Source organism: Lissotriton helveticus, chromosome 8 (assembly GCF_964261635.1).
Source record: "Lissotriton helveticus chromosome 8, aLisHel1.1, whole genome shotgun sequence".
NCBI lineage: Eukaryota > Metazoa > Chordata > Amphibia > Caudata > Salamandridae > Lissotriton > Lissotriton helveticus.
In genome coordinates, this window is record NC_136069.1 from 1077923305 (window position 1) to 1078067483 (window position 144179).

Sequence of the window (144179 nt, forward strand, 5' to 3'; positions counted from 1 at the left end):
TTAGGGGTATAGTGTGGGAAGTTAATTAAGTAATCATTAGCAATTAATGTATTATTAATTATTTACTTTATTATTATTTATGTAAATTGTGTAATAACTTTATTAAATATATTTTGGGTGTGAGCTGTTGGGTTTGAAGGGATATAGGATGGGAAGGTAATTAAGTACTAATTATTTATCAATTATTTATTTATTAGTTACTTGATAATTAATTATACATATTATGAAATATTTATTTATTTTAAATATATTTATTTGCAGGTTGCTAGCTGTGTAGAGGTGTTGGGTGGACGTAATTTAAGTAATCGTTAATTACCAAATAATGATTCATTGTCAAATATTTAACTGAATAACAGTTATGTAAATTGTGTTATAATCATTTGTTTTAGTTATATTTTAAGTGTGGTCTACTAGGTTTGTGGGGGTTGAGTGTGTTGGAAGTTAATTGAGTAATACATAAATAACAGTTTTTTAAATTGCTAATACATTATTAAATTGCCTAATAATTATGTACCTTTAGTGTTTTTTTAGTATTTATATGCATAATTTTGGGGGGTTGATTAATAATGTTCATTTTAAGAGTTTCATGTTTGTTGTAAATTATCAGAGTTATTCAAATATTAAATGTGTTTGAGGTGAAGGACTTTTTCTTCTTTTGCAGAAACTGGAGAGGGAATAATAAATGTAACACCTCTGAAGTCCAACTCTTTGCCTACTGTTACACAAGCGCGAGTGGGAAGAGTAAATTTATTTCCCCCAAAGTCTAACATTTTCTCTACTGTTGCACAAATTGGAGTGAGGATAGTAAATCTTACCCCTCCAAAATCCAACACTTTCTCTATTATTACACCACAGTCTGCAGTGGCAATAGTTTCTTTCCCCTCTAAATCCAATGTTTCTCCAACTGTTGCACAGACTGGAGAGGGAATAGTAAATTTAAGCCCTCAGAAGTCTAATGCTTTCCGTACTTTTGCACGGACTAGAGTGGGAATAGTAATTTTTATCCATCCGAAGTCCAACGCTTACCCTACTGTTGCACAGAATGGAAGAGGAATAGTAAATATTACCCCTTCTAAGTCCAGTACTTTGTCTACTGTTGACCAGTTTAGAGTGGAAATAGCAAATGTAACCCATCTGAAAGCCTTTGCTTTGTTGCATAAACTGGAGTGAATATAGTATATCTAATATTCCCAGATTCCAATACTTTTCCTAATAGTGTTTAAATATTTCTATTATTATTTTTTATTAATTTTATATATATATATATATATATATTATATATATCATATATATATCACATTTGCCCTGGCAATTTGGACATTGTATTTGTCTTCCCCACACACAGCCTATCCCGAAAAGGTGAATTCTGGGACCTGTGGTCAATACCATAAACCACAGAGGGCATGCCAGCAAGTGACCATGGGGCGCGGCTCTCTCAACCAATGAGAGGACGACAGGATAATCAAAAGTGGGGGTGGAGCAACACCTTGCATGTCGAGGCATCTGAAGAAGGCAGAGTATGCCAAAATGCATTATGCCTAACAGTCCCATTAAAAGGCTTCTAAATTGAATTCCCTGGGTGGCCTCTTACATTCCAGTAACGGAGGGGTGTTTGTGTGGATATTTTACACGCTACCAGCGGCGTGTTAAAGAGGCCCCATCCTGCTCAGTGGCCGGAGCTTTGCTGGTTCAGCTTTGCTGTTCTTCTGTTTGTCCAAGGGATTGGTCGCACCGGCCCGCCTCGAAGTGCAGATGAAGGAAGGGGCTGCTGCCAGGAGCAGCTCGTGACTACACGAGGAGCCGGGAATCATTGCATCTCGACTCGCGGCCCACCGAAGTTCTGCATGAGGGGCTAGGATGTCAAGGGGACTCAGGAAGCCACGGGACATTGTCATCAAATCAAGGATTTCCACCCTGAATACTCTCACTTTTGCCCTGGCATTTTGGGCATTGTATTTGTCTTCCCCACGCACAGCCTATCCCGAAAAGGTGAATTCTGGGACCTGTGGTCAATACCATCAACCACAGAGGGCGTGCCAGCAAGTGACCATGGGGCGCGGCTCTCTCAACCAATGAGAGCACGACAGGATAATCAAAAGTGGGGGTGGAGCAACACCTTGCATGTCGAGGCATCTGAAGAAGGCGGAGTATGCCGAAATGCATTATGCCTAACAGTCCCATTAAAAAGCTTCTAAATTGAATTCCCTGAGTGGCCTCTTACATTCCAGTAACGGAGGGGTGTTTGTTTGTAGATATATATATATATATGTGAATAAGGCTACTGCATTAGCCGAAATGCGTCATCTGCCTGACATTATGCGCACTTGGTTATAATAAAAGTCACTGCGGCCGGCAGTGAGAACAGTTATTGCAGCGTTCGTGTTTCTCTTTTGGTGATCAAGCACCGGAGCGGTAATTGGATATATATATATATATATATATGAAAATTCACTGAAAAAACCATAGGTTATAGACCATATATAGTTAGGAATTAGCATTTAAAAAACCTTATTTTATTCACACAAAACCATTGAAATTCCATATATAGTTAGTTGCACTAACTATATATCGCGCACCCGCAATCCACTGCTGATCATGTCACATATTACATCATTCATGACATGGTCAGTGACATCACTGATGACATCACTGATGACATCTCAAATGACATCACTGATGAGATCACTGATGACATCTCATTTGACATCACTGATGAGATCACTGATGACATCATCCAGTGACTGTGTGTTTCTGTAAAGTTTAAATATGTTTTACATATTGAAGAATGAGTAAATGTATAAGTGTCTGGACGAAGGATTTAGTAGGTGCATGACTGAATGTATGAGTGAGTGATTAAATGTGTCTCACTGAGTGCATGGGTTAGTGACTAAACTGTCTTAATTTGTGCATCATTATGTCTGTTGTTCTGTAAACTGCTGCATGTGTTGATCAGTAGCTATATGATTAACTATATGGGTTATTGATTGATTGTCTAAGTATTTGTATGGGAGACTGAGTGTGTGTGTGGCTGGCTGGGAGGTGTGTGATCAATGTGTACTTGTATCAATGATTGTATAAGAAAGTAAGTATGTGTTAGTATATGTTTGAAAATGTAAGGTGCTCTATGTTTAACTGTATAGACAAGAAAATGGAAGTGTGATTGATTCTTTACAGGACTGACTAGGTGTGTGAGTAACTCCATGGATGAGTGGCAGAGTGTGAGTGTCTGTATAGGTGTATGAGTGCATATGATAGTGTTGTAAAGATGAGTGATTGTATGTATGAATGATTGTATGGGTGAATGAGTGAATGTGTGTGTAGACGTAGGAATCAGTGAGTACGTATGTAGTAACTAGTATTGCTGTGTCAATGGTTTCAAAAATTATACTCTGTATTTAACACTGGGTGAAACAGAGGTTATATTAAAATGTGAGGAGATGCATTGTATTGTCACATGAATGATATCATCAGTGATGTGGTCATTGATGTCAAATGAGATGTCATCAGTGATCTCATCAGTGATGTCATTTGAGATGTCATCAGTGATGTCATCAGTGATGTCACTGACCATGTCATGAATGATGTAATATGTGACATGATCAGCAGTGGATTGCGGGTGCGCGATATATAGTTAGTGCAACTAACTATATATGGAATTTCAATGGTTTTGTGTGAATAAAATAAGGTTTTTTAAATGCTAATTCCTAACTATATATGGTCTATAACCTATGGTTTTTTCAGTGAATTTTCAAGGTTTTGTAAATGCTAATTCCTAACTATATATGGTCTATAACCTATGGATTTTTCAGTGAATTTCAATGGTTTTTTAATAGCAAATATCAAAACCTTTACAATGTATTCTTATTTAAATCGAAAAATTTTTTTTACATGTTTTTAATACAATTTTTTAAAAATTATTTTTATTGTTTCGCGAACCGGTTAGCTTCCCGTTAGCTCAATTCGGAGCCGCGACCCGGTCCGCGAACCGGTAAACGTTCCGTTTGCGCAACTGTCGCGTTAGAAAACAACATCGTGACGCGTCGCGTCAGCATGACGTTTCGCGTTGTCGCGTGATACGTCATATGACGTGCTACGTTACGCTGCCCAGAACGCTTCCCGGTTCGCGGACCGGGCGCTACCCACGCAAAAAAAACAAAAAAAAAATTTGTTTTTTTTGCCCCGCGGGGCCCTTTTAAAGCCTCCACATTAAACCTAGGGGGTCAGGGAGGATCTACTATGCCCCCTTATGGTTATTTCCCCCTTTGTTTTGGCCTCCTCTTGTCTCTCAATCCTACCGAGAGACAAGATGGCGGCCGCTCCGGACTGTTTGGAATGTTGACAGACGCCGGAGAGCCAATCAGCTTCGCTTCACAAAGCTCCGTTGCGCGAAAAGTACGCGTCCCGGTCCGCGAACCGGGGAGCTGCCCGGTCCGCTGTTACAGATATATATCTTTTTTTAAACGTTAATTTCTCAAAATCCACTGGAGCACATATATTGAGACCTACAAAAGGCACATCGGGCTACCAGTCCCTACAATTTTGCCAAGTTTCGTGCAAATCCATTCAGCCGTTCGGGCTAAAAGTGAGGCCAACCGCGCTATGGAAAACTCAATGTTAAAAACACGTTTTGGGACCCCCCTTTTTTCTCGGCCCCCCCTGGACGAACCCCCCCCCAAATTTTCAGGGGCTGCTCAGAAACAAAATGTTCCATTTTCCAGAAAATTTCAGCCAATTCCGTCCACAAACGCCAAAGTTATTAGACATAGAATTTTCAAAAATCCCATAGGGAAAAAATCCTAACTATATATACCTACTGGCGACCGCCAGTAGGTAATATATATAACCTACTGGTGGTAGTAATAGGTTTAAGGTAGTTATAGTTAGGACCTAGTTTCCATAGGAAATCCACAACATTCTATTTGCAATAACTTTTGCGCTAATTGACAAATCTTCGTGAAATTCTCCAAGAAGATGGCCTCCTCAGTTCCGCTCCTTCCCTGAAAGTTTGGGGGTGATTCGTGAAGTGGGAGCCGAGAAAAAAGGTGGTCCCAAAACATGTTTTTCCCATGTAATTTTCCATAGGGACCATTAGACACGGCTACAGCCCGAACTGCTGAATGGAATTACACCAAATTTGGAAAAAATGGTGTAAATCCGTTCTGTAGTTCCAGAGAAAATCAAAAGTAAATTCATAGATATATATCCGAAGTTGTACCGTACACGTACTGTCCGTGGCTTTTAAGCATACCATTACGAGCACAAGCTGCATGCTAATTGGCTGAAAACTGCTTGTCAACACTCCAAACTAGGAAGTGTTGCCAGCCATCTTGTGCCTCGGTTGTACCGAGGCACAAGTAAATTGAAAATCAAGTGCGCAAAAGTCACAAAGGGGGCATGTTAGAAGCACCCTGACCCGGTAGGCCTGCTCAGGGGGTCTACAAGGACCACCAAGTGCCCAAGATTTTTTTTATTTATTTTTTTAAATCGCGGGATACTCGTAGGGTGCGTGTACCATGTGGAAAATTAAAAAAAAATCGAAGCCCGCTTTATTGTTAATTAGCCCCCGGGGGAGGCTAAATAATGGGGGCAATGTCTTATTTATAATGGGGGGCTTAGAGGGGCCTCTCAGCCCCGGGGACCGCCACCCCCTGGGGATTAAACATTACGTATGCGGGGGGATCATGGCTCCTCTGCAGCCCCGGGGACTGCCACACCTTGGGGCATTTTTTTTTAAACCTGTGGGGGTGGGGCTCAAGCCACCCCACATGCCCCGGTGATCGCCACCTCCCCGGGGCTCTAATATTGAAAATAGGGAGGTTCGTGAAGGACTTCCCAGCCCCGGGTACCACTTCCCCCGGGGCTTTTAAATGTTGGGAGGGGGCAGCGCGGGCTCCTTCCTGGACTGGAGCCTTGTGGTGGCGCTGGGGCAGTGTTCTGGGGTGCCTACCCCGGGACACTGTTGTTTGCAATGGTAGGGCGGGAACCTCGCCACTCCCGCCCTACCATAGCAAACTGCTTTCCTATTTGGAAAAGAGAGCAGGTTAACCTGCTCTCTCTTGCAAATAGGAAAGCAGATTGCTTTTCCTCAGGGGGAGCAGCATGTAAGCTTTTGTCCCTGATGAAAAGCAATGCTGGCTTATTTATAAATATAAATCTGTGTTCATAAATAGATTTTTATGCAAATATATATATATATATATCATATGATATACAATGATATAAAAATACAGGTGTTGTAGCTTTTTCCTGTCTCGTCTTGGTCTGTGTAACTATTTCGTCAGAGAGGAGTTAATACAGGCTATGTCAGACGGGAGCTTATACAGGTCTATTCTGGGTTGGCAGTCTGTGTTGAGTAGGGTTCGGCTGGCGGTATTGGGGAATAGATAGTATTTCTGCAAATATTATTTCTGTTCCCCGTGGTTTTGTGTATCCCCTAAGTCTAAAGGGAGGTTATACAGGCCTATTCTTGGTTGGCAGTGTGTGTTGACTAGGGTTCGGCTTGCGGTGATGGAGAGCAGATAGTATTGCTGCTCCCCGTGGTTTTGTGTACTCCCTAAGTGTAAAGGAAGTTTATTCAGGCCTATTCTAGGTTGGCAGTGTGCGTGGGCGAGGGTGATGGTGTTTTTGTACCCTCTTTGCAGTTCCTTAAACATTATAACATATAGTTTCTGCACGATCTTTTCTCTGTTTGACGACAGAGTGTTGCTCCCAGTGTCTTTGTCATCATGTATTTTTTTTTCATCTTTGCTTTATTTGAACTCCACTTTTTTTACAGTATCTTTTGACCTCTCATCACAATCAGTTCCACAGTGTAGTGTCCGTTTGTTCCAGTGTTCTTATCCTTGTTGTTCTTTTGCTGTCTTACAAGTTTGTGTACAAGATCCGCCGTTCGATTTGTGCAGCTTTCTTTTGTGTATCTTCTTTTGTGCAGCTTTCTTTTGTGTTTCTTGTTTTATATCTGACCTTGGTTCTTCAGTACTTGATTCAGTGTCCTGAACAAAGCTGTACATCTGTATGCATGTAGTTTACTCCTCCACCACTCATGGACCCTCCTGCCCCTTTTTGCCACCGCCTTTGGTAGGCCTTATCTATTAAATCTTTTCACTTGATTGTGGTCTTTCTCCAGTGTATTCTCATCATAGTCCAAGCACCTACAATGCATCATTTCATCTGCCCTTGCCCACTCTGTGTGGTGGTAACACTACCAGATATTGCACTTTATACAGCACCTTGAGTGTACCCGCTCTCAAAACGTCTCCATTGGCCATTGTACATGCAGACCTTGGGCCACCGTTTTCATCCATTCTTGCATACTGAGCTGTAACCTCCAACCTCTGTTCTTCTTCTCCTACTTTCCCCTTTTAAATATTCAAATTTTCTTGGAAAGACCTTACCAACACTTTCCAGAAAAAAAGTAAGAAGCTGCAATGCACTTGAGTTGCACTGTTCATTGTTGTTTCGCTTTGTGTGTCATGACAATCATAGGGACCATATTCCTGTATATCTTTAATAAAGCACTTGACAGAATGCATATTGACACTGTATTTATTTATTGTATTTATTTATTGCATATTTTCAAAATAATTTACACTTCAGGTCAAAATTTGTTCTTTCATTGCCAACATAATTATTAAATACATTCCATTGAAAGTCCCATGTATGCCGATATTACAGTAACAAAGTTGTATAAATATTTTTAATGTATCAATTATTTTCCGTCAGCACCTAAAACAGTGATCTTATAGTTAAGACGTTTTTAAAATAGGTACAATGTATCAAAAAATATTTTAAGTGAGCACCTCCAACACTGTTATTACAGTAAAGAAATTTTCAACAGTTTCAATGTATCACAAAACATTTTATGTGAGCACCATGAACGTTGATATTACAGTAAAGAAGTTGTAAAAATAGTTGCAGTATCGCTCAAAATATTGAACGTGAGGACTGCAAACAGTGATAGAACAGTAAACAAGTTGTGAAAATATTTTCAATGTATCAGAATAACTCATTTCACTTAATTGAGAACATGTTTCTTTACTACTGACAGATCTTAGATGTTACATATGGCAAATGTCACTTACACAGTAAGCATTTCTTCTTGGCATGTAGTGCTGTATATTCACATAGTTTCTACAGTCCTGTCAACTGTTGTGTTGGGATGTTTGCAAGTAGTTTTCCTTTGAAGAAGTCTAATTAGTCACGTGGTAAGGCTTTCTCCTTCTTCTGAATCTGCATCAGGATTACACTCTTTTGTTAGTCATAGAAAAGGCATGTCACCCATCCCACTCGTTCTCAATGGGGTTCCCTTATAGACTTTGTAATCATTTGTTAATGTACCTCAGCCTAATTGTTATCATGTCATCAGCATCAGAAAATTGTTACGGCCTGCCATATGAGTGATTGATAGGTTTATATGTGTCAGTGAGTAAATAAAACCATTACAAGTTTGCTTGAATTAAATTTTGTTTCACTTATCAATCTATAGAGCTGAACGAATATGTATTGTAACTGCAGCCACAGTTGACCGTCAGAACACATCAGACAAGCTATCAGATGCAATAGGACAAAATTATGTTCGAATAGCAATATGCTTCTGACTAGGGACGCCTTTGGTAGGCGTTCATAAGTGTTATCCCTAAAGGTCCTCTTTCCTATTTACAAGAGTTCTAAAGACAACTATTCTAAAGAACTAAGCTATTAACATAAAATAATGTATCTTCCACAAATTAAGGTTCATAAAAACCATATTGGAAGTATCATTAGCAGCATGCAAAAACAGCTGTTTTGTTGCTTTTGGTTACATTCTACAACTATGTGCTATTGGTCAGTTGGGACGCTTTAATTGCTGTAGGAAAATCCTTTAGAGACATACGAATGGTTATGTGAAGTATTTAGCATTCATTAATGTGTTAAAGATAAATAAGTTTTAAAGAGATAACGGAAAGTTCTCTAGGGAAAGGTTATATCAAATTTAGTAAAAAGTCTTGATAGGTTTGAATGTTGGTACTCAGTGAATCATAAACTATTATTGTGTTGGTTAAAGGTTTCAAAATTGGCAAAAAACATTATAGAAATTAGATTTTTAGTATGGGGAGTTTACAATTTATGGTACAGATGTCTGCTATACATAGATTTCAGTAAGTTGAGAACTTGGATGAAGAACAAGAAAGGAAGTATCCTTTACTGTTTTTAAAAGATGGAAGACATCCTGGTCATCACCAACATAACACTCACATAACCGTGCTGCTTTTTTTAATAACATAAGAACTTTTTAAATGTAGGTGATTCGGGGGTGTGTGTCTGTGTTAAAAAGTAATAATGTTTTTAATAGTTTCATTTAAGCACATACAGAGAAAAAAATCATGGAAAATACTTTTAAACTACGTACTCTACATAACCTCTGGACGATTGCATGTCCTCCTGAAGACGACGAAATGTTCAGCTGTCTCCACTATTAACTTTTGATGCTACTTTCTGTGACTTTCATGGTGACCCCGGGTATAGGGGAATCAGAGTTCAAGTCCAGAGAGGGAGCCTCCCCATCAACTTCCTGCTCTCCTCCCATCTTGCTGTTGTGTGTGGATGCTGAAATAGATTAAAAATAAGAAAGGCAGCCAATGCGCAAATTACCCACTACCTTCAGCTGGGGTGGTAGTTACAAGAAAGGCTCTATAAAGGGCCTCTTGAGTTTAGACCTACTCTAGACAGTGACGGATACGCTCCCTATGGCACTCAGTTCACCAACTCTAGGAGTGATTTGACATACCCTAATAATAAAAATAAACCAAAAAAACGCACCAGTTCTACGAGTGACTGGCGGCACCAGAAAACCCAGGAGATACTTCCACACAAGCCAGCAGCGTGACCCACACTCTAGTACTCAGAGAGGCACGCTAGCTTTGAAATGCCAGGCTGCATGTATTTATTTACACTTAGGGCCTCGGAAGCGATTTGCCACATGTACTGCTCCAATTAACTGCCTTAAATACCGCAACCCAGAAGCGCTCCCAGCACTTGAGCGCAGGGCCCCCCCGCATTTCTGGGGCTGTGGGAGGCCTGTGTTATGCCCCAGCTCTCCCCTGCTGCAGTGTCTGCCAGCAGACGTTGGGAGGGAGAGCCCGGCCTGGGTTGGTGGGGGGAGAGCTGCAGTCCCCGTGCCCCCTGCGCCTCCGCTCTCTGTGCCTGAAAGAATGTACTTATCTGCTTTTTAAATAAACAAGCAGATGAAAATACTGTTTTCTGCCTGCCACAAAACAGGCTACATTGTCCGGAGGGGCAGTGAGAAAAGCGGACAGGGTGGCACCCAAAACCCCTCTTTTCCAATGGGAAGCCAGTGTTTACCATGAACGCTGATGCTTCCCAATGGAAAAGGGAGCGGGGCAGACAGAACCCTTTTTACAAACAATATCTCTCGAAGAGGCGGGCCAGCAGCTTCGCTGCTCAAGTCCACGCCTCTCTGAGACCTAAAAAGGCTCTATAAAGGGCCTGCACTTTGAATTAGAATATGAAATTGAAGAATAATAGATTACCACAGGCAAGAAAGACAGCAGGTAGGTGTGTGTATGTGTGTGGATTGAGTGGATGCTAAAGAAGGTGAAAAATAAGAAAGGCAGCAAGTGTGCTAATTAGCCACTGCCTTCAGCCGGGGTAGTAGTTACAAAAAAGGCTCTACAAAGGACCTGCACTTTGAATTAGAATACGAAATAGAAGGATAATTGATAACCACAGCCAAGAAAGGCAGCAGGTAGGCAAATTACCCACTGCCTTCAGCCAGTGTAGTAGTTACCAAAAAAGGCTCTATATAGGGCCTGCACTTTGAATTAGAATATGAAATTGAAGAATAATAGATTACCACAGCAAAGAAAGGCAGCAGGTAGGTGTGTGTATGTGTGTGGATTGAGTGGATGCTAAAGAAGGTGAAAAATAAGAAAGGCAACAAGTGCGCAAATTACCCACTGCCTTCAGCCGGGGTAGTAGTTACAAAAAAGGATCTAAAAAGGACCTGCACTTTGAATTAGAATACGAAATAGAAGGATAATTGATAACCACAGCCAAGAAAGGCAGCAGGTAGGCAAATTACCCACTGCCTTCATATTGCTGGCTAATAATTTCAGAATTTATGTCTTCCAAAAATTTGACCTCATCCAGTGCATCTACAAAATTAGCATAAAAGCTTTCATCTTCGAAATTACAGCTGATATCTGCAGTACTGATGTCTAGTACTTCAGTCTCGCTGCCTATTAGAGGTAGGTTTAGTTTTTTAATGAAACTGTTTATCATTTCCAATGTGTCTTCGGTATTATTTTGAATTACAATATGAAATAGAAGAATAATTGATAACCCCAGCCAAGAAAGGCTAATAAGATAATAAGATAGGCAGCAGGTAGGTGTGTGTATGTGTGGATGATGTGTGGAAGATGAATAAGGTGAAAAATAAAAAAGGTAGCAAGTGTGCAAACTATCCACTACCTTGTCAGGGAAGTGGATCTTTTGATTTCCAGTCCATTACACAGATTGGGAATCGGATTCCGCAGTGGGAGTCTGAGAAACGGCTACCACATCTAAGGAAGCAAGGAAGTGCAGAAAGTACACACTCCCGACACTGGGTGGTAGGGTTGAAAAATAACAATATTGGCCTGTTTCCGAGGCTTCACAAAGGCAGCAGATGCGCAAACTACCCACTGCCTTGTCAGGGAAGTGGGTGTTTGGTTTTACATGCCATTATACAGACTAAGAGTCGTATTCCGCAGTGGGAGCCTGAGAAACGGCTACCACATCTGAGGAAGCAAGCAAATGCAGAAAGTACATACTCCCGACACTGGGTGGTAGGGTTGAAAAATAACAATATTGACCCCTTTCTGAAGCCTGCATTAGAATGTGAAAATTAGTCGGCAACCACAGCCAAGAAAGGCAGCAGGTAGGTGTGTGTACGTGTGGATCATGTGTGGATTGTGTGGAAGATGAATAAGGTGAAAAATAAGAAAGGGAGCAAGTGCACAAATTTCTCACTTCCTTCCGCCGGTGTAGTAGTTACAAAAAAAGGCTCTATAAAGAGCCTGCAGTCTGAATTAGAATATGAAATAGAAGAATAATTGATAACCCCAGCCAAGAAAGGCAGCAAGTGCGCAAATTACCAACTGCCTTCAGCCGGGGTAGTAGTTACAAGAAAAAGGCTCTGTAAAGGGCCTGCACTTTCAATTAGAATATGAAATAGTAGAATAATTACCAACTGCCTTCAGCCGGGGTAGTAGTTACAAGAAAAAGGCTCTGTAAAGGGCCTGCACTTTCAATTAGAATATGAAATAGTAGAATAATTGATACCCACAGAAAAGAAAGGCAGCAGGTAGGTGTGTATATGTGTGGATAATGTGTGGAAGATGAATAAGGTGAAAAATAAGAAAGGTAGCAAGTGTGCAAATTACCCACTGCCTACAGCCGGGTAGTAGTTACAAAAAAGGCTCTATAAAGGGCCTGCACTTTGAATTAGAATATGACATATAAGAATAATTGATAACCACAGCCAATTAACGTAACAAGTGTGGAAATTACCCACTGCCTTCAGCAGGGGCAGTAGTTACAAAAAAAGGCTCTATAAAGGGCCTGTACTTTGAATTACAATATGAAATAGAAGAATAATTGATAACCCCAGCCAAGAAAGGCAGCAAGTGCGCAAATTACCCACTGCCTTCAGCCGCGGTAGCAGTTAAAAAAAAGGCTCTATAAAGAGCCTTCAGTTTGAATAAGAATATGAAATAGTTGAATATTTGATAACCACAGCCAAGAAAGGCAGCAGGTAGGTGTGTGTATGTGTGGATCATGTGTGGATTGCGTGGAAGATGAATAAGGTGAAAAATAAGAAAGGTAGCAAGTGTGCAAATTACCCACTGCCTTTAGCCGGGGTAGTAGTTACAATAAAAGGCTCTATGGAGGGCCTGCACTATGAATTAGAATATGAAATAGAAGAATAATTGATAACCCTAGTCAAGAAAGGCAGCAAGTGTGAAAATTACCCACTGCCTTCAGCCGGGGTAGTAGTTACAAAAAAAGGCTCTATAAAGGGCCTGCAGTATGAATTAGAATATGAAATAGTAGAATAATTGATAACTACAGCCAAGAAAGGCAGCAGGTAGGTGTGTGTATGTGTGGATAATGTGTGGAAGATGAATAAGGTGAAAAATAAGAAAGGCAGCAAGTGCGCAAATTACCCACTGCCTTCAGCTGTTGTAGTAGTTACATAAAAGGCTCTATAAAGGGACTGCACTTTCAATTAGATATATGAAATAGACAAAAAATTGATAACCCCAGCCAAGAAAGGCAGCAAGTGCGCAAATTATCCACTGCCTTCAGCAGGGGTAGTAGTTACAAAAAAAGGCTCTATAAAGGGCCTGCGCTTTCAATTAGAATATGAATTAGTAAAATAATTGATAACCACAGCCAAGAAAGGCAGCAGGTAGATGTGTGTATGTGTGGATAATGTGTGGAAGATGAATAAGATAAAAAATAAGAAAGGTAGCAAGTGTGCAAATTACCCACTGCCTTCAGCCGGGGTAGTAGTTACAAAAAAGGCTCTACAAAGGGCCTGCACTTTCAATTAGAATATGAAATAGACGATAAATTGATAACCCCAGCCAAGAAAGGCAACAAGTGCGCAAATTACCCACTGCCTTCAGCAGGGGTAGTAGTTACAAAAAAAGGCTCTATAAAGGGACTGCACTTTCACTTAGAATTTGAATAGTAGAATAATTGATAACCACAGCCAAGAAAGGCAGCAGGTAGGTGTGTGTATGTTTGGATAATGTGTGGAAGATGAATAATGTGAAAAATAAGAAAGGTAGCAAGTGTGCAAATTACCCACTGCCTTCAGCCGGGGTAGTAGTTACAAAAAAAGGCTCTATAAAGGGCCTGCACTTTGAACTAGAATATTACATATAAGTATAATTGATAACCACAGCCAAGAAAGGCAACAAGTGCGGAAATTACCCACTGCCTTCAGCCGGGGTAGTAGTTACAAAAATAAGGCTCTATAAAGTGCCTGTACTTTGAATTACAATATGAAATAGAAGAATAATTGATAGCCCTAGCCAAGAAAGGCAGCAAGTGCGCAAATTAGCCACTGCCTTCAGCCGGGGTAGTAATCACAAAAAAAGGCTCTGTAAAGGGCCTGCAGTTTGAATTAGAATATGAAGTAGTAGAATAATTGAAAACCACAGCCAAGAAAGGCAGCAGGTAGGTGTGTATATGTGTGGATAATGTGTGGAAGATGAATAAGGTGTATAACAAGAAAGGTAGCAAGTGTGCAAATTATCCACAGCAGTTTGAATTAGAATATGACATATTAGAATAATTGATAACTACAGCCAAGAAAGGTAACAAGTGCGGAAATTACCCACTGCCTTCAGCCGGGGTAGTAGTTACAAAAATAAGGCTCTATAAAGCGCCTGTACTTTGAATTACAATATGAAATAGAAGAAGAATTGATAGCCCTAGCCAAGAAAGGCAGCAAGTGCGCAAATTAGCTACTGCCTTCAGCCGGGGTAGTAGTTACAAAAAAAGGCTCTAGAAAGGACCAGCACTTTGAATTAGAATATGAAATAGAAGAATAATTGATAACCCCTGCCAAGAAAGGCAGCAAGTGCACAAATTACCCACTGCCTTCAGCCGGGCAAGTACTTACAAAAAGGCTCTATAAAGGGCCTGCAGTTTGAATTAGAATATGAAATAGTAGAATAATTGATAACCACAGTCAAGAAAGGCAGCAGGCAGGTGTGTGTATGTGTGGATAATGTGTGGAAGCTGAATAAGGTGAATAATAAGGAAGGTAGCAAGTGTGCAAATTACCCGTGCCTTCAGCCGGGGTAGTAGTTACAAAAAAGGCTTTATAAAGGGCCTGCTCTTTGAATTAAAATATGAAATAGAATAAAAATTGATAACTCCAGCCGAGAAAGGCAGCAGGTAGGTGTGTGTATGTGTGGATGATGTGTGTAAGATGAATAAGGTGAAAAATAGGAGAGGTAGCAAGTGCGGAAATTACCCACTGCTTTCACCCACTTGCAGGGTAGTAGTTACCAATAAGGTTCTATAAAGGGCCTGCACTTTGAATTAGAATATAAAACAGAAGCATCATTGATAACCACAGCCAAGAAAGTCAGCAAGTGCACAAATTACCCACTGCTTTCAGCCGGGGTAGTAGTTACCAATAAGGCTCTATAAAGGGCCTGCAGTTTGAATTAGATTATGAAATAGAAGAAAAATTGATAACTCCAGCCAAGAAAGGCACGCTACATTCTGACCAGGGCCCTGAGTTTAGCTCTCCAGCTTACAAAGCAGCCACTGCCAATTTGGGAGTTGCATTGCAGTATTCTAGTCCATTCCATCCTGAAGGAAATTTGGTTGTGGAAAGAAAAAAACGGGACATAAAGCAATCTATACCAGCTAGGGTATTAGGTTTGGGTGACAGGTGGGTCAAACATCTCATAAGTGTCTAACATAGTCTTAACATCTTGCCAAGAAGTTCTCTAGGGGATATCACTCCATATGAGGTCCTCTTTGGGACAAGAATGTTGGTCTCTGACCTTGATTGTCACACATCAGTGGTGGAACAAAAGAATTTTGATATCAAAGATTGTTTGGCAGTTTTGCAGGACTTAAATGAACTAAGAACGAAACAAAGCATTGTGTTCCTGAAGCCAACCACCACTGAGGAAAAACCAACTGTCCAAGCAAGGCCTGTCTAGATCCTAAAGCTTGGGGATCTAGTCAGAGAGAAGATCGCGACAAGAAGGAATTTGGGCCTTCTAACAGACAACCAGTACCTGTCCTAGCAATCCACGGATCAAGAACAGTTTTACTGCTGCCCCTTGCTGGTAAAAAGGAGAACAGGTCTGGGTCCATCTACCTGATCAAACCACACTATGTGGCCGATACTAAGCAGTAGGCCAAGTGGACTCTGACCAAGTAGCAGACGGACTCCTCTAGATACAATCTAAGAGGTTCAAACTGAGAGACTTATCACCTTTGAAGAATCTGCAGTGAGAAAAGAAGGGCTATGCAACAAAGCTATGGAACTTGTGCCTCTTGAGACCCAAATAACAGTTTGTCATGAAACACCTGTCTACAACGAAGTAACAAGTGATCAAGTGGTTCTAGCAATTTCAACGAATCCTGATGCAATTTCAACCATTGACAGAACTGCCTCTGCCTATTTCATTAACTTTGATACGTTTTCTGAGGATCCCAGTGAACTTGAAATGACGTCAGCAAAAAGAACTTTCAAAGAACAAGCAACTGACTTTTTTCATCACCTGGAACAGACTTATCTGGTTTCACCATGGATTAAACTTTGGATTGTGTCAGGATTTTATTTTCTACTTTGGTTAGCTCTGGCAATAACTCTGGGTATACTGATAAATGGAAGATATGTCAAAAAGAACACAGCAAGTAAGAACGTCAACTTACTCCTCAAACCACACAAATCATCTCATCGTGAACATAGAGACTTGTCAGCAGTGAACATCACAACCGTTCCTATTCCTGATGGTATAGCTTGGGACAAAACAGAATATGACATTTTTGGCCCGTCGGAGCTGTTGGAGATTCCACACCAGTTCAAGATTTCATTAAGTGCCTTTGTTTCTTCTGGTACCTTCCCTGATGATTGGGACTTCAAGCCTGTTATTAATATGATGTCAGACCTAGAAATGTCTGCAGTTTTAACTAATCATGAATATTTAGAAGGTTCTTCAGAGTATGAACAAATGAATTGTTATAATCACTATGGTCATCATTTCTTGCACAAATCAACAATGCCTAGAAATGTATATATGTATAACCAACGGGAACATTGTCCTAAGCCACCAGTGGTAGCTCAAAAAACTTTTGCCGGTAAGTTTCCATATTTTTCAGGGTTCAATGTATTCAATCCAGAATCATTTTCGTTACGAAATGTAAACAAAACAGTACTGAAAAGTATGTTAACAAACACCAAACAGGTTTATTCTGCAGCTTTTTTTGCCCACTGTCTGGACTAGGTTTCGACTTTTGGAAATACAACATTTTGATTGGCAAGTACAGGGGGTAGATGCTATGTTTAGAACCTGTATCATCCCTGAACAAATAATGTTTTTGAATGACACTGTCCAACAAACGTCTTGCCGTGGGTTAGTCAAGATCAAAGACATGAACATCCCGTCCATACCTACACCTACGCCTGAGAGTGATAACACTTCAGAGGGGGATGTCGACGTACATACTATTTTGCTTCACAACAGAACAGATCCAGATTGGAAAAAATGGTTAATCTGGTCCACAGACACAAACAGCTGTCAAAATAGATTCCTGAAGAAAACACAAGGGTTTAAATTCAATAGGCCAGACCCAAGATATGTTCAAAGACAGCAGCCTAGAATAGTAACACCATGCAGTGCAGGGAGGTTCTGCCTAGATTGGCTACACAGATCTACACTTAAGGATGTAAAGCAACACTTATCTTTAACGACTCTGTCGTCCAGGATATATTCATTGGACAGCATAGTATCTTCTGCCATAGACATCATGGTCATGTTGCAACATGGTCAGTCTCAGCTATGATCTATCATACTATTAGGCTGGACGTTGCAAAACCTTCGTTCAGGCTATGTGCCTTGGCGTTTAATCAATACTACGTCACTGTTTTCAGAATTCAATCTCACTGCTAAACTGATTAAATTCGCACTGAGCATTTAAAAACTGGAAAGATTGCCATATATGGTAGCAGAAAAAAACAGCTACTGAATGGATAATACATGGTACAATGACTCTGCCTGTTACAACTTTTCATTTTCAGTATTGCCTAAAACACATACCAGCAGGCACATATGAAAGGTTGGGTAAAGAATACATCAAGACATCCTGGGATTTACCGTACACACACAGATGTTGGAGTGGGAGACGTGAAGTGTTTCTTAGCGGTACAAACTGTGAAAACACACTAAGCGGTTCTCTCATTTGTCAGGGTATTCATTTACACGGGCCTGTGATGGTTCCTCTAACAACTTATCCTGTTGTCTGCAAGGTTCACCAGCTGCAGTGATTGATCCAACTTTTGGGCAACTTTCGAATGGGAGTTACCTTACGTTGAACAATCACAGCTGCTGTGGTATGTTGCCAGGTATACCATATCTAGTAACTGTGTCATCCAGGGTCACTTGCTGTATGCAAGTATTATTTCCAGAGACCAACATAGACAGGGAGTCACCTTTATGGCCTTCACTGAACATCTCTTCTATACGAATTGATACTCTAAGCAGAATGAAAGACATTCTTTTGCAAAAAAACTGTGCCACTGACTTCGACCAAAGAGATCTATGATCTACAAGTCACAAGGACCTCTGCCAAGATATATGCCCTTTTGAATATGAAATGCCCTATACATTTCTCAGAAATGTTAAGTCGTATCTTAAACATGTCTGATTCGAGCGGTATTGTACATTTGTTTAGGAGCGTATGTTCTAGACTGTTAGCACCTTCTCAAGCAGTCCTCGGAATATTTCCAAACTTCGTGCACTCTGTGTTAGGGGGACTGCCCCTCCTTTTAGGACTCATTGCAGGGATTCTATGTTTGCTCCTACTACAATGATATGGCAAGCCAAATCACCAGCACCACTCCAAGCACCATAGGGAGAGCTTTATTGGAGATGAAGTGTCGTGAGCGCATCGTCCAAATTTTGGGAGTGACTCATCTACGAGAATTAAATTACCCTGGGCGTAGTTGACAAAGTAGAGCTATGTATAGCTACGCGAAGTACACTTTGCACTACACGAGCTACGCGTAGTGCGAAGTGCACTGCGTAGTACCCTGTTTGTACTGCGTAAGATGCTGTTTTCAATGATTACACAGTGCGGGCAAGCATCCGGCAATCATTGAAAACGGCATCATGAACAGTGCAAGCTGTAGTTTTCTGCCACTAGAGGAGATTTATACTCGAGCGGCAGCTTTCTCAACGCAGACAGGTAGTTTCTCATCACGAGCGGTCGCGAGCATACGCGACCACTTGCAATGAGAAACCTGACCCCCCCGGGTTGAGCATCTTGCCAGGAGGTTTATTTTCCAACAGCGCGATTGGCAACTTGATGTTGCTGATCGCGAACGAGGAAAAAGTCTCGCCACGATGTACGTAATTTTGCTTGCTCGCGGTCGCCAACTTCAAGTTGAGGACTGCGAGCAAGCAAAAAATTACCACCGCACTATCCTACGCAACTTTTCATTGTGCTACGTGCAGTTTGCGTAGTGCGAAGTTACGCAAACTTCGCAAACTACGCTAACGTAGCGTAGTGCTTTGCCCAGGGTTAAATTAAATATCACATGGTTTCTGTCATTCAGACCAATCTGGCAAGATTGCATCTTACCTGTTCTACGCTGCTTGCTATGCGTGCTAGACATCTGTCTAACACTCCCATCAGTCATGCCAACAGACGTTGATACTTTACTTGAACCGGTTACGGCCCATGCTCTGTGTTGTCCCCAGCGGCTACCAATTATGATGACGGCATTCACTGAGATCTCACAGACGCAAAAAGCTGATGCAGAGGTACGAGAGGAAACTACAGGCACGCAGGTAACATCCGATACAAAGATTGCTGATTCGACCAATGCTGAAGGCGATGCTTAACATCTATGTGCGGTTAATCTTCTAAACAAGGTAATCCAACTTTCACCTACAATGACAGATAATTTTGTGTCTACAGATATAGAACATTTCATGTTTTCTCCAAGCTCTAACACTGATTTTTGATTTTTCCAGACAGTGTCCTGAGTGACTCATCTACGAGAATTAAATTACCCTGGGAGTAGTTGGCAAAGTAGAGCTACGTATAGCTACGCGAAGTACACTTTGCACTACACAAGCTATGCATAGTGCGAAGTGCACTGCGTAGTACCCTGTTTGCACTGCGTAAGATGCTGTTTTCAATGATTTCACAGTGCGGGCAAGCATCCGGCACTGTGCAATCATTGAAAACGGCATCTTGAACAGTGCAAGCTGTAGTTTTCTGCCACTCGAGGAGATTTATACTCGAGTGGCAGCTTTCTCAACGCAGACTGGTAGTTTCTCATCACGAGCGGTCGGGAGCATACGCGACCACTTGCAATGAGAAACCTGACCCCCCCCGGGTTGAGTATCTTGCCGGGAGGTTTATTTTCCAACAGCGCGATCGGCAACTTGATGTTACTGATCGCGAACGAGGAAAAAGTCTCGCCAGGATGTATGTAATTTTGCTTGCTCGCTGTCACCAACTTCACGTTGAGGACTGCGAGCAAGCAAAAAATTACCGCTGCACTATCCTACGCAACTTTTCACTGTGCTACGTGCAGTTTGCGTAGTGCGAAGTTATGCAAACTTCGCAAACTACGCTAACGTAGCGTAGTGCTTTGCCCAGGGTTAAATTAAATATCACATGGTTTCTGTCATTCAGACCAATCTGGCAAGATTGCATCTTACCTGTTCTACGCTGCTTGCTATGCGCGCTAGACATCTGTCTAACACTCCCATCAGTCATGCCAACAGACGTTGATACTTTACTTGAACCGGTTACGGCCCATGCTCTGTGTTGTCCCCAGCGGCTACCAATTCTGATGACGGCATTCACTGAGATCTCACAGACGCAAAAAGCTGATGCAGAGGTACAAGAGGTTACGGCCCATGCTCTGTGTTGTCCCCAGCGGCTACCAATTCTGATGACGGCATTCACTGAGATCTCACAGACGCAAAAAGCTGATGCAGAGGTACGAGAGGAAACTACAGGCACGCAGGTAACAGCCGATACAAAGATTGCTGATTCGACCAATGCTGAAGGCGATGCTTCACATCTATGTGCGGTTAATCTTCTAAACAAGGTAATCCAACTTTCACCTACAATGACAGATCATTTTTTGTCTACAGATATAGAACATTTCATGTTTTCTCCAAGCTCTAACACTGATTTTTGATTTTGGCACACAGTGTCCTGGGAGATTTTGAATTTGACCTTCATTTTTTTTAAAACAAAGAACTTTTTCCCATGATTCATTTTTTTTCTCCAAATTTGTATTTTTCATTTTTTGGCACAAGTAATCCGCTTATAGTAGAACTATTCATAGAGAACAAGAATTCCTTGAATACTTCCAGAGACAATATATTATCTTGTCCACAAACAAACAGTTTTATGTAATCCGACATGAAATGGTTTCAGCCTTTTTTCTCTTGTATTTACGAGCCATTTCATAAATGTATATTTTCGTGGTTCATTCATTTTGCATTCAGATGTAAATATATGCTTAGAATGAAACATTGCTTTAATGTGTACAGCACCAATGCATTTTTTATGATTGCAACCAGTTCTAATGCATTTTTATGTATTTTGGATGGGTTTTAGCACTTCAAGTGTAGATATGTTTTAGATATGTTTAGACATGTTTAGTAACGTCGTACATGCGGAAGTGGAGTGGGTGTTATGTGTCAATTTACATTCTGTATGCATTTCCCGATTCATGCCCTTACATAGGTATAATTCACATTGCCCTTAACTAGGCATAGAAATACACTCCTTATTTAGGCATTGCCCATGCTACCCAAATACAGGCATGGCTACTTACATTCGTTCATCTACGTCACAACGGCATCTTGAAAAACCAGACTCTTAAGCTGTAGGGACATCCCCAGGCCTGCATATTGATTTCTCCAAGAACTCATTTATTATGCATGAACATCTATTTCTTAGGAGTTCATTCATTATGTTCATATGCCCGAGATCAATACTGGCATTCCTAAACACCTTCAAGGTATAAATATACCTTCACTTGCTATGGCAAAGCATGGTGTGGTTCGGAGCAGTTCGACTACCTACTTGCACGATGCAGCTCGCCACAGCAAGTGCCGAAGGAAGACAACTCCCCAGCTGACGCACTGACCAGAAGCTGTCATCCTCCTGCCAAGAATCCAGCTCTAGTGTTTCTGACTCCCCTTGTGGGGTGTTGGGAAATCGAGTCCAGAGAAAGAGATACCAGCCTCTCTCATTCTAAGGTATTAGAACCTGGAGAAACCTCTGGCAATTCTTGGCAAAACTAAAATATAGCTAAAGACAGCACCTATGTCTTCCCTGGTACTAGACCTCGGTTAGGTACACTGGGGTAGGAATATTTTAGAAGCACAAGTTGAGTATTTTTTCGCCTGTGTTATTTATGTAAGTATTTTTATATATGTCATAGAAACAGACCATGCTATTACATCATTATTTTATATTACTGTTCACCCTGTATGCATTATACTTTGCATTCTGTCTAAAGATTGTAGCAGTTCACCTCTTTTGCATGAGAAAGAAGACTGTTCAATAAACCCTTTTTATTGAAATGCCTGTCTCTTTATTTCTGTGCAACTCTGTAGAAATGAAGCATGCACGATTGACTGAGTGAAATAGTTATCTATTGTTTCCACGACTCTGAAGATACTGTTCCGGTTCTAGGGGAAACACAGTTGTCATGTTTATGTGGTTGTCAGAAACAAATCCCTTCTTGTTTATTCCTGAAAGTTTCGAGTGACCTCTGAGTTAGCTGGCACACACAATTAAGTTTAATGTACTCGATAGAGGCATACTGACCTCAGTCCTATGTCAAATCTATAGTGTATATTATTCCAATGCGAGGAGCTTATTGGGAATATAGGACCTACACTACAGGATGAGTGCATGGGAAGTACCTGAGTAAAAGTATGAGTGCAAGGCTAATGCCTGGGTCATTGGATGAGTGCATGGGTATTGTCTCAGGGAATTGATGTATGTATGGGTAGTCCCTGGGTGAATGGCTGAGTGCAAGAGTAGTGCCTAAGTGATTTCATGATTGCATGGTTAGTGCTGGGTTGATTGCATGAGTGCAAGGGTATTGCCTGGGTGATTGGATGACTGTCTGGGTAGTACCTGAGCAGAATTATAGTTGCAAGAGTAATGCCTAGGTAATTGGATGAGTGGATGGGCAGTGACTAAGTGAATGGTTGAATGCAAGAGTAGTGCCTGAGTGATTACATGAGTGCATAGGTAGTGCCTGTGTGATTGTGTAAGTGCAGGGGTACTCTCTGGGTGATTGCATGTGTAGTTCCTGAGGGACTTCATGAGTGCAAGGGTGATTTTGGGGTACTTAGATCAGTGTGTGGGTAGAGACTGGGTAAAAAGGATGACTGCAAGAGTAATGCCTGGGTCACTTGATGAGTGCATGGGTAGTGCCTGACAGAATGGATGAGTGCATGGGCAGTTCCTGAGTGAATAGCTGTGTGCAAGGGTAGTGCCTGAGTGATTGTATGAAAATAGGGTAGTGTCTGGGTGATTGCATGAGTGCAAGGGTAGTGCCAGGGAGATTGAATTAGTGCATGAGAAGTATCTGAGTGAAACTATGAGTGCAACGCTAATGCCTGGGTCATTGGATGAGTGCATGGCAAGTGTCCGAGGAACCTCGAATCTGGGGAACCTGGAATGAGTCTAGTCAATGACGCTGAACATCCTGTGATTCTGGGCAAATCACTTAATCTCCCTGTGCCTAACAAAAAAATGAATGTGTCCTCATGTAATGCAACTGGTGCTATGTAAAGCACTCTGATATACCATAGAGGGTCAAGTTCATGCTATATAAAACTCCGTAAAATAAAATAAATTAAAAATTGCATTAGTGCTTGGGTAATGCCTGGATAATTGCATGAATACAGGGGTAGTGCCTGGATGATTTGATACGTGCATAGTTATTGTCTGAGTGGAAGGTTAGGTGCAAGGGTAATGCCTAGTCATTTGACAAATGCATGGGTAGTACCTGAGTGAATGGATGAGTGCATGGGTAGTGCCTGAGTAAATGATTGAGTGCAAGAGTAGTGCCTGCGTGATTGCATGAGTGCATGGGTAGTACCTTGATGATTGCATAAGTGTAGGGGTACTGCCTGAGTGATTGGATGAGTGCATGGGTAGTGCCTGAGTGAATGGCTGAGTGCAAGAGTAGCGCCTGGGTGATTGCATAATTGCATGGTTAATGCCTGGTTTATTGGATAACTGCATGGGTAGTGCCTGAGATAAAAATATGAAAACGTGGGTACTGCCTTGGTAAATGGTTGAGTGCAACAGTAATGCCTGAGTAATTGCATAAATGAATATGTAGTGCTTGGTTGATTGTATGAGTGCATGGTTACTGCCTGAGTGAAATGATGAGTGCAATAGTTGTAAAAGAGTGGTTGTCTGAGTGCAGGTGTACTGCCTGGGTGAATGGGTAAGTACAGACATACTTCTTGTGAGAAAGGATGAGTGCAAAGGTAGTGCCTGGGTCATTGGATGAGTGCATGGGTGGTGCCTAAGTGAAAACATGAGTACATGGGTAGTGCCTGAATGAATGGTTGAGAGCAAGAGTATTACCTGAGTAATTGCATGACTGGATGGGTAGTGCCCAGGGATTTACATGTGTGCTGCCTGGGTGATTGGATGAGTACTTGTTTAGTATTTAAGTCGCTTCATGAAGGCAAGGGTAATGCCTAGTTGGTTAGATGAGTGCATGGGAAGTGCTTGAGTGAAAAGATCACTGCAAGAATAGGGCCTGGATTATTGCATTAGTGCATTGTTCGTTCGTTTATTAAATTTTTATTTGGCATATATAGCCATAAAAAGAAATAACTGCAATACATACTATTAAAATCTGCTTTGTACAAGCCCTATAACGTTAAAACAGTATAAAACAAAATAAAATCCAGATAAAATTGAACAAGGAATCACATGCAAACTGTAGGTGGTACCTAATTCATCATCGGCGAGGGGATCACTTATATTGGGTACACGCTAGTGCATCCGCCATAGGAACCAGGGCACCATTTATAATATGTGGTGATTTAAATATTAATATGGATTGTGAACTTATGAATCAACCTGGGATGCCATATGTAGGGAGAAAGCCAATGGTCTATAGGGCTTTACGCGATATGATAGATCTTCATAGTCTGATTGATGCCTGGGCTTTTTTTAATCGGAATGACCCGGGATTCACCTTTTTTCTGCACCCCATAAAATCTGCTCCAGGCTTGACTATTTTTTTATATCACCTGCTCTTGTGCAAGGCACTGGTATCACCAGATTCCCGAGAGTTATGTCGGACCATAATCCGCTTTTGCTCGAGGTAAACATACAGTCTTGCAGGGATAAATCAGATGTTTGGACTTTTAATCGTGGTTTACTCAGGGATGATAAGTATATCGCATCTATGACCCCTTGGATTACAAGATTTTTAGATGAAAATATAGACAGCACAGGTTTCCAAAATGTTTGGGATACGCTTAAGGCTGGGATAAGGGGGGAAACAACTCGATATGGCTGGGAAAGTCAGAAAAAAGAAAAGGTCAAATTACAGAGATTATATAAAGAGCTAGAGGAGGCTGAGATGAAACTGGTCCAAGTAATACGGCAGGGCGGGGATAGTGATGCTGCCCAGACGCAGACTATGATAGCAAAAGTAGCTATGACAGAATTATCACAGGCTAAAGCGGCAAGTAAATTTATTGATTGGCGATCTAAAATGTTTGAGAATAGCGAAAGAGCTGGACATATGCTGGCTGTAAGAATTAAAGAAAGAGAAGCTGCCGCACGCATTAAAAATATCCTTGATCCGGATGTTGGTCTAGTATCCAATGAGGGGGCTATAGCTTCTGCCTTTCAAAAATTGTATCAGAAATTATATAATGAGGATATTAGTGATAATGAGGCACTGCAGGTCAAAATTCAGGAATATCTTAAGGAAATTAAGGTGGATGCACAATCCCTGGAAGAACTCGATATACTAGATGCCGAAATTAGAATTGATGAACTGTGGCAAGCTATAGACTCTCTCCCTGCTGGAAAAGCTGTTGGCCCAGATTTTTTACCGGGTGAATTTTATAAGACTTTTCGATCTCAACTTACTCCTCTTATGCTGTAAATGTTCCGTAAAGTCCAAAATGAGGATACCGCCCCTGGATCATGGCGTAGAGCTAGAATAGTTACATTCTTAACGAAAGACAAAAGCCCATCCGATATGGGATCTTATTGCCCAATCACGTTAATTAATAGTGACATAAAAGTATATGCAAAGATCTTTGCAAATAGGTTATCGGGGGTGATTAAGAAACTTGTGTCCTCTCAACAACATGGATTTGTGCCCGGGCGAGAAACGATTGACCATATACGCCGCACAATTGCATTATTTGATTTTACTAAAGTTTCAGGAGACCCTATGGCTTTAATTCTGCTAGATGCGGAAAAAGCCTTCGATAGGGTCTCCTGGCCTTTTTTATGGGCCGTAATGAGGCATTATGGTCTTGGTGATAAAATCATTTGTGCGATTCAGAGCATGTATAAACAACCACTAGCCCAAATCTCGGTTATGGGGATTCAGATCGGCACAATCAATATTTTAAGAGGTACACGGCAGGGATGTCCCTGTTCCCCATTATTATTTGCAATTTATATTGACCCCTTAATTAAAAAATTTCTTTCCAATGTTTTGATTCGCCTGGTTAGATCCATAGCAGGAGAAACTAAAATTTTGGGTTATGTGGATGACCTTGCCATCCTTACAGATTCTCCGCAGACCGCACTGCCAGAAATACAGAGCATGACATCACAGTTTGGTAGGGTGTCAGGGTATCATCTGAACGACGCTAAAACTCAAGTAATTTGCAATGATAAAATCTCGCTGGTAGATTCTAGGGTTACTGGTAAGGCAAAATATCTAGGGATAGAGATAAGCTCTAAACCCGAGGAGATTGTGGAGATCAATTTAAAACCTTTACTACGCAAAATTGAAACAGAATCGCGCCGGATTAATCATTTGCAGCTAACTTTGATGGGTAGATGCAATGTTGTCCAAATTATTTTTCTACCGAAAATTTTGTATTTTTGTCAGTGCTATTCCTTGGTGTTTGATCTAATTTGGCTTAAAAAAAATGGAACGAATAATCTCCTGGTTTGTATGGGCTGGTAAACAACCTAGGCGTGCGATGAAATACATGACGCTACCTAGAGAGAGGGGGGCTGGTCCCTCCCGAACCTTCAGATCTATTACTGGGCAATAACATTGAGGCATATTGCTGAACTACTGGATGGCGAGCATAGGGACGGGTCTGATATATCTATTTATCGTCTAATTTATGGGGAGGAGGCTAGGGGGATTTTATTTAGGCATATTGATTTTGCTTACTTTAAACCGGTGAGGTTTAAGGTGCTGTTGACGGCCTTTAAAGTTTGGACACCCGTGCGGAAACTATATAATATTGGGAGAATACACTTATTTACCCCTGTCATAGTAAATGGTCTCCTGCCTGAAATTTTTGTGGATAGATACTTCAGAGAATGGATTGCACATGGAGTTAATGTAATTGAAGATATTGTCTCGGAAATGGGACTACTCACCTTTGAATGCATAAAACAGAATATGGTATTAGTAATCGACATTTTTTCAAATTTTTACAGATCCGGGATTTTTTTTTAAGAAAAACTTGTAGTTGGACCCGCATTCCATTAGTGGAGGTAGTTAAAGGGGGGGCAATCGTCTATCTCTATGATTTATAAAATGGTGAATGAAAAAAGAAATGATGATCTATCTAAGCATTTTAGCCGTGGCAGATGGGATTACATGCCGGACAGGAGGTATGCGAAGATTCACTTAGCTTTAGCCGTACTGCCACTATATCTGCAAACCTCCAGGTCCCATGCTTTAAAACATGGTTTAACCTATATATAACCCCACATCGTATTCAACAATGGGGTGGGGTGGGGTGGTGGGGGTTAATTGTCTCAGATGTGGGGAGCTGGCTGTAGACAGTATTCATATGTTTTCATCATGCCCTTGTTTTACTCCACTGCTCAATGAAATTGAACAACGATTAGAGCAAGTGTTTGGATCTACGATACAATTATCACCTCAGGCTATAGTGTTGGGGGTAGTAGATCTGAATATGACTGAACCAGAGAGGAAGCTAGTCTTTGTAGCAATGGCTACATTGAGATTGTGTATAGCAACGGTGTGGTTAGATCCTGCTCCCCCGAAAGTACATGAATGGCTGGGTAAATTTATAAATGTTGGGAAGTGGGAGCTATTGGTTTTTAAGAGAAGAGGTCCAAGGACTTGAAGAGAGGGGGAATTGATATGGGCGCCTTTAATCAACTGGCTGAATTTGGAAAATTAAAACGTGTGAAGCACGATGAAATCTTTGGTGAAATAGATGTTATATATGATCAGTTCAGGCTTTGCCTAATTTCACAGTTACTGTTTTTGAACTTGCTTCTTCTCTGCTTTTCTTTTTTGCCTGATCCTCCTGTAAGCGATCCCCTGGGGGGAGGGAATAGGTGGGGGGGGTGTAAATATTAAATTTGAGGAATGACATAGATATTTTGTACAGTATAACTGCCTGTTTTTTTTTGTTGTTCGATTTTGTTATCATGTAATTTCTCAAATAAATAATAATTAAAAAAAAGGAAACAGGGTCCCGGAATATCCCACAGCATAGGTAACATCACGTTTCAACCCCACTCCTTATACATTATATAACCAGGTCCTTCAGTGACTCCTGTATGGCAATTAAAAATCTTCCCATTGCACATGTTACATTTAAAAATCTCATTTTTCAACAAGCTAAGCGCTTGATCCCTACTAAAAATTTCATAGACAATAAAAAGGGGTTTCAGAAATGTTTTCCGTTCTTCTAAGAACCACAAGCAGTCCATCAAAATATGTGGGCCATTGCATTTTACTTGCAATCCACATGTACACAGACCTTGTTCATTCGTCATTGCAGATTGTATCATCCGATGCGTGTTGCATGGGTTCAGGCCCACTCTAAATCTCAAAATTGTATTTCTAGGTTTTGGATTGGGCATGGCCTCGATATAGGGGAATGTTTGGTCATTGGTCCACCCGTTTATCAAAAACCGGGAGGACGATTTGCTCCTCAAATAACCCAAATCTTCCTCTCGGGCCTTCAAGTTAGTGATAGCACTCAACGTTGACTTAGGGATCTGCTGCCCCGACCTCCATTGGTCTGAATCTAAGGACAGTGTGACATACAACTTATCTAGCCTAGTTCTAGCTTGGGATGCCCAATTTAGTTCACTAGCCTCTATTTCTTTTTTGCAGAGTTTTGCTATTTTGGCAGGCCCCTCCCCAATCATTCTCTGCCAAAAATTCAATACTGCTTGCATCCCCCGGAAGTTCCAGGATGTAAGGTGACATTCCACTCTTACAGCCTGGATCATTGTTGCTGCGGGGAGTGCTAGCAGCTGTTTGACACATTTACCCTCTTCTAAGTTCCTATCCAATTTACCTCCCATATATAACACCTCTACACCATATTGGAACTGCGAGCGTACCAATGCATTAAAAGCCCATAAAATTGGCTGCAAAGAAGGACCTCCATATTTTTGCTTAAATTGTTTAAGGCCCCATACTGAAGCAAGCGCCTTTGTTTTGAGTGCCTGTATGTGATCCTTCCAATTTAACTTATTGTCGAACCACATGCCCGAATATTTATATCTATCCACTTCTTCCACTCTAACCTCTCTCTTAATTTCCAATACAGGGAGGACTTTTTTTTCCCAGTACCATTATTTTGGTCTTTTCTAAGTTAACCGTGAGGCGTTTTTTTAGGCAATATTCGTGAAAAGTATCCTGTTTTTTTTGCAAGCCCCGCACTGTCATGTCCATTATCACTAAGTCATCTACATATAACAGACAAGATATATGAGATCCGCCCATGTTAGGGCTTACCCCACCTGCTCTACTCAATATGTTGGGTAGATCTGATAAAAATAAGGAAAATAACAGTGGGGCTAGGACACAGCCCTGCCGGAAACCATTCTTCATTTGGATTTTGTTAGATAGGGTTCCCTGGGTGTCCAAGATGACCCTAGCCCAATTACTTGAGTGCATTTCCCGTATTAGAGCAGAACTGCCTTGTTGATTCCGAGCTCTGTTAACATTCTCCACAGTAGGCTACGATCCACTGAATCGAAAGCAGCTCGGAAATCTACAAAGCAACAAAACAGGTTACCTCACACCTCAATTGCCTTCTTTTCCATTGCCCAAAGACCAAAACAATGGCCCTCCTGGAACCCACCCTGCTCTATTGGTATTAGGTTATACTGCTCTGCCCAGGATTTCACTACACCTAGTAGTATTTTACAAAAAACGTTTTCCCCTACATCCAGCAAGCTTATTAGGCGGTAGTTCTGGGGTAGTGTTGCATCCTCTTTTTTATAAATTGGCCTCACAATTGCCCCCTTCCAACTTTCTGGAAAACCCTCCGAAGTTATATGTTGAAAGGTTGTATTTAGAAACCTTGCCCACCAATCTGTACTATTTTTTAAAATAATTGCAGGTAGGTTATCTGGCCCAGCTGCTTTAGTTAGTTTTAAGGACTGGATAGTTTCTTTTATATTTTGAATGGAGAAGTTCAACCCTTGCAGTTATAACTCCTTGTACCTTTTTTCCAGGGTCTTCTCCCTATTTTAACCATTATACAGTTTACTCAAATCGCTGGCCCAGTCATCTTCACCCACTAAACACCGCATTTCCTCCTGTATGCTTCCCTCTTTTACCAGGCGCCAGAATGATCTTATATTATTTGTGTTAATCACATCTAACATTGTATTCCAATTTTTGGCCATATATTCTAATTTACTGTCTCTCAACTTATTTTTGTATTCCTGTTTTGCCCTTCGAAGGCTCTCTAGCATTTCTTTATCTGGCCTTTTCCTTAACTGTCTTTCCCATTTTTGTACCCTCAACTTTAGCTTCCTACACTCGTTATTGAACCACCCTTTTGTTTTTGCTTTCTTCTTAAAGACTGGCACTGCCTTTATCTGTATCCTTAGGCAGTTTACGATCTGCTCTATTGTGTGCTCGTACTTGGTTAAAATTTTATCGTCTTGCATTGCTTCCCCCACAGCCTTATAATCAATCATTACATTATTAACCAATTCCAGGCTGTCCTCTGTTATGCGTGTAGTTATAAGTCTGGGGTATTCAATCTGTAGAGGAATCACTTTCTCTCTTCCCAACTCTTGCTCCATCTTTATTATTAACTGTAAAGGCCAGTGGTCACTACCTTCGTACTGCAGTACTTCAAATCGTTCTATTTCCTTGAAGAACCATGCATTGATAAAAGCGTAATCAATTGGACAGTTCTGATTTCCTATACGGAAAGTCTTCCTTGCAGGGCGGTTGGTATTATATTGTCCATTAACACTGAATAGACCTATGGATCCTAGAAATTTTACTAAATGTTTGTCTCGTACCGAATTACCTACGCCATCGAACCTTGCTGCAGGTATTTGTGCGGTAGTTAAAAGATCTTTAAAGACTTTATCACTATGGGAGGGAACTAATTTATGATTAAAATCACCTAAGATCATTATCAGATGTGCTGCTTTTGTTGTGCTAATAACCTCTAGATCCTTCTCTAACAGATCCAGTGGATTTTCATAGTCTATTAATGCGCCTGGCCGAATATATACATTGATCACGACTATTAATTCCCTTGTTTGCATACCCCTATACAATTCTACCCGGCAGACTAATAGCCACCTACAATTCACTTTTAGATTGGGTCGCCCTTGATTCATTTGTACTGCCTCTTTAGTGAGCATAAAAAATCCATCAATGGGTTTGGGTATTTCACACAGCCAGGACTCTTGAAGACACAAAATATCATAACTACCCAGCATTTCTCTAAAGGTGTCTTGGGTTAGCTGCCTTCTGTACCCCCCTTTATTCCATGAAAGTGACCGTTAGTGAATCAGTTGTGCCTGAGAGAATATATGAGTCCATGGGTAGTACCTGAATGAAAGGATGAGTGCCTGGGTTATTGCATTAGTGCATCGGTTATGCCTGAGAGAATAGATGAGTGCATGGGTAGTACCTGTATGAAAGGATGAGTGCAAAGGTAATGCCAGGGTCATATGATGAGTGCATATGCACTGCCTTTGAGACAACATGAGTGCATCTGTAGAACATGATTAAATGGTTGAGTGCAAGAGTTCTGTCTGAGTGATTGCATAAATGCATGTGTCTATCCTCGGTGGTTGCATGAGTGCAGCAGAACTGCCTGGGTGATTAGATGACTGCATATGTAGTACCTGAGTGACTTTATGAGTGCAAGGGTAATGCCTGGATACTTGGATGAGTGCATGAATAGTGTGTGAGTGAATGGATCAGTGTAAAGGAAGTACCTGGGTCATTGAATGAGTGCATGAGCAGTTCTAGAAAGAATGGATGAGTGCATAGGTAATGTCTGTGTGAATGGTTGAGTCGAGTAGTGCTTGCATGATTTCATGAGTGCAGAGTTACTGCCTAGGTAATTGGATGAGTGTATGGATAGTGCTTGACTGACAAGATAAGTGCAAGGGTAATGCCTGGGTTATTGCATGAATGCATGAGTTGTGTCTGAGAGAATGTATGAGTGCATAGGTAGTGCCTGACTGAATGGTTGAGTCCCAGAATAGTGCCAGAGTGATTGCATGAGTGCATTGGTAATGCCTGGGTGATTGTATGAGTGGATGTGTAGATCCTGGCTGATTGGATGAGTGCATGAGTAGTGCCTGCATGAAAGAATGAGTACAAATGTAATGGCTTGATTATTGGATGAGTGCATGGATAGTTGGTAAGAGAAAACATGAGTGCATAGGTAGGGGCTGAGTGAATGGTTTAGTGAAACATTAGTACCTGAGTGATTGCATGAGTGTATGAGTAGTGCCAGGATAATTGCATCAGTGCAACAGGACTGTGTAGGTGATTGGATGACTGCATGTGTAGTACCAGAGTTACTTTATGAGTACAAAGGTAATGCATGGGAACTTAGATAAGTGCATGGGCACAGTGTGATTGAATGCATCCGTGCAAAGGAAGTACTTGAGTCATTGGATGAGTGCATGGGTAGTTCCTGAGAGAATAGATGAGTAATTTCAATGTAGCATCATCATTGAACAGCGGGGAAAAAACAATAAAATTGATTGTAGAAAAAACAATCAGCGTAGAGCATCATTTTCAATATGTGTAGCTATGTGGTTTTCTATCTAAACTATGTTAATTACTTCCTTCATCTACATTAACTCTATTATTTATCGCAAATACATTTGCCGAAATGTAGGCTCTCGTTTACATCTAATACAATATAGACAACAAATACATAACGGTTTGCTTTTAAACAAAATGTTTAAAATGCCATATCAATTAGCGCAAATAATATTCAAACACTAATTATAAATACTAATAGTTTTCATTCCTGTCTACTGTCTGTTCACATCTTCCCAATAGGCCGAATAATGTACTCAAATTTTTGGCTTAAAAAAACAAATTTATTTGGCAATTCATAAGGCAATCCAGGTTTGAATTCCAAGTAGGTATCATTGTAAAGCGTCCATCCTTTGTTACACTTTAAATAAACAGTATAGAGTCCTGATGTTGCAGTAAGTCCTTCATTAAACATAATAGCTGCTGTTGTATAAGTTCTTCCTGAAATAGATATTTGACTTGCTTTAATAGTTGTAATTTATGTTTCCAAGTTTCTTACATTTTCTCTATATCATTGTAATATTAAAATGAGGTATTTCCAAATGTTTCTATATGTAATGTAGGCAACATCTCTGATCTACAATGTCAGCATCTCATATCCTGATTTGCTGTTTTTATCAATTTGTTAAAAGGTACTGATTCACAGTCTGGTATTGTCAAATATAGGAATCGTTCTGTTTGTATTTTAGTGGTAGAAGTAAATAAACACTCTTCAAACTTTTGGTTCCACTCCAAGGATAAGCATTAGAAATTCTTGTACATCTTGTTCTATGTGAAGGGTAAATATCAATGATCCAGTACATATATCTAAAAGATGACAAATGCCAGAAGCAGTATGCATTTTAGTTCTGTCATTTATCAACTGTTAAAATACATGATGTGGTAAAGAACAGAATCTTTTTTCACAATTTTCATCATTTCATGATGAAGATGTGCTAAATGAAATACATCATTCAGAATCTCATTAGCATAACAGTTGATACATGAATTGTTTTCTAACTGGTATCCTACAATATAATCAACACTTTCTATTTTTTTTTCTTTATATATTCAACTTTTTCTTCAGTTGCTTTCTTTTTTTATCTCGGTTGCATCTTTGACGTATTTCCGTTTTGGACACAATATTCGTTACTCATATATGTGATATTCACCTAAATCAGGAGTATAAAGTCTTCTTAAACTAATGTAGGGGCATATTATCAAGAACGCTGTTAAAAATTATCGCCGATTTAGCAACAGAAAACTGCTAAAGCGGCGATAATGGACTTGATGATACGCCCTTGAGAATTCCAATAGAAGTCCATGTTCTGGTGTGAACACGGGCTTCTTTTGGAATTCTCCAGGGCATAATTTCAAGCCCATTATCGCAGCTTTAGTGGCAGTTTTCTGCTGCTAAACTGGCGATAATTTTAACACCGTCATTGATAATATGCCCCATATTCTCTTACGCAATTTGCATCAGCACTAACCTTTTCTGTCATCAAAATCCATCAAATACAATCTAGAAAATGTTCTTACATCGAGACAATGCAATGTATCTCATTCCCTCTTTGAACACTGTACTTCCAATATTTAGAAAAGCAGTGTATATACTTAAACCTTGAGATTTATGAATAGTTACTGAATATGTTAAAGACAGAGGAAGCTGTTGTCTGTGAACATACAAATCTTTTACAAGCATAAACGTACAACGCAATGCCTAATCTGTCTTACCTCTTTAATCTTATCAAATTTTATAATCAAAAATTCCAATCAACAACTTTTCCCATTGCTCCATTTACTAAACCTTCTTCTACATTCAAATTATGGCATACAATTTCCGGACATTTCATACATACATGTAAAGTCTTTTCTAAGCCTGCCGTTTTAGATGCAGACATTTCCAAAGAATACAATTTAGCCTGTAGTATCTCTGTAAGAAGAACAGTCACTCCCTAGTGTTCAATTTTATCAATAGCTTCAATTTCCACTATTTCTTGTTTTTCCAGTTTCAAAAGTTGTTTATTAAAAGTAGAACGCTCTTGCAGTGCAGGCATCAGGCAAACTATATCCTTCTTTTCTCCAAGTATATTGTACATTACTTCAGCTGCAGTGTTTCCAGTTGTTAACAATTTCCTTAGGAGCTGATTTTCTAAAGCGTATTCATGTTTTGTTAAGACACTGATTCTTATGTCTTGAAGAATATTTCCACAATCTTCATCACTTTCTTGTCGTATTTTCTTAGCAACGTCTTTATATTCAAGATGTAACCAAATGTTCACATTTCCAATACTTGCAAACATTTCCAAGTGTTTTAAAAACAGGCTGTTCTTTTACAGGAGTAAGTTGTAGTAGATCTCCTAATACAATTAAATATTTTCCTCCAAACAGAACATCGTATTCTGTTTTTAAAATCTTTTGCATTCTCAGGTGTACAAAGGCAACCATTAAGTTTGAGACCATGCTTACCTTATTAATGATTAAAAGAATAATTTGACACTTCATAACAAGCTTCTCCAGATAGCTTCTGATATTTCAATGTATTATCATGTTCAACTGGTAGCATAAGTAATTGATCTAAAGTAATCCCTTTAATGTTGTGTGCTGCTAATCCAGTTGGAGCAGTTACAACACACGATAAGTGTGATTCTGAAGTTTTGTGTAGATAACTGGTCAAAATTGTAATTAAGAAACTTTTTCCTATTCCAGCTTGACCACTGATGTACATTACAATAGGTTTAAATGATGAACATTGGCATGTCATCATTTAAAATGTGTAGATATGTAGGGAAAATTGTGCACTGAATACTATTTTTATCTAAAAGAATCTAAATAGCAGTCAAATTCTCCAAGTAATTATGTTTCACTACGCCAAGGCTTAAACAGTTGCAGAAGTGCTAAATAGAAATATTTTCTTTCATCTGGACTTTTGCGACTGATTTTTCTGTTGTTAATAAGATTTCCTTTGGCATGTTTTACCAAACATCTGTCAAATCCAATTACTGCATATTTACCTTCTTTTAAATTTTCTGTAACTTTTCTATTACAGCTGTAATGTTGAAGTATTTCATAGAGACATAGGTTTTCAAGATGGCCACTCCTTTTGGGATAGTAGGTATCTAGCATATTAGCGGCAAGACCTAGACTTACCCAAATGATTCTGCTTGACTTTGAATATAAACTGTCTGACTTCAAATGATCCAAACTTTCATAGGATCCAATCTCTTGATGGGCAAGCATTTTCAACGGAAGCTGTACAATTTCCTGCTAAGACTTTTCTCTTGTGAAATTTCTTCCCTAATTTCTTTCAGCTCCGTCTTTTTCGATTTGGTTATATGTGATTTTGTATAGCGAGCTACAGCAATTGAATTATCTGCAACATACTGGATATCCATGATTGCATTCCACATTTTCAGAATAACTGGATTGTAGTCATTAATGTACATTGAAGCTTCTGTTCTTTTTAAGTTGTATGCATTCTTGGGAGATTTCCGAGTTATTGTATGCCCTACTGCTGACAAAAAACGATTTACACTTCCTTAACAAATTATAGGACGCGGGAATCCAAAATGTCATTTCGTATACAATTTCCCTTTATACTTGTATTTTCGACTGCAGTATTGCTCACATTGTTGACTTTGAAACTGTAAAACGTTTTGTCTTAAGCTCTTTTCTCCTCCATCCAATGTTTTTTTTACCAATAAATGTAAATATCTGAAAAACAAAGATACATTTCAATACTTTGTTGAATAATTGTATACTTGTGAAATAATATATATCAATATTCTTAACAATAAATAAACAAATACTTTCAATTCAATTGCAAATGTCTCCATAATACATAATTAATTAGAATATTGTACTTTACACATTAGCAAGCCTGTTACAAGAGCACACACCTTTGAACAGTAACATGGTTCAGATTGCTGTTTTAAATGTGGCTAGTCCTACAATTCTGAGCAGTTGGTGAAAACTGAAGCTACAACAGAAAAGTGACATTTACGACATGCTAGCACAATAAGTAGTGATTAGGCTACTTGCTATGAGTCTGTGGAAAGGTACACTTGAAGTAGGCCATATAAGTTTAGGTGTCTGCTTGAAATGAGAAATGCAGTCTGTCAAATTTAAAAGTCTGCTTGCTCTTGTGAGTGAGGTATGTGTCTACTTTCACATCTATTGTCTCATGTGTTATACATCTGAAGATGGTAGCTTGAAAACCTGGCCGGTTTTGCAACTGGTGGAGAAATCTCACAGTACTGCTCTGTCATTCGGTAGCAGAGACTGTGATGTCTTCTGTATGAAGGTGTTGTGCAGTCTCTCACATAGCCTGTTCAATATCTAGGTGCCTTGTTTTATAAGCAGAAATGAATACATAGACTTTGTTTTACACTAATTTAGAGAGCATGTGCTGTGAAACACAGGTTTTTAACTATATGTATGTTTTGTTATGTATCATGCCACTATCAAAAGGCGCAGACTGCTGCATGTATGCTTTCAGAAACATGGTGAGACTTATAGAAGTGACATGGGAAGGGTTGCTGTTTTACTTTTGGCTAGACCCAAGATTCTGAGCAATTGCTGAAAATTGAAGCTGCAAGAGAAAAATGAAGTTCAAGACATGTTGCCAAAACGATTAGTGATTAGGCCACTTGCTATGAGTCTGTGGAAAGTTATATTTGAAGTAGGCCTTATACGTTTAGGTGTCTGCGTCAAATGAGAAATGCAGTCTGTCAAGTTTAAAAGTCTGTGTGCTCTTGTGAGTGATGTATGTGTCTACTACATCTATTGTCTGATGTGTTATCCATCTGAAGATGGTAACTTGAAAACCTGATCAGTTTTCCTACTAGTGGACAAATCTCTAAGTTCTACGCTGTCATTCAGTCTCACAGTCTCTGATGTCTTCTGTATGACGGTGTTGGGGAGTCGCTCACATAGCCTGATCAATATCCCTCTGCTCTGTTTTATAAGCTGAAAGGAAAATATAGACTTTCTTTTACAAAAATTTAGAGAGCATGTGCTGTGAAACACAGGTACTCAACCATATGTATATTTTGTATGTATCATACCACTAGCAAAAGGCACAGACTGATGCATGTATGCTTTGGGAAACATGGTGATACTTGTAACAGTGACATGGGAAGGGTTGCTGTTTTAAATTTGACTTGTCCCAAGATTCTGAGCAGTTGTTGAAAACTGAAGATCAAAGAGAAAAGGGAGGTTGGCAAAAGAATTACTGATTAGGCAACTTTCTACCAGTAGACAAATCTCTCAGTAAAGCTCTGTAAATCTGTCGCACAGCCTGTGATGTATTTTGTGTATAGGTGTTATGAAACCTCTCAAATAGCCCATTCAATACTCAGCAACGACATCATTCATGACATGGTCAGTGATATCACTAATGGCATCTCAAATGACATCACTGATCACATCATCGACAGAATCTCTGAAATGCCCACTCATACTCCAATATAACGTTTCATACTCCCACTCTAACACTAGAATTCTAAAAAACATTGACACACCCATACCAGTACTTTCACACCCACTCACAGGTTCATAGGTCTACATATACATACACTCGGTCACTCATATAGCCACTCATACACCAACTCACTCACTAATACAGCCACTGATATATCCACTTGTAGACCGATACAGCCACTCATACATAGTCAGTCACTCATAGAGTTACTCACATACCTACTCACATACCTATAAAGTCAATCATACAGCTATATACTCACTTATACAGTTATATCAATCAATCAAAATACGTTTAAAGCGCTCTACTTACCCGTGAGGGTCTCAAGGCGCTGAGGGGAGGGGGTGCCCCTACTGCTCGAAGAGCCAGGTCTTTAGGAGTCTTCTGAAGATGAGCAGGTCTTGGGTAAGCCGTAGGTGGGTGGGGAGGGAGTTCCAGGTCGTGGCGGCGAGGAAGGAGAAGGATCTGCCACTGGAGGTTGTTCGTTGGATGCGGGGGATAGCGGCGAGGGCAAGGCAGGTGGAGTGGAGCTGGCGGGTGGAGGCGTAAAAGCTGAGTCTGCTGTTCAGGTAGGCTGGTCCGGTGTTGTGGAGTGCTTTGTGTGCATGGGTGAGGAGCTTGAAGGTGATCTTGTTGACGGGGAGCCAGTGTAGGTCTCTCAGGTGGGGGGTGATATCGTTGCGGCAGGGGACGTTGAGGATCAGTCGGGCGGAGGCATTTTGGATGCATTGGAGCCATCGTAGGTGTTTGGCCGGGATTCCTGCATAGAGTGTGTTGTTGTAGTCCAGCCTGCTGCTGACGAGGGCCTGTGTCACTGTTTTTATTGTTTCAGTAGATCTCCACTTGTAGATCCTACGAAGCATGAAGAGGGTGTTGTAGCAGGAGGAGGAGATGGTGTTGACCTGCTTTGACATGGAGAGGGAGGAGTCGAGGATGAAGCCTAGGTTGCTTGTGTGGTCCGTGGGTGTCGGTGGGTGTCGGTGCTGCTCCTAGCGTGGTCGGCCACCAGGAGTCGTCCTAGGCGGAGGGGATGGGTCAGAGGATGAGGACCTCCATCTTGTCCGAGTTCAGCTTCAGACGGCTTCTCCTCATCCAATCCGCAATGGCATTCATTCTCTCATGGAGGTTGGTGAGGGAGAGGATGAGCTGGGTGTGGTCGGCTTAGGAGATGGCGTTGAGGTCGTGGAGGCGGGCCACTTGTGCGAGGGGGGCCATGTAGATGTTGAACAGCTTCCGGCTAAGGGATGATCCCTGGGGTACGCCGCAGATGATGCCGGTGGCTTCGGATCAGAAGGGCGGACGCTCTGGGTTCTGCCGGAAAGGAAGGACGTGGTCCAGTCGGGGGCTTTCTCTTGGATTCCGGCTTCTTGGATGCGTGTCATTAGTGTGCGGTGGCAGACCGTGTCGAAGGCGGCTGACAGATCCAGGAGGATGAGGGCTGCTATTTCGCTGTTGTTTAGCTGGCGCCTGATGTCGCCTGTGGCGGTGATGAGGACTGTATCAGTGCTGTGGTTTTGTCTGAATCCGGACTGGGACGGGTCTAAGATGTTGTTGTCCTCGAGGTGGTGGGCCAGTTGTGTGTTGACGATTTTCTCGATGACCTTTGCCGGGAGCGGGAGATGGGCCAGAAGATTTTGAGGTCTGTGGGGTCCGCCTTGGGCTTCTTGAGGAGGGCGCTGATCTCGGCGTGCTTCCAGCTTTTAGGATTGTCGCTGTCTCGTATGATATGTTGATGACCTTCCGCAGTTGGGGTGCGCTGGCTGCGTTTGCTTTGTTGAATACGTGGTGTGGGCAGGGGTCTGACGGTGATCCAGAGTGGATGAAGTTCATGATCTTGCATGTCTCGTTGTCATTGACGATGGACCAGGAGGTAAGGTAGTTGATGCAGGTGGTGTTCGCAGGGGGGGTGTCTGGCGTAGTCGGGGCGGTTATGGTGTTGAGGCTGTCGAGGATGTCTGCGACTTTGCGGTGGAAGAAGGTGGCCAGTGAGTCGCACAGTTCTTGTGAGGGCGGGATCTCATTGGCCTTCGTGCTGGGGTTGGAGAGCTCCTTCCCGATGCTGAAGAGCTCTTTGCTCTCGTGTGCGTTGTTGACCCGGCAGTCTTTGAAGGAAGATCTCTTGGCTAATCTGATGAGGTGGTGATGTCTGGGGGTGGCGTCCTTGTGGGCTGCGAGGCTGTTCGGTGTGCATTTGTGCAGCCAGTTCTTCTCCAGTTTCCGGCATTCAAGTTTGGCGGTCTGGAGCTCTTCGGTGAACCAGGTGGCTTTCTTTCTGGTGTGGTTTTTGGAGGGTTGCTTGAGTGCGGCGAGGGTGTTGGCGCAGTCGTTGATCCACTGTCTGAGGTTGAGGGCGGCAGCGTCTGGGTCGGTGAGGTCAGTGGGCGGGCTCTGCGCGAGGGTGGCGGTCAGCTGGTCCCTGGTGACTTTGCTCCAGCAACGACGGGGCAGCTGTTGGGTGCAGTGGTGCGTGGTAGGTTTCTTGAAGGTGAAATGGATGCAGTGGTGATCGGTCCAGTGGAGTCCGGTGGTGTAGTTGAAGGTGACATGGGTGCTTGTGGAGAAGACGGGGTAGAGCGTGTGGCCGGCGACGTGGGTGGGAGCGGTGACGAGTGGTCTGAGGCCAAGGTTGGCGAGGTTGTCAATCAGGGTGGTGGAGTTGGCGTCATTCTTCTTGAGGTAGAAGTTCAGGTCCCCAAGGAGGATGTAGTCTGTGGAGGCGAGTGCGTGGGTGCTGACGAGGTCGGTGATGGAGTCAGTGAACTGTGCTCGGGGTCCGTGGGGTCTGTAGACGAGGGTTCCTCTGAGGGTGGTGTGGGGGTCGGTGTGGATCTGGAAGTGCAAGTGTTCTGCTGTGTTGAGGGTGTAATCTGTGTGGGCGGAGACCTTGAGGGTGGACTTGTGGGCGATGGCTATTCCTCCTCCAATTCCTTTGGTGCGATCCCTGCGAGTGATCTTGTAGCCATCCGGGATGGCTATGGCGGTGTTGGGCGCCGAGGAGTCGTTCCACCAGGTCTCGGTCAGGAAGGCAATGTCTGGGGCAGAGGTGTTGAGCAGGTCCCAGAGCTCAACGGCGTGTTTGCGTGCGGAACGGGTGTTTAGGAGTATGCAGCGAAGGTGGTTGGGTCCATTCCTTGGATGTTTGGTAGCTCTGTCACAGGTGAAGCTGGAGGTGCGGCAGGAAAAAGGTTGGTGGGTGCTTTTCGGGGCAGCCTGGAAGAAGCTGTGGTCTTGTCCGGTGTTGAGTGTGAGGAGGGCGCAGGGGTCGTATTGGAGTCTGGCGTCATGGCGTTCGCGGGGTCCAGGGGTTCTGGCACTGGGCGCAGTCCAGGCGCAGACGGGCTTGCCTCTGGTGCGCCAACGGCACAGCCGCGCAGCGGCCACCATATAAGGCGGGGAGGGAGAGAGGATCAGCTGGGAGGCAGGTACAGGGTGGCAAATGGACGGTGAGGGGGCAGGGCCACAGGGGAGCATTGGCAGGAGCGGCAGACACACACACACTCATTTATTCATATAAATTCTTACACATACTCACTCACCTATACAGTGATTGAAACGCACACACTCACCCACACAGCCTCTCTTGCAATCATTCTGTCAAACATAGTCACTTATATACTCAAACCCTCACCTATACTGCCTTTCACATGTACAATTACTCACCCACATACCACTGACACATCCATTCACTCACCGACACAGCCATACACACACTCATTCACCCATACAGCTCCTTACATACATACTTACTAACCCATAGAGCCACTGACTCACCCACACACTCATCCATACAGGCGGTTACACACACCCTCACCCCCCACACAGGCCTTGAGACACCTATACATGTAGTCAGAAAACCAACCACTCACCCATTCAGAAACTCATGTACCCACTCACACACCTATGCAACCACTTAGACACCAACTGACAGAAAGATACAGACATTCACACAAGTCACTCACCCATACATTCATTGAGACAGTCAATTATTCACTTACACAGTTACCAACACATCCGCTGAATAAACCAATCAGGCACTCATACACCCACTGATTCACAAATAACACCTTGGTATGTATATTTAACATTCCTAAACCATTTAAAAAAACTCTCACAGTCAATGGATGATGTCATCAGTGATGTCACCTGTGTTGTCACTGACCTTGTCATGAGTGATGTAATATATGAGTTAATTAGCAGTGCATTGCGGGTGTGAGTTATAGTTAGCTGATCTAAGTATAACTGCTTAATTTCTCTGGTTTTGTACAAATGAAATGTGAGCCTAACTTTTAAATCCCTGAAACTTTTGTTTTTCTCATTGAATTTTTAATGTTTTTTACATTTCTATTTCCAAACTATAACGCCCCTGTAACCTTTGGTTTGTTTCATGGAATTTTCAGGGTTTTTTAAAATGATAATGCCTAACTAATACTTACTTGTACCTTTTTGTTTCTTCAGTGAATGTCATTTTTTTTTAAGTAGCAAAAGTGTTTGCAGAATGGTGTGGATAGGTGGGGGGCCTCTGACCAACTGTTAAGAATTCTGCTGTGTAGGACTTACAGAAAGTACCAGAATAGCATCTTGGTCCCCGATCTCGCATAGCATTCAAGAGAACTTTATTCTAAAACAAGTAGTGTGCCAGGAGATACATTTGCAGAGTGGTGCAGAAAGAGGGCAAGGCCTTCCCGGACCTCTTAGCAAACTGACTGCGTGGAACTTGCCGTACATAAAAGGAGGTGTAGTTGACCCCCAATGACCCTCAATAGCCAATGGGACTACATCCCCCACTACTACTTTACCAGGAGACGTGCTTGCAGAGTGGTGGAGAAAGGACGTCCTTGATGATTGTACAGGTAGTGCCTGTATGATTCTTTAAGTGCCATTGCCATGGACAAACTGCGAATACCAGGTGTTTTTGATATATAGTGTAAATCAAGTATATAGACATATTTTACAGAAATAGTCGGTGTATTTAGTAAGATGCTAATTTTACTTTCCTCTTCGTATACATTTGCTGAAATAACTACATCCAAAGTGCATCAGGAGAAAACTCTTTGGGGAACAAGACTGACCTGCTTCCCGCCCGAGGACGGGCTTGACTCCATTTTCCCCCGCATTGTGCTCTGTTCACCTCACGGGCTTGCCGCTGTACCAGGAAGCTGACCGGCCGGGCTTTGCTCCGCCGGTCAGCTGGGAAACTACAGGCCCCAGCAGCCCTCAGGGCACGAGTCTCGTCACCGCTGCGCGCCAGGAGGCGCATAAAGCCGCGACTGGTCCCTCGTCCCGCGAGGATGCACGCGGGACGCCCCGTAAAAGTTGGACTCTGCACACAAGTAATATTGTAAATATCTTATCGATTATCAATTGTCAATTGTATTGTATTCTGTTGCTACCTGGTAGCAGTAAAAAGTGTGGTATAATGGTTCGATCATCTAGGAAGGGCCGGCAGGTCGCTATAGCTACAACGGGGGGGGGGTGGTTGTAGGCACTATTGACCAATTCATCACATGGGCTAAAGTGGTTTTAGAAAAAGAGATAGCACTGGCCGAGAAGCGACTGTCAATAGACCTCCTAACAGGGAAACGCTCATCATTGGGCAAGATTGGGTCAGCTGTCACCCCAGATCGACCCAAAAGTAAAGTTTCATCAATCACCTCGAACCTAAAACTTAGTCCCATACAGGGGGAGATAAATAATAACGAGGCATGTTCCTTTCTAAGTTCAACACCAATTAGTTTGGACTCTTGCTCCTCACGGGGTAGTGTACCACCACCCCTTTCGCCAATTCCATCACCATTGCCACTAACACCTGTCAGTCCTGTATTTGCTAATATTGTGCCACAAGTAATTACAAATAACAAAACTACTGGCCCATCAGGTAAAAGAAAACGACGGGGAAGCCCACCAAAGGGTGCCGTAGCCAAAAGTTCCAAGAAGGCTAGGCTATATCTGGCACCTCGGCAGCCTGTGCAGCCCCTCTGTTCACCTAAAGCTGCTATAGACACACCCCAACTAGCCACTCAATGCTGTACTAATGAGGGGTTCCTAGAAAAAATGGAAACATTAGTTAAATCTCTGATGTTGCCATTGATCGAAAGGACGAAAATGATCAATTCTAAATTAGAACATCTAGAAAAACTAGTTATTGGAAACACAACCACATTGGATATCATAACAAAAACCCTGAAGAATTCGAAGGCTATATTACCTGCCATTATTCCATCAACCACTGACCCTAGTAGTAATAGTGGGGTGTTGCAAATAAACACCATTGCTAATCCCGTCATTCAACCTGCCCAAATGAGTGCAGAAAAATGCCGGGTAGAGATTAATTCATAAAGGTCTGCTGGGGATAAGGTATCAGGGACAGGCGTAATGGCTAAGAAGCAACCCGTTCTGTGTGTACACACAGCAGAAAGCCACCCTAATGGGCGGGGTCCTGCAAGTAATAAGTGTATTCCCCAACGACTTCCTTGTATAAATCTTCCCCCCGAAGCAGTACCCTATACGATTATCCTGGTGGGAGTGCACGGGATTGGGACTGAGAAACTCGAAACACATAGGGAATTGAAGAACAAAGTCACCTTCTGGCTTAACAAAAACAGAATGCTCCCTCCCTTTTCTAACACAGAGATATTAAATGTTAGGAGGGTGAGCTGGGTAGGGAGCAGTGTTAAGGACCTAGAAGGTGACAGCGTCATTGTGAATTTCAAAGATCCCTGGGTAGTTGACTTTATTCACAGGGAACCAAAGTTTGGGAGAGAGGGGGATATTCAAACCTTGAACCTAAACTATTTATATCCTGGTGCAAAACGTAGTCCATCATTCCCCCTGCACTATGCATAAAGAAGGAGACCATGCGTAGCAAATCCTTTTGACAGGGTGATGTTCCAACTACCCCTATCAAATAGATTTGAGCCCTTTACAGATCTAGAGGGGGTAGACTGACTGCTACATTCCACCGAGCCTCAGGGGTTGGGCAATGATGAAAATGGAAATATATTTGATGAGAAACAGGACTTTTTTGTGGCTGGTGTACCGATGGATGACAAAATGGCTGGGAGGGGCATGAAGCTTGGCGTTTAACTAGAGACAAACAGAGCAACCCAAGCCCTGAAGGTTTTGGATAGGTCTAGGGATGGTCAGGAAGAGGGCCAAGAGGTTGGGCAGGATGTGGACATGCTAAAGCTGGGCATCATGGAGGATAAAACAGATAAGGGTAGGAATACCACAAAAGACGCAGTCCAGAATGCAGATTCCTCCAATAATCCAGGTAGTAATCAAAGTGTGCCAGAAATAAATGACAGTTCAGAGGCTGAAACTCCAATAGAATATAACAACAAGTTAGCAACTGATACTATCCAACTCACAAATCCAATATCATTACCCTCGGACCAAACAGTACATGGCACTGGAAATGGACTGAACATCACTATCTGGAACATAGCAGGCATAAATGGTAAACTTAATACTCCTTTTTGAAATGATTTTATTGCACAAGGGCACGACATAATATGTCTTCAAGAGACATGGTATAGAGACCAATTTACTGTCGAAGGTTACACATCTTTTTATATAAATGCCGTAAATTCTGCCGCAGGTAGGGCCAAGGGTGGTCTGCTGACCCTGATTTCTACTGGGCTCACAGAATTTAAATTAGGTAAATGCCATGAGGTTGGGCCGTATGCAATAATAATATGTCTCGAGCACTATAAGGTCAATGATTTAGTTATTGTTAATTTCTATAATAACATTTTTGATGCTAGCAGAGGCTCTGTGGTTCAAGATATAGGAAGAGTAATAGACGAACTTCTTGTAGATCATAATGATCCCCCGGTTATTCTCTGGGTAGGAGATTTTAATTTGCAAATTTGCATAGATGCCCAGAAGGGGATCTGTGGCACCATTTATGATCACGATGACAGAGGCAATATTATCTATAACCACTTCCCGCACAACACATATGGACTGGCATTGAATAGCCTAGCCGCTAAACTAGACCTAGAACTATTGGATTGCTCAAAAGGGGCAATACTAGGTGCCCTACATTTAAAGGCAGGGATTTTAATACCAACATCGGTCACATATTAGTTTCTAGTGGCATAGCCTACTGTTACCTACGGATTGTTGAGCAAACAGTGAGTGATCATAATAGCATTATTTTGACATTACTAGGTTGGGGTTGCAATACTCAAATTTATAGTAAACCAACACAGGAGATCACGGCTTCTAGACCGAATGGTCCAAGAATTAAGTGGGCCAAAATTAATCCTAATAAGCTCCTAGCAGAGGTAAACGCTAAATGTGGTGCCAAAATAAGTTATTGTCTTAAAGATGTGACTACCCCAGGAACTGTATTATCTATGATTAGTAAGATAAATGTAACAATAGAGGGATTGTTGACTAGAAAGAATCACAAATACAGGACCAAACAATTGGGCTGGTTTAACAAAGATTGCACACAAGCTTTGTCTTCATTAAAACATGCATTGTCAACAAAAACAATCAATCAATCAATCAATCAAAGCATTTATATAGCACACTACTCACCCGGAGGGTCTCAAGGCGCTGGGGGGAGGGGGTCCGCTACCGCTCGAACAGCCAGGTCTTGAGCTGCTTCCTGAAGGCGAGGTAGTCTTGGGTCAGGCGGAGGTGGGCCGGGAGGGAGTTCCAAGTCTTGGCGGCCAGGTAGGAGAAGGACCTTCCTCCTGTGGTGGCTCTTCGGATGCGGGGGACGGCGGCGAGGGCGTGGCTGGTCGATCGAAGGTGGCGTTTGGGAGCGTAGAAGTTGAGGCGGCTGTTTAGGTATCCTGGGCCTTGGTTGTGTAGGGCTTTGTGTGCGTGGGTGAGGAGCCGGAAGGTGATTCTTTTGTTGACCGGGAGCCAGTGCAGATCTCTCAGGTGTCCGGATATGGAAGACTTGGAAGAAGAGATTTGGAAGATGTCAGGGAAAAGCGGCATATTTACAAAGTTATGCTAGAGGTACGGAAAAAACAGTTACAAGACGAGGCATGGCAAAACTTAGATATGGCTGTAACTACAAAAAATAGCAAATTACTCCGGGAGATAATCAACTGCCCTTTTTTAAAGAATGACACCATACCAGTTGTATCATCCAACGTTAACTGCAACACATGGATAGAGCATTTTTCTAAGGTTTTTAACTCTGATGGGCTGATTTTAGAAACTTATGGTTTATGGCCGACCATTTCTTTATCTATTACTCTGGACGAGGTTCAGGCAGGACTTGAGAAGAGCAATGGTGGCAAGGCCCCTGGGCCGAATGGTGTGCCTGTAGATTTATACAAACACGAGATGGACTTATGGGCACCCATCTTAACCCACTTTTTTAATGCCGCAATCAAATTTGACATTCCTCAGACTGGGGGCAATCAATTATCGTACCCCTTGTTAAGAAGGGTTCAAGATCAGAGGCATGCAACTACCTTCCCATCTCCCTCCTTGATTCATCGATCAAAGTACTAAGTAGAGTCCTCCTAGATAGACTAGAAACATGGGCGGAGGAGGAATCTATTTTATCACCAATACAGTATGGATTCAGGAGGGGGATTGTTACGATGGAGCAATGCATCAACCTTGACCTTATTATTAATAAATTTACAATAGTCAAGGAAGGAAATCTTTTTTTTATGTTTTGCCGACTTAAGCTCTGCTTTTGACTTGGTTGAACACTCACATTTTTTTGGCCTGTTTTGTTAGATATGGGTGCACCAAAAGAGATTATATATTTCCTGGCCAGAGTATATGAAACATTGACATGCAAGGTGTGTTATGGCCTGGCCGGTGAGTGCACCCCATATTTTAAAGTTAACAGAGGCATAAGGCAAGGATGCGTTTTAGCACCACTCTTGTTTTCTTTGTTCATTAATGAGATAGATGCAATACTCAGAACGTCCGCTGCGGATGCACCTATAATTGATGGTAAGCCCATCCCAATTCTGCTTTACGCAGATGATGCGGTCCTTTTATCACGCACCCAAAATGGCCTGCAACACCTTATTGACAATTTTCATACGTTTATAGCTAAACGGAAATTGTTAATTAATAAAGATACAACTTTTACAATGACATGTGGGAAGAAGACTAGACAAAACAGAACCTTCTTTTTAGAAAATGTTAGGTTAGAACCAGTTAAGACATTTTGTTACCTTGGGATTACTTTCTCAGGTGATGGGAGATGGACTAGTGAACAGGAGAGTGTTCAGCTAAAAATGATTAGGAACACCAACAGTGTCTTCAGATTTGCTGCCAAACTGGGGAACCGCAGAATAAAAGAGATGATCCATATTTATGTTATGAAGTGCTTGTCATCTGCACTGTATGTGGCAGGTGTATGGGGACATAATACTAACAGCTGTAGGTTGATCCAACATCAGGAAAATCTGTACCCCTGCATCTGCCTCCATTGAGATCATTCACAAGGAAGTAGGCTTACATTATATTAGGGATCTAGCTGCCCTACGCCCACTGTCCTTATGGCGGTCCATATGGTCCAAACCCGAAACAGAATTCACCCAAGGCGTAATTATGGATTGCCTAAAATTGGAACATTGCATGCGTATCCCTTGGCTTAGGCACATCCGGTTCTGGTACAAGGCAGTTTTTGACTTTGACCCTTTTTTAAATATAGAACTGGGTGTTCCCTTCTCAAAAAAAGAATTGAAGGAATCCTTTTTAGAACACGTAGAGAAGGACAGGGCTGTTGCATATGCAAATCAATGTACATATGCATTTTACCAAGAACATAATGTTAAAGAAGGTTTCCAGCACTATCTGACAGTCGTCACAAGAAGTTCCCACCGTTTTGTATTGACACGGTTGAGGTTAGGCACTGTGCACCACCTAGTGTCCTTCCCTCATATCGGATGGAATAGCATCTTACCTTGCCCATGTGATGGGATATCTAAACAGAGTTGTTGCCATTTTATGCTTTTCTGTGAATTTTATATTTTTTTAAGGAAATTGTATTTAAAGCCCATATTTTTAAAGTATAACAATAGAACAACTAAAGATGCTCTGCGGTTAATGTTTGAATTGAATAGTACGGATATATGTTTTTATGTAGCTACATATATTTTAAAATGTGTTTCAAGAAGGAAATCCATTATTGTATGACTATGAATTTTATGATTCCTCTGTAATATTTAGCAAGAGAAATGTGTCTGCGTACTGTTACTAGCACAGGTCACTTTAAAATTACACTTTTCGAATCAGAATTGTACATTCTAGATGAAACTTGTACTAATGACATTAGCATAGGTCACTTTAATATTGCACTTTATAAACTGGGGCTATATATTTTAGACGATTTTTATATTAGTGTTTATATGAACTAACGCAACTATCCCTAAAAAGGCAAGATTGACTATTGCGAAATTTGCACACCTGCAAGAGGTTTAAATTTATCTTGTCTGCGGAGACTAATCTCATGCCCTTGTACAGTATGGTAATTGTAGTTTCTCAAATGTACTACAATGTATAATGTTATTGTCTGCTATATGGTTATATTTTATATACCGAATAAAGCATTTGGAATTTGAATTTGATATATAGTGTAAATCACGTATATAGACATATTTTACAGAAATAGTCAGTGTATTTAGTAAGATACTAATTTAACTTTCCTCTTCATATACATTTGCTGAAATAACTACATCCAAAATGTATTTTGCTTCTTCACAGAAACACCGAAAGTTGCAATGACATCAGTAGTCAAAAATACAAATGACCACATGTAAAACAGATATTTACACATGTTTTACACAAAGTTTGAGTGTAGCTGGTTCGTAAGATAACTGTTTAACTTTATTTTAGCAGCGCATTTAAGAAAAGCAACAGTTGTCCATGATCTATCATCTTAAAACTAACCCTGGGCGGGCAACTTCGCTACGCCCACTTCGTGGGCGTAGTGTTGCCTACTTCGCCCTTTGCAAAGTAGGTGAAGCAGGCAACACTACGCCCACTTTGTGGGCGTAGCAAAGTTGCCCGTTACCGGCCTCCCTCCCGCCCTCTCTAAATGCTTAAATGAATTTATAAATGAATTATAAAACCACTTACCTTGTCCGCCACGTCCCCGGGGCTCCCGCTCGTCATCGCGCTGCCGGCGCCGCCGTCTTAGATCCTAATGCGCATGCACAGGCGGCCGCGCATGCGCATTTCTCACGAGAAATGCACATGCGCGGGCGGCCGCGTATGCGCATTAGTATCCAAGACGCGCGCGCCGGTGGCGCGATGACGAGCGGGAGCCCCGGGGACGCGGCGGACAAGGTAAGTAGTTTTATAATTCATTTATATATTCATTTAAGCATTTAGAGAGGGCGGGAGGGAGGTGGGTGGTGGGCAACTTTGCTACGCCCATGAAGTGGGCGTAGTGTTGCCTGCTTCACCTACTTTGCAAAGGGCGCGAAGCCATGCCTTCCCTGGTATGAAAAATGAAACTTTTCTGTTTTATTTTTTAAAGGGCAGGCAGTGGTCTCTGGGGGCAATGCCTGCCCTTAAAAAATATTTTTGCATCCATTCACAAAGGGGAAGGGGTCCCCTGGGTCCCCTTTCCCGGTTGCAAGGTGTTTACCAACTACTTGAAGTAGGAGGTAAACTGCAATTGTTTTGAGACAACAAATGCGGTTTCAAAACAATCATACATTGGTGTTAGCATCGCTATTAGGAAGGGACACCCTTGGCATGCCCCTTTCTGAAACCGAGTCGCAGACCATATTTTGCGAGTCGTAATCGGTTAGCAATTCACAAAATATGGTTTGTGCATGGGGCAGACCAATTTTACAGTTGCAAACAGGCCGAATTCCCGTTTGCAACCGCAAAACCGGTTGTACATCTGCCCCAATATTTCTTAGTAGATTTATAACTACTCAACTGTGAAACATCCTAGCTCTGATTTGCTTAAACTACTCTGACTCCTGGTTAAGGTGTATACACCTTTGTTACATTCTTTCCTGCTCTTGATCTATAGATGTTGTCCATTGTTATTATTTCGCATAGTTTGAATTCTAGTTTCATCATTTCATAATCTTTGGCAATGTACACATATGTTGTTAAACAATTAGTTTGTCCTCTTACCAATAATTCTTAATTGCGCCCCTTTTGTGTCTCAGTTCTGCATAGATACTGTACTTGCTTCTATTCCTTTTCCCTCTGTGCTTTTGTAGGCACTCAGTTTATAATTATGCAGATATTGTTCTGTAAAAAAAAAACAATATATGTTTTTTTTCTACTAAATGTACCAGCTACTTTACTATTGGCTTACACATAAAACAAAAATAGTTTTTATGTTATGTTGCAGTTTTAAATCTACAAATCAACCTGCCTACATAACTTCCAGCACTTACTTTAATGTCCCAATCCCAAACCAAAACACAAAACTTAATTTATTACTTAACTTATAATATTATAGCACCCTTTCCTACAACACAGCTCCACCATATCTCAGTTCTCACTTATACATGATAATAGATTAATTTATGCCTTTTGTAGTTAATTATAAAATAAACATTAACTAAAGTGTAAAAGTACATAAAGTGTTTTAATACTCTAAATCTGAAAACACAACATAAGAGCTATCTCTGTGCCTCTCTACCAGTGTGTCACTGGTAGATTTAGTGTTTGAGTAATTTTCTACTTAGATGTGTCAGATGTAGCCTTGTGGTTAGAGCTGTCGACCTCGAAGCTGGGGAACCTGGTTCGAGTCTCGGCAACGCCGCTCAACATCCTGTGATTCTGGGCAAATCACTTAAGCTTCCTGTGCCTAACAAAAATGAATGTGTCCGTATGTAATGAAACTGGTGCTCAGGTATAGCACTCTGATACCTGATGTCTTGGGTCTAGTTTGAGCTATATAAAACTCTTAAAAATAAAAAAAGTACATTTTGAGAAACACTGTATATAATAATCTACACATTAATCTGTATCACAGCACATAGCTCTCGAATTCATCAGAGTACATGCAAACAGTGTGTGACAGGTTACACATATAATTCACCAAATAGTTCTAAAACAGTACATATTCCTCACTAAAACTTATAAATGCATGTACTTGTAAGTTAGTACAACAATACCCCAAGGGTGATTGGAAGAGTGCATAGATAATGCCTACGTAATTCCCTCAGAATATAAGTAGTGCCTGCATAATTCCCTGAGTATGTACGAACTACATCGGTGGTCCCATATCTGCATAGTTAGTGCCTGTGAATTCACATAACTATGTTGCTACTATCTGGTTGATTGAATGAATGCAGTGGTATTGCCGGCGTAGTTCAATAAGTACATAATTAGTGCCTGGGTGATCCGACGAGTGCATATGTAGAGGCTGGGTGATTGAATAATTCTATATTTCAAACTTGATATATAATTACATACATGACTCTCTAAGAGTATACTTTGCTCTGTTACTCAGCATCTCAATACGTTTCTAAAACTAAAAACAACAATTCTCACTGTTTGAAAGCACAAAACCTTTTCTAATGGCATAGCTACATCATTTTGAAAATATTTAGTGTCTTTAAAACATGTATTACAAATTTCTCAGAGAAAAGTTACATCCCAAGTGAAGCTATTATGCAAACTCTCAGAAAGCATGCTTCACTATTACTGATCCCCAATTTTAAACAGAGCATGTTGAAACAAATGCACCACCCTCACTATATACTTGACATTTTCAACAGCCTTGATGAACATAGATCATCAATTAAACATATATCTGATTTCATAAATGATATACACCTTCAGGCAATCTTTCCAAAAATATATAGTCCTCCGCATCATTAACCGCATGCGTGCGGCGGCTTTTCCCTTTGTGTGCGGCATTTTTTAAATTACAGCGATACATGACAAGCTCAGCTTGTCATCCGCGTACGGCAGGTAACGCTGATGACGAGCTGAGCTTGTCATCAGCATTGGAGGGGTTAAGTAAACTCAACAGTCTTATCATACATGTAACCACATGTAGCTAGAAACACCATATCTCACCATCTAAACATATGCAAACCGATCATATAAATTAAAAACTACATTGACAAACACTTCCTAGTACTTACCTAACAAGTATTACTAGTTTATAATTTATATACAGGCACAGCATATTTTCTTATGTTTTATTCATGACTACAGTACTTCTGTTTAATAATGTGACTAAAGCTACCACAACTCCCAGAATGAAAATTATATTGATGTATCTATTCTGCACATAGTACTTAGACATTAAAACATTGTCATTGTTAAAGACATTGCTCATGGTAATTTTCAATAGTACTAACACATTAAACGCATTGTCTCTGCCAGATACAGTTCATCTGATATATATTTTTCACACCAATTTGATAATCTTTTTAATCAAACTAACATATACATCTTCATTTCTAATGTATATTTTTATATAATTAAAAAGTTATATACATATCAGTGAATTGAGTTCATAGATTATATTGTTGTCTTAACTCTTTCTGGATTGTCTTGACACTGTTAAGATTTGTAAAAAACTAAGCACAAGAATGGTATACCACTCTCATAGAAAGCAATTCTAAAGTTTCAATCTATTCAATTTTCCATTTTATCATCATGAGAAAGGCAGAAAATTAAATAATGTCTTTAATTTTAGACTAGTGCATCTCAACTTCTGAATGGTTAGCATCTGTTACTCCTTTCCCTCTCTTTCAAGAAGAGGTTCCTATTGGCACATTTTGCGATGTTTTCACGATGACTGTGGAGAAATTGAGGAAAAAAATGGGAGTTCAAACCTATAGCTAGCTTCATTTAAAAATGAAAATTATTACTGAACAACAGTTTATTACACATTCCTGAGTGGGAAATCAAAAGTTGCCATTACTTAAATTGTGTCATCACTCCACCTTTTAAAAAACTGTTCTGTCTCTTTAACACCCTTCCCCCATACACTCCGAGCTCAGTGTACCTAGCAACCCAGTCGATCCGCACGCATGCGGTTAAGGTGCATACTCCGAAAATTTGACAATACGGATATTCCACGACCACTCCGCTATCAAAACGGAACACAGCGTTTACCTACCCATGATATGAAGCTCTGAAGCTTACACGTTTTTTGTCGTCATCGCGAGTGGCGCCATTGATGCTGGGTATCTGCTTTTATCTTACCCTTGACTTCATCGATAAAATTACAAATGAAAAGATATTCTTGCGTTACACTGTATTTCTTCTCTGTTTGACCCCCTGGTATGTGCACTATATGATGAATAAGGTCCTGATGAAGGTGGCCTAGAGCCACCGAAACGCGCGTAGACCTGCTACAAGGGCCGACAATTACATCTCGGAGCCCTAGAACAACAATAGCTTTGTGATCTAGCTAACTACAATCCAGTTCCTTTTTCTATCTGAGTATGTGGTGTGATTGAGGTATGACTGGCAGCACGTGAGTAAGTTGATTGGTATGGTTGTTACCAAGGGGTATTACTCTTGTTGCTTATTTTTATGACCTTTCTGTGTTATTTGTGAAATTTTGTAATTAATAGATGTATTTTCTATGCAACTCTCTGATTTAAAACAGTATTTATATGAACTTATATTTATAAAAAAGGAAAATAAAATACATAGAACTTTTGAATGATTTCTGTCTAGAATTAACTTTCTTTCTGTCACCTATTTTTGATATTTCATAGATGCATACACACAATTGAAATATACGGCCACTGAAGGAACTCCTTTTACATATTGTTTATTTCTGTTCCCCTCTGTTCCTTGGCCATAATTTGTACTTTTGAGGGGGTCCCATCTTACATGTTGCTAGCATCTGTTACTCCTCTCCCTCTCTTTCAAGAAGAGGTTCCTATTGGCACATTTTGCGATGTTTTCACGATGACTGTGGAGAAATTGAGGAAAAAAATGGGAGTTCAAACCTATAGCTAGCTTCATTTAAAAATGAAAATTATTACTGAACAACAGTTTATTACACATTCCTGAGTGGGAAATCAAAAGTTGCCATTACTTAAATTGTGTCATCACTCCACATTTTAAAAAACTGTTCTGTCTCTTTAACACCCTTCCCCCATACACTCCGAGCTCAGTGTACCTAGCAACCCAGTCGATCCAGTAGGTCACAAATACACAGCACATTCTAGAAGGAACATGCTACTTACAAAAAAGATACAGCAGGTGTGCTTTACTCCCCAGATTCAAAAGCATATCCATCTCTGTATCACATTTCTTTTTTAAACAACAACAATAATAAGACTTCTTGCTAAGGCATCCAGCACACTACATCACTTTCAGGCTGACAGCATACAATGAAATATATATATATATATTTTTAAAAACCTCAATTGAATTTCCTTTGGAAAACTACCTCATTCAGCTCCAGCCTTCCCCATACTAGTATTGCTCCTTCACTTCAAAATGCTTAGAGTATGGATTGTGAAGCACAGCTATTTCTATTGGGCTAAAGAGACTGCAAAAAAAGAAAGGTATTGACAGGGACTTGGGTTTGACAAATATGCAGATTTCTGGTTTTGGCTAAAGAGTGTGAAAGTTTCATTAGTTGCCATCTTTGTTTAAATCTATTGTGGATTCCGAAGCTCCTCACCTCATGATTGTGCAATGTGGTGGTAATGACCAAGGCACATTGCCTGGGGTCGGGCTGGAAGCCTAACTAAAGAAACTTTTGAAAACCTGATGTCACTTTTCCCTCACACTGTCTTGGTGTATTCTAATATTTGCAAAAGACAGAAATGGAAGTGGCCAAATCAATTCTGTCCACAGATTGACAAAGCCAGGAAGCATGTTAACAAAAATGTTTCTGTATTCCTCAGAGACCATTGCATTGACTTTATCCACAACAACAATGTGCGCTTTGACATGCATGAAATTCATGGAAATGATGGAGTGCACTTTACAGATGAAGGCAACAGGGTGTTTCTATTATTATTATTATTATTATAGGTTTTTGTAGCGCGCTCTGTTACTAAAAAAATCTATGTTACATGAAACTCTGCATCAGGTCTTATGTGTTGCAGCCATAGACACACAACCAGCGCAACAGCTCAAGTCAGAGCCACCCTAGTATCCGAATATTGTGAAGTTTTTTTCTACAAGTTTTTTTGTTTGTTTTTGACAATCTTTGTGACGTCACGATCCCCACGACACGTCGCGAAAATGGAAAACAAAAACATACATTCATTGACCAAAAACACATCCAAAAATAATATGTAAAAAAAATCCAGTCTAAATAAACAATCACAGTACACAATCAGAGCATTCCCGTTGGCGCATGTATTCACGATTAATCACAAAACCGTCTCAAAATATCCATGACCTGAGATATCACTGTAAATTTCGGCCGCAATTTTGCAAAAACTAATGAACAGATTTACACCAAATAGGCAAAAGGCACTTCCTGGTACCAACATATACGTCCCCGCCAAATTTGGTGTAAGTCTCTTCAGTAGTTCGGGCTGTAGGTATGGCTAAATGTTCCTATGAGAATTAACATTAGAAAAGCACCCTTATGTTGTGCCCTAAATGCTTGGCCCCCACTGCAAGGATCACCCCCAATATTTCATAGACAACCAGAACCTACCTTGACACTTTTTTGGGGAAAATGTCATGAAGATTGGTCAAACCACTCAAAAGGTATAGGCAAGTCAAAAACTGCTTTTCCTATAGAAACTAGGTCTTAACTATAACTGCCTACTGGCGACGTCAGGTAGGTAATACTAGGAAAATAGGAAGCAGAGATCTCTGGGTAGTTCCTAAATTTAGGTAGACAGCAGCTCCTAAATAGAGCAACCTGCAAAACTAGTGACAATCTGCTCACCTCCAACGTCTGTTTTTCTAGCAAAGTTTTTAAGTTAGGGATTAGCACTGTCCCATCCATGCCAAGGTAGAAAGGGACAAAGTCTTTTGCCATTTATACAGCAAAATTTATAAGCATAGGCTTAGCAAAGTGCTATCCATGCAGAGCTGTAAATTGACAAAAGCTTTTTACCACTCCAGGCACAGTATTACACCTTTGGATTAGTAAAATACCATTATCGCCAACCTGAAATGCATAAACGCAACCCCTGACGTGTTTTGCCTGCAATAAGGCTCTTCATAGAGGTATAGCTTTGTTCAGACACAAGGGAGCACCCAGTATAAGTCAGAACAATGCCCTTTCAAGCTTAGAGAGCAGAATAAATCATGTAAAATAGGAAGCAACTGTATGTATCTGTTGACGTGTATCATCCCTGAAGAAACAACTTATAGTTGGTGGTGACATTCCACAAGATACTGCAACAGGGTATTTGAATGACCTTGTGGCACACAAAAGACTGTACTGCTATTATTTGTTTTATGGATGTGGGTTTCCTATCGTAGGCAGAAGATCTATCTCCAACTGATGACATTAATCAATAATAATTTACCTATTTAATCAGATTTTTTATTATCTTCCGTTCTTCCATGGTGGCAAGGACTGTAAATGAAAATATTGCATGACATTTCTGGAGTATGCATGGGTAATATACTATTAGGAAAATGTGAGAAACATTTCCTTACTCAAAGACTAGTTATTGATTTATGTTTTTTATTCTTTTTTATCATGTTTACATGGAACTTTTGTATGAATGAAGAATATTTATTAATTTAACTTTTTAAAATATATGCTGGTACTAAAAGAAGTGAAAAGTTGAGACAGAAATACAACGCCAGTTATAATTATTAATATTTTTATTTAATAAGACCAAATAATCTTAAGGAGTATGAAAAAAACATTATAGGTCAATCACGGTGAATGAAACTAATATTGAAGAGCCAAAACTTTTTCTCATCCAATGTTCAAAATGCAAATGGCATTAAAAAGATAAATGTGTACAGAAAATATTCCACAGAGGGCATGGTAGTCACACATTGGAGGAAATAGAGTTCTGAGTCTCTTGCTGGTGGTGATGGAGGTCTTGCCATCGTCTCTTGGTGGTATGGATGAACATACCCTCCTGTTATGTTATGTTATGTTATGTTAGTCTCTCCTTTATAGCGCACGAATCACCTGGGGGCATCTCGGCACTTAACTCTAGGACAACCCGAAAGGCAGGGAGCACAGAAGATAGGATAGAATTAGAACAGTAGAGCCTTAAGATGTTTCCTGAACATCAGGTAGGAGGGGGATTCTCGCAGGGACAACGGCAGACTGTTCCAGTATTTAGGCGCAAGGCATGAAAATGCCATGCCCCCAGATCCGCGAAGTGTGGTACGAGGGACCACCAATAACTGTTTGAAACTCGATCTCAGAGAGCGTGAGGGGATATATCTTCCCAGTTTCTTCTGAAGATACACAGGGCCTTGCCCCTGCAATGCACAGTAGGTGAGGCAGCAGATCTTAAAAAAATACCTCTGTTTTATAGGGAGCCAGTGAAGCCTTCTCAGTAAAGGTTGCGAAGGGGTGCCAGATGGCAAATTCATGACCAGCCTAGTTGCCGTATTTTGAATGACCTGTTATTTTTTCAGGGAAGTGGTTCCCACTTCAGCCAGCAGCGCGTTCCCGTAGTCAATGCGGCTCAGGACCAGGGCTTGCGTGACTGTTCTATGGTGTTCTAGGGGGATGAAAGGAAGGATCTTTCTAAGTAGTTTAAGCCTATAATAGCATGCGCCAGATACTGCGGTCACATGGTCCTGCATGGTTAAAGACTGATTTAATTTAATGCCCAAGTTATTAACACAAGATTTAGGCGTAGGGGGCAAGCCCAATTTTGCCGGCCACCAGTCACTATTCCAAATTTCTGAGGCTTTTCCTAGGAGCATCAGCTCCGTCTTGCTCGGGTTCAACTGGAGACAGTTGTTAGTCATCCAGTTAGAGATCACCGATAACCCCGTAGCAAAGCGAAGTCTGTCCGCCTCAGCATGTTGTCCGATGTTAAATAGTAACTGGGTGTCATCGGCGTACGATATTATTTCAAACTCCAGGGCCTCTGCCACCCTGGCCAAAGGGGCCATATAGATATTAAAGAGGGTGGGGCTAAGGCAGGAGCCCTGGGGGACCCCCTTGTCCAATGATGTTCTCTCAGATTGATAAGGGCCCATTTGGACTGATTTTGAACGGTCTGCCAGGAAATTCCGTAGCCATTTAGGGCAAGGCCCTTGATACCACATGAGCTTAACCTCTCCGCAAGCCTATGGTGAGAGATGGTATCAAAGGCCGCAAAGAAGTCCAACAGTATCAAAATAGCAGAGCCTCCTGCGTCCACTGTTGTTCGGAGGGAATCCGTCACCGCTAAGAGGGCCGTTTCAGTGCTAAAGCCCCGCCGGAAACCGGACTGCGAGGAGTCCAGGATGTTATTCGCCTCTAAATAACTATTTAGTTGCCTATTGATCAGGCTTTCTAATATTTTACCCAGAAGAGGGAGCAAGGATATCGGACGATAATTGCTCAACTCTTTCGGGCCAGCCGTGGATTTTTTTAGAATAGGGTGAACATGAGCCTCCTTCCAGGATACTGGGATTACTCCTTCCCCCATAGAGAGATTAAACATCTCTTGGACTGTGGGGGCCAGACTATGAGATAAAAGCGACATGATTTTGGGTGGGCAGAGATCTGTCGGTGAGCCTGATTTAGCAGAGGCCAAAGCCATCTGTGTTTCTGCAAGGGTGACTGGCTCAAAACCGTCTAAGGAGCAATCGGATCTATTAACATCATCTTCTGGGTGACTGTCACGAGCTGCAGTCTCCAGCTTATCGGTGGAGAAATTTGCATAGATTTTATCAATTTTCTCAGAGAAAAACTCTGCTAAGGAATTACAGAGATCCATTGTCTCAATAGCAGGTTGTTTGCGCACCGTTAGTTCCACAAAGTCCTTCACAATATCATCAGGCCGGCTTCCGTCCTAGGCACTCCACCGAATCCGTCGTGGTTTCGGTCCTGGACAATCTCAGGGAAGGGCTTGACCAGAATCTACATCAGGTGCTGGTGCTCCTCGATCTCTCCGCCGCTTTTGACACGGTGGACCATACCATCTTGCTTTCACGTGTCAGAGCGGCGGGAATCGATGGCTCAGCCCTGGTCTGGCTATCGTCCTTCCTGAGGGATCGTACCCAGGCGGTTTGGCTGGGAGATTTCATGGCTACCCCACTTCACATCACCTGTGGTGTCCCCCAGGGTTCTTCACTTTCTCCTCTACTCTTCAATCTATACATTTCCCCTTTAATCTTTGCCCTTCAGCAGCTGGAGATCACCGTATATAATTATGCGGATGATCTCCAGCTCATTTTAAATCTCTCTTCTTCTCCCCACTCTATTTCTAATTTTCAATCTATTATGATTTTCATCAGGGACTGGATGAACCACAACCATCTAAAATTGAACCCGGACAAAACCGAGTTGGTTCTCACAGGTGGTTCCTCCAGTCCCTGGAATTCCTCTTTCTGGCCCCCTTCTTTTGGTCCTCCCCCCACTCCTTCTTCCACAGTCAAAACTCTAGGCGTTAGGGTGAATAACCAACTCACCTTACACTCACAAGTCAGTTCAGTTGTTTCCTCTTGTTTCCTCACTCTCCGTACCATTCGCACTGTCTCCCGTTTCTTTTCTCCTCTGGCACTTAAGCTGATCATGTCCGCCTTGGTGATTTCGCGGCTGGATTACGCCAACGCCCTCTACAACGGCATCCCCGCGTACAGCCAGCGGAAGCTCCAGCTGGTTCAGAACCAAGCGGCACGATTGGTGTATGGCCAGTCACGCTCTCACCACTCCACACCCCTCCTTAAAGAGCTTCATTGGCTCCCTGTCAAGGAGCATTCCCTCTTTAAAACTGGCTGCATGATCTTCCAGGCTCGCCACGGATCTGCTCCTGCTTTTATCTCCTCTTTGATCAACGAATACGCTCCTGCCAGGGAACTCCGCTCTTCGACCAAATCTCTCCTCCAAGTTCCGCGCTTCAAACGAAAGAAGTGGGGAGGTGCCACCTTCTCAACTCTAGCCCCCACTTTCTGGAACTCCCTCCCTGATCATTTACGTTTTGCTTCCCATTATCTTTCTTTCCGCAAAGACCTTAAAACTTTTTTGTTTAAACAAGCATTTTCCCTGTAAATCTGGCCTATGTTATCTCAGGGCCAGTTTGCCACAAATTCCCTTTTTCTGCCGAGACTTTGTCTATACAGCGCCAAGAAACCGCACGGTATATGATGCGCTCTACAAATGTTTTAAAATCAAAATCAATATCGAAAAGGGCCTTGGCTGAGTTCTTAGAAAGCTCAATTTGGTTGGCAATGAACACTCCTGATGGGAATCCACAGTTGTAGGGACTCAGGTGGATGCAGGTGTTTCCTCTTGTGGCACGGCCTCTCTTTCTGTAAGTAAGTAAGTTAGTAGAAATGTATAAAGTGTGCAGTTGCTGAGGTGTCTTAGCGCTAAGCTTTCCTGTTGGAAAGAAAATATAATCATTCCGCTAACATTGAACAGGGAAAATCCATGTCTTTAACAATTTTGTAATACAAAATGGGAAAAGGGGGTAGCAGAGAGCTGAATGAAGGTCCAGCACCCAGTGCTCCCTAATAATGTATCACTACTAATGAAGGGCTGCTGTTCTAATGAAAAAGGGCAGAAGGAGTCATTTTCAAAAGAAAGGAGAATTCTCGAGAGGTCGGGTAGGTGCAACAGGTTGTGTCTTTCGACATAACTATCGTGATGGCTAGCCCGCTCTCGCTTGACTCATGGAGATAACTTCCTATATCTCATAGATCGGACCACCTCCCAGGTCCATCTGATGGCACTGCTTCAATTGATGAGGCTACCCCAACACACTTTTTCACTGTATTCTACTTCCTTTTTGTCCTGAAGAAGCGCTAGGGACCTCCTCCTGAGAGCATTAAGAACGTGAAACATGTTGACCTAACGCATTCCACCTTCACAATTGCATAATATCCCACGGGTACTTAGGGCCATAATCACCCTTGAGCAGCCTTTAACCTCTCAGTTTTTTAATCATGACAGAGGGATCTCTCTCATCAAATCCACTCATTACAGATACCCTCTAGTCATTTTTTAACTTACCCAACACAGCACTAGCACTAACTTGCACTCATCATACGGCATGGAAACTGAAAAAATCTCCGACAAAGCGACCGTTCGGTGGACCCATAGAGCATTGTATCACTGGCCCCATGAAGAGCACCACCCTTTGATGAAGCATGACATCCTTCGGGATGTGTGACGGCACCAAGTACAGTCATTTGACTTCCCCTCTCTTCTTTCTAAAATGACTATTTCTGCCCGTTTTTCATAGGAGCAGCATTTAACAATTTTGTAACAGAAGATATGTTGGACTGTGGCTGAGACTGAAGCAAATGTAGTAGGTCCAGATGTTTTTGGACTATAGAAAGGGGAAGATATTACTGGAAAAAGCCCTGCACATATGAATAAACAATCATTCAGAATCACAGTCAGTGAGCCCACATTTGAGTTGAGATTTTCCCTTTGAACTTTGTGCTCCCTCTGAAACTGCTTCCTATCCCAGAGCTCTGTAAGGGCCTTGCCCATCATGTCTTGAAACTGATTGAGGGATCCCATGACTTGCTTGATGGTGGTCTGGGGGACATTAAACCAAGTGGCTTTACTTTGCTGGCCCACATATTCCCTCCCACAACCCTTAACCCCACTACCCTATGCCCTTGACCCAGTGTGCGCCATCCCACTGGGTCCTGGCTGAACTGGAGGTGGTGGTGGTGTTGGATCAACAACAGCCAGGACCTGGGGGCACAAGATTGGGGTGATGTTCCTTTGTACACAGGAAGTTGAGGTATTCATTGGCTGAGGTGTGGTAACAGCTGGGCAGGGAGATGTAGATGTGGGCCAAGTGAGACTCGCTGTAGCTGTCTTCCCAGGCAAGCCAGATGGAACAGCCTGCTCATCATCATCTAGACTTACTGGAGTGTTTTTTTTCACTGAAGGCTTGTTTCTGGTCAGGAGTGGCGGTATTGTCAGTAACAATGGCAGATTGTAGTGCATGTACTCTGGGTGTTACATCAAATGATTTGTAGGAAAAATGCAGCAACCTGAAAGGAAAATGTGCTTTAATATGAGGACTATACATTTCAATAGTATCATGATAAATTACAAAAACAGTTTATATTGTAGACAACACTGCTTCTAAAGAGCAGGTAAAATGATGTCCTGAAAATGAAACCAAATATTCGGAAGTATACATAAAATGTAGCAAATTTTCAACACAACATAGTAGAGAGGAGACATACAAAATAAAAAATTCCAAGGACTAGCATGGCAAAAATATTTAAATTACACAACTTAGAAGGATAAATTGCATTAATCATCATATACACATTGCAAAGTGCATTTATTATCAAAACAACATATATTCAGAGGACAACATAACATACATTACATTTTATGATTTAACATACTTTGATTTGCGAAGGAAATAAAATTAAGTCAGTTCAATTGCAAGAAAGTGAAAACATTCAAAATTAAACAAAACATGACGTTTTAAAACATAGCATGAAATAGAGACTGATAAATACATAGCACTTTAACATATGTGAAAATATGAAAGAAATGAGAGAATGACCAACATAACATTGCAATATTATTTGTACAAAACACAAGACATCAAGGTAGTTGAAGGCATTTCAATTAAACATTAATAACACTTGCAAAATTGTAAGTTAATCATACTTAGTAAATTATATGCAATGAAAATGAACAGACATTTACAATTTAAAACACAAATAGGACATATGGTATTAGGTGAAATGGAGTGTGTTAATGCACCATAACATCATATGAATGTAAATGGCGAATGAAACCTGTAATCCTAAGTACACCAAGATACATTCAGACAAAGAATCAAGGTAAAAAAAAGCATGAAAAAAACCACACACATTGACAACACATATTAACAAATAGTAAAATGAGAGAAACAACAATAGTGCCACAACTTTCCTAAACATATTGAAAGAAAATATTTATCAATGGGGTTATATGATTATAAAAGTTGCACAACACATTAGCAGCAGTTACATTAAACAATTCGGGAGCAAGATGGAATCCGCCTGAGCTCACGCTGCTCGGCTGCTCACGCCGGACGCGTAATCACTCGGCTAGCTGCCCTGCGCCTGTCATCGGGATGCTGACTCATCACACACGCCAGCTCTACAGTGCAGCGGGAACCTCAAGGCTGCTTTCTCCGGGTGGGGGCCTCTCTGTGGAAGTGCTTGGCAGCTCAAAACCCACTCGCGTTGCCCGCATTGCTCAGAGGACTTCTCTGCCTCGAACGCGATCCGCTTGGGAATTTGCCGCGGCAGCGGCATCTCTTCACTCCGCATCGCTCACAGCCTTCAACGAGGGCAGAGACAGTGGACTCACGGCCCTTTGGATCTGTTTCGTGAAGGGGCCACTGAAGCCCGCAGGATCAGCATGAGCGCCCAGGGGGCACGCAGAGGCGCCAAATTAAAAACTCCAACTGCCCAGGATGCAACCGATCACGCTGCTTCTGCAGCCACTGAAGGAGCACCAAAAGAAAAATCAGAGGTCAGTGGGGACAAGAAAGTGGGGGGGAAACCGCTGGGCAAACCAGGTGGGGGGCTCTGCCCAGGGACACTAAAAACACTGAGACTTTTCATCCCCCCCTGCCAAAATATTCCTGGGAGTAAAAAAACCCTGCCAAATCCCAACAACAAAACCCCCCTCTTTCCCTCCAGCAACCCACTAGCAGGAACTGTAAATACTGGTGCTCAACAAACGGGAAGCGCTGTTGAAATTGATATCTTGCCCACAAGCCCAGAAACCAGCTTGGCAGCACCAACAGAGCCCACAAAAGGTCAAAACGGGCTTCCCCAAGTCTCTGCCTCAGTACATCTACGCGCTGACACCTCGGTCTCTCTAAGTCAGCCCACCCCACAGTTGATGGGCACAGAGAGCATACTTGAGGAGAATAGCGAGGAGAATAGCCCTGAAATACCTGAAATACCGCTGATCTCTTCTAACTTCGGCGAAGGGACCAACAAAGTTATTCAAAGCCTGGTGGTGCCCCCCGGTTTCCAAATACCTTGGACCCCAGAGGCAGGAGTGGAAGATTTCTACTCGGTGTCAGACAGCACCCCGACCTCTTCTAACGAGGATGGCTCCGAGGAAGACAGCCAAGGGGACAGTGAGGTCTCACACAAAGATACAGGCACGGTCCAGCATCCCAAAAAATCCATCAACATAAACAAACGCCGCAGTCAGCTTAAATGGGACTATTCCGATTCTCAAATGTCCTATCCCCCGGATGAAGAAGATTTAAATTCTACCCAGTGGGGAAGCACAAAGAGCCTACAAACAGACTCCTCTGAACCTTCTCTAGCCTCCATCATGGCCTCCATCAAGGATTTTCATGAAGAAGTGCGGGCGGATAATCGTATCGCGAAGAACGCTGCTAAAAAGTTGCAGGGCGGGCTAAGGAGACTGAACAAAACCTGTGCCGATATCAGTGATCGGGTCACTATGGTGTAGGCACGAACGGAACACCTGGAAACAGAGGCCCTGATCACCAAATAACAGGGGGAGTCCAATAGAGCCTGCATGATCGACCTAATGACAAAGATGGAGGATCAGGAAAATCGCCAGCGTCGAAACAACTTACGCTTACTTGGCATTCCTGAATAGAAGGAGGGGGAAGATCCAAGACGCTTTATCGTCAAGTTGCTTCAAGAGTCCTTTCCCGACGAATCAGGTTGGGACTGGGACCGTGAGGTACAGAGGGCGCACCGCTTCCCCTTTTACCTAAAACGACAACATAACCCAGCTGGAGGACACCCGAGGGTGTTTCTGGTCTATTTCGGAAACTTTCTTCTCAGAGAGATGATATACGATAAAGCCCGCTTCAACTCCAAAAAAGGTGCCAATGGAATAACTTTCTTTGCAAAGCCAGACTTCTGGCATCAGACAGTCGAGCGCAGAAGGTGCCTAAGACAATTCATTCCGCCTTTTCAGCAACAAGGGGCAGACATGTATCTCATGAATCCAGCCAGACTAAAGGTCATACGCAATGGAACAACCAAATTCTTTCTATCTGAAATAAAAGCTGGGGAGTATCTAGACGAGCTGAAGTCCAAGAAAAACAACGGGTGAATTAAACTCTAGCTCTAACTCTAGCCGTATCCGACGCTGCCCATCCGGCAGGACGCCTGGCAAGGCGCCTATTACAAGCCTCTATTGACTATTGACCATTGACTATTGACTATCTCTGGCCTTCCTGCCACACACAACGTTGCCTTTATACTGTATGCCTCTACATCGTTGCCCTACTTTTTTCTTTTTCACTTTTAGTTTCTTCTCCTATTTTGTCAGCCCACACATAGTAAACTATATGAGGATCTCTGACATCTGACCATTTAGAGGAGGGAACTCACTTGGGCCTTTTTCCCCAGTCCAGCGTGGCTAACGGCTGGTGCTCATGTAGATTGCCATCATTCAGGGCTCACCTGATTGCTCAGAAAAGGGGGGTGTGGGGGGGAGGGGGAGGCACTCGCACTTCTATTGGAAGAATGGGCACTACACTTTGTTTGTTTTAATTCACTACTTAGTCATTATATGTACATACAAGCAGACTGTGCATTTCATGGCACCAAATGGCGAACAAAACTCTTTTTCAAATGGCTAATCTTGATACTTTAAGAATCGTTTGTTTAAACATCTGTGGGCTAAATGACCGCTCCAAAAGACAAAGTGCTTCGCACGGCCTCAGAACCCTGAGGGGAGACATCTACTGTCTGCAGGAAACACACGTCGAAGGCTCACAGAAATACCTACTTGACTCTTTAGGATTCAAAGTTTTGGGGGCCACTTCTCAAGGGTCTAAAACCAGGGGGTGGGAATCCTAGCTGAAAATAGGCTCCTTCTTAACACTCCCAGGTCCAAAGCAGACCCTCTTGGTAGGTGGGTTATAACGGAATGTCTTCTTCTGGATAGTCCCTCTTTCACACTTTGTTCAATCTATGGCAGTAATACGGATGATCCGGGGGTTCTCAATTTAGTATCAGGGGAATTAGCACACTGCCTATCTCCATAATTCTCTGTGGTGACCTCAACCTACACTTGCCCAGTAATTGGACTACCGATAGCAATTGGAAATATAAGGGCAGAAAACCACTGGTTTTTCAGGCCCTGACAAATCTGGTAGAGAAGCATGGTCTAAAAGACGTTTGGGCTAGCTTGACACCCTCCATCCCCTGCTACACTTTATATTCTGCCCCTCACCACACTCTTGTCAGGCTAGACTATTTCTTCATATCATCCTCTCTTATTAACAACAGTACTATTGAGATAGTCCTGCGTTTTATGTCCGATCACAACCCCCTTATTCTTAACATCAAGGGGCTGTTAAAACCTAGAACTCCTTCCACTTGGAGCTTTGAGAAAGCCCTACTGCAGGATCTAACATATCAAACGCATATGCGGGGCTGGATACAGGATTTTCTAGAAATAATTATGGGGTCAGCTCCCTTGGCTGTTGTCTGGGATACACTTAAAGCAGGCATCAGGGGCGAGACTTTTTTCAGTGGGTAAAAACAAAAAGGAGAGACTTGTTATTACTGATCTCCAGGAGAATCTTAAGACTGCTGAAACTAAACTAACACAAGCCATCCAAGCAGGGTTAAACACCAAGGCTATTCAAGATGAGGTTGTCCTAGCTAGAGCTAAAATTGGAGCAATTTTTTCTGAAAAAATCGCTGCAAAGTGGGCTGCTACACGACAATAAAATTATGAATGTAGCGATAGTGTAGGGCACCACTTGGCGGTCAAGACCCGACAGCAGGTTACGAAATTCACACAATTAAACTCCAATCGGGAGAGGAGACTAAAGATTTTGATCTAATACGTAGGGGCTTCCAGGACTATTATGCTAAATTGTACGCTGAGGAGAGTAAAGACCCGATTGGTATAATTGAAAATGACATCTCCAGATACTTGAAAGAGATCAATCTCCAAACACTTTCCATGAACTCTATCGATATATTAGAACTAACTCCTACTTGGGAAGAGATACAGGAATCTCTTAAGTCCCTCCCTATGGAATTTTATTAGGTTTTTGCACCTCAAATCCAGAAAATATTAACGGAACTGGTAACATCCATTTTCAGTGGGGCTTCGCCTCCAGATTCCTGGTCTAATGCCAGGATAGCTATTTGTCCCAAAAAAGACAAATCCCCGCTTGAAATGAGCTCATACAGGCCAATAACACTTATCAACTGCGACTCCAAGATTTATTCCAAAGTATTGGCAAGTCGAATCTCTTCTGTGGTGTAATCCCTTGTATCAGAGTGGCAGCATGGGTTTATCCCAAAAAAGGGCACCACAGAGCATGTTAGACGAGCCATCACTTTATTTGACGCCGCACAGGCAGCAGGAGACCCGATGTCATTAACACTACTTGACGCCGAAAAGGCCTTTGATCGGGTCTCCTGGAGATACTTGTGGGCAGTCATGAAGAGGATGTGCTTTGGGCCAAAGTTCATACAGGCCGTACAAGCGCTCTACCTTAATCCCTTGGCCTGTGTCTCTATAAATGGTCAATTAACTGGGCAACTGGAGATATCCCACGGTACCAGACAGGGTTGCCCCTGCTCCCCTCTGCTGTTTGCCCTGTACCTGGACCCCTTTATTAAACAGATTGAAAACAACCATAACATCTCACCGATTAGTTTCCAAGGCTGCAGTATAAAAATTTTAGCATACGCAGACGACCTGGCCATCACATCACCAGATCCCCTAAAAGCCATAATGGGACTAGAACTTGAGGCAATAAAGTTTGGAAAGATCTCTGGCTACACCCTTAATAAAAACAAGACACAGATAATAACTAATAGAAAAATCTCCTGGGCTGACCACAGGGTGGTACCTAAAGCTAAATATCTAGGAGTATTTATTTCTTCTAATCTGGACAAAGTTGTTTCCAATAATCTACTCCCGCTCGCTACACAGACCAGGAAAGCACTGAAGCAAATAAATAACCTTCACCTCACTTTAGTTGGCAGATGCAATGTTGTAAAAATGACATATTTTCCCAAACTTTCATATTTCTTCCGGACAATACCTTTAGAATTTAGTAAAGCTAACATTTTGAAATTCCGACAAATTTACACACAATTTATTTGGGCATACTCGCAACCCAGGAGGGCACTCAGACAACTATGCCTGCCTAAAGCTCGAGGAGGCTGGGCCTTTCCCAACATCACTCTGTATTATTGGGCCGCGGTTATACAATAGAGCACTGAGCTAACTAAAGAACGTCCTGACACATACCCTACAGTGCTGCCCCCTCCCTTCAAACTACTGGTGGGGGAACACCATTGGGGGTGCCTGTTACGAGAAACTGCCTTTGGATACTTTAAACGGGTAAGATTCAAGACCCTGCTCAACTCGTTTAAGGTATTTCGAAGCATCCGTAGATACCTCGGTATAGGCAGATATAACCATTATTCTCCCATTCTAAATAATAGTAACCACCCTGATATCTTTGGAAGGGCCTACTTCTCTGACTGGTATAGGGCTGGTATAAGAAAATTAGGTGACCTAATTACCAGCGAGGGAGTTATCCCCTTCCCTGACCTTGTAGATAAATTCAGCCTCAAGAATATCTGTCTATCTACGATTTTCTCTCTAGGAAGGTAGGAGGTGCCTCTGGTTTTACGGAGGTGGAACTTTTTAATGTTTTACGGAAACCTCTGACCTCCTATACAGCATCCTAAATAGACAGACTCCTGACGATTTACAAACTATTGCAGGCAAATGGTATATCAAACTTGACTCTCCTAGGAATGTTTTCTTTAATTCACTTACCCTCTCACAAAATATTTTACTGTCTGCTAAACTACAAGCTCAGCACTTTAAAACAATTTTTTTCTTATGTATCACTCCTAGCAAAATCGCAAAATGGGGGACCGGCCAAGGTACTCTTAGTCCTAGATGCGCTGAATTCGGGGCCAACTCCATACACATATTTGCTTCCTGCACAAAGCTTTCATTTACTCTGAACCGAATACAGGGGTTTCTAAGAGAAGTCACCTCTCAGCCAATAACTTTGAACCATGCTACCATTATGCTTGGGACACAAACATAAACTCCACACCTGAAAAGAGAGGGCTTAACATTTATAGCAATGGCCGTTTGGAGGATCTGTGTTGCTACAGCTTGGCTAGACCCAGAGCCCCCTTCTTTCTCTCAATGTCTTGCCAGATTTATGGCAACTTATCACCTGGAAATAGCTGTATACGCAAAAAAGGGACGCAGAGGCCGGAAGAAGGGCATTGAGGTGTGGGAAAATCTTACTAACTGGCTAACTCTGTCCGACTAGCCTGTGTACTCCTGTTTTTGTATTATTCGATGCCCGCTTGCTCGGCCAGTTTTCTCTGCATCTTCTTATGTCTGATTCCTTTTTATTTTTTATTTATTTATTATATATTTTTTTCTCTTTCTCTCTCATTTTGATTTTTCCTATAGTTTATTTGTGTGCCCTTTATTCCAATTCCCGACCTAATCCTTTTCTTCATTGTTACAGTTGGGTGGGGGGGCCCGACAAACCTTCAATGTAAATTTGTATCTGTACTTACTATGCAATTTGAAGAAAAAAAAAAAGCAACAGTTACATTAAAATAAAAAATGACATTTAGGTTTAGTTGCACTTTCAAAAGAATAACTTGCCAGTTTCTAATCCACCAGGGATTACTGCAAGCCCTTCTCCTACCAGGTAAAAGCTTGTAAGAGGGAGCTGGGAGGATCACCACCAGTCCTTGGGCCTCACGGTGACACTTGGAGGCCAGGGAACACAGTCTCCTCAACAGGTTGTTCAACCTCTTCCTTATTTCCTCCTGTGTGCACAGGTTCACTCTGTCAACTATTCTGGCCTCCATTTGCCTTTTCTAAGCTACAGCTGTATTTTGTACAAAGGCTCAAAACAATTGTGGCTCTCCTCTAATATTTCCGTCCACCATGACTGACAATTCTCCCTCAGTAAAACTTGGATTTCTCCTCCCTGCATTAAGAAATAATAAACTTAAATGAATTTAATACCCCACAAGATAATAAATAAAAAAAGAGAAAATTAACAAGAAATAGAGAAAGCAAAGACAACCTGACTACACTGAAAAAGTGCTCAGGAACAATGGGCCAGATGTAGGAGGCCATTTACCGACCGGTAACGGCCGATTTCGGCCGTTACCGACCGGTAAATGGGTATTTGTGATGTAGGGGGCCAATTTTACCGATTCGGTAAATTTACAGAATCGGTAAAATACAGAATCGGTATTTTTACCGATTCTGTAACTGCCATGCCAGATGTAGGTGGGACTCTTCTGAGTCCCAAAGGCCTTACAGATTCAGTATTTTACCACCCAATGCAATTGGGTGGTAAAATACCGAATCCAGGTGTGCATGCACATGTGTGCATGCACACCTATGCCATGTGACAGACAGACGTGCCCTTAGGGCATGTCTGTGTGCCACATGGCACACATGCCTGTATTTGGGGTGCTAGAGGGTGTCAAAGTGACACCCCCTGCACCCTTGCAGGATTCGGTATTTACCGATTCTGTAATTACAGAATCGGTATTTCCCATTGATTCCTATGGGCTTCAAAGCCCATAGCAATCAATGGGAAATACCGATTCTGTAATTACAGAATCGGTAAATACCGATTTTTACAAAATCGGTATTTCAAATACCGATTTTACCTACATCTCCCACCTTCTATTTTACCGATTCATAAATACCGAATCGGTAAAATTCGGTATTTATGAGTCGGTAAAATAGAATTACCTACATCTGGCCCAATGTTCTGCTGCAGTAAAATAGCAAAGGATCATGATCTGAAATGGAGTGTGTTTTATAGTGTGGTGCGCAATCCAATAGCCAAACACATTGGTGTGCGATGCTAGCATCCATTCAAAAGCCACAGGAATAGTACAATGTTGAATGCATCCTGTAATGGGTTCACTCCACTGCTAGCACAATGCCAGCACAATTATGAAATCATTATCATCAACAACTTTATTTTGCTTTTTACTAAATGCATAAAAAGTACATCAAATCATAATCAGTATCTATCCAATAAAAATGCCTCTCATCCAAACAGTTTGTATACAATGACTCATTTATTTAAAAAGCTGTTGATGGCACCCGAGAAATCATAGTTAGAAAACTATGAGTAAAGATAAAAACAGCAGATAAAAATGTAAAAGTTATAATGATCTGGAATCTATATAGGTTAAACAAGACATTAGTGTGGGTGTAACAAAACAATGCTCTTTGAATCATTTAGTATGCACAGATGGCTACAAACACAGGAAATACAAGGTCTTAAGACATGCCCCTTATGGTATGCACCTTTCTAATCTTTAAAACAGCTAATTAAAGGGATGCCGCCCAAAAACATATGTATGGTGTTTCCAGTTTTCGTAATACTTTGAGAGACTGATTGTGAGAGTAAAAGCTAAGTTTTTTCAATAGTGGGATAGTAAATGTATTCCTCTCAGCCTTATAAAATGAACAAAAAAATAAAGATGAGAAATAGATTGGTTGGAAAGACCCTCACAGGGACATAACAACAACTGGTTTACTGAATAAGCTTGTGCAGGATAACCAACAATTAAAGGAAAATAATTCAATCTAAACCTCAGCAGTACAAAACATTGTCTGGTCTTGGTGACAAATGATAGGATAAATGCCCCGTTGCCATAGATGCCGATGCTCGGTAGCTAATGACTGAGATTTTGGTTTGATTATTTAGCCATCTATCTCTGTAAATTAGGCAATAAAAAGTTCTTTTAATATGGTTTTAGGAAAAGATTTGCAGTGGGATGATGAATTAAACAGTATCTCCAAATCAAGGTCACAAAAAGACTGTTTGACTTAGACCAGCCAGGTAATTGAGAAAGCTCAGTCCAAATATAGATTATCCTTTAGCACACTTTGATTAAATTGGACCATTTCCCTTTACCAGATCGGTAGCCACACTATCAACTGAGCCATTTTTAAGGTATCAAATATATATGGAAATCCAACTTCCTTGTGGACTATGATATTTGGGCATGAACCAGGAATAGCCAATAATCTTTTTAAGAATTTGTCCTCTATAACTTGAAGGGAGTCAACTTGTGCTATGCCCCATATTGCTGCACCATAGGTTGCTATGGATAAAGTTTTCGCAGAGTAAATTTCTAACATTTCTTTGATTGATTTATTCCAAACTTCTAGAGGCCAGCTACACTTTTGGACATCTGACTCACTCTGTATCTGACCATTTCAGACCGATTTAGTTTTTCATCAAAAATGATGCCCAAGTTCATAAAATTATACACTCTTTCCAAGTTGCTGCCATCTATATAGTGCTGCATTCATTTTTCTTATCCCTGCCCACAGCCATCATAAAGGTCTTAGTTTTTTTTAACATATAATACTAACCTGCCACGTAGGCCGAGTATGACTCAATTGAACGCTGTAGGGCCATTGGAGTTATGGCCAATAAAACTGTGTCATCTGCTTAAAGCATGATGGGCAAGGGTAATGAGCCTGCCACTGGGACATCCATACATGTTTCATTTACCACCTCAGTTAAATTGTTTGTATATGAGGAGAAAAGAAAAGGAGCAAGGACTCAGCCCTGTCTCACCCCCTTTTCAATCCTAAAAAGGTTCGAGCATTCTCCCTGTTTCCCATACCAGATTACTGTCTCTGCTTGACTATCCAAGCCCATTGAGTTCATAATATACCACAGTTTACTGTAGGACACGCAATCAAAGGCTGCGGACAAATCCATAAAGGTCATACATAACTGCCCTTTTTTTGTGGTGACATATTTGGTTGTGTCTAAGGCAAGGTTGATGCATTGGTGAATTGTCCCCCTCCACTTCCTAAAGCCATATTGAGCTTCAGCAAGAACATTGTTTCCCCTCGCCCAGTCCTCCAAACTATTGAGGAACAATCTGCCCATTAATTTGGCCGTGCTGTCCAGTAGGGAAATTGGGCAGTAATTAGCAGGATCTGCGCCATCTCCCTTCTTGTAAATTGGGATTATCAGAGTTTGTCTCCGGAATGGCAAGGGACCAACTTTAGCTATAGCGTTGAAGGCTGTCATAAAGACCGGGGCCCACAAATGTTTGTTAGCAAGAAAGATGTCCAATGGGATCCCGTCTGGACCAGCAGCCTTCAACTCAGGAGATTGGGACAGAACATCAATAGAGAACTCCAAAACTAGGGGAGCACAGGAGTATAATGCCAGATCCTCCACAATAGTATCTGACTGATTCTGAAATATCTTCTGAAAATAGTTTAACCACGTATCCTCACCCATATGAAGGTCCAGTAATGGCCCACTTTCCCCTTGTAAACATGGGGAATTAACCACTTTCCAGAAAGCCTTACTATCATTAGATAGTGAGGCTTGTCTCAAATTCTCCCAAGCTTTCACAGAAAGCACCATTTGATTTCCTTCATTGCAGATTTATATATTGCCCTAAGATTTCTGATGATGTTTTGGTCTAAAGTTCACGATATAAGTGCTTTGCGTAGGTCCACTGAGGCTTGAGAACAGTTTTTTTAAAACCACTTAGGAGGGGGAGAATTGGTTTGAGAGACTTGGCCGGTTAGTAGATCCCTTATAGAAGTTACCATTTTACAAAGAGTTTCCATGGGTTAATAGGTCTAAGCAAAAGCAGAACTACTAGAAGGAGGAGGGCACGATTTTAGTCAACAATAAGTTAGGCTCAAGTTTCTCCCATTTTAGAATATAACCATTTTTCCTGGTTAAGGATGGTTTTTGTGCATATTTAACTCCATAATATGTAGGGAAACACCAATGGGCCATGTAGAAACCCCTATTTAGTGAGTCACAATTTATTTGTAACTCGCTAAATAAGATTTGCGACTCGCTATGAGGAAGAGGCATCCCAAGGGCGTCCCTTCCTAATAATTGTTTCGCTACCCTATGTAAGAATGTTTTGCCATCGCAAAAGACTCACAATTTACCTCCCTCTTCAAGAGAGTGTTAAAGCACTCACAAAAAGGAAGGAGTCCCCAGGGGACTCCTTCCCCTTTGTGAATGCAAGGGAAAATATTTTTTAGGGGCAGTCAGTGGTCCCAAGGACCACTACCTGACCTTAAAAAATGAAACAAAAACGTTTCATTTTGCTTCTTTTAAATGCATCCCATTTTCCTTAAAGGAAAATGGGCTACATTAAAAAAAAGAAATACTGCTTTATTTAAAAGCAGTCCCAGACATGGAGATCTGCTGAGCAAAGCAGGCAACAATACCTGGGAGGTCCAGCCATTCCCAATGGGATCGTAAACTGCAAGAGCCTCATGAATATTGATGAGGCATGCAATTTGCGACCCAAGTGGGAATCGCAAACAGTGTCTCTGACACTTTTGTACATTGCCATTAGCGATAATCAAATTGCGACTTACAATTTGTCACAATTTGCGAATCATGTGTGCTATTATTTGGCACTGTACGTGCACAAGCTGTGTTATCTACAAGACCCGTCTGCTCTATACTGCTATTAGAGCTAGAGAGCACTGGGTTCATTGTGGCTGAGTTGAATTAATTCCCTATGGTCTTTGTGTGGACCCCATTAAAGCTTGGGATGTCTGCAGCCAGGGTTTTTTGGTGCCCCTGGCACGAATTATAAGTAATGGTTTCATGATTGGTGTTTGCATTGGCTGATGCTACAGAATTTCTCCCCACTGGGTGTACCACACATTGTACCAATACTTTATTAGTTACTAGATCAGCAAGAGTATGACCAATAGCATCCAAACGAGAAACAATCAGTTTCAATAATTTTATAAAGTTTGCTTCAAGGTCTTGCCAGTTCAAAGTCAATATTCTGTTTTTGTTTAAACAAAAGTAACTGGAGCAGGTTTAGACAGGTCTCTTTTCCTTTTGCAATTGGGAACAGTTACCTAGGAAGGTGTTGGCCCGCAGTGAGCCAAGATGATGTGGGCAAAGCTGCTTGAAGGGGCTCATAGATGATAATCTGATCAACTCATGGTGGTGTAACTACCCAGTTAGTGGACAATGGAAGACCAGTTACACACCCCCGGCTCCCAAGAACAACTTCCTTTCTGTTAGGGCAATCTCTTTATCCAAGGCAGTTGTAGCTTTAGCCAAGAAATGATCTAATGAAGTGATGGTTACCTCCTCCTTAGCTGCCTGAATCACCTTTTTCTTGCCCATTTTGCTGGAACTTGAAGGAATTGACCCCTTAGAGGGGGGCCCAGCCCAGCCTTCTCCGGACTCTGACAGGCTTGGATGGCCCGCCCTTGGCCCGGGCTTTGCCAGGTTGTGGCCCGGGCACCCTGCACACGTCGTGCGCCGCTGGAGCGTGGCACGCTTTTATGTGTGAGTCCTCAGGAGCAGGGGATGATGGGAGGTGTAGTCTCTCCAGCGGTTGCGATGACAGCACGGCTATTCCCAGAAACAAACAGGTTGTTGGTGGCTTAAACAGCCACGGGAGCGTGGCCTGCTTTTATATGCGAGTCCTCAGGAGCAGGGGATGATGGGAGGTGTAATATCAGCAGCAGTGGCAATGACGGCACGGTTAGCCCCACAAACAAGCAGGCTGTTGGCGGCTTACACAGCCACTGGAGCGCGGCACGCTTTTATGTGTGAATCCTAAGGAGCAGGGGATGATGGGGGGTGTAGTCTCCCCAGCAGTGGTGATGACGACATGGCTGTCCCCACAAAACAAACAGGCTGTTTTCATCTTACACAGCCATGGGAGCGTGGCGCGCTTTTATGCGCAAGGCCTCAGGAGCAGGGGATGATGGGAGGTGTTGTCTCTCCAGTGGCGGCGATGACAGCATGGCTATCCCCACAAACAAACAGGCTGTTGGCGGCTTACACAGCCACAGCAGCTTGGTGCGCTTTTATGCGTGAGTCTTTAGGAGCAGGTGATGATGGGACATGGCGGCATGGTTAGCCCCACAAACAAGGCTGTTGGTGGCAATTATGAATTCTAATTATGCTCTTCGCAAGCCCACCACCCTGCCGGCAACAGAGTATTGCTAGTGAGGAGAGGAGTTCACTGTGTCATCAACAGTGAGCCGTTTACGAAACAGGATTGTTAAGAACACCAATATGCACAGAAGATTAAATGAGTTCTTTAGTTAAGTAAGACAACACTGGCTCCTACAGGAGTCGGAGCGTACACACTCCAGTCAGTTCGGTGATCGGCTGTCAACTGTCATTCTGACAGTACAAGCTGGTGACCTCACTGCTGGTATGGTGTCCGCGCAGGGACACTGCAATGCAGAACAGTAACAGTGTCCGGATAGGGACACTAGCATTACAATCATAACACATCTCCCCTCTTTAGGAGAAGGAGGAAAACAGAAGCGAGGAACGGTAAAAGTATATGGTTAACTATTCACAAACGTAGTCTTTTAGTTTTGCAGGTGGTCCCAACAACCTACCTGCCCTGCTTCTGTTCACTGGTTGTACTGCCTCACGCACAGGTATGGGAGGTAACGTGCATCTGATTCTCCCTGCCCTGTCCTGATCGGACGCAATGTTCTCAGACGTGGTGATGGTTTGTGAGTTGTTGCCTTCCGTCATATTGGAAGGTGCAGGCCATTCGTTGTTTGAGGAGTAGTGTTGTGCCATGTTGCTTCCGGTTATTTCAGGAGGGTCTCGAGTTGACTTCCTGGGTGGAGTGTCTCTTGTGCTATTGATGGGATGTCTGAAGGCTGAGAGGGCAGAGAATTGCCAAACCTTTCCGTCGCTTAAGCGTGCAGAATTGCAGTAGACTTTGCGTACAGTTAGGTGTTTGGTTATCTCTCTTGACTCTTCCCTATTTAGCCACTCTTCCTTACCTTAACAACATCTCCAACCTTGAGTTCCACGTGTTTGCATCCATGTTTGTTATCATAGATTGTTTTACTCCTTAACTGGGCCTGAATGAGTCTTTGTTTGACTAACTGTGATGACCAGTGCACTCTCCTTGCTGCCTTAACCCAGCCCACATTGTCTTTTGAGAGTGGAGTTCTTCCTCGCATAAGCTCAAATGGACTGTGCCCAGTAGTTTCGCATGGTGTTACCCTATATGCCCACACCGTCTTGAGTATCTCCTTTTTCCAGTTTAATTGGTTGGAATTAGCTAGTTGGATTATTCCTTTAAGGACTCTGTTGAACCTTTCCACTGCCCGTTGCCTGCGGGATGATATATTGATCTACTTTTATGTTCGATGCTATGCTTTGATAAGTAAGCCTTAAACATTTCTGATGTGAACTGAACACCATTGTCACTTACTATCTGTTTGGGAAGACCTTCCCGTGCAAAGGTGTCTTCCAGGAATTGGACTACATTCTGTGTGTCTGACCTCTTTACAATTTTTATTTCTGGCCATTTGATGTAGTGATCCATAATGACCATTACATCATAATGTTCTTGATCATCGGGTACAGGCCCCATTATGTCGATTCCTATTCTTTCCCATGGCATGGATGGGCATTGAATAGGGTGTAATGGTGGCCTGAAAGTCACCTGAGTTTTGTCGGAGTCCATGCACAGTTTACATTCTCTTACCGCTCTCTCCACATCAAGCCTTACTCCTGGCCATAAATACAAGTTTTTGACCCTGCCTTTGGTTTTTGCTATGCCTAGGTGTCTTTCATGGCATATTTTGAGCAATTTTTCTCTGATGACCGTCGGTGGTACAAACCTTCCACTTCTCACTAAGAAACCGTCTTCTAGTGATTAATCATTTTTCACTTCCCAGTAGTGCTTTAGCGGTTCAGTCAGCTTGTTTTTACTAGACCAACCCTCAGTCATCATTTGCATTACTTGACCAATGATCTTGTCCCTACTTTGCTCTAAAAGTCACTCTTCTTTTGTAATTCCAACGGAATTTGCCAATAAACTCCCTATACAGGATTCATCAATTTCATTTACTTCGCCGCTGTTTTTTGACTCTATTGGCATTCTGCGTAAAAAGTCCGCCACTACATTTTTCACACCTGGGACATATTGTACGTTATACATGTAATCAAAAAGGCGCATCGAAAGTCTAGCCGATCAGGGTGATGCCGTATACACCCTTTTGTCGTGAGAACTTTTGTCAAGGGTTTGTGGTCTGTCCATAGATTTACCATCCTGCCCCAGACATATTGCCTGAAGTGTTCTAGGGCCCAAACACAAGCTAGCGCTTTGCGCTCTATTACTGAGAACTTTTCTTCCGCTGATGTCAATGATCGTGAGGCAAATGCAATTGGGTTCTCTACTCCTTTGCTGTCCTTCTGAGTGAGTACAGCACCCAAACCTTAATTGCTTGCATCTGTTGTCACAAAGTTTTGCAGAGAGGGGTCGAACCCTTGGAGGGGTAGTGTCGTGCACATGTCTCTTTTGAGATCTTTAAAAGTTCTTCCACATTCTTCTGTCCATTCAAATTTGTTTTGAGCTTAAGTTGCTGCCTCAAGGCGTACGGTTTGAGTGAGAAGTTCCTGATAAACTTAGAGTGGTACTCCACAATCCCAAGAAAGGATCTCAGTTCATCCTTGTTGGCAGGTACAAGTGAATCTTTTCTGGCCTGAATAAGCTCTTTCTTTGGGTTGATTCCTTCACCGGTTATTTGATGACCAAGATAGTTGACCGATGTGCTTGCAAACTTGCATTTGGAATGTTCAGCTGTTAAGCCGTTTCATTCAAAATCTTCAAAACTTGTTCCACGCGGTGGACGTGCAATTCCTTAGTTTTTCCCATCACAAGGATATCATCCTAGAAGAGTAATATTCCTGTGACCCCTTTAAAGATATTGTTCATGAGCCTTTGAAACATTGCGGCCGCAGTGGCCAACCCCAATGGCACCCGAGTAAATCTGAAACACCCAAATGCTGTCACAAACGCTGTTAGTGACTTGCTGTTGTGATGTAGCTGTACCTGGTGGTATGCTGATTTTAGATCGATAGTTGAGAACCACTTGATGCCTTTAGTGGTAGACAGCATCTCAATAATTTTCGGGAGTGGATATTGTTCCACTATGATATTCTGGTTTAAATCACGAAGGCTTACGCAGAGCCTCAACTTGCCATTGGGGCGTTTCGTGACGACCAGTGGTGCGACCCATTCAGATGCCTCTACTCTTTCTATTATTCCTTCGTTTATGAGTTTGTCAAGTTGGATCCTCACTTCTTCTCTTATGGCAAATGATATGTTTCTTGCCTTGTGTACTGTTGGTGTTGAGATTGGTTTCAATTTTATTCTGTGCTGATATCCTTTCAAGACTCCCACAGCTCCACTAAACACCTTTGGGAATTTTTTGAGTACGTGATTGGCGTAGTCGGTGTGATCGGACTAACTTAACACAGGTTCACTTCTGCTTGGATCCAGGATGATTCCTAGACTTCCTTGGTCCATCCATCCTAGAACAGATGATCCTATCTTTGAAACATAAAGCTTGCCCGCAGCTTCTCTTCCTTTGTATATAAAGTTCAGTTTTCTGTAGCCACACACATCAATGGGCTCACTCGTGAAATATTTAATTTCTATGTCAGGTTTTTCAAGACTCTCACCAAAGTTTGGTTTGAATTTGTCCTTCCAGACTCTTTCGTTAACTATAGTATATGGTGATCCCGAATCCGCCATTAAGTTTATTTCCACGCCTCCAATTCTCATGCAACACATGGGCTTTTTGGTCTTCGTTTTATTTTTTTCCTTAACGTCATTGTTTAGATCCTCATCGATGTTCAATATATACATGTTGATGTCTTCATCAGAACTGTCCTGAAACTCATCTTCTTCATTCTCTATTACTTTTACTCGTTGTGGTCTTCTTTTATTGCTTGCTTTGTTGAAATGTCCTTTTACGCCACAGAATGTGCATTTTACTTCACGTGCGGGGCTATTAGGGTCATTCGCCATGTGTGCCGTGCTTAGACATCTACAACAGTGACCCGAATTCCGTGTCTCAGTTTTCTTGTGCACAGGTCTGGTGTTCTTTCTGTTCCAACTCTGTTTGATGTAATTCTTTTGGTCAGACACTTTGCTTACTTGATCTCCTTCTTTTTTATCTTTGTTATCCGGTAGAACTGCTTTTGCACATCGTCCTGTGAGTTCAGCCTTTCTTGCGATATCGATTATGTTTTGCAGTGGGTATTCACCCTTGGCCCACAAATTATCCTGAATATTTGCATTTGAACCTTGCATCACTATCTGATCTCTTATGAATTCGTCGTGAAGTGCACCAAAACAACAATTTATTGCTAGATTTTTTAGTGCCGACACGTAATCATCAATTGACTCCTCCTTCCCTTGCTTCCTATGGAAGAACTTATACCTATCTACACCAACGCAAACCGTTGGTTTGTAGTACGTATTTAGATCATCAATGGCGTTAGTGAATACATCACCTTCATTTTCTGCTCTGATATTTTTATTTATTGAATTATACACCTTTATTCCTCCAGCTCCTAAGCAGTGCATGAGCATTTTATATTTCTTCTCTGCATTGACCTCCTCATCTTCTTCTAATGTGGAGGTATAATTTAGGAAATATTCCCTCCATTCTTCCCACTTTAGAGCACGTTCACCACCAGCCCGTAGGAATGTTTCGGGGGGAGAGAGATTCCAGATACAACCTGAAGCCATTTTTCTTATTTAAAATGTATTTTGTTATAGGTATGTTCCAGTGAAATTCTTATACTCTCTTTTTTTTTATTGGATATGTAGTTGAATGTACTATTACACTGCTTGTAGTACTTTCCTTTAAATTTGCATTGTATTTTTCACTTGTTATATGCTTCACCTTATTTATCAATACAGTCAAGTAAGATTATTTTTCTAACTTCCGTTTATTTCCACATTGCCTGCTTTAACTTTCATTTATATTGTGCCTTACTGTTATTTTTCAGTTGCATTCCACTGCGTGCTGCTCCCCAGGGTGTAACCGACGTGTTTTCCGATGTTTCTGGGCTTGCGCTCGGTGGGAGTTTGTTTACTTCAATTTTCCAACATGGGCTCCACGTTGCGAGCACGTAAACTAGACTGCAGTTCTTGTATTTATTCACTCCCAAAATGGCCGCTGACGTCGAAGTTCTTCACAGCTGGTGCCGTTGACAGTTGAAGCTGACGGTTTGTTTTGTCAGTTCGTTTCTGTCAGGTTTTTTTGGGGTTCCTTTTTAGAAAAATAATTGTTGCTCTCTTGCTCTCTTATTTTAAAGTCCTTTACCTTTTTTTGCGCAGAGTGGTACATAGTTTTTCCTCACAGGTTCCTGCATCGTTTGTATTCATTATTCGCTTTGCTTTTATCTTGCCGCTTTTCCACTTTCACATTGGCACAGCAACATTCCTCAAGTTTTTTTCTGCTTCACTATTTTCTGCTTTGAAGGTTTACGGTTTTCTTCTTAGATAGCTTCCAAGATGTTTATTTTCCGCATTCCTTAATATTTCTTCAGACTTTTTTTCCTTACTTAGCAGTTTTCTACATGTAGTTGTTGGAATGTTTGAGTCTTAAATTACTCACGGATATTTCGTTTGACTACTGGAGTCTATTAAATGTTTTCCTTTTAATTTCATGGTTTCTGTGTTGGCTCTCGTCGCCACTTTTGTTAAGAACACCGATACGCACAGAAAATTAAATTAGTTCTTTATTTAAGTAAGCCAACACTTGGTCCTACAGGAGTCGGAGCGTACACACTCCAGTCAGTTCGGCGATCAGCTGTCAACTGTCATTCTGACAGTTCCAGCTGGTGACCTCACTGCTGGTATGGTGTCTGCGCACGGACACTGCAACGCAGAACAGTAACGGTGTCCTGATAGGGACGCTAGCATTACAATCATAATAAGGATACACTCTGTCAACGTGGTCTGTGGATCAGCCAGCCCACATCTAAATACGGTGGATAGCAAACCATCAGCCTGATGCATTACTTGTGAATGCCGCCATGGAAGGATGATTGGAGTCCCACCAAGAACAAAATAAGGCCGTAAATACATTATTGTAAACAATATTGTACATAAATAGAATACATTTTCAAATTGCAACATAAAGAATGTCATTAACTTCATGAAAAGTCCCTGTGATATGGCGTACATAGGCCAAACCACACAACCGGTCAAAATAAGTATCTTACAGCATAGGTCACCCATCAGGTATCAAGTACAAGGTGCACCTTTTGATGAATGCTACAAAACAATGAAAAATGTTGTCCGTATTGTAAGTTGAACAAAGCAACCCAAATGAGGGATCTAGCACATCCATTCTATCTAAAAATTAGGCATTTCAATTTGCTACTGTTTTTGCCCAGGACGTGTGGGGTTAGATGGGCATACCCCCTTATATATTCTAGTTTAGGCTTTGGTTAATAAGCAGGGGGGGAAGGACTGAAGAAAGACGATACCAAAGGTGGTGGAGCTTGTCCTTAACCGTCTGGTGTTGCACAGTGCTAAATCTATCTGTGAAAGGGAAGTACAAGTACAAGTTTTAGCTTGATGATAGTGTACATGTACGTTTGGGCAGAAGAGTAATACCTTACAGTTATAACTATTATTAGGAAAGGGAACTCTTTTTAGTGCATAGATTAAAAGGTTGAAATAGAATTGGTAACTGAAGGAGTAGTTAGTGTGTTTTACTAATTGAAATTGTACAGCTAATCAGTGTCTTTTTCTTCATACCTATCAGAACACATGACACAACCACCACTGCTAATGACATGCGTGCCTCTTCTCCTAAGTAATGTTTATTACAGCACTATTTTGTACTTTTCTGAGTTTTACCCACTTTCCTGTAACTTTCACGGTTTCCTTAAACTTTCTTTATGTATCCTTCAACACTACTTACCATTTCCCTTTTCTTTTCCCTTTATTTTACTGAGGTAGCTGTAGCTACTAGCAAGCAAGTTAAGCAGCTTTTCCCGCTAACACATCTTTTTGTAATTTCCTCTGACATGTCTTCTCCTTCCCTTGTTTTTGTATCCTTGACCGTTTTCTAGCCATTTTTATGAAATCTTATTGTTTCACATATTTTGGTTAGCAGCAATTTCAAATTGTTTAAGTATTTCTATTTTACTTATGCAAATATTTTGGATTTGGCCATTATAATACTAACTATGTGCTTTTCTTAGCGTTTGTCCAGGATGTGATGGAGTGGACCAGCAGGATGACCAGAGTATGTTGTGTACAGAAGAAAATGGTTATTTGACTCCACAGGGAGTTAGGCAATGGGGACCACACTTATCCTACTGTGGGGATAGTCAAAAACTAATCTTGGTGCACAGAACCAGAAGTTCAACTCCCCTAAACTTCCTAAAGTTAAGGAACGCTTAACTCATCATCAATACATAATGGTTCAGCACCCTTGTCTGGTTAATAATTAACTAGCAGCCATTCAACTGCACAGAAACCCGTTATCTGATTAGCCATACAACGGCAAAGAAGCCCGTTATCTGATTAGGTCATAGCGCATGCCATCTCATTAGGCAAGCACTATTTCTCCAGCCCCCTAATAGGCATACGGTGTTCTCAAAACAAATCAAACCTACCACGGCCTGGGAAATCCCCACAGCCATTGTTTTGATTTAGCCGAGAACTTCATTAAAGAATGTGCGAACGATCAGTTCGTATGACATCCTTATTGACGTATTTATGTCCATCCTTACGTCAATCTCGGAACCTTTCAGGTATAAATAATACCGACATTGCCTTAAGCAAACACACGAGGTGGTGACAAGATTGGAGCAGCGAGACTTGCCGAGGAGCCCAGCTGACAGCGAAGCCCACAGACGCTGCCCCTCCTTTCTGACGCGCTGAGAGAGAGACGCTGCCTTTTCTCCTGCCGAGAAATCCAGCTCCGGCGCTTCCAAGCCGCCCTCGCAGGCAGCTGGAATATCAAGACCTGAGATAGAGATACCAACCCTCCAGCCTTCTAAATCCCAGGTACTGAACTGAATAACCCTTTGTAGAGAATTCTTGAAGCAGACTCTTGGCAAAACAAACTTAACTTAAACTGCTACTTATCTACTCCCGCCCACGTATTAGGCTTAGGTCAGGTACTTTGGGGTAGGCGTAGTTACAAGCACCAGTTGAGTACGATTAGTCAATGTATATATGTATGTATCTATTTTATCCATTTTAAGTATCATATGGCTAAGAAACCATATCAATGCTTTTACAGTATTATTTTATAATTCTGTTATTACTGTATGCACTTTACTTAACTATAAGTATTGCAATAATAGCGATTCATTTCTCTTGTATGAGAAAAGAGACCGATCAATAAATAACATCTTTTTATTGAACACGCCCGTCTCTTCCTTTTCTCTACAATCTGGTGAAACTAAGAATGCACTGAACTGACTGAGTAAAATAAGTTGTCTTTTGTTTTCACACGACTCTAGAGATACACTCTTGATTAGGGGAGAGCAAAGTTGTCATGTTCTATGGTTGTCAGAAACGAAATCCCTTCTTGTCTATCCAGGGAGGTTAAACTCCTCCTTGTCTATTCGAGAAAGTTTCTAGTGAACTATGAGCTAGCTGGCAAACATTAAACTTTAAGTCTAATATCGACAGTAGAAGACCTAGTTAACCTCTGTCCTACGTCTATACTATTGAAGATATTATTACAATGCGCAGAGCCTATTGGGATAATAGGAACTACACTACACAGTTAGTGGCGTCCTATAGTCCAAGGACAAAAATCCCAGTTTCTCCCTGCCCAGGGTTCCACAATCTAATACATGGCAAGGTCGGTGTTAAGTGAAGTTCCTTATTCTCAATGAATCTGCTGTATTTGCTAAGGGAATCTTTACTTTTCAACTAATTATAAGCTCCAACCATTTAGGCTATCAACCTTTCTATATTTCTATCTCTTACTGTCAACCTTCAATTTTAAAGGGTAGAAGATGTACGCTGACCAGTGTTCTACTACAGTGCCCACCCACACCTATCTCCACTTTCAAAGCACTGTGACTCCAATCTTGTGCCACATTTGTATCATAATGTCTATCTAAGATTCCTCTTATGCCATCTCTTTCACAAACTGTGTAACCCAACCTAACTCTAGCCCAAGGTTTGGCTCGAAAGTCAACCTTGCATGTCAGAGTAATACTCATTCCCAGTACCTAACCCAGGAACTGCCCAAGTAACTATGTGCTTGTAGTGGGTACAATTTTCATGTGTTTTCTTTTGTCTTTAGAACATATTGCAGGTCAGAGACATGGTGAAGTGAAAAAAAAAAACAAGAAAAGGGCTCTGTCAGAATTAGTTGCTAGGCTGCACCAGACCAAGACCAAGGCCATTGCAGAGGCCTTGTTCCAACTGGGGGACCTGGTGGAAAAAGGGAAAGCAGCAGGAACATTGTTTCCTCATATGTCAGGTCATCATTGCCTTTACAGCGATGGTGGGCAGTCGGGTCACACCCCCCACTGCACCACACCAACATGCAGCCAAACTCACCTTTTTCCAATATCCATACAAGTTCCTCCATTGCAAAAATACTTGAAGGCACAGAGGATCTCAAATAAGGGCATGGAACACTGAAAAGCATCAAAAAAGACTTTAGAGTGTGTATAGGGTGGGGACATCTAAAGTGGTGTGGGTGGGATGTGAATAGTTGGTCATGGTTGTAATGTTGTTTCGGTAGTTTTTTATTAGCAAGGTTGCACTTTTGGTGGTGGTGTATTTTTTAATTTATGGAGGGAGAGGGTCTGTTGTGGTTGGAATGGGTGGCTCATTTTCCTATAAAATAAATATGGCTTTTTAAAGCTTAATATTATTAGCATTTTCTTTATTTCACTACTGCCTCTCTGTTAATTTTAATTAATGTCTAAATGCTGGATGATCGACCACATTACCAACAGAGGATGAGCCTTGAACCTGTTTTATCACAACTATATTGTCCAATGGTCCCTCCTCATCATCCTGCTGTGTTGTCATGTTATGAATAGTTGTTGAGAGCGCATACCAACCTGCTGGGGATCTTTGGTGCTTTAAACATGCGGGTGCTGTTCTGGCTGGGATCTATTGGAATAGCTGAGTGTTCACTTTCTACAATAATTTGAGTAAGTATTTGACAATTCTAATGTGAAGGGGGAGTTTGTTCCAGGCTTTAGGAGTTAGATACAAGAAGGCACAGCCACCAACTCTACAAATGCTCGGCACTGGGGCTAGCAGGTGACTGGCTGAATAAATGTGTCTGGTTGGAGTATGACATCTGATGTGATAGTTATGGTAGGTGGAGCCTGGCTTGAGAAGTGCCTTGTATGTGTAAGTAGTTAAACTGGGTGTGCTTGTGGATTGGGTGCGAGTGGACGTCTTTGAGATGAGTGGATATGTGGGTGCAGGTGGGAGGTTGCGTGTGAATCTGGCTGCTGTGCTCTGGGTGATCTGGTGCCATAAGATGAGTTGGGCAAAGATTCTGATATAGAGTATGTTCCCTCAGTCTAGTTTGCTAGTGATTGGAGCTTGGGTGATAGTTCAGCGAGTGTTGAGCGGAATCCATCTAAAGCTCTTCTTGATAATCTTGTGGGTGTGGAAGCAGGAAGAGGTGATCAAGTGGATGCTGCTTGACATTGATATTTGTTTTTTTATCATGATCCCCAGGTTTTTTAACTGGATGGATGGGGTTGGAGTTCATTCCAGTTCCCATGGCCACCAGGTTGAGGACCAGAATCCGGTGTCCCTTCCCAAGGGTACCGCCTCCGTCTTATCTGAGTTGATCTTCAGGCAGTTGTATTTCATCTAGAGATCGATTTCTCACATTCAGTCGATAAACTTTGCATCGGTGTTGGCAGTGTCCTTTGAGAGGAATATGATGAATTGCGGGCCGTAAGATTATGAGATGGTGTTGACATCATGGGTCTCGACGTTGTTGGCAAGCAAGGAGGAACTGCGATATTGTCTTGGTCCATGATGAGCCAGGTGTCCTTTTTCCAGTTACTCTCTACCTGAGCTCCATAACCAGCCTACCTCTACAGAACATCCTCCTGAGATCAGTGTTGGAAAACAGACCATGCCCTTCCAACCTTAGCTCCCCTCTCATGGCTTGATGTACTTTAATAGCTGTCCTACCCTCTGTAGTCCTCACTAGGGAATACTTATTTACAACCCATAAAATAGAGATGTCACATTAGTCATGCTATGCGCCCCAAGTACAATCACAACCTCCTTCCTTGCAGTTCTTACCTGAGTAGAAGAAATGTATAATCTGCCACCCACATCAATAGACCCAATATGATTTAGAGGCTTTGCCAAAGGCAGTTACTACTGGTGGTCCTAAAAGACCCAGACTAGGACTGTGAAACAGGTATTGAATGCAGCAGGTGCTGGTGAATCAGTCAAAGATTCTCCTTCTACAACATGATTAAGAAACTATGGGCCCGATTCACAGAACTAACTTACAACAAAATCCTAAACTTACTACCATTTTGGTATTCACAGAAGGCACTTACTCATTTTGGTATGCACGGAAGGCACTTCCTCATCAATGAGTAAGTTGCTCAACAATGAGTAGGTTACTCATCAATGAGTAAGTGCCTTCTGTGAATACCAAAATGAGTTGCTCATCAATGAGTAAGTGCCTTCTGTGAATACCGAAATGAGTAAGTGCCTTCGGTGAATACCAACAATGGTAGTAAGATTAGGATTTTGTCGCAAGTTAGTTCTGTGAATCGGGCCCTAAAAGAGGTGTGCTAGAATTAATTACAAGTAATTTAATTACATTCTATTAAAATTGAATCTTACATAAAGTTTCACATTAAAAAAAGGAAAAAGGTTGTTAAATTTGTTTTGTTATTTAATAATTAAAATGTTTAATTTTCATATATTTTTAACATCATATTTATTTGTATGTTTAACTATTTTAAAACATTTCATGTAACAATAGTCAATTATTTTCTATTAGAGGTGTTGGCCATGAGTGGTGCTGCACTTCAGCTCTAAGCGTGGGTAATTTACTCCTGTTTTATGTCACATTTTGGCTGGAGAAACCTGAGAAGGGCAGTTTGTGATTAACAATGGACTCACGCTTTTTTGGATGATGCAAAACCATGTTCTCTGTGTATGATGAGCTCACTGCATCTTAGTGTTGGCTACATTTTTATACTCAACCAAGGGAGAAGAGGGCCTATTTCCATTGAATTAGGGCCATGTCACCCTTGCCTGGTTATTGGTCCCATTGGTTCCAGTAGCATAGCAAAGGCAACCATTAACGCTAATTACAGCAGGGTGAATGGACTCCCAAGCTCCTGGAAGGATAACAAAGGACAGTCATCATTTGGGCGAAGTAAATCACTCACAACCGTGGGATACAGTGCCACTGCACCTGCTTTACAGTTCATTGCCATGCCCCTGAGTGGTTCCAAAAAGCACGTTTTTATTAATAGTAAAATCAGAGTGATATACATAGATACAACATCATTTGATTCAGAAATGTGACTTGTAAATAGCTTTTTCCTGATCAATTGTTACTGTTTATCTCATGCTTTAAAAATGACATTCTGTGTTTCCTTCGTAGCTTCCATCAACGACTCCATATTTCCCAATATTATGTGCAGCTTGTACTACAGAATCTTATTGTGAATCAATGTCAATGCCTTAATGGAAGATTTTATAACGTAGGCTTGCTTCAAAATACGATAAAGACAGAATACATTCTGACAGTGAAGGGTAAGAGGTCCCACGCAGCACAATCTAACATTTACCTGCAATCTTGAAAGAAATGAAACTGTCTCACAGAGTTTCATATTTGCTTGATACAAAAATAGCTGGCCTTTGATTGTTTGAATATGTTCCATCTTTGCTTTTGAGCTGTTCTTGTATCTAGAAGATATTACTCTATGCACTGTTGCTTAAAAAGAATTTTGTAACCAGCAGTTGTCACTTACTACTCCAAATTCAGCATTCAATAGAAAAAGAAGGGTTTTCATAGCAAAGGCTCAAGCTACTAATAACATTGAAATGTGAAGGATTGTCTGGTTCATGTACGTATTCAACAGTAGATATAACCACTCTATTTCGTAATAAATTCCAAAATACCAAACCCAAATATACATTGCCTCATAGGTTATAGACAAGTATTTGTGTTAATACAACAATGATATGCTATGATACGAATTTATAAAGCGCAAATAATACCCCGAAAATAGAGGTCCGGACTCTAGAGATAAAAACAAGCACACACAAGTTATAAATGTAGTGTTTAAGCGAGACTACATTTTCTAGAATGTTCAAGTTTTCGATTTTATTGAAAATGTGGGTTCTGAATGCTGCAGGAATATGAATAGGAAGATAGTTCCAGTATTTAGAGTCTAAAAAGGAGGAAGACCCACGCCTCCAAAAATATGTACTTCAGTAATTTAGGGGTAAAACTTAAGGTTTGTGGTCCTTTCCACCAGAACATGGGCTTCTATTGGAATTCTCTAGGGCATATTATCAAGCCCCTTATCGCCACTTTAGCTGCAGTTTCCTGCTGCTAAAGCAGCGATAATGTTATCGCCGTTCTTGATAATATGGCCCTAAGTTTGGATTGCATGATCTCAAGAACTACCCAGGCTTTTAGGGATGGATGATTTTGTTGGAAAGAGCCTACGTAGAAATAAATCAGATGAGATACCACTTTTCCATTGGATTATCCTGTCTCCCAAACACAGCTACGTGTTGTTATTAGAGCCAAGGGAACTGTCAATTAGCAGTCAACAGTGCCCCCGATGGCGCTGAGAATGGAAAGTTTACCCTGAGGGCCTGATGGAGGGAGTGCCAGCCATTGTAGTAAGAATCCACAACCTGCCCTGTTTAGGGCTGGGGGTCTGATGTCCTTTTTTTTTGCTTGTCACTGCCTGGTGGTGACTAACAGGATTATACAAATGACCCCCAGCTGAAGGGAAAAGACTCAGTAGGTGAGGGGGTCATTTGCTATGTGCTTTTCAAATATAAATGACTATTTTCAGAGAAACAAAACATTTGGGGGTGGTTGTCCAAACCGAAGGTGGCTGTCCACCAAATCGTTGGTACCTTCTTATGAGGGTAGTTCCACTGAAGGTATTGAGATCGCAGCTGAGCCAATGTGGATCTCTAAAATAGGTGAGATGTAATCTGTCAAAGGGGCACACATGATGTCCTTCCCCACCATGAAAGATGACGGGCCACCAACCAAATCCTAAATTGGCCCCAAGTGTGAAATGCACAGTTGTGTTCTGTACAATTCAAGTGCTTCAAAACTAACTTGGAATACAGGTAAAAGGAGTAGCCATAATCTAACTGCAAGATGCTGGTGTCATGTACAACTGCCTTTCATGTAGACTCAGGAATAAGGGGAAGGACCTTCCTGAGGGCTCTGAGCATTGAAAAACAAATGGCAGAGACAGTGGAGCCCTTAGAATCAAATCTTAATTTATGTCAATCCTTTAAGCCAAATCATCTCGCAGAGGGTGTGGGTATAGGCAGCCAGTACGATAACACTGGGTCTCAGTGATGAGGCTAGACCAAAGGTTGATTGCCAAATATCAAGACTTCTATTTTATCATTTTTCAGTTTGCTACAGCTTTTGTTCATCCATTTGGCAACAGTTGACAAGCAGAACCTAAAGTTTGTTCGAGTAGAGTAGAGTTTTCAGTAACCGATACTGTGGGGCATATTTATGAGCCCCTTGAGGTGCTGGAGCATCACTTTTTGTGACGCTCCGGCAGCGCAAACTACAAAATTATATGTATGTGGTCAAGCAAAGCCACTTTGCATGGCTTTGAATGGCCTTCTCGACATGGAGTAAGCAAGGCAGTGCAAACCTCTGCGTTGCCTTACTCTGCACTTTGGAGGCGTTCCATGGGCATTGCAGTGGGTGTTTCCACGCAACACCCATTGATATTTTAAGTTTTTCCAGATGTACAAGAGCATGTATACGTGGGAATGCGCTAATGAGGAAAAATAACTCTATCACTCCTTGTTTATTCCTCTTTCAATTGGTGCCCCTTCCTGCACAAAACAATCCTGCTGACAACACAGGCACCTTTGTACCATGGTACAAGGGTGCCTGTATTGGTGATAGGCCACCCAAACAGCACCAGCACTGGGGGAAAGGACTGGAAGGCTCAGTATCAGATAAATGCACTGCATTCCTGCCATTTCACTTTGACATAGGACATGGTAGCAAGGTGTCTTGCTGTGCTGCCCTACATCAGATCCCCATGAATAAGGCCCTGTCTGTTGAATATTGTCAGAATATGGGGCCTGATTTATGGGGTTTAGGCATAGGGCACTGCAGCAAGCCGCCTTGTTGTGCTGCCCTGCGCCAAAGTGAAACAGCAGGAGTACACCATATTTATCAAATACGGTCCATTCCTATCCTTTCCTCCTACACTGGGGTTGTTTCAGCAGCCAATCGCCAATGCAGACACCCTTGCACAATTTTACAAGGGTGTCTGTGTTGTAGGCAGGACTGTTTCTGTGCAGGAAGGTGCGCCTTCCTGCATGAAAACAATCCATAGAGGCGTTTTTCTCCTTCTGTGCGTGCTGCAGAAAGTAGCACACATAGAAAGAGGCAAAACAAAGATAAATAAAGATTTTTCTTCTCTTTACGCCTGTCCTGGGGAAGATTAGGATTTTTATCCATTCTCAGGTTTACAAGTCCTTGTATATCTGGGAATGCCTTGATACCCATAGAAATTGCATGGGAGCACTGAAGGCAATGCTCATGGAATGCCTTCAGTGCATCCCTTTCTCAGAGAAAGGCAACACTGATTTGCACTGTATTGCCTTACTCAATATTTGTAAGGTGATTTAAAGCCACATAACGTGGCTTTGCATGGCTTCATAAATCTGACTGTACCAGCTTGTGTGATGCAAACGTGATGCAAGGATCTCAGAAATATGACACCCTGGATTTCTGCAAAAAACTGAAGTACAGTAACAACTGGAGCCCTCATGCTTCTCTGAGACATTCATCACCAGAAAGGCAGTTAATGGCCAGCACAGAACTCTTTCCCTCTGACAAGCGTTTGTCTCTCCTACATAACTCAGCAAAACCTGCAGCTGGGATATGAGCTGTGGCCAGATTCACTGAGGCTACTCATGCACTGAAGTTTGATCTTATATTCATATGTGTTGCATAACTGCTACTTTCTATTAATACAGTTGTTTAAAAAAATCTGTACAGATCAGGCGTTGGGCCCAAGGCAGTGCCCGCCTCCCACAGATGATTCCATCTGTGACTATGTTGGGGTTTTTGTTTTTGGGTATTGGGCAATGGGAATTCACCAGGCTTCCCCCGCCTTGTGTGGGTGGTTGGTGGGCTAATTGGGGTTCAACTAGACTTGTCTTTGCGTCATCCTCCCTTTTTCCCCCAGACTTTCCTCATGTTTATACCTATCCCCCTCTATATACACCTCAGTCAACAATAGTTGCAGAGTCAGCATCACTCAGACATTTAAGAGATGGGATCCCACAAACAAGCAGTTGAGACATGGTACTGACCTGGAACATCCGAGGACTCAACAACCCACGAAAATGTAAGCTAGTACTATCCTATGTACATAGACACCACATCAAGATGGCCTTCCTCCAGGTAACATACCTCCCCATACAACACGTCCCCCATGTACCTCTTCCTGGGGACCTCATAGATTTTTTGCTGGGTACAGCACATACTTCATGGGTGTGTGTGTATTCAAACATCATAATCTCCCGTTCACACACAATACCCCCATTGCAAATGACAAGGGATGGTACTTATTGGTAGCGGGAACACTCCTGGGCATAAAGACCCTGTTTCTAAATATATATGCCCGAGCCCCCCTTCTTTAATGGAATCTTGACTCCACGTGACCGATTTGACCCCAACACCTTATTTATGGGCAGGAACCTGAACCTATGGCTGGACCGCAGCCATGACACCTCAAGCTCATGCCAGGGTTAAAAACCACAATCCCTTCGTATCGTCCGAGCCCTTTTGGACTGCACAGGCACTATGGGATGCATGGTGCACACAACACCCTGGACGCCCTGGTTACACATTTCTTTCCACTCCTCACTCAGTGTGGACATGCATCGGTTATTGGTTTATCTCCGCTACTGCTTGTCAGTGATGAGGAACATAGAGACGGTGCCATGCACCCTCTCAGATCATGCACCAGTGTTTCTACATGTCATGATCTCCTACTCCACAGGCTGGGAGCGTAGATGGTCATTTTCAACAATGAGGCATTCTGTTTGGAATTACACTACGCCACCTCGAATACTTCACACCTAACTCAGAATCTGTAACACAGTACTCCATGATATGGAATGCCTTCAAGGAGTATATCCACGGCACCTGCATTCCCAAACAGTCATCGGTGCTGCAGGCACCCTCTCAGACCATGCAATGGTGCTCCTACATGCCATGATCCCCTAAGCCAGAGGCCGGGAGCACAAATGGTCATTTCCCATGACAGAATTATTAGATGACTGCAAACACAACAATGATGGACAGAATGTGGATCAATGTCACACATTCACCCCAGTCCAAAGATCTGGGCCCAAATCCATCGTTTTTCCACTCCACACCACCCTGGGTTAGACAATGGCGATATGCAAATCAGCGCTGACCCTGTGCCCCATGGGAACAGTCCAGTCCAAACTACAAAAGCCATGTCCTTCCCAGAACAGAAACAAGCATCCGAGGACCGGACCGGTTTCGAGGTAACACCTCTCTTCAGCCCGGCTAGCTTGATTCCAGTGGTGTGGAGTGCCTGGGACTCAAGTCTGAGCATCCCCAGTACACTTAGAGCGGTAACTGCAAACACAACAATGATGGACAGAATGTGGATCAATGTCACACATTCACCCCAGTCCAAAGATCTGGGCCCAAATCCATCGTTTTTCCACTCCACACCACCCTGGGTTAGACAATGGCGATATGCAAATCAGCGCTGACCCTGTGCCCCATGGGAACAGTCCAGTCCAAACTACAAAAGCCATGTCCTTCCCAGAACAGAAACAAGCATCCGAGGACCAGACCGGTTTCGAGGTAACACCTCTCTTCAGCCCGGCTAGCTTGATTCCAGTGGTGTGGAGTGCCTGGGACTCACGTCTGAGCATCCCCAGTACACTTAGAGCGGTAACTGCAAACACAACAATGATGGACAGAATGTGGATCAATGTCACACATTCACCCCAGTCCAAAGATCTGGGCCCAAATCCATCGTTTTTCCACTCCACACCACCCTGGGTTAGACAATGGCGATATGCAAATCAGCGCTGACCCTGTGCCCCATGGGAACAGTCCAGTCCAAACTACAAAAGCCATGTCCTTCCCAGAACAGAAACAAGCATCCGAGGACCGGACCGGTTTCGAGGTAACACCTCTCTTCAGCCCGGCTAGCTTGATTCCAGTGGTGTGGAGTGCCTGGGACTCACGTCTGAGCATCCCCAGTACACTTAGAGCGGTAACTGCAAACACAACAATGATGGACAGAATGTGGATCAATGTCACACATTCACCCCAGTCCAAAGATCTGGGCCCAAATCCATCGTTTTTCCACTCCACACCACCCTGGGTTAGACAATGGCGATATGCAAATCAGCGCTGACCCTGTGCCCCATGGGAACAGTCCAGTCCAAACTACAAAAGCCATGTCCTTCCCAGAACAGAAACAAGCATCCGAGGACCGGACCGGTTTCGAGGTAACACCTCTCTTCAGCCCGGCTAGCTTGATTCCAGTGGTGTGGAGTGCCTGGGACTCACGTCTGAGCATCCCCAGTACACTTAGAGCGGTAACTGCAAACACAACAATGATGGACAGAATGTGGATCAATGTCACACATTCACCCCAGTCCAAAGATCTGGGCCCAAATCCATCGTTTTTCCACTCCACACCACCCTGGGTTAGACAATGGCGATATGCAAATCAGCGCTGACCCTGTGCCCCATGGGAACAGTCCAGTCCAAACTACAAAAGCCATGTCCTTCCCAGAACAGAAACAAGCATCCGAGGACCGGACCGGTTTCGAGGTAACACCTCTCTTCAGCCCGGCTAGCTTGATTCCAGTGGTGTGGAGTGCCTGGGACTCACGTCTGAGCATCCCCAGTACACTTAGAGCGGTAACTGCAAACACAACAATGATGGACAGAATGTGGATCAATGTCACACATTCACCCCAGTCCAAAGATCTGGGCCCAAATCCATCGTTTTTCCACTCCACACCACCCTGGGTTAGACAATGGCGATATGCAAATCAGCGCTGACCCTGTGCCCCATGGGAACAGTCCAGTCCAAACTACAAAAGCCATGTCCTTCCCAGAACAGAAACAAGCATCCGAGGACCGGACCGGTTTCGAGGTAACACCTCTCTTCAGCCCGGCTAGCTTGATTCCAGTGGTGTGGAGTGCCTGGGACTCACGTCTGAGCATCCCCAGTACACTTAGAGCGGTAACTGCAAACACAACAATGATGGACAGAATGTGGATCAATGTCACACATTCACCCCAGTCCAAAGATCTGGGCCCAAATCCATCATTTTTCCACTCCACACCACCCTGGGTTAGACAATGGCGATATGCAAATCAGCGCTGACCCTGTGCCCCATGGGAACAGTCCAGTCCAAACTACAAAAGCCATGTCCTTCCCAGAACAGAAACAAGCATCCGAGGACCGGACCGGTTTCGAGGTAACACCTCTCTTCAGCCCGGCTAGCTTGATTCCAGTGGTGTGGAGTGCCTGGGACTCACGTCTGAGCATCCCCAGTACACTTAGAGCGGTAACTGCAAACACAACAATGATGGACAGAATGTGGATCAATGTCACACATTCACCCCAGTCCAAAGATCTGGGCCCAAATCCATCGTTTTTCCACTCCACTCCACACCTCGGATGCTTGATTCCGGTCTGGGAAAGATATGGCTGTTGTAGTTCGGACTGGACTGTTCCCATGGGGCAACAGGGTCAGAGCTGATTTGCATAAAGCCATTATCTGACCCAGGGTGGTGTGGAGTGCAAAAAAACGATGGATTTGGGCCCAGATCTTTTGACTGGGGGAGTGTGTGACATTGATCCACATTCAGTCCATCACTTGTTGTTTTTTGCAATTGCCGCCCTAAGTGCGCTGGGGATGCCCAGACGTGGGTCCCAGGCACTCCACACCACTTGGAGTCAAGCTAGCCGGGCTGAAGAGAGGTGTTACCTCGAAACCGGTCCGGTCCTCGGATGCTTGATTCCGGTCTGGGAAAGATATGGCTGTTGTAGTTCGGACTGGACTGTTCCCATGGGGCAACAGGGTCAGAGCTGATTTGCATAAAGCCATTATCTGACCCAGGGTGGTGTGGAGTGCAAAAAAACGATGGATTTGGGCCCAGATCTTTTGACTGGGGGAGTGTGTGACATTGATCCACATTCAGTCCATCACTTGTTGTTTTTTGCAATTGCCGCCCTAAGTGCGCTGGGGATGCCCAGACGTGGGTCCCAGGCACTCCACACCACTTGGAGTCAAGCTAGCCGGGCTGAAGAGAGGTGTTACCTCGAAACCGGTCCGGTCCTCGGATGCTTGATTCCGGTCTGGGAAAGATATGGCTGTTGTAGTTCGGACTGGACTGTTCCCATGGGGCAACAGGGTCAGAGCTGATTTGCATAAAGCCATTATCTGACCCAGGGTGGTGTGGAGTGCAAAAAAACGATGGATTTGGGCCCAGATCTTTTGACTGGGGGAGTGTGTGACATTGATCCACATTCAGTCCATCACTTGTTGTTTTTTGCAATTGCCGCCCTAAGTGCGCTGGGGATGCCCAGACGTGGGTCCCAGGCACTCCACACCACTTGGAGTCAAGCTAGCCGGGCTGAAGAGAGGTGTTACCTCGAAACCGGTCCGGTCCTCGGATGCTTGATTCCGGTCTGGGAAAGATATGGCTGTTGTAGTTCGGACTGGACTGTTCCCATGGGGCAACAGGGTCAGAGCTGATTTGCATAAAGCCATTATCTGACCCAGGGTGGTGTGGAGTGCAAAAAAACGATGGATTTGGGCCCAGATCTTTTGACTGGGGGAGTGTGTGACATTGATCCACATTCAGTCCATCACTTGTTGTTTTTTGCAATTGCCGCCCTAAGTGCGCTGGGGATGCCCAGACGTGGGTCCCAGGCACTCCACACCACTTGGAGTCAAGCTAGCCGGGCTGAAGAGAGGTGTTACCTCGAAACCGGTCCGGTCCTCGGATGCTTGATTCCGGTCTGGGAAAGATATGGCTGTTGTAGTTCGGACTGGACTGTTCCCATGGGGCAACAGGGTCAGAGCTGATTTGCATAAAGCCATTATCTGACCCAGGGTGGTGTGGAGTGCAAAAAAACGATGGATTTGGGCCCAGATCTTTTGACTGGGGGAGTGTGTGACATTGATCCACATTCAGTCCATCACTTGTTGTTTTTTGCAATTGCCGCCCTAAGTGCGCTGGGGATGCCCAGACGTGGGTCCCAGGCACTCCACACCACTTGGAGTCAAGCTAGCCGGGCTGAAGAGAGGTGTTACCTCGAAACCGGTCCGGTCCTCGGATGCTTGATTCCGGTCTGGGAAAGATATGGCTGTTGTAGTTCGGACTGGACTGTTCCCATGGGGCAACAGGGTCAGAGCTGATTTGCATAAAGCCATTATCTGACCCAGGGTGGTGTGGAGTGCAAAAAAACGATGGATTTGGGCCCAGATCTTTTGACTGGGGGAGTGTGTGACATTGATCCACATTCAGTCCATCACTTGTTGTTTTTTGCAATTGCCGCCCTAAGTGCGCTGGGGATGCCCAGACGTGGGTCCCAGGCACTCCACACCACTTGGAGTCAAGCTAGCCGGGCTGAAGAGAGGTGTTACCTCGAAACCGGTCCGGTCCTCGGATGCTTGATTCCGGTCTGGGAAAGATATGGCTGTTGTAGTTCGGACTGGACTGTTCCCATGGGGCAACAGGGTCAGAGCTGATTTGCATAAAGCCATTATCTGACCCAGGGTGGTGTGGAGTGCAAAAAAACGATGGATTTGGGCCCAGATCTTTTGACTGGGGGAGTGTGTGACATTGATCCACATTCAGTCCATCACTTGTTGTTTTTTGGAATTATTAGATGAGGCATTCAGAATTACACAACGCCATCCTCGAATACTTCACACTTAACTCAAGATCTGTTACACAGTACGCTATGCTATGGGACACCTTCAAGGCATATATCCACGGCATCTACATTTCCAAACAGCCTAATGGAGCTCAATGGAGCTGGCGACCATGGATATTTCAACTGACTCAATCCACACAGCAAGCACATTACATAAAAAAAGTGTCCCTTTTTGTAGAATTCAATGAAGTGGCTGTCAGGGAAGCCGCATTGCTGGGGGAATATAATGCAGCAAGCATGTATGGGGAGGGAGAATGCCAAAGAAGAACATTGTCTGAACCCCAGAGTATCCCAGGGAGAGCAGGACATGTCACATACCTTTGCCTAGAAGATGGCATTAGCGTTTCAGACAATGCTGACATGGTACGCGAGCTGGTCTCGTTTCACAAATCACTATACACCTCCAGGCTGCCTGTTGACTCAACAGCCCATTTGGCCTATCTTGAAGAAATAGCGATGGTCTGGCTAGCCACTGGACAGGTCCAATTACTCAGTGAACCTTTCACGACGAAAGAACTTATCCAGGTAATTAGACTCACTTGATGGCTAAAAGGCGTCTGGCTTGGATGGCTGTCTGGCACCTTCTACAAAGCATTCAAACTGATGTTGGTGCATCACCTACTGGAAGTATACTTGGAATCCTTACATAACTGAATACTCCCCCCAACGATGTGGGAGTCCGTAATCACAATATTGTTGAAGCCTGGAAAAGATCCTACCAGATGCGCGTCATGCAGATTCCTATCCCTACTTCACAATAGGATATTGGCCAAAGTAATGGAAAATAGGCTGTCACTACTTTTAGATCAGATCCTTTCATTGGTCATGACAGGTTTCATCCCGCACAGGTCAACCACACTTAACCTTAGTACCATCTTCTCAGTACTGAACAAATTGTTTCCTGCGACGTCTGAAGTGGTGGCACTTCTGGATACTGTGAAGGCATTCAACTGGCTGGAATGGCCCTCCCTTAACGCAGTGGTTCATAAACGTGGTCTACCCAACAGCTTCAACATCCTAGTTGCACTCCTGTACTCCTCACCCATGGCTCAGCTGTGGGTAAACGGGTCTCTTTCTGATCCCTTCCACATCTCCAGGGGCATTAATTTTCCCTATATTTTATGACCCCCTGGACAGACATCTACAGGAAAAGAACCTGCACCGAGGCCTCCGGTCCTGTCCTGGCCCTCTTTTAATATCTATGTATGCAGATGAGATTTTACTGTTCATCAGGCATCCCTTCAAAAACCTAAATCCTTTAGTGGAGGAAATCATTTCAGAGACATGTCGGGCCTGTGCATAAATTGGAATAAATATGAGCTTTTCCCAAAGACTGATTCAACAACACCCCATTCAGACAGCATCCTGTTCGATGGGCAGCTGATACCACTAGATACTTGCTGATCACACTTCATAGCAACAAGGACTAGATCATTTGTCTTAATTATGGCCCTGCCATAGATAAACTTGCCACCCAGGTGGACCGCTGTCTCCACCTGCCACTCTCAATGACTGGGCGCATAGTTCTTATCAAAATGAATGTTCTCCCCCAATTCTGATATCTTTTTGTAGACATACCCATCCCACTGACAAAGGCAGTTTTCTTACAGCTCACAGCTGTTACTCTGCTTTGTCGCTTTGTGTGGAGGGGTCACAGGCTGCGTATAGCATGAGACACCCTCAAGCTCCCCTATGAATGAGGCAAATTCACGGTCCCCGACTTCTGCTTGTACAACCTAGTGTCACAAGCTCAGTTCAAGTATTATTGGTTTCATTCCTATGCCCATAAACCCTACAATAAACCCAAGCAGGATTCATCAGACCCTATACCTCTCGACTCAATACTGCCACAAGGCATTCAGCTGGATCCTGCTGACATTCAAACTTTGCCCACTAAGTTCTGGGCCTGGCAAAAACTCAGCAGACTGCTGGGCTCTGACTCTTTGCACTCTCCTAAATTACCTTTACCCCAAAACCCGTTGATTACTGGGAAATGCACATTGATGTTGGCAAATTTGTCCAGTGAGAAAATTCCAAAACTTGCAGACTTTTATGCAATGTAGAGGAAAGTGGGGAACCCAATTAACCCTTGGAGGCTTGGGAAAGTAAACTATTTACTGTTAAATGTGACTACAAGGGATTTCTTTAGACGTACTTAGTTAGACAGTTCATTTAGTAAGGTATCAAGGTTCCAACCGGTAACCTGCAGTTAAACAATCTACAATTCATTTTTTGAATACTTCCTAAGAGATCTGCAAAAGATACTAAGGAAACGGGTGTAAATTCTTCCAAAAACAAATTTATGTGATGTAAATGATAAGGGTAAAAAGAATTAGAACAGCACAAAAATGACAGCGGTTTACCAGAGGATTCTGTACTGTTAACATCTCAGAGTCATTGATGCGAACATCTATTTCAAACATAAATACATCTATAGAAAAGTGAGTCTGAACAAAACAGAAAACACTTTCTAAGGAAAACCAATCAACAAAGAAATAGATGCAGCTGTTGAAGTTTCGGTCTTGTAGGTGTCTGCATCCACTAGACCATCTTCAGGACAATCAATTGAACTGCTGTATGACCCCTGTATTGACAAAATATTCGATCAATATATGCATTAATAAAAGTTCAGACTAAGGAAGAAAGTGACACCCGTGACCAAAGAAAAAGAGAAAAAAGTGAATTGCCCTATAAGAATTTATTCTTAAATGGGCGGTGAAATTAAAATTTCACCTTTCAGACATTGCTGAGAGATGAAAACACCGACTCAGAAAAGAAACGGTGGATAGGGTTGAAACCACTACCTTAAAAAGACATCGAAAAGTGAAACACCAGCCATCACATAAATTCGTTTTTTGAAGAATTTACACCTTTTTCATTAGTATCTGTTATATGAAAGATTTCACATGAACAGTTTTCAGCAGTTAACATTTTGTGTTATAATTAGTTCACCATTTCCACACAAGAGTCTTAGAAAAACAATTGGCATCATGGAGGTAGTCAGTATACCATGGCGAGGAAAGTGTTTTATGTTTGGACTAGATTGACTTGACTTTGTTAGTAATGGGAAGGACACATTGTTAGATTTACCTACAGAGTAGCAGATGTCCTGTGCCCACATGAAGGGATCCCTAATGTCCAGATATGGTTTGATCCCAGAGTTGTACAGACAAACGTTTAGGAGTTGCATGAAACTGGAGTCTACCACATGAGTGGAATATGTGTCTTTCTTTTTCAGAGCATTGGATGGTTGGGTGAAGGGTAGCAAAGTGGATACGTTTGAGGCGCTCTATGATTTGTTTGCATGGGAGAACTTGTCCAATAATTGTTTTCAGGGCTACGCCAGCACCTGATTGATAGTAAGCTGACTAATCATTGGAAGCTTGCTGAGGAGGCGGACCACTGGGTGAGCACCCGGGTCCACAAAGGGCATGTGGGAGACTTCGCCAAAGGTGGGCAGGGTCCCCAGCAGAGGAGTAGGGGGACAAGGGTGAACAGAGGGAGTTCCAGGAAGGGCCCCAAAGTAATCCCCAAGGGAACCAAGGGAAGGGTTCCCAGCCTCCCCCTGAGAAGAAGGCTGGGGCCCGACAGATAAGCCTGTTCACGGGGGGCCCAAGACCTGTTTTAAGTGTGGTCAAGTAGGCCACTGTTCTTATGATGCTAGATGTCCCATGTATGGGAAAACCGCACGCATGAGTGTGTCACCCTGGCAGAGGGCTAGTGTAGCTGTAGGGAAGGAGATGGGTGCCCAAGGTGGGTTGGGTCCTGCAGAGATGTCCCTTGTCTCTTTCGGAGACAGTGAGGTGGTCCCCAGGACCCAGCTGCTTGATAACACGAAAAAGTACAGGCAGTGGGTGACCATCAATGGCCATAGAGTGGAGGCTCTTTGAAATACCGGAGCCAGTGTGACAGCTGTCAGTTATTGGCTGGTGTCTGAAGAGCAGATGGTCCCCAAAACATTTTACCCAGTTGTTGCCGCTGACAACACAGAGAGCCACTTCAAGGTGGCTCAGGTTCCCTTTGAGTGGGGGGGTCTCAGGTACTCTTCAAGTAGCTGTGAGGCCAGCCATGCCTGTTGACTGTCTGTTGGGTTACAATTTGGAGAGCTCCCCTTGGGTTAGGGTAGAGCGAAGTGCTCATTTGGAGATGTTGGGTCTGCCTGCGTGGGTGTCTGTGACCACACAGTCCATGGCAGCCAGTAAGGGTGTTCAAGAGGTAAGGGGCATGGGAAACTAGCCCCTGAAGTTCCCATGGTCCAGGAGGAGGCAGACCTTGGGGGATGCCCTGGAACCTACAGTGGAGCAGATTGCTGAACTGGGAGACCTGCCTGAGCTGATCCATTGGCAGCAAGAAGGAGGTCCCTCCAGGGAAGAGTTCTGTGAGGAGCAGAAAAGTGCCCTCCTCTTGTGGGTTTGTGGCAACTGGCTGCAAACCAGGCAGCAGGTGATCAGTCTGGATTACATTGGTTCTACTGGGAGAATGGTCTCCTGTATAGTGAGCCTAAGGTAGCTGAGCCTGGGTCAGCCCATGTGCTGGTGGTACCCGAGCACTTCAGAGCCTTCCTGTTGGGGCTGGCTCATGATGTGCCTTTAGCAGGACATTTGAGGCAGGACAAGACCTTTGAATGACTTGTTACCCACTTTTATTGGCCTCAGATGTACAAGAGTTCAGACACTCATTGCAGGACCTGCCAGACTTGCCAGACTTGCCAGGCAAGTGGAAAGAGTGGGAGGAAGTACAAGGCTCCTTTGCAGGCATTCCATGTGGTCAGAACCCCCTTTGAAAGGGTGGAAATTGACATTGTGGACCTCTGGATCCCAAGACAGCAATGGGCAATATATTCATCCTGGTCTTGGTGGACCATGCCACCCAGCACCCAGAAGCCATCCCTCCCTGGTCGGTGACAGCCCCTGTGGTAGGTCGTGTCTTGATGGTGATTTTCTCCTGCGTGGGGTTCCCCAAAGAGGTGTTTTCAGACTGTGGTACAAACGTCATCTCCAAGTATATGAAGTCCCTGTGGCAGGTGTGCGGTGTAACATACAAGTTCACCACTCCTTATCACCCCCAAGGTAATGGGCTGGTTGAGGGATTCAACCGGACCCTTAAAGGCATGGTTGTGGGTCTTGAGGAACCCATGAGGTATAAGTGCGATGTCCTCCTCCCATGCCTTCTCTTTGCTTACCGAGAGGTGCCACAGAAGTCCCTAGAGTTCAGCCCCTTTGAACTTCTCTATGGACACCCGGTAAGAGGACCTCTGAGTTTGGTAAAGGAAAGCTGAGAGGAATCTCCCAGGAAACCCCCCCAGGATGTATATAGCTACATGCTGGCCTTCAGAAACTAAAACTGCATTTCAGGCAACTTGCTCAGGCGAATCTGAAAGCCAGCTAGGAGTAGACGAAGCGGTGGCAAGATCAGGATGCCAATATGATTGCGCTTCAGCCTGGTCAGAAAGTGTGGGTCATGGCCCAAGTGGAGCTCTGTGCGCTCCAAGATAAGTGGACCGGACCCTTTGAGGTGGTGATGCGCAGGTGATGTCACCTACTTTGTGGACTTGCAGTCCCCAGGAACACTTTGCGGGTCCCGCATGTCAACCGCCTGAAGCCCCACTTGGAACCCCACATGATTTCCATATGATGTGTAGGCAAAAAGTGTTCCATATACTACAGGCACATGAATGTAAAATACCAGTAGTATGTCGGTTGCCAGTTTTCTGATTTAAATTTGGAAAACTTCTGGAATTAAATAACCATTTGTATAATCTTGTGTTTTTGAGGGATTTCCCTGTATGGATGTATTGATGATCACTATTGTGACAATACTTTAAATGATAAATGTTGTTTAATGATTCTCCAATGCACAATGATATTCTGTGATTGAACATACCCAGTCCCAAGGGGATTATCGGGTCACCCTATTCTATTCAAGACTTCCAGGAAGCAGCCCAAGAAAGTGAACTGGACTGACACCTGTCAGAAAGCTCTTGATGCCCTGAAGACTGCCATGTGCATCGCGCCTGTGATCCTGGCACCCAACTTCTTACAAGAGGTTATTGTTCAAACAGACGCTTCAGAGCATGGTGTGGGGGCTGTACTTTCACAGATAAATGAGGAGGGCCTAGACCAACCTGTAGCCTTCATCAGTAGGAGGTTACTTCCAGGGGTGGGTGGCAAAATCCGTTCCGCTCGCAAAAATTGTAAAATTTCGGCATTTACGTATTCCGCGCGGAATGCGAAAATGTCCAAACTTCCGCAGTCCACGGCAGAACGGAATTCAGAGGCACGAGGTATTTTTGAAACCTCACCAGGAAGCACTTACAGATATAAATAAAGCAGGAGTCCGAATAGGAGCTCAAATTCTGTAACGCCTTAGTCAATCAATCAATCAGATATTTGTTAAGCACGCTACTCACCCGTCAGTGTCTCAAGGTGCTGTGGGGGGAGGGGATCAGCTACTGATCAAACAGCCTGGTCTTGAGGAGTCTCTTGAAGGTCAGCAGGTCTTGGGTCTGTCGAAGGTGGATGGGGAGGGTGTTGCATGTCTTGGCGGCGAGATGGGAGAAGAATCTGCCGCCGGTGGTTGTTTGGTTGATGTGCGGGATGGTGGCGAAGTTGGCGGATCGGAGCTGGCAGTTGGGAGTGTAGAAGGTCGTTTGTTGAGGTATGCTGGTCCGGCATCATGGAGTACTTTGTGAGCGTGGGTTAGGCGCTTGAAGGTGTTCCTCTTGTTGAGGGGAAGCCAGTGTAGGTCCTTCAGGTGGGAGGTGATGTGGCTGTGGTGGGGAATGTCAAGGATGAGGCGTGTGGAGGCATTCTGTATGTGTTGGAGTCTTTCTGGAGTTTGGCCATGGTCCCTGCGTAGAGGGCATTCCCATAGTCCATCCTTCTGGTGAAGAGGGCCTGGGTGACCATCCTTTTGGTTTCGAAGGGGATCCATTTGTAGATCTTGTGAAGCAAACGGAGGGTGTTGAAGCAGGAGGAGGAGACGGCATTGACTTGTTGGGTCATTGACAGAGAAGAGTCCAAGATGAAACCCGGGTTGCGTGCGTGGTTGGTGGATGTCAGGGCAGGTCCCAGCGAGGCTGGTCACCAGGAGTCATCCCAGGCGGAAGGGGTGGAGCCGAGGATGAGAACCTCTGTCTTGTCTGACTTCAGTTTCAAGCAACTGCTCTTCATCCATTTGGCAACAGCCTTCATCCCTGCGTGGAAGTTGGTTTTGATGGTGGTGGGGTCTTTGGTGAGGGAGAGGATCAGCTGGGTGTCGTCTGCCTATGAGACTATGTTGAAGTCGTGTGATCAGACGATGTTGGCGAGTGTTGCCAATTAGACGTTGAAGAGGGTCAGGCTGAGGGATGATCCTTGGGGTACGCCGCAGTTGATCTTGTTGGCTTTGGATTGGAATGGAGGGAGGCAGACTCTCTGGTGGGTTCTGTCAGTGATGAAAAAGGTGATCCAGTCAATCAAGGGCTTTGTCGCAGATCCCCGCGTTGTGGAGGCGTGTGCGTAGGGTGTGGTAGCAGACAGTGTTGAAGGCAGCCAAGAGGTTCAGGAGGATGATGGGTGCGGTTTTGCCGTTGTCAAGCAGAGCCCGATGTAGTTGGTGGAGGTGATGAGGGCGGTTTCGGTGCTGTGATTGCTGCGGAATCCGCATTGGGATGAGTACAGGGTGTGGTTCTCTTCAAGGAATTGTGACAGTTGTCTGTTGACGATCTTCTCAATGACTTTAGCCGGGAACGGGAGCAGGGAGATGGGCCAGAAGTTCTTGAGGTCTTTTGGGTCTGCTTGGGTTTCTTGCGTAGGGTGTTGATCTCTGCATGCTTTCAGCTTTCCGGGAAGGTGGAGGTCTCGAATGAGCTGTTAAAAGGTTTACGGTGTTGGGGTGCGATGACGGAGCTCGCTTTGTTGAAGATGTGGTGGGGGCAGGGGTCTGATGGTGAGCCGGAGTGGATGGTGTTCATGGTCTTGATGGTGTCTTCGTCGTTGATGTGGTTCCAGGAGATCAGGCGGCAGTTGTGACTGGGGGCGGTGAGTCAGGGATGTCGGCGGCTTTCGGAGAGGTCTGGGTGTTGAAGCTGTCGTGGATGTCTGCGATCTTGCGGTGGAAGAAGGTAGCAAGAGAGTCGCAGAGGTCTTGTGATGGTGGGATATCGTTGGAGCCGGGGTTGGCGAGTTCCTTCACGATGTTGAAGAGCTCTTTGCCATTGTGTGCGCTGTTGTCGTTGTGTTCCTTGAAGGAGGTCCTTTTGGCCGTTCGAATGAGTTAGTGGTGTCTGCGGCTGGCGTTTTTGAAGGCTGCCTGGTTGTCCGGTGTTTGTTCACAGCGTCATTTCTTCTCTAGCCTCCGGCAGGCCTGCTTGGATATTTGGAGGTCTGCGGTGAACCAGATGGCTCTTCTGTCGGTGCATCTGTTTGTGGGTTTCTTGAGCAGGGCGAGAGTGTTGGCGCAGTCATCGATCCATTGCTTGAGTTTGCGGGCGGCTGTGTCGATGTGGTCGGCTGGTGGGTCTCGGTCTCGGGTGGTGATTAGCTGGTCTTCAGTGACCTTGTTCCAACTGCAGTGGGGGATTCTTTGCTGGAGGTTGTGTGCGGTGGTGTTCTTGAAGGAGAAGTGGATGCAGCGGTGGTCGGTCCAGTGGAGTTTGGTGGTGTGGCTGATGGAGACCTGGCTGCTGGCGGAAAAGACGGGGTTGAGCGTGTGTCCGGCGGAGTGGTTTGTTGTTGTGAAGACTTGTTTGAGGCCGAGGTTGTCCAGTGATGTGGTGGAGTTGCTATTGTGGTGTTCTCGAGGTAGTCATCCCAAAAACCTAGTGAGCTCGGTCGAGGCTGGGCAGGTGTGCTTTCTCCCCATATCTACCATCGTAAATTAACTGTGATCCTCGATGGAGGTCTTTGTATCCATGACTTTCTCGAGCGCAGGCCCTGTGTAGCTCCTGTGACCAACCCATGGCGCCCCCTTCTCCCATGGTAAGACTGACCCTCTGTCGACCAAGCTGGAGCTAATGGGGATCCGCAGGTGATGATGAGATGAAAACTTCATGGTAACTGTGCAACCAGCCTATTCTGTCACTGCTCTCTTACTGTGTGTGGGAGCGTGTGTGCCTGTTTTAAATTATAGTACAAGTGTGCACGTTTAGCATGCCTATTGCTGTGTTTTCACCTCTGGGCATGTGTGGTTCTCCGTGTTTAACTGTGTTCATGTGCTTATGTTTTTGTGAGTGCATATTTCTGTGTTTTTACATCTGGGTATGTGTGGTTCTCCGGGTATATGTCTGACTGTGTTCAAGTGCTTATGTATAGTGTGTGCATATTTTTTGTGTTAACGCAGTTAGTGGCTGTGTCTCTGTGCGTGTGTGTGTCTGTGTTTGTTTACGTGTCCACTATAAAATACTGAAGCATCACAAAACCATGAACATAATGTCACTTTGACGTTTTCTGTTATCTGTAATGAAGCGAAAAGAATTCATCTCACTTTGCGTTTTGTGCATGGTGCTATCTATTCAAAGTGGACTACATGGCCTGGCCTCACTAATTGCATCACCGTAATATTCAACTGAACTTAATATTAGAAATAGACTGTCTTTCTTAACTGTATGGGTAAGCGACCTGAGGACCAGGCAAATTAAGTTGTCTGCGGTGCAAAAGCCTCCCGTGGTTAACCGGTTCTACTGATATAATGGTTTTGAGGACTCTGTGATATATGGATAACTTTCTACCAACCTCTATTTTTATGCCAAGAGAGCAAAGCATGCTGGTGCTGGTAGTTTCACAATCCCTTTTAGTAGTATGGACCTACAAGCCAAGCATGCTCACTCATGCTGGCTGAAAAATATGCAGGGCAGGATTCATTCTGGCACGATGGTCCTCTGCTCCTGCAACCCTGCATAGATTACAACGGGCGCAAAAATAAATCTCTGCGAGAACGCAAAATTCTGCGGGATTCCAGAGATTTCGTGCCATTTTGCAGAATTCTGTCTAGGGCCTCTACATAAATTCCGCCCACCCCTAGTTACTTCCACGGGAACAGAGGTGGAGTGGAATTGAGCATGAGACATTTGCTGCTGTCTGGGCACTGAAGAAGTTGAGACCATACTAGTTTGGAACTTACTTCTGGGTTCAGACAGACCACAGGCCCCTCAAATGGTTGATGCAGATTAGGGGTGAGAATCCAAAGCGATTGAGGTGGTCCATTTCCCTACAGTGGATGGACTTCACTGTGGAACACCGCCCTGGTACAGAACACGCCAGTGCTGATGGTCTGTCCAGATTTTTCCACCTTAGTCATGAGAACTCCCCAGAGGTAGGGTAGTTCTCCCCACATTTCAGCTGGAGGGGACACATGTTAGACCTGGCACCAATGGCATGGGTCTCTCTTCCAATTCTTTGCTGTTGCCTGCTGGTCTAGATGCTTTGGGCACCTTGCCACTGCCAATAAGTGCCAAAGTGCAAATGCTCCCTATTGTAAAGTATTTTAATAGATTAGTGACTCCATGATTTGCTTATTTGGTTTACGTGTCAGAACCTAGTACAATATACTGCGTGTGCCCAGGGCCTGTAAATCAAATGCTGCCGGTGGGCTTGCAGCACGGTTTGTGCCACCCACCGGAGCAGCTTGTAACCTATGGCTCAGGCCTGCCATTACAGAGCCTCTGTGCATCCTGGGGCTGCCATGTCGACTTGGCAAGTGCACCCACTTGCCAGTCCCTAAACCTTCCCTTTTTTACCTATTAGTCACCCCTAAGTAGGCCCAAGGGCATGGGGCATTGTATGTAAAAGGTAGTACATGCCCTGATGTGTGTGGTTTGTCCTGATAGTGAATTACAGCCAATTTTGTTTTTCACTATTGCAAGGCTACCTGTTCCCATAGGCCACAATAGGCAGTTTGATTATAACATCTTATAATCCTAACTAACTCAGGGAACTAGGTAGAACTTCGACTTTAGTATGCCTGAACTCAAAATGATAAAATACATTTTTTAGTGAAGTTGGTTTTAACATTCTGTGTTTGAAAACACCACTTTTAGAAAGTAGGTATTTTATTGCATAGCCATCCAAACCTGCCTCTGCTAGGTTGTGTATTCCACGTCTGGTTTGTGAGTGACATGGGATGAGGTGGTTCCAGGAGACAGGGTGAGTCAGTAAAAGGGGGTGGCTCCAGGAGACAGGGTGAGTCAGTAAAAGGCTGAATAGACCTATCTGCATGAGGAGTGGTGGGAGGAGTGGTACCTGGGCCTGAATAGGGCTGTGCCTGCATTCCACAATGCTGGTTCCACCTCCTGTGGTGTGTCTGATGACCCTGGCCCACACTAACAAAGGAAGAAGTTGTGCACTGGCAGAATGCACCCAGAACTGGTGTGGACTCAGTACAGACACTCTCTGCCTTCAGAGACAAATGATTTTGCCGTATAAGTATTGGGGCCCAGACCCCAGAACTTTAGATCACTTCTGGGAATCAAGACGACCCTTTGCTGAGAAGAATCAGAGAAGCTGAAAGAGGAGACTACCCCTGTGCTGTGTGTTTGAGCGTTGGCCTGCAGGGGTTGCTTCATTGCCAACGAAAGGAGAAAAAGGACTGATTGTGCTTTCATCATCTGGAAGAAGAATATCCAAGGGCTTGAACTGTGCTTGCCTCCTGCTTGAAGTCTCAGGGATACAAGACTTCACCCCGAGCTCCCCCTGAATTCCCTTGCTGGGAATTGAAGTACATGCTGTGGTGCTGGGCCTTCTGAGAGACTGCATGTTGCTGGGAGCTGGAAGCACGACTCAACAACGAGAAGCATGTTGCTGCCGCAGCAGTTGCCGTCGCATCACCGAGTAAGCGTGCCGTCGCTGCCACTGTCACCATCGCATCGCGGAAGCGTGTCGCATCACCGGAGAAGCGTGCTACCGCCACATAGGTCACCGCCGCATCACCGGAAAAGCGTGTTGCAGGGCATGTCGCAGCTCAGAAGATTATCGAGTCGCTTCACAGCTGTCGGGCGTGCACGCATCACATCTACGTTGTCACACCGTAACCAAGACACCATTTTTTTGCATTGCACCTGAGCGTCATCGCATCAAATTGCAGTAAGAAACCAACACATCACCTCCCCACACAGTAAGGAAGCAAGCATCAACTCCCCTAAGCAGCAGTATGGAACCAACGCATCCACTCCCCTGAGTGTAAGGAACCAACGCATCACCTTCCCTGCGACCCTTTTGTTTGTTTTGCGTTATGCATCCTAGGTACTGTGAGAGTTAAGTGTCACATTTGCATCTAAAGTGAATTAAGCTGTTTCTACCAATTTAAAGACTTATTTAGATTAAAGTATTGTGGATTATTGTTGTTTTGTCTTGTGTTAAGTCTGGTAAAGATTACTTATTTCTCTAGACCTGTCTGGTGTCCATCTGTAGTGTTTCCACCGTATAACTGTATGTGTTGACAGATGCTTTACACACTGCCTCTGAGATAAGCCTGTCTGCTCATCCAAAGCTTCCAAGGAGGTGAGCAGGGGTTATTTTAGAAGTGTACTCACTTACCATGACTGGCAGCAAGGGTCCCTATTTGGTCACAGGTACCTACCTATGCCAACTAGAGACCCCAATTTCTAACAGTTCTGTACTCAGGGTGGAAAAGAAAAGATAGGATTTAAAAAAGTAAGTAAAAGAAATGAAAAAAAGTAATAAAAAAGAGAGTGAAATAGTAGATAAAAACACACCAACAGTAGAAAAAAACTCAAAATATAGAATCAGGAAAATAGAGAGATAGATAACAAATAAAAAAGATCAGAAATAAGTTTACAGAAACAAAGGATTAAAAAGATAGAGGGAGGATAGAGAAACAGGCCCAGAACCATTGCAAAATAGTGAAATACAAGATGGCCGCACCCATTGTGACCGCATGGGCAAGTTTGCGTGATGTTTTCCACCCTGAGCAGGCAAAAACCATCGCAAACATACAATGCGCATTCCTGAATAGGAAAAACACATTGTGAACGGGCGGAAAAAGCAACTTCACGTGCTCGCAGAATTCCGCGTAGCTCACTGGATATTTTTACCACTTTGCGGAAGTTCGCGTAGCGTGACTATGCGCGCTCCGCCCAAGGTTAATCTCAATGATCATGCCTTTCACAGTTGCATCCCCTATTTGCATGACATATTCATTGATCAGTCTGTTCTGCTCAAACAGGCATTCAAGCATGTAATTTGTTGAGTTAAAAGAATAGCTGAAATGATTGCAGATTCTTCTGCAAGTAGACTGTAAGTTGCTTACTTGCACATCTTTTTTTTAAAGTCCTGCACAATGTTGTTGATGCATTGTGCCAAACACAGGACCCTGAAATAGCCACCATCTGCCATGGCCTTAACTATGTTACTACCATTGTCCATGGCAACAAATCCAAACTTAAGCCCTCTTGGTCTCAGCCATTCAAAGACCTTGTTGTTAAAGTCTTCCAAAATGTTTGTAGCAGTATGGGATTCCTCCATGTCAAACATGGCTACTGTTGTATGCTTGCAAGCACCATTAATAATCTCAGCAGTACCAACACCTGCAGATTTTCTCTAACCCCCACAAAAGAGATCCAGTGTGCAGTGATGTACATGTAATCAGTGACTTGGCAACTGATCCACGTGTCTGTCGTTAGGTGGATAGTGTGAACAGCAGAAGCAATTCCAGCAATTCCAGCACATTGTGATGTAGCACTGGAACTTTGGCGAACGAGGACTGACTGGGAACCTTCCATTACGGACAGATGGCTGCCATAAATTCAAGAAAACCCACCCCTTCCACAAAGGAAAAAGGGAGGATGACCAGCGCTAACATTTTAGCCAGCTTTGCGATGTACAAACGTGCCATGGGTGGTTGCATTCATAATACCCCTCCTGCGTAAATATGCAAGAAATAGTAGCCTGGATTTCTTTTCTTTTTTGGTGCTACTGATGCAGGTGGCGTTTTCAGAGCAGATGTTGGTAGGCTCAATGTGCATTTCAGTGTGTCAATTACTGTCCTCTCTTGCCTTTGTGTCTCAAACTGAGTCTTGTACCATTGCTATGTTGCTGATGTGAGCAATGCTACTGCACTGCCGGGGAGAAAGCTGCTTTGTGTAATGAAAATATCTTCCTCTTCTTCACCTTTCACTGTGATCTGATCAGATTCTCTGCTCAGCCTATCACCACCTTCACTAACAGCACTTGCAGTTTTTTGGCCGCTAAGATGGCCTCCCACTAGATCATATTGTGCTATCTCAAATGGGTTGTTTGGCTCCTGATACCATAGTTTTTACCAAGCTCACCCCAACTAACACTTGCTTTGCAAATGAAGCATATGGCAATGTTCACCTCCTTCATACTAACTGTAAAGAAGTCCCAAACTGGGGAGGTCAACTTTCTGACTCTGGTGCCACTGGCAATCTCGGGTGAACTGGTGGTAGGTAGGCATTTTGATATTTGACTCTCTGCAGTACCTACTTCCATTGAAGTGATTGTGGATGTAGGTCACTGTCAGGACTTTGCAACTATAGAAGTTGGCGGCGGTATCTGTGGTGCCACATCCCTCCCAGCAAGATGGGATGGGGTAACGTGAGTCTCTACTAGGGCTGGGCTAACATCCATGAAGACTGGCTCATCGTCGTCCTCCTCTATTACTTCTGCATCCATAAATCTAAGGCTTTCGGGAAGCTTCCTTTTCCCTAGTCTCTTGTGGTATGTCTCACTTTCAGACTGAGGCAGGATCCAAATGGTGTCTAGATCTTCAGAAGTGGGCTTGGAGAAGAAGATGATGCTCTAACTCTCCTTTTTCTTGCTGGAGACCTGGAAGACAATGGATCTTCCTCAGCATGAAGGCCAATCTCCTGACATCGGGAGGAACTACTATTGATGGTAGAAGCTTTTTTTGTCCACTTATCTGAGTTTCCTGTAACAATCGGGTACTACTTTGGAAAATAAATAAGTCAACTTCAATACACAGCTCATCTGTGTAGCTGTGATGAGACTGGCTGCCTCAGTGACAGCTATGGGCTTGGGCCTAAGTTGGAGTTGGTCCACTGATGCGGGGGTGCTGCTCCTAGCTTGCTTCCCAGAGGCTGGTGCGGCAGGCAAAGTTTTGTTTCCCCAAAAAAGGTCTGGGTTGACATGATTGGTGGTAAAAGTCTTCTTCCTTTCTATGGGGCCATCTTGAAGCTGTCAGTTAGCAGTGGCACTTAGCTTCACATGTTGAAGGGATGTCTCTGATGTGTGGGTCACGCATCGCGTTGTGCACAGGCCTTCTGTCTGGCAGTACTGTGGATGATTTTGTCTTGAGTGCACCTAAAAGAAAAGGAGCAAGCAGAACATCAGTGAAACATGGCATTGTTGCAGTTACATTAGTAGGAGAAACAAACAATATCATTTAGTGCTGTCACTGGATACTCTTATTAATAATTCGCAATACGGTGTATCCATTCGTAAAACAGAAAACCCCACCAACATAATCTTTCATGGTGAACACTGAGAAAGGATAGAGGAACAACAACAACATACAGATGTGACTGTTTGCTTTTATGTGCATCACGTGAGATATGGCACTGAGGGAGGTGCAGGTGACAAATGACAATGGAACAATATTTAGACAATGAATGCTGTTGTGCACCTATAACAGACATGAGGTTGATTCCTTGATGCCAGATGTTGTGAAAATGGTTAAAAAAAAAACGTTAAAAAAAAGAATAATAATAAGTTAACAACTAATTAAAAATAAAAATGAACAAACACATTTAAAAAACAAAAATTTAAATAATACAATAAAAAAATATAAATAAGTGAATTTATTGTCAAAGATATAATAATAATTTATTAAACTGCTATCTTATTGCTCAATCATCCATGCAAGCATATGGCAAAGGGCCACACTGGCTGGACGCACAAAATGGCTGCCTGCCACTGCCACATGGTTAACAACAACAACACTGAACAAGAAGGAATTGGTAACAAAGAAAAGACATACAGTCCAATGGCAAAATCCTACTGGCTGGGTACATAAAATGGCCAGAAACACAACAGGGGGCAGAGGAGATTAAAAATACCAGTAAAGGTTGACTCCTCTCTCAAGAATAAGAAACACAGAACTGGAACCTTTGAGTCTGTTGAACTAGTCAATGAATTGTGCCCATATCACGGGAAAGAGACAAAAAGGAAAGGGGCATCCCTTTTATAGGATGGTTTCCCTCACCGACACGAGGGTGGCATGCTTTATCATTGGGGATCCTCCTAGTGTTGTGAAACCTAGTCATGACATGGGTTACAACTCCCACTCTAGTAGGAAGGAGATCAGATATGTTTTCAAGCTAAGAGGTATATTCTAAGTACCCAATTGATGAACCAGGGATGTTCAGGACAGTAGGACAAAATATTGGAAGGTGATTTAAAACTAACTCCAGGGTTGGCAAAAATGATATTTTATTCAGGCTTCCCTGTGCTAGGATTAAAAACAGTGTGGCACTGCAGGGAAAATTAGACCCACTTGTTCATGAATGAGGTTGACATGTTTCAGCTAGTGACCAGAACGGTGTTGTGGCTTTCTTCAGGACCAAGAAAAGTGCTGCTTCTTGCAGGGCGCAACAAAAAAGAAATTAATAGAATAACAGGTAATTATACAACACCCGCCAGTGATTCAATGAAGCATCAGTAGGCAAAGGATTCACTCGTGGTACCTGCAGGAAAGCTAATCAGAAAAATATATTCATATACAGTGTTAGAAAACATACAATTATGGGTACAATGTTGATATACATAGTTGCTACATGTTGACAGGCAGTTTTCTAGCACGGTCATAGTTGTATCACAGTTGCCATTCAGTTTAGAAAAGATCTACTCGAATAAAGCTTACTCGCTGTTGCTGGGTGTTGCACTGCAACCGACTAGTGCATGGGGTGAATGCAAGGGAAGGATATTTCACCTACCCCAAAGTCGTACCAAGGGAACAATGGGGAAGGGAAGAAAAACAAAGAGACATGGATCCATAAAAATGTAAAGGAGACTAATCATTGGTCTGTAAACTTTTGATAGCGTTTTTTATGTATGAGTTGAGTGCACTCATTGTGCGGTATCTCTATTACAGAAAGAAGGGATATGAATGAAGGTGCAGCACACCACTGGAAACAGGGGTGCATCTAGCTTACTTCATACCCATCGATGGTCCAATGAGAACGAGCTGATATCTAGATGGTTACTGTGCATGGAGCCGTGATTTTCTATATGTGGTGAAGGGATTCTGCAATGTTGTGTGCTCTATGGATATTAATCATAGTTAACACAGTGATCCCAGTGCCAGCGTTGCTCTCTCATAGGAGTGTGCTCTCGACTCCACCATGAACCACACAACCTGCGGGGCCCAGGTATGGTGACCAGTTGATCTTAGAGGTGTCAGCAGTTCCCAATTAAGAAGGCTATGTAGATTATTTGCCGATACGTGCCTGCTTATAAAATCGCATGCATTGGAGAATACATATATGCCATGTAAGTATGTGCAAAGGGGTGTTGAAGATCTAGCTTCCGTGCATGCATACCAAATAGGGTTAGGTTCAGGACAGTAGGACAAAATAATTAAGCATGGGCGGATTTTGCGGATTCGCAATCCGCGAATTTGCGGATTTGCGTATTTGCGGATTGCGACAATACGCAAAGTCCGCGAATTCTTGCGGATTTGCGGATTTTTTTTGGGGTGTGTGTTCACACGGGTTTCTGCAAGTTCGCGAGGGTTTTGTACAATTTCGCAAATTGCGAACTTACTTGTCGGGTCGCCAGTTTTGCGAACTTGTTGTACCTACGTGCCCAGCCTGTTTGCAAGGCTTTCTTCATCACTGCCACCCTCTGTCACCACTGGCACTCTCTTTGGTCACCCATGCCACCCTCTGGCTCACCCATGTCACCCTCTGTGTCATCACAGCACCCTCTGGTTCACCAGTGTACATTATTGGGGCAAAGCAAAGCACTGCCATCCTCTGTCAACACTGGCACTCTGGTTCACCCATGCCACCCTCTGGCTGGCACACCCATGCCACCCTCGGTGTCATCACAGCACCCTCTGATTGACCAGTGAGTGTACATTATTGTGGCAAAGCCAAGCACACCTGCTAAGTGCTTTAAGTTTTGCAAACAACAACACCTGCCCTGCCCCAACTGACATTAATGAAGGCTGGCACCTGCTTGTCTGCTCCCTTTCCTTTTTGTTGCAATAACAGGATGCAATGGCATACTTGTAACTATTCTGTGACTGTCAGAGCAGGGTCACACAATAGTTGCAAGTAGGCAACCGGATTCTGGAGGGCCCCTTCAGGAAGCACTACAGGTAAATGGTTACAAATGATGAGCTCGAACTTTTGCACCTGCTCGTTGGTTTTGCTTTTGCAAAACTCGTTTTTCGGTAATTTTGCCCTATTCGCGAGGCGCGTCGTCGTGCGAAATCGACCGTGGAAGCCGCGAACTCGTGCGAGTTACCCCAAGGTTGAGTATGGGCGCCGCCATTTTGTTTGCGTGATGTATTTCCGTTTCCGCCCGCTATGTGTAATCTCGCGCAATGAGCGCCTTGCGAATGCAAGTTCGCACGAGTTCGCGAGAGAAATCGCGTGCGAACTTACTTACAACCACGTGTTCGGGCCGCCATCTTGTTTTTCATTCATTCCTATGTGTCTGGGCATGGTGTTTCTATCCTCTGTATATCTCTGCCATCCTTTGCTTGTTTTAATATTTTTTTGATCTATTTAACTTTTTTTCTATCCCTCTAGTTTTCTAGGTCTATATTTTTGTGTTTTAGGCTACTTTGGTTTACTTTTCAACTACTTATTTAAACTTTTATTTCCTTCTTCCCTACTCTTATTCTTTTTCATTTTGTCTCCTTACTGCTAACACCTGCCCAGAACATGGTGAAGACAGCTGTCAAGCTGCCCAAGACGGGCACCGCAGCCCGTGCCCGGCTCCCGTGTGGCCGTTTGAGGGCGGAAATGGTGGTGCCCAGGGAGATCTTCAGCCCTGAGGAGGTGGGCTCACTCGTTTTTTATGTGCAGCGCCGTCTCCCCAGGACCATTGCGGCAGGCGGCAGGATCGCTGCTGGTTATACCAACAGCCAGGAGCGACGGAAGCGGTGGGGGCAGGGGTGCCGGGCCCTTTTTGACATCACGGGGGTCCAGCGCACCTACAATCAAGTGACCCACCGCTGGACCGATATCCTGGACCGGGAGCGCGACCTGCTAGACCTGCTGGGAGTGGAGGTCCCCGGGCTTGGTGAGTAGTAGTAGCAATTTTTTCATCACTCACTACTCTGTTTTTTCTCCTGCTCTGTGTGACTGTGTTATATTGCAAATGTTTGCTTTAACTTTTTTACAAAGACCAATAATGCTGCTGATTACATTGATAGGAGAGGTAAATTAATATTTCAAAATCTTCTGTGCATTTCAGGTGCACTGTTCTCCTTCTCTGTGGCGGTGCCACTGCTTATTTGTTTTCTATTTTGTGTTCATTTAATTGGGCTGAGTAATTTATGAGTGTACTTTACAGAACTGCGTAATGCAAGACACAAAGGGGCAGATTTACAAGCCCCTTGCGCCACGTTTACGCTGCCTTACCTGACGCACAGCGACGTAAACGTGGCGCATCCCTGCGAGTCATGTACAATGAGATGCATCTAAGGAGATGCGCCACGTTAAGGCCTGGGCCTGCGCCACAGTGGGTGCGTTCCCACGCAGGGGGGGGGTGGGGGGTGGGGGGTGGCGGTCAGGCAGCTGTGTGCCTCGCAAAAGTGCCTGCGTGAAATCTACAAGATTTAACGCAGGCACTTCCGCGACGCTGCTACGTCAATTCTTTGTGCCTACTTGCTTGAAGCAGGCGTAAGGACTGATGCGGTATGTTGAGTATTGGGCAGCCCTGAGCATTGCTATAGTTGCATTGCGCCTGCGACTCGACTCTAGAGATGCGCCCCTCTTTCGTCACGAGATGCGTCACGCATCTGCCTACCCTTGCGCCAGGGTTTGCCGCATTGTAATTGCGGCGCATCTGCCGTGACGCAAGGTTAGTTTTGCGTTACGCATTTGTTCTGGTGCACATCTGGAGGTGTCCAGCTCAGAACTCGTAAGTATGCCCCTAAGTGTCAGATTAGCAATTACCTGCGCATCCCTGCAAAGTGTGCGGCACGCCAGCCCCACCCATGGTGCGCCGTATTTACAATGCGGCACACCATGGTCCCAAAACGTCACCGAAGCGTTACGCATCGGTGCCGTAAAGGCGGCTCATTGATGGAGTTGCGTTGCAACGATGGCGCAGCTCCAGCAATGCTGCCTCAAGCCGTAAGTCTGCTTCATGCAGGCGCAGGGTTTCAGTGACGCATCATTGTCCTAAATGACTGATTGAAATTTTATATATTCCCCATAGCCACTTTTAGCATGCGTTCCTGCGCAGGAACGCCCTCCCTTGCGCTGGAACGCTCCCTTATGGCGCAGGGCTTTAGAATGGGATGCATCTCCCATATGCGTCACGTTGTTAATATACGCCACACCATGGCGCCTCTCTTGTTGTGGCGCTGCGTCACAAAAGTGACGCAAGAACGGAGCAAAAGAGCTGCAAGGGGCTTGTAAATCTGCCCCTAGAGTAGAGGCTCAGGTGCAGTCCTTCCTTTGTAGCCCTCTTTTTGGCTGAAATAGTTGGTTCTTGTTCTTTCTAAATGTTTGATTTGGTTGACAAGGACATCGACAAGCAGCAATCATCAATGTTTTCTGTTCATTCTTTCATGTTGTACGTCAGGTCCGCCCAGGGGCAAGCGGACAGAAAAAGCGGATGCAGTGGCTCCAAAGGAGGAGGATGCAGGCCAGGGCGGCGAGTGCTCCTTTGCTGGCCCCAGTAAGTTTTCATTTAAATATAGAGGACCTATTGTTGTCCAAGCGTTCCTAATTTAATTTTTTCGAAATAGTGTTTAGATAGGAGCAAAATCAATAATACTACTGTTGCAGGGACAATTCTCCACAAACCGAACTATGGACACCAAAGACCAGAGTAATAATATTTCAGAGTGGCGTGTTTGGCACACTGTATAAACCTGGTAGTGTCAGCGGCACGGACTCCTCCTTGCAAAAATTGCAAAACCTTTCGCTCAGTCACTCTAGTCTGGAGGACCAAAAACCACAGAGTCTATTCAAGTTTAAAAGCTTTATTAAAAGTTTAAGTAAACACATATATTAAAATAAAGTTAGTTGGAAATGGAAAAGTGCTTGGTGCTGAGTTGATGAGTAATGGAACACATTTCTTGTGGTCGAGCCGAGCTTTCACCTGGTTTGAAGTTGATGTTGCTCTTGTCCTTAGAAGTCCAGTTTCTGTCTGTTCAGAGAAAAATGGTGTGTGTTAAAATTAAGCAAGCATTCATCAATTATGTCAAAAAAATGCAGCAAGACAACAGCCTTCCCTGGAAGGAGGGACATTTTTACTTTAGACTAAAGTAGACAGTCAATTACTTTTTCTGTTGTTTTCACATTCTTCATTCATACTTAGACCAAATACTAGTGAGTGGTGTAATCTAACATTCTTAAATCTAATTTGTAGGTGAAACATCTGGTGGCGGGCCAGCTCTGATGTGGTAATAGTGATCGACTCGGAGTCCGAGGACCACTCTGGGGAGGAGGCGGCGCAAGAGGACCAAGAAGTACAGACTGTGAGGAAGGAGACAGTGGTGGTGGCGGGTACAGGTAAGCTGGATCATGGTACTATCTGACTCTTAGATAGCATATGATGTGTATCTACAGAGAGTAGACGGTCACTGGATGAACTACGAACATACTATGAAATGTTTCCAGGGGGGGGGGGGTGCAACATCATCACCATCTCCTGAGTCCTACTCCTGACATGATTGATAGTGTGGTTTGTGGCCAAGGGCCGCACCGAAGGGGGCAGGGTCGGTGGGGGAGGGGGGTGTATCTAGAGCAACAAAAAAAAATATGACCATGAAATTGAAATCATGCCCCTGCAGCGGATGCCTTCGTCCACTGAGCCACCAGACCTGGCATACACATTACACACATCTTTCTTTCTCTCTCCCCCTCCCTCTCTCTCTGTCTCCCTCCCTCATCCTCCCTCTGTCACCCTCTGGCTCCCTCCCTCTCTCTCTCTCTCCTTCTGTCTTCCTCTCTCTCTGTCTCTGCCTCTATCTGTCTGTCGGTCCCAGCCTGCTGTAATTACCATATTGTAATTTGTCACTGGGCCAGCACTGGATGGACCTGCGATCCAGGGGGGGCAATCGCGCCCTCTCTTGCCCATCCCTGCGGACGCCCATGATATTGGCCTGAATAGTTTCTTTTGTACTGCGCTGGCTAGTTGCTAGTTGTACTGTGACACAACTTCCTGCTGAATCATTTTGTGTTAATCATATTCTTAAAGAACATTGGTTACAGATTATGTCTTTCCTTCTTCATATAGTTGGTCATACTAAAACAAAACCAACAAGGAGTATGCAGGCTGTACTGGCCCGGCAACGGAGGCTGGATGCAACTGTTGCCCAATATCGGCGGCTGGTGGAACTGGAGGGGGACGACACGCAGTCCAGTACTTCCAATTTGACATCTGCATCCTCCTCCGTGACCCCACGTTCTGCCGGTCAGCGCAGTGCTCCAGCCAAATGGAGCCGTGCTGGCAGATGCCACCGCCGAGCAGCAAAGGCTGCACCTCACAGTACTGTAAAGGCTCGCTTGCGCCGAGCAATCCGCAGAGTGTCGGACCTGGAGGCGGAGGTCCGGAAATGGAAAGAGTACCAAAATTTGGTGGAGGGCCTCCGTTTAGATCACGCCACCCTCCGGGAGCAATACGATGCCCTGGCCCTAAGGCATGATGCCCTGGAGGCCAAAGTTAACAACACCATGCATCCCTAGAGTGTCCCTTGCCCCTTTTTTTGAGACTTTTGGGGGGTGGGAATTGGGAGTTGGGTTTTTTGGGGACTTTTGAGGGACTATTTATTTGTTGGGGTTAGGGAGGGTCTTGCGGGAGATTATTTTGTTAGGGATATAAAAATATACTTTTTCAAACTTTATCTGAGCATATCTTTTTTTTTACTACTTTTGAGCCTGGTGGGTGGTGGTTTTGCAGTAAGTTCGTTTTACTGAACACTGTCATCGTGTTGGTTCACGTGTAATTGGCCAAATGTTTTCCAAAGTAAATGCCTGTCACAGAGTTTGTTAATTGAGGAGTCCTAGGACTTTACTACTAGTACCACTGTCACTCTCTCGCCTCTCCTAATACTCCATTTATACTACCTCCCATCCAAACGCTTATCTTACCTGTAATTTGTGTTTGAGGGCTGGCTCAACCTGGAATTCACAGTGTCCTAAAGCGTTCTGCAGCAGGGCCCCAACTGGAGTTTCCCGGCGTGGATTTTCTGCAAAACAAAAGCAATCAACATTAGAAATATGGCAGCGGTGCTCACAGACCCCAAAATCCTAGAAGCCCCACAGACAGCACCCCTAAGATAGACAAGCGAGCAATAATAACGCCTAAACGTTCACGTGTAATAGGCCAAATGTTTTCCAAAGTAAATGCCTAACCAATTTCATCCCTTAATAGACCTTGCCAGCAATGGCCCAGCCAGGACCCGTAAACCCAAAGGCAAAAAAGTCACACTTAGCAAAATGTATTTAAATGAGGACTCACTACTTCCAGACAGTCCCTCTTTAGGGGACTCGTCAACGTAAGTTTCTTCATTGTGCAGATTCCAGGCATCAGCATTACGGGAAATGGATAGGGTGAGTCTGGAGGAGGAGGATAGACGACCAGGACTGAGTTCTTGTCAACTAACTGTTGTGAACCTGAGGAATGCTGCGGCATCAAAATCAAGACAGTTCTGCTGATGGGCTTGTTGTTGCTTGTGATGGGGTGATTACAGTTTTGTTGTGAATGTGATCAAGCACTTGCTAAAAAAAGAAAGACAGACACACAGGAATAAAAGTGAATAAGGACTAATGTTAAAGTTAATGAATCATTGACTCATTTTCAGAACTCGCTGTCAGGGAAGCAGAGCTTGTCCTCAAACTCTGCAAATTGAGTCGGTAGTACTTCTGGTAACTGAGGAGAACTTTCCTCAGGTAGGTCGGTGTCCTCGTCTTCTTCCTGCGTGCATTCTCGTACTTTGTAATCTGGTGGTATGAAGTGCTGGTTCATCTTTATCATGGTGAGCCGCTCCACATTTGCGGGCAAGAGGCGGGACCTTTTGCAAGTCACAATGCCACCAGCAGAACTAAAAACACGTTCTGAAGACACGCTTGCGAGTGGGCAAGACAAGTAATTGATAGCCAGGTTGGTGAGCTCTCGCCATATGTTTCTTTTCCCATGCCAATACGCCAATGGGTCCTCAGTAATATTGACCGCTGTTGAGTCATCCAGATAGGCCTGCACCATTGAAACAATGTTCTCCCGGATTCCTGTACTTTGCACTTCTGTGTCCTTTCTGGGACAAGGAAACCCTAGCTCACTTAGCCAATCCGCTTCAGACATATCGCCTGGGCCTGGTGCAGATGATACGGTTGCTGGTGTGGTTAACGGCTCAGAGGAAAAGTCACTCACTTCTGCCACAGGCACAGATGCAGAAGTGTTTTTTTGGGACGCCTGATGGCCTGCTGATTCACTAGTAGTACTGTCTTCAAGTTCTCCTACAGTTTCCTTCCGCTCTCTTTCAAAACGAATGGCTGACTGAGCTAGCCAACCTTTGCACTCTGTAACATCTGATGTTTCAAAAGAAATTATTACTTTGCCAAACAATGGCTTTTTGTAACGTAGATCCAGAATAGTAGCACAAATGTAGTGCTGTTGTTTCTTGATATTTACAAGCCGTTTATTGCTAACTAGGCGTTGTAATAATCTCTGCGCCAACTCATATGCTTCATTCTTTCCAGCATCTTTTAATTCTGAAGACACCACCTTGACTTGGTGCTCGAGCTTCAGCAACAATGGGATAGCTTTGCTCAAAGAACAGTCCTCCCTGCTGACGTCACGCGTGAAGACCTCAAAAGGACGAAGCATGTCTGTCAGGCTTTTAACTAGCTGCCATTGCTCCACCGCTAGCATCATTTCTGTCGTATCACCACCCAGGTTGTAGAAATACTCATTGACTACTGGAAACAGCTCATGCAGACGCTCAAGCATGTAGAAGGTTGAGTTCCAACGTGTTGCCACCTCCTGGATAAGTGCTTTCACTGGCATTCTACGTACATTTTGCTGGCGCCTCAGCTCCTTCCGGGCCTTAAAAGAATGGTTGAAATGTGTGCATATTCTTCTGCAGATGGTCAGTATTTTGTCGACTGCAAGTTCTTTTTTCAAGAACTTTTGCACGACAAGGTTCATACAGTGCGCCAAACACGGCACTCTGAAATAGTAACCGTTCTCCATGGCCTTAACTACATTGCTGCCATTATCAGTTGAAACATAACCAATCTTGCAATTTCTTGGGGGCAGCCATTGCGAGACCTTTTTGTTAAAGTCATCCAAAATGTTGGCTGCAGTATGACTTTTCTCCATGCCAAACATGGCTAATGTTGCATGTTATCTGTTTTGCAACCCCTGAAAAAGAGACCCAGTGTGCAGTGATGCACATGTAATCAAGGGCTTGGCAACTGGTCCACATGTCTGTTGTCAGGTGTATAGTGTGAACAGCACTCTTCTGCAAAGCTGCCCCAACCAACTCAAGCACCTCTTTATGTAGTGCTGGAACAGCAACCCTGGCAAAATAGAACCGGCTAGGAACCTTCCATTTAGGGGCCAGTGTTGCCACGAGTTCAAGGAAACCCACACCTTCGACAAACGAAAAAGGGAGAAGGTCCACCGCTAGCATTTTAGCCAGCTTAGTGTTATACAGGCGTACAGTTGGGTGGTTGCGTTGAAATTGCGCATCTGAGGAGAACATGGCTGAAATGGTGCGCTGGACAAATTTACTGGATGATGCTGATGCCTTCTTTGACCCACTTCTGCTCAGTGTTGACATTTTCCGCATTGGTGTGTCTCCCAGACTCTCAGTGTGCCTCCTATGTGTTCCGGAGGGTGTGGTGCTGCCAGGGGTACTGGGTGCAACCGGACAAATGTCTGACGCTTCTTCTACCTCCCCGTCATCTTCAGATGAAACACCTAGTATGGGTATATTTTGGCCACTTGCCCTTTGGGTTTGCTTTCCCTTGATGTTTGCTAGGTGCGCAAACCATTCGACAGCGTGCCTTCTTTGAAGATGACCTATCTGGCCTCCGGTTCCATAGTTGGTACCAGTCTTACCACGGCTAACTCTAGTCTTACAAATGCAACAAACGGCTATGTTATCATACTTTGCATGGACACTAAAAAAGTTCCAAACTGGGGACTGGAAACTTCTGGTTTTGCCGCACGAGATGATACTGCCAATGCCAGATGAAGCAGTGATGGATGAGCCTTGCAGACATCTACTGGGTTGTGCAATTATTGCAGCAACCCTACTTGAGGGAGTCGAGCTGGATGGAGTCCCCCTCTGGGGAGAAAATATGGGAGCTGTAGGTTTTGTTGAACTTGTTGTACTACTTGACTGCGTTGGTGGTGCTACCAGTGCCACGTCGCCAGGGTCACGCTCAGCATGACGTCGGGATAGGGTATAAATGTCTGTCTGCTGCATGGCCGGTGTGGCTGGAATGACGTGTGTGATGACTAGGTCATTGCTGTCATCCTGTTCAACAACATCAGAATGCACCACTTCATCAAGTCCGACGTTCGGATCCATAAGTATGAGCTTTCCGGGGCCCTTCCTTTTAACATTTGATATCTTTCGCAGCTCATGGTGTGCCTCCCTCTCAGACGTCGGAGATGGTTGCCAGATCATCATCTGATGGAGCGGGGCTTGAAGAGGAACTTCTACACACACTCCTTGATCTTTTCCTTGGTGGGGAGCTGGGAGAAAATGAATCATCAGGAGGAATGCCTTCGTCTTCCTGACATGATACCCCGGCTCCAAAGTCAATTTCCTCCCGTGCCCCTACTTCTGGAAGAACAACCATTGTGGGCACTTGCACCGCTCCATGCGCCGCTACATGGGCCTCTTCACTGACCTCTACTTGCAACTCTCCATGGACCTCTCCTTCTCGGCCTTCTCCTTCTCGGTCTTCTCCTTCTCGGCCTTCTCCTTCTCGGCCTTCTCCTTCTCGGCCAGCTCCTTCTCGGCCAGCTCCTTCTCGGCCAGCTCCTTCTCGGCCAGCTCCTTCTCTGCCAGCTCCTTCTCGGCCAGCTCCTTGCGCATGTACTTGTGCTTGTACTAGTAGCCCATGCAGTTGTTGTTGCTGCTTTGGTTGTTGAATAGTACTTGTGAGATGAGTTACAACCTGTGTTGATGGTGTGCTGCTACTTTCTTGCGATGAGCCAACATCACTGGTCGTTGGTGATTGAGCCACTAAACAGGCTACCTGTGCAGCACTCATGGTGGGCCTTTCTTTTTTCCACAAAAATTTAGTGGTGGAGCAACCAGTCTCCTTGGTAAGTGGTGCCACTTGCTTCTTCTTCTCCTTAGTAGAGACATCTTTCTTGCAAGAGGAGCTACGGGCACCTCTTTTTCGAGCCATCTTCTTCAGATGTCGGAACAACAGGCCGCAGCAGGGCTTCTTCCTGACACTGATGCTCAACGATGATGCGGAGTTATTGACTTTGTGCACCTAAAAGCAAACAAAGACAGAGGAACATCAGTAAATATATGTTGCATATGTAGCGCTTCAATAAATAGTTTGCAAGTAGGCATTTATGAATACACACGTGCACAATATGGAAATTTCAAAATTAGGAATTGCTAAATTTTTGGGAAACAGGATTTTAACATTGATCCAAGAGAGCACACACAGAGAGGGTTATAGTTTCATGTACCACTGACTCCCCCTGGGCACAATGGGTGAAAGCAAGGCAAAATGGGTGCAGGCCTATGGCACAAAGCTCACTGCCTGCCTTCAAAATGGCCGCTTGACCCCCATCCACATGGCCAGGACCATGCCTCAAAATGGCCCCCACCAACATAGCCAGCCCCCAACCCCTACTCCAAAAGGTCAAAAAACACAACACCAATCAAATCACCACAATCCAATGCCATCCATCAAGTTTCAGAAGGTTTATGCTGCCTGCTGGTGGTTTTCTGGTGCAGAATTGCAATTTTTGCAATTTCGCGAGTGCGAGGTTGTTGCTTCACGACGCGAACGTGGCAAAAAACCAGCAAAATCCGCGAACAGACCGATTCTGGGCCCCCTGGGCATGATAAAATCACAGCACACTGGGTGCAGGCCTATGGCCTAAAGCACACAAACTGCCTTAAAAATGGCCCCTAGACCCCCACCCACACGGGACCAGGCAATAAAATGGCCCCCACCCACATAGCAAGCCCCCAACACCACCCCAAAAAGTCGTAAAACATACAAATATCACCACAATCCAATGTCATCCATGCCCTGGCCAGAATCATGTTAAAATTCAACAAAACAGTTGTATCATGCATGCACCCATAACTAAGCCTGGTAGTTTTCAACTCATGTGCAGAATTGTAATTTTTACAATTTCGCGAGTGCGAGATTGTTGCTGCGCGGGACGCGAGCAGTGCGAACACAGGCAAAAAAAAATTTAAAAATCCGATTTTCACCTGGGCATAATGAAAAAAATCAGAGCAGACTGGGTAGCCCCCCCTAGGGCACAAAGCACACTGCCTGACTTCAAAATGGCCACTTGACCCCATCCACATGGCCAGGACCTGCAGGATCATGCCTCAAAATGGCCTCCCACCAACATAGCCAGCCCCCAACCCCACCCCAGAAAGTCGAAAAACACACACAAAAATCACCACAAACAAACAACATCAACTTATCAACTTACTTGTGAAAACAAATTTCGAATCCAAAAGTAATCCAAAAAGCCTCAAAGCCAAATCTCCAGCAGCATCCACAAAAAGTAATCCCCCAGTCAAGATCGAATTCAAAGTGGCCAGGAAATGGACTAAGCAATGGGAGGAGCTTGCTGGACAGGAACAGGAAGTTGGAGACTGGGCCACTTCCTTCACCCCTCCCCAATTGTAATTTTTGTAATTTCGCGAGTGCGAGATTGTTGCTGCCCGCGCCGCGGACTGCGAGCAGTGCGAACACAAGCGGGCGGATTTGCGTATTTTCACTACATCCGCGAGAGTTCGCGGATTGCGGATTTACCAAAAATCCGAAAAATCCACGAGCGGAACGGATTTTGCGCCCATGCTTAAAAATAATGGAAGGTGATTTAAAACTAACTCCAGGGTTGGCAAATATGATATTTTATTCAGGCTTCCCTGTGCTAGGATTAAAAACAGTGTGGCACTGCAGGGAAAATTAGACCCACTTGTACATGAATGAGGTTGACATGTTTCAGCTAGTGACCAGAACGGTGTTGTGGCTTTCTTCAGGACCAAGAAAAGTGCTGCTTCTTGTAGGGCGCAACAAAAAAGAAATTAATAGAATAACAGGTAATTATACAACACCCGCCAGTGATTCAATGAAGCATCAGTAGGCAAAGGATTCACTGATGGTACCTGCAGGAAAGCTAATCAGAAAAATATATTCATATACAACGTTAGAAAACATACAATTATGGGTACAATGTTGATATACATAGTTGCTACATGTTGACAGGCAGTTTTCTAGCACGGTCATAGTTGTATCACAGTTGCCATTCAGTTTAGAAAAGATCTACTCGAATAAAGCTTACTCGCTGTTGCCGGGTGTTGCACTGCAACCGACTAGTGCATGGGGTGAATGCAAGGGAAGGATATTTCACCTACCCCAAAGTCGTACCAAGGGAACAATGAGGAAGGGAAGAAAAACAAAGAGACAAGGATCCATAAAAATGTAAAGGAGAATAGTCATTGGTCTGTAAACTTTTGATAGCGTTTTTTATGTATGAGTTGAGTGCACTCATTCTGCGGCATCTCTATTACAGAAAGAAGGGATATGAATGAAGGTGCAGCACACCACTGGAAACAGGAGTGCATCTAGCTTACTTCATACCCATCGATGGTCCAATGAGAACGAGCTGATATCTAGATGGTTACTGTGCATGGAGCCGTGATTTTCTATATGTGGTGAAGGGATTCTGCAATGTTGTGTGCTCTATGGATATTAATCATAGTTAACACAGTGATCCCAGTGCCAGCGTTGCTCTCTCATAGGAGTGTGCTCTCGACTCCACCATGAACCACACAACCTGCGGGGCCCAGGTATGGTGACCAGTTGATCTTAGAGGTGTCAGCAGTTCCCAATTAAGAAGGCTATGTAGATCATTTGCCGATACGTGCCTGCTTATAAAATCGCATGCATTGGAGAATACATATATGCCATGTAATGTATGTGCAAAGGGGTGTTGGAGATCTAGCTTCCATGCATGCATACCAAATAGGGTGAGGTGGACAAGGACCTATCCCAATTCCATTGTTTAGCAGCCAGCTTACCATGCACCGGACAAGAGGTTTAGGGCATAGCTGTGTGGGAAGGTTATGCCCACTGATTGCATAAGAACCAGATGTGGAAGAGATTGGTTTAACATGTAAAGTAGTCAGCATAGCCTGGTAGTGACGGGTCAGGATTCATAAGGCGGGGCACCCAGTGCCTGCAAAGTTATTTAAAAACAATGTGTACAGATAAAGTATTGCTGAGAGTATGTGTACAGATAAACTAATAGTTTCACGGAAATGATACCCACAGGATATTATCATTTAATCCTCTCATTTCACTCTGCAGTCTGAGTACCCACCGCTGTTCTCTAATAAGGAGAAGTCTGAAGATGTTGGTCACTGTGGGTGAAAAATAGGGTTTGTCAAAGACCGTCCAAATCAAGTCTTCAGGTAAATGTCCATTCTCAGTAAAGTGATTGCTTAATTTCGTAGACATGTTTTTGCATCTAACAGTGATCTTGTGTTCCAAAATGCGGGTCTTAATTTTGAGCATTATCATGCCCACATATTTGAGTCTACAGGGACAGACAATGAGGTTTATTAGTTTGTCACTATTGTAATTGGTGTGTGTCGTGAGTTGCCAAGGCCTTCCCGTCCCAATCTCAATATCTGTTGTAGTCATAGTTTGTGCGCAGACACTATATGAATTGAAATACATGGATAGTGTCTCTTTGCAGGTGGGAGCCCCTTGTTTCCAGGGATATGCTATGCCCTCATTTCCATCTCTTCTTTCTGTAATAGAGTGTGCTCATCTCATACACACAAACAGCTATCACAATTTTACAGACTAATGACTATTCTCCTTTACGTTTCTATGGATCCTTGTCTCTTTGTTTTTCTTCCCTTCCCCCTTGTTCCCTTGGCTATCAACTTGGTGCACACTAGACAAGGAGAGATTGATACCAACAAGAAGGATAAGCTTTGTAGGCTCACAACTGTCAAAGGACACTGTCCATGTGGTTCATGTAGTCTCTGCCAAAACTGTGCCAGCGCAGGCAGAAAGGACATAAATGCACCATATTTCTTGAATACGGTGCATTTATGCTTTTTCACTTTGGCGTAGGGCAGCACAGCAATGTAACGTGTGGGCCAAACAATTAGGAAATCAAAGATTAGTATTGGTAAAAAGTCTGAATGATGCAGAACATCTGTAAAGCATTTTCTCTTCATAACACAAGAATAAAAATGCATAAAAAGTATATTCAACATTAGTTGTGCGTGTTAATTAAAGTTGGACACATTTTTTATATGAAAACCAAAATTATTGATATTTTCAATTCTTGGTTAATTTCATACATAACGTGTTATTTCTAAAAATGGAAAAGTATGTTAAATGAATAATGTTACAATATAATTTTTTGTAAACTGCACGTATTTCTTTTAAAGTTACACCACTATTTCAATACATATATAAATATATATATATATATATATTCACAGAAAAAACCATAGGTTATAGACCATATATAGTTAGGAATTAGCATTTACAAAACCTTGAAAATTCATTTGACATTTGAGATGTCATCAGTGATGTCATCAGTGATGTCACTGACCATGTCATGAATGATGTAATATGTGACATCATCAGCAGTGGATTGCGGGTGCGCGATATATAGTTAGTGCAACTAACTATATATGGAATTTCAATGGTTTTGTGTGAGTAAAATAAGGTTTTCTAAATGCTAATTCCTAACTATATATGGTCTATAACCTATGGTTTTTTCAGTGAATTTTCAAGGTTTTGTAAATGCTAATTCCTAACTATATATGGTCTATAACCTATGGTTTTTTCTGTGAATTTCATTGGTTTTTTAACAGCTAATATCTGTAGCTGTAAAATGTATTCTTCTTTAAATCCAAAAATATATTTTATATGTTTATGAATAATTTTTTTTTAAAATATTTTTTTTTCTTCGTTCCCGCTTCGCGAATCGGGAAGCTTCCCGTTAGCTGACCTTGATGCCGCGAAATAGACCGCGAGCCGGTAAACGTTTCTTTACCGCAAGTGCCGCGTTAGAAAACAACATCGTGACGCCTCCCGTCCGCATGACGTTTCACGTTGTCGCGTGATACGTCATATGACGTACAACGTTAGCGAACTGGTACGCGAAGCGAGTCGCAAAGCGCAGGTTTCTGGAAGCAAACCGGGAGGCCCTGCAAAGCGCTTAACGTAAACACAGCAAGTCATGTGACTTGGTAATAACACTTTTCATTGGTTCATTTCACTTTTGGTTTCCTAATGATGTAAGACTAGGTCATATAATCTAAAATGAACACTTTTGATTGGTTGAGAACTCTTGTTTTTCCCAAATGATGAAAATCCCTCCTTCTTTCCTCACTCTGACTTTCATCATTGTGAGAGAAAGACCCTTTGTGATCACTGAGCAATGGCTTCTTTAGTAGCTTCAGCTGGTGCTTCCCCACCACCTCCACCACATCCAAGGAAGAGTGGACCACCTGCTCAAGTTATAATTCAACAAGGAGAGGAAGAAGAGGAACAGGAGGACGAGCACGAAGAGAGGCAGTTTTTGCCTGAGCAGCCCAGGACGTCTCACCGGAAAGAAAACTTCATTTGGCAATTTTTTAAAATTCCCAAAGGTCAGAAAAAAGTAAATGCAAGATACGTAACTTGCCTTATATGTCAAGATAGACTGTCCAGAGGGACCAACAAAAAATACAGTTTCGGAAACTACACAATGCATCGCCATATGACTAGGTGGCATCCTAACAACTACAGTGCTGCACAGTTTCGGAACGACCTAGATAATCTCCCTATTATGGCCAGAAGATCTGTTGTACCGGAAGTAACGGGACCAGAGGGCAGGGAGATGGTGCCAAATATACAAATGAGATTTGGTGATGTAAAACACATCTGCGTATTTTGCGATGGATTCATTTCCTACGGAGAAAAAAGCATCACTCTGATCAACAGAGCTATTGACTATCATATGCAAGTTTGTACGAAACGCCCAAAATAATAAATACTTCTTTTTTTTGTTTTGTTGCTCCTGTTGAGCCCTTTACAATGAATCGTTTTCATTGCCCCCTCCAAGAAAAACCCAAAAAAATATAAAACTGTTCAGAAAAATTCAAAAAAAGTAAAAAAATGTTCTGAAAAATAAAAAAAAAAGTTCTTTTCAGAACTACCTCCCCGTTAATAAAAAATTGGTACAATATTTGGAACTGTGCCAACCTCTATTTCTCTTAGTTCGCTTCCCAGTTCGCTCCCCGGTACGCGAACCGGAAGCGAACCAAAAACAGTAAGTATAAGGGAAGGAAACAGACACTTATGTTAAAAGAAAGACAGCTATAGGGGAGTAAACTAGAGATACTATTACCCGTAATCCACTGCTGATGATGTCACATATTACATCATTCATGACATGCTCAGTGACATCATCAGCAGAGGATTGCGGGTTTTTTGGCAACGTGCCTTATCCACGGTTTAATAACGCTGCCTTTTGCTTTATATAAGTTTTCAAATTGTATGAAATATATACCAATAGGTCGTTATGAACCTTTAGGTAGTGCTTTTCTTCATGAGGTCTGGTCGCTTCCATACACATACAGATGTTTCAAAGATGATCAAGAAGTTTATCTGAATGGAGAGGAATGCACTGAGACGCCAGATCATTCACTAATGTGTAGGCACATACAGTTACACGGTTCATGCAACAAACACCGACCAAATATGGCTTGCGTGTTGCAAGGCACGCCAGTTCCTGCTATCATCCCCACGTTCAAGTTGTTGGAAAATGGTAGTTATTTGATGCTCAATAATGAAGATTGTTCTGAGTTAATTAAAAGTATTCCTTTTATCGTAACAGTAAGTGAACGGGTTATTTGCTGCAGAAATGTTCTATTTCCTCCCACACATGAACATAGGGAGTTTTCAATCTGGCCACAAATACCAACCTTGGGACAGATTTCAACGGCATGGCAAGAATAAGAGCTCTTTTGTCTCAGAGAGAGGTGGCCTTGAGTTCGGCCCGTGAAACTTTCGTGCTTCACATAGCGAACACCCGTACAGAGGTGCACACACTTTTCAATTCAGATTTGCCTTTCAAATTCAGCAAGATGGTTCCGACTATCTTTAACGCATCCTCCGCAAAGTCCCTGGCGCACTTTTTTAAAGTTGTTACCAGTGGTCTCGTGACTTCATTTGAGAAAATCTTTGGACTCATCCCTGCTTCCTTTCATTCTATTTTCTCCACTCTGGTTCGTGGATTGGCATTTTTACTTGCATTACCAGCGGACGCTCTTGTGCTTTTTTACATTTTTAAATATGGATATCCCTCCTATGCAACCTCCCACCCTGCAGCTGCTGACACTGTTCCGCAATCGCATGCTACAATATTATGGCACAATGCCGTTGGCGATATTAAGCACGGCATATGGATTATCTTTTCGATTCTCCTACTTCACCTGTGTCCAGCCTGTATTTCACTGCCTGACCTGTGATTTCGATTGGGCCATTGATTTGTGTCTCTGCGACCGGTTTCTCCTGACGTCGACTTTAATCAGCTGATGACTCCTATCATTACTCACGAGTTGGTTTGTCCTGGCGAAAGGATTATGGCTGTGGCATTGATGCATGGACTACTTGGTCCCTGGAATTTACTGGCGGCAGCACAGTCTTTCTTGGAACAGAGCTTTCTTGAAAACCCACCGAGCTGTCCTCTGATGGTGATAGAGGATCCGGTGCTGGGAGAGCACGTATGTTCTTTTCCGCTTTTAAATTGGATGGCTGAACTGTTTTCGGATGAAGACGGTGACTTCCTATTGGAGGCTGTTGCAGCTTATTTTGCATACACAGTTATGTCATAGACCTTTTTCATGTTTGATATGCTGAGTACTAGCATTTCATTGACAATTCATTGACTTATTTGTCAAGTTTTTATTATTTACCTTGCCTATTGGCTTAAGACTCGATAAAGTACTTGGCTGTTTTATTTTTCTTTAGCATTAAATTTTCCTAGTTTTTAATGCTTTACCTTGCGGACCGTCCACATATAAACTTGCAATCTGCTCTCATGAGATGGCACTTCTATTATCTTATTCAGTTCGTTTCCGGATCATGGGGAGGTGTCATCTAGGTCCTGGATATCTTTACACCGTGTTAAGTTAGCATGGGCTCATTACCGGTTTAAACGCCATTTTTCCTTTTTTGCAACTTCTGCACACGACACTTAGTTGTTGCTTTAGCTTTCCACCTAGTAGTTCATCGTGGTTTACATGAGAATAATATGTTATTGCTCTACTATCTGCTTTGCTTGTTAAACTATATCTGTACAGCGAGTGCTAAAGTTTCAAGAACAACACGATACAGAATTGTTATGAGGTCTGATCTCCACGACTTCATACTCATAACATAAGTGCAACTTCTGCCAATTCTGGGCATGAGGCGGGTTTTATATTGCTTTGCCGAACACACATACACAACAGTTGATGCGGCTCACATGAAGAGAGAGCTGGTGTATGCTGATGTGATTCCTTCAAATCTAAGACACTAAAGTATGGGCATGCCCTAAACCAACACAAAGAGACCTTCTTAGCAAATAATATAATATGTGTATTAGGGAGGGTGAGATATAAGCAGCCGCGGGCCGTGGAGGGAGTTACGGTGAGGCAGGGAGGCGGGGAGGGGGAGAAGCAGGGTGGAGCCCTCTCTACCTTGCCCCTCCCCCTCCCCGCCTCCCTGCCCCACTGTAACTCCCTCCACGGCCCGCGGCTGCTTATAAGTGTTGCTAACTCTTATTCATTTACAGCATGTTAACATACTATCACCATTCGCTTTTTATATACTAGTAACTATGCTGGTAATTTTGCTACTGATAATATGTGTACTTGTATTATCTAAGATACTACGCCTGTGAAGACGGCATTAGTAAATAAACATTTCAAATACACATGTGTTCTTCTTAACTCCATGTTCTGGTTTCTAAGAAATATATAACGACCGACTGTTCATGAGTTCCACGTATCCTGAGGTACTATAAGTTCATATTCTGGATTGTCTAAACATTGAGAGTTTGTTATATTCAATGTGACACTGTACCTAGCTTGCTAAGGAGTTTTTGATTACTAACATGAGTTTTGGGACACCCTAATTCGCCGAGGTTCCAATCCTCTGTCCACAGTTCTGTGTGAGAACAGAAACCCTGCGACAGGGGCACCCCCGACCCTTGCTGGAGCTTCATCACACTTGCGATACAACTCCAGCAATGCGCCACCTTTACGGCACAGATACATCACGCATCTGTGCTGTTTTTGCCCCATAATGCGCCGCATTGTAAATGCAGCACACCATAGGTGACGGAACAGCGGTACAGAATGACTAACACATCCCTGGTGATGCGCCAGTCATCATAAATGTATCCCTATGCTTCTTATCTTGTTAGAGATGAACCGCCATATGTATCATCAAAGTTTTTTGCATTTCCTAAATAGCGAACTTTAAGGAATAAATAGCGATTCTTTACCATTCCTAGCTTGCGATGAGCTATTTGCTAATTACAAATTACCCATTCATTTCCTTCATTTCCATAGGGCGGTTGGACTCACTTTTAGCTCGAACGGCTGAATGGATTTCCACGAAACTTGGCAAAATTGTAGGGACTGGTAGCCCGATGTGCCTTTGCTATGTCTCAAGATATATGCTCCAGTGGTTTTTACGAAAATTAACTTTGAAAACTATATATTGGGCTACATTGGCCTATATATATGTTGGAGCCCAAATGTAGCCCAATGTAGCCCAATGTAGCCCAAAGATGGCCGCCAGACACACAAAAAAACAAATGTAGCCCAAATATCAGCCAGATGTAGCCCAACTATAGCCCAGTGACAGAATGACCAATCAGCTTCGCAAACCTCCGTTACGCGAAGCGGAGCGCTGTTACAGATATATATCTTTTTTTGAACGTTAATTTCTTAAAATCCACTGGAGCACATATATTGACACCTAGCAAAGGCACATCGGGCTACCAGTCCCTAATATTTTGCCAAGTTTCGTGCAAATCCATTCAGCCGTTCGATTATTATTATTATTATTATTTTTTGCCCCGCGGGGCCCTTTTAAAACCTCCACATCAAACCTAGGGGGTCAGCGAGGATCTACTATGCCCCCTTATAGTTATTTCCCCCTTTGTTTTGACCTCCTCTTGTCTCTCGATCCTACCGAGAGACAAGATGGCGGCCGCTACGGACTGTTTGGAATGTTGACAGACGCCGGAGAACCAATCAGCTTCGCTTCACAAAGCTCCGTTGCGCGACAAGTACGCGTCCTGGGCCGCTGCCCAGTCCGCTGTTACAGATATATATCTTTTTTTAAACGTTAATTTCTCAAAATCCACTGGAGCACATATATTGAGACCTACAAAAGGCACATCGGGCTACCAGTCCCTACAATTTTGCCAAGTTTCGTGCAAATCCATTCAGCCGTTCGGGCTAAAAGTGAGGCCAACCGCCCTATGGAAATTAACATGGGAAAAACGCGTTTTGGGACCCCCCTTTTTTCTCGGCCCCCCCTTGACGAACCCCCCCAAAATTTTCAGGGGCTGCTCAGAAACAAAATGTGCCATTTTCCTGAAAATTTCAGCCAATTCCGTCCACAAACGCCAAAGTTATTAGACATAGAATTTTCAAAAATCCCATAGGGAAAAAATCCTAACTATATATACCTACTGGCGACCGCCAGTAGGTAATATATATATATATATATATATATATATATATATATATATATATATATATATATATATATATATATATATATATATATATATATATATATATATATATATATATATATATATATATATATTTGAATATTATTCTTACAAACAAATCACATTTAAAAAAAATAATATGCATTGAAGTATGCATAACATAAATTAGAATGATGTTTTGTTTACAAAACAGTGTGCCATTATGTAATAAATATTTGAGTGTTTTAAATGTATACTTTTTTTAATACATGTATAATGTAGTGCATAACAGTAAACGATTGCTACAATGTGAGATTTATTGGATTAATAAATTACAAACATTATATCCTAAGGAACTCAACAACCGCATTGATATGAGCTGTTTCATATAAGGGCTGACCACTTTTCACAAACAACCGACACAAATATATTTGGATCAATAAAACACCAGTCCATCCTCAATTGATTAAATGCTGTGATTCAAATCAGACTGACACTAAGAGTAGACACTCCCACATTTCCCATCCACTATTCATTATAATATTTTGGTGAAGGGTTTAACACTCATGGGAGTTTGAAACTTCTTGAGATTTCTAGTACATTTCCATCACTGATGAAACACAGGCTCATCAGTGATGTCATGAGTGATGTCATTTGAGATGTCATCAGTGATGTCATGAGTGATGTCACTGACCATGTCATGAGTGATGTAGTATGTGACGTCATCAGCAGTGCATTGGGGGCGCGCGAGTTATAGTTAGCTGAACTAACTATAACGAGGGAATTTCAATGGTTTTGTATGAGAGAAATGTCCAGCTAACTATAACATTGGTGAAACCTATGGTTTTTTCAGTGAATTTCTAAGGTTTTTTAAATGTTAATTCCTAACTATAACATGTGTGAAACTTATGGTTTTTTCAGTGAATATACATATATATACTACTTACCTAGAGAGACTCCAGCTCAAAACCCATCCCAGATACTTAACTCCGTACCCCAAATCAATGCACACAACCCTCAAGCTTAAAATACAATAACCAAAAAATCACATAACAACTCTACAAATATCCTGAAATTATTACACTATCCACCCAGTGTAACTGCAACCACAATAAGCTATGTCAAAAGCTTAAAATTACGAACTAACCACACATAATCTCTAAAATATAATAACCTAAAACTAAAAAAACAAGCTTGGAGCCCAAAATCTAAGCAGTTAATACACTACCCACCGCCACTACTGCACCGATTACCCATCCCTGAAACCTACATTTGTACACTAAAATTGATTAACTGTATCCAAAAAGATAATTTCCTACCCAGGAACTATAAAACATAACACTAACAAACAAACACCCTAAACAAACACCCAAAAACAATTCACTACCCATCCACGGCCCTCACAACCACATCACTCTATCCCTAAAAAGTAACTCTGAACCCTAAAATAAAATAAATACTAACAATCCAAAAATAAACACCCTCTCCTGAAACCCTAAATTGCAAAAACCATTACCTTAAATAACAACTCTGAACTCTAAATCAAGCCCACGATTTGTACACTACCAACTCAGTGCCCCGAAAAACCCAATACCTACTCTCTAAAACCTTGCTTAAAACTCAAACCTATGAATTAAATACCTAGGGCTAGATGTAGGTAATTCCGATTTACCTACTCTTAAATACCGAATTTTACCGATTCGGTATTTAAGAGTAGGTAAATAGGAAGGAGGCAGATGTAGGTAATTTTAAATTCAGAATTACCGAATCTGTAACATTTGGTATTTACCGATTCTCTAAATACAGAATCGGTATTTCCCATTGATTCCTATGGGCTTTGAAGCCCATAGGAATCAATGGGAAATACCGATTCTGTATTTACAGAATCGGTAAATACCGAATCCTGCAAAGGTGCAGGGGGTGTCACTTTGACACCCTCTAGCACCCCAAGTACAGGCTTGTGTGACATGTGGCACACATACATGCCCTAAGGGCATGTCTGTGTGTCACATTGCACAGGTGTGCATGCACAGATGTGCATGCACACCTGAATTCGGTATTTTACCACACAATAGGATTGGGTGGTAAAATACCGACTCTTAAGGGCCTGTGGCACTGTAAACTGTGCCACCTACATTTGGAATTACAGAATCGGTATATTTACCGATTCGGTAATTTACCGAATCGGTAATTTTACCGAATCGATAAGTATACAGATTCTGTAATTTTCAGCCCCCTACATCTGAAAACCCTAATACCGGTCGGAAACGTCCGAAATCGGCCGTTTCCGACCTGTATTAGGGCTCCTACATCTGGCCCTTAGATACCTAAAAATATAATTCTTATTCATGAGCCCTAAATTACAATTGTCTAATACATAACTAAAAAAACAGAAACCTATCAAAGCGACAAAACATTAATACACTCCTCACCAAGTTTGTCAACAACCCAAAACACCTCCCATAAAACCATTTAGGAAAATGTTGCACTACTTTATCGCAGCAAGCAAAAACAATTGCGGACAATGAACTAAAGTAATACTTTTGATAGATTGCAGTAGATGCAACAAGATGTATTCCTTTTTGTGGAACAGGCATTTTTGTCAGCTATAATATCCATAACATATTACGAGTCATCGCTCACACTACACAGATTAATCATGGATTTTCGATGCTTTATTAAAATATCAGTTGAGTTTACCACAGACAGTTGGAAAGCATTTACAAAAGGATTATGTGTCCATTCGTGTTGTCTGTGCTATTAAAGTTCCATTTGCCAATGATTACAAGCAAGCAATTTGCCAACAATTGAAGTCAGCATGTGAAGATTGCTAACACCATAACTCTAGGGTTAAATGATTTGCAGTGTTGGTTATACAAGTTTAGAAATTTAATTTAAGAAACTGATCTAGTGGGACTGCTGTGCATAATGCAGCAGTTAATGTCTTGCACATCGTCTCAGTGATTACGGTATATAAATAGGATATTGTTTTCTTTCTGCCTTCAGCTGTAGCTCATTTAAAAACATGGAATTCCCTTAAAATGGTATTATTGACTCAAATGTTTGATTTATAAGTTATACCATTTGCTCCTTCTCATTGTTTGTGTTAAAAAATATTCCCTGATCTATCTATCTATCTATCTATCTATCTATCTATCTATCTATCTATCTATCTATCTATCTATCTATCTATCTATCTATCTATCTATCTATCTATCTATCTATCTATCTATCTATCTATCTATCTATCTATCTATCTATCTATCTATCTATCTATCTATCTATCTATCTATCTATCCATCCATCCATCCATCCATCTATCTATCTATCTATCTATCTATCTATCTATCTATCTATCTATCTATCTATCTATCTATCTATCTGTTTGTCTGTTTGTCTAGCTAGCTCTCTCTCTATCTAACTCTCTCTATCTCTCTCTATCTATCTATCCCGTGCCACGTCAGGAAGTCAAAAACCTAGGTGTCTGGCTCGATGCTGACCTGTCTTTTGGACCCCAAATAGATCGGGTGGCGGGTGTATGTTTCAGCGTTTTAAAAACTTTACGGAAGGTTCTTGCTCTCCTTCCTATGTCCGCCCGGAGAACGCTGGTTCATGCCCTCGTCACATGGCGCCTAGACTACGGCAACCTACTGTACCTTGGAGCGACCGCTAAGGCAATAAACCGCCTCCAGGTATTACAGAACGCGGCAGCCCGCCTCGTCTTAAAAATCCCCAAAAGATCGGATTCCAAAGCTGCCCTTCAGACCCTCCATTGGTTGCCAGTGAGAAGCAGAGTGGAATTTAAAGCCCTCTGTACTTGTCACCGCATCCTCGCCAAGAAAGCACCAATACCACTTCAGAACCTAGTCTCTAGGTACGTACCATCACGCGCTCTGCGCTCTTCTCACAGAGGCCTACTAAAAGTCCCTAGGGTTAAAAGGGCCCGAATGGGAGGACGCTCTTTTCCCCACTTGGCAGCAAAGAGTTGGAATGCCCTGCCTCCCAATCTCCGCCTTGATTCTTCCGAATCCAGCTTTCGGAAGAACTTAAAAACACACCTATTCTCAAAATAATCGTGCTTTCTTCTTGCTTCTACTCTGCGTTCCTCCTTAGTTGCAGCGCGGGGACACGCTTCTGCGTAACCAAGCGCTTTACAAGCTTCCCTATATATCTATCTATCTATCTATCTATCTATCTATCTATCTATCTATCTATCTATCTATCTATCTATCTATCTATCTATCTATCTATCTATCTATCTATCTATCTATCTATCTATCTATCTCATTGTCTAGGTATTTATGTTTACATTTACCTATCTTATGTCTGGCAATTTTTCGTCCACACTGACTGTTCTTCCATTTGTCAGTGCAAAAGGGTATAATGCACTTTTAAAGAGGATGAGATACCCGCCACTTTTGTAACTGACTAACCTCTGCCAAACTCTAAATCAGGGCTCATGGGTTAAGCAAGTGCCCGTGCATGTTTGAGAGGTGGGGCCGGGTTGTGGGTGGGATTTGATAGACGACCACGAGGGAAAATGAAATTAATAATTAATTTTCTCTCGTCGTCGTCTGTCGAAATCCCCCGCACCCGGTCCCATCGCTCTTACCTACTGGGGCCTTGGCTGTGAACAAGGTGTGGGTAATCTCACTCTTTGTCCCTTCGCCTGCTTCTCAAAGGGCTCTGATTTTTGCTGAGAAGGGGCAGTGGTGTGAGGGAGAGGAAAATGAAAGCACCTGTGCATCAGGTCACATCACTGGAAGGATACTGCAGGGCCACAGCCTTGTCCTGCAGCTACCCCATTTTTCGAGGATGCAGAATGTTGTTGGATGTGGACAGGAGGTGCTCATAGCCTCGGCGTCTATGGCCTTCTGCTGCAGCTCAGATGCTTAAGTAAGAGGAGTTACCAGGGGGTTTGGGTGCCATGGAAGGCACGAACGGGTCCAGCGGATGCTAGGTGGCGCAACAAATTTCTTAAATGGGCTGGGGGGGAGAGCACTCTGAGATTTCAACTAGCGCGGCGACAACAGAATGTTAAAGCTCTAGAGTCTGCACAGGCGTGGGAGGCCTTAGTACAAGCGCTGCAAAGATTTTGACATAGGAAGTGACTCAGAGGACGGGGGTAACGACCAGACTGTCTCCCCGTAACACGACAGGTTCAACGCATGATCTTCTAGCTGATGATCCCAGTGCTCCAGACCTACAATGATTATCCTAACAACGACGCACCGATGGCAGAGATCGAGAGGGAGGGGGGAGAGGGGGAGAGGGGGAGAGGGGGAGGGGGGTTAATTTTCAATCTTTATTCCTATACACAGCAAGGATACAGTGGACTGGTTAAGGAAGCCCTCCTCGGATTAGTATCCAATTGACCAGGGGCACCTCACACGGCAAAATCTAGCTTTACTTATGGGTCCGAGCAGGAGGGGGGAGCAAGTGGGCACAGCTACGTAGATATCTTACTGTTAGACTATAGGGGTAGAACAGTTTGTTTGTTGGGGATCCGGGAGGAACAGAAAAGCAGATGCAAGATCCTTAACTGCCGGTTGTAGCAATGATAATGTGAAGCACGTGGACATATTATATTCCTGATTATTGCTGCCCGACCTCCGGGTTGTGGGCTAAATGGCTGTGTACACCATATTTCTTTATGTCGTTGAATCTAAATGACGATTATGTAAAACCTGACCGGCATAAATGTGTAACGATCATCTGCAATAAAAATATATTTACAAAAAAAAAAAAGGGGGTTTGGGTGCCATAAGGATGAGGGTGGAGGAACATTTTTTACAGCACCTTTTAACTGTGACTGCTGAAGGACTAATGCATACTAATTGCCAGCACGTAGTTGCCAAGTACGAGATGACAGGACAACAAACCTAATTCCCTGTACAGGCCCGTGGAAGTCAACTGCCTGCCCCGAATGTTCTGGGAGGGGGCTTCCTCAAGACAAATGGCAGTTTAAACCCAGGGCTGCCACGTTTTCAATTTGTGTATGTGAGAATGTCATATAACATAATGTTCTGGAAAGGGTCTAAACAGATCTGTAACACTTAAAGTGCTTGGCAGGGACTCTAACATGATTTTCTTTCCCAGCATGTTCATGCAAATAGGTCTGTGCTGTAACAGGATCACATTTTGGCATTAGGTTAGTTAATTGAACGTGTATGTTGTATGAATGCCTGCCTGCTGTGAGGTACCTCTCATGCAGAAGTTATCTTCTGTGCTGTGAACTCTCGTGATCTAGGGCCTAGAATCCTAGGGGCTCATTTACAAACCCCTTGCACCACTTTTGCGCCACTTTTCCCATGTTAAATGTGACGCAAAAGTGGCGCAAGGGGCTTGTAAATAAGCCCCCTAGAATGCATTGGGTGCTCACTAAAGACCTTCAAACGGTTTACCTCGTTTGTGAATGGTTTAGAGCACACAGTAGTACAGTTGCTATTTTACGTCTCAGCTTTTGTCCT